Source organism: Conger conger, chromosome 14, assembly GCF_963514075.1.
Source record: "Conger conger chromosome 14, fConCon1.1, whole genome shotgun sequence".
Lineage (NCBI taxonomy): Eukaryota > Metazoa > Chordata > Actinopteri > Anguilliformes > Congridae > Conger > Conger conger.
Window position 1 is genome coordinate 15,634,586 of NC_083773.1, and position 143,464 is coordinate 15,778,049.

Genomic DNA, 143,464 nt, shown 5'->3' on the forward strand with positions numbered 1-143,464 from the left:
GGTTATACAAGCAGATTATGCCACAATCAAAGGAAATTCCAGAAGAGATGAGAAAAAAGGGTTACAAAGCCATTTCAAAGGCTCTAGGTCTAGGACCTGAAATCCAAATCCTGCCCTGGTTTTTTCTCAGGTGATTAGCTAAACAATTAGTGCTACTGATTGGCCAGACTGTCATCACACCTGACTTGCAGGCAAAGGGAGGCATTTCACAGTACATTGTACCAAAATTTATTATTGAAGGAAGCACTAATTGTACAGGAAAATCCTTAAGGAGAATGTCCAGGAGCTGAAGCTGTTATGAAGTTATGTAGCAAGACAATGATCCAAAACACAAAATCAAGTCCACATATGACTGAAGGTTTTGAAGTGTCTAGTCAGTCCTGAATCCAATAGGGATGCTATGGCAGGACCTGAAAAACATGAAAATCAGTTTCAGGGGAAATTACTTTTTCAAAGGGGTCTTTGATAACCTTTTAAATTAATAAATGATAATAATGTAAAAATTAAATGGTTGGCATTTAGATTTAAATATCTAATTCTGATAAAGTGTAACACATATGCAGTATTAGAGGAAATCTTTTTGAACTTACACATACAGATAAAGAGAGATGTGTACTATTAAGAATAATAATGTGGTTATATGGTTATATAATGTAAATGGAAGTGATTACCTGGGGCACCTTAAGTATGTGCACAATGAGATGATGACATATGATGATGATCGCTGTCCTGTTCTTTCTACTTCAACATTTATAGATCTCAATTATTGCTCCATGTAGTGCTTCATACAGACTTCTGTGATTTAAAATATAATACATAATCTCTAGACATTCTCCAGGCAGGCTGGCAGGGAGTACTTTTTTGCACAGCATCACACATGCATTACATGCATATAGAGTATTCAGTCTCTCTCAGCCATTATGCATTTTCTTCAAATGAAGGAAATCCTTTAATGAGTGAAATAATATTGCCTCTTTGGCTTAATTCAACATGAGTATGTTGCTGATGTAACACACCTAGCAAACTTGGTATGTTCATTTTATATTTGATGAAAATGAGTAGGCTCTGCTCTCCTTCTGCAGGACTGATAGATAATTTAGATTTTATTCAAATAAATGTAGGGGGAAATAATGGATTTTAAATCTTGTAAAACAAGCCATCAATAAATTGGAGTATAGCGGGGCAGTCAGGGTTTCACCCTTGAATAACTGAATTTAGTTGAAACAAATATAATTGTAAAATGTACTCTTTGCTCTGAAGGGGGTCTGGATTGTGTCAGACTGGTTGTATAATCCTTCACCTTGGAAATAGTTGTATTTGCAAGTCTTTTTCCTGTTTATACAATCGCCTGCCCATTGCTTTTACTATAAGTCTGCTGGCTGATGAGCTAATAATAGAGGAATGTCTAATATGTCTGTGGTGATACATTCATAAACTAGGCTAGTTCACATGCCACTTTTACATCAGCCATGTAGTTATTTTTAAAATAGGGAATCTGCACTGTGAACTGGCCTGTTTAATTGAAGCAAACTTCAAATGTAGTTCAGGTCTGGAGACTGAGATTGCAAAATAGCATTTTTTGGCAGTTATTGAACAAAATGTCTTGGCACTTGCCGGATTTCCTAATTTTGTTGACCTTCACGAGAGCCCTGTGACATCAAATTTCACTATAGGGCTTTTCAAGTGTAGCGCAGCAAAACTTGTGTGGCCAAAAAGCACAATTTTGGTCTCATCTGACCATAATATTCAGTTCCACTTGGATTTTCATTGCTGTGTTAAAAAACTACAGATGTTTATTGACTGCACTCAACAGGCTTTTTCCTGGCAATCCTTTGTAAAGCCTTTTGGTACGGAGGTGCTGTTTGATATCTGGTAGTAGATGTGGAGATTGAGCATCCAACAGCAACCGGGAAACTGAAAATGGAGGCAAAGTTGATGAGATCTCAAGGTTTATGGGAGCTAAATCTAATGTGTCTTCCAAGCCAATAGGGGTAGTTACAATTATTTGTCACCACCACTAAAATGTTATGTTTGTATGACCTCATCAAAATGGTAGAAATACTGGAGTGGATATATGTTCAGGTTCATCATCAGTTCTGGCTACATTAATAACAATGATTGTTATTGATATTAAGGTCCCATTAGGTTGAGAGGAGGGAAAAACAATAATCAGGACAGCTGTCACGGCAGAATGGCAGGAACAATGGAACAAATATATTTATATCATCTACAGAAATCTGTCAGTGCAAAGTAGATTCAGGGTAGAAATAGGACAGAGGAGGTATAGGATAGAGGCTAGGATAAGGCTGAGATACGCTGGACTGAATTCTACTTTGCGGCTGATGGGGACACATGTAGATTATACGGAACTGCGACTATTGAACATGTAATAATGGTGTTTGTGTGTGTGTGTGTGTGTGTGTGTGTGTGTGTGGTACATTTGTTGATGAAAGGATGTTACTTGATAGGAAAGTGGAGGGCGGTGGTGATATTAGGGATATCTTGGATGAGAGGGGGGACGGGTTTGGGGATTACGCCTGATTACTGCTCTAAACTCCAGCCCAGTAGGTGGCGGTAAAGCATCTTTCACGCAAGATATGTGCTTACAATAAATAACCGAAGAAAAATGGCGGAAATGGTTTAGCTGAATTTTACTCTTTGCATTTTTCTCACACGTCTTTAAAATGGATAAAAGGAAAAAGCAATATGATGTAACAGCTGCATCTGTGAGTTTTGTAGTTTTATTGCCACAGGTTTTTCAACAAATAAAGCGTTGTATGAGCCTGTCATGAATACTATTTGGGTTAGCTATGCTAGCTAGCGAATTAAACTTGTTTCTAATAATATATTGTTTTGGTTCAAAGCTGGTTGATCTCAAAGCTGAACTGTACAGAAAGCAAGAGCAGTTCAAGCAAGAAAAGCTAGCTTCTGACGCAGGGGTTCCTCCAAAACCAAAGTCGAAATTCAAGGTACGTAACGTCTCCCAATGAACAATACTCAACTAACGTAGTTAGCTAAGTAGCTAGTTAGTCGGCTACGAATACATGGATGTACTGATACTGGGCTTCGTGGTGATGTGCTTCTGTTGAGCCCTGCAGAAGCCGAATGTGTGGGATAAGCAGAACGAGGGCGTGTCGGGACGGTCGGAGAAGGATGTGGAGCAGGCAAAAGAAGAGGAGAATACCCTTGACAAGGCTAGGTGTGATTATATATTGACCATTAACGTGATTATCGGTATTGTTTAAATATCTGCCAGTTAACTTGGAATCACAAATTGAGTAGAAATCACAACCGTTGTATTGGTATAAAGTTGTTAAATTTTTTATTTGCGGACTGGAATTAACTGGGTGTTCAACGGTGTCATCAGTGTGACCACGGAACTACTTTTTCATGTTGACTTTTGTCATTCCAGACTTAAGCTTGAAGAGAAAGCCAAGCTGTATGAGCAGATGACGAAAGGAGATTTCCCAGGTATTGTGTGAAATTTGTTAAATTTTAATCTATTATAATTTAGTTGCTATTATGTTTAGCCCTTTCGGTCCTTCTGTAATTCAGTTTTGGGCACTTCATGAGTGACACCAGCCTCAGCCTCAGCCTCAACAATGGGTTTTGAAAGGTGGCTGAATCCCTGTTTTTGTCATTTGTCAGATGAGGAATCAGAGGGCCTTTTCCTGGTGGATTTCACACAGAAGATCATCGACCAGAAGAGGGAGCTGCAAGCTCAGAGTGAGAGACCAGGAGCAGCGAGGGAGGAAGGGGAGAGTTCTGAAGATCAGACACCTATCCCTCCTCCCCAGAACCCTGGTGAGGAATGGTATGTGAAGTCCGGTCCCCTTGAATGTCACCCAGGCCTTCCTGGCTTTAGGCTCTCTCATGACCCTTTCCCTGTGTCCCCTCAGGGTGGATTATGTTGATGCCCTGGGCCGCTCCCGCAAGTGCATGAAGAAGGATCTGCCACAGTTTCAGAAGATGGATCAGGACCTTCATGGCAAGAGGTGGGAGAGATGAGTGCGGGAAGTGTTGGCTCATTGCTCCATCTGCAACTCTCCAGTCATTATACTTCACACTATACTGTATTACCATGGTTCTGGTAAGCAGGAAGAGAAAGTAATGAAAGCCAACAGGTCTGTATTTTAAAACATGTTTTCATGCATGTATAAAGCTGGCTGGCTAAACTAGAATGGCCCAATTCATAGCTAGTTGGAAGATGCTGTGCTTTTTGTTAACCACTACGACTATACTGGTAGTAACACAAATCCACCAAAACCACAGCCCCAAATGAAATAAAACCCAGCTGAGCACACAGTGATTGCATGACACTATAAACGCAAGTGCAGTGCAGGCTGCAGGGTTTGACCGGGGAGCCAGTGTGCAGGTCCAGAACCCACACCAAAGTGGAAACTGTCAAGAGTCCTCAAGAGTTCAGCCCCAGGTCCCTCTCAGAGGACGGAAGCTAAATCACTGCCTCCATGTTACAACATGCGCGCTTTCTCCCAAACCATTTAGAGGAGCGATGCAGAAGCAGGCTTATTGGACCGCAGGTGTTGTGAGAATAGTCATCAGCAAAATTGTCAGAATAATCAGAATCTGAAATTTTTTTCTTTATACTCCAACATCTTTTAATTCCGCTGCTCTGTGACGGTCCTCAGCATCTCTCTGTTACATGCATCTTCCTCTACATTTTGCTCGGCGGTTGTCAATGTTATACTTGGCCCCACACGTCTCCTGAAGAGGGTTGCATCTCCCAATCCGGATCTCTGCAACAGGGACGTGACTTCCTCTTCTCCTCCTATAGGGGAAGCTGCTGAAACAAACACAGCAGCACCCAACGCAAAATTCAACCTAAACTGACATTATACAACATTTATGGGACATAACGTTCTTGGCCCTCCCTCATGTCTGACACAGTCCTAACACATTAGAACGCCATGCTGTGGTAAGGTCAGCAGTCTGCTTGTAGAGTTGAAAGGTATAGTCATCTGGGATGAATGCATTTGGACTGTCATAGTTGTTAATCTGGGATGAATGTGTTATGCCTGCTCCCTGGACAGGAGTGAGCCCAGTGGGAAAACCCTGCTGTCAGAGGACATGCGCAGAGACCTGCAGCGGCAGGAGTGGGAGAGGGAGGAAGAGGAGGCGATGAAGAGGCCAGTGGGGCCACTGCACTACGAGGACATCCGAGACAAAGGTGACACACAAAGTTTATTTCCTAGTCTGCTTAATCATAGCAATATATAAACCTGTTGCTTTTAAGTTCTATCAGCTGAACGAGTGACCATACCTGGGGGGGGAGATGACGGTACATTTCTTACTGATATGCAGTATGATAGTATTATGAGCAGTGACGAGCCAGCGTGTGCTGAATAGATGGCATAGCTTATAAAACATAACGACATATCTCAGGTTGTTGTCTCAGTGTGTTGACTGGGCCTCTGTGTCTGTGTTTCAGAGGCGAGGGAGCTGGGCGTGGGCTATTTCGCCTTCGCTCAGGACGAAGCCCTCCGAAAGAAACAGCGGGACACTCTGGACATGCTCCGAGACCAGGTGAGTGGCTTGCTCGGTCCAGAGCGGCCGTGCGTACGAGACGTGGGCATGCGTGCATCACACGGGTGTGCATGCGTGACGTGAGAGGGGGGTGAAGGGTCAGGTCCAGGTGCTCCACACACATTTGTGATGCTCCTTACAGACGACTGACCAGCGCAGTAAACGGGACAAGCTGAAGGAGAAGAGGAAGGCCCTCCTGCAGGCCAGGCTGAACAAAGTGCGGCAGAGGAAGATGAAGAACGCCGGGCTGGAGGGGACAGAGGAAGCGCTGGTGGCTGAAGGTGAGACTGCCTTTTATCAGAGCCTCCGTTTGCTATTCAAACCAGGGCTGCAGGTACAGCAATAATGGTGCTATCCATCCAGCTGCTGTGGGTCGGGCATGTTTGGCCTCTCTCCTCATTATCTCAGACTGCGTAAGAACTGAAGGAAGGGTTAAAATTCACATTGACGCTTATAAACAAATCCTTGGATGGCTGTCTGTGTGTGTTAAGATTGGAGACAGCCCTTGATTTCTGTTGTCCTTTCCCAGCAGAGGAAGAGGAGGAGGATATCAAGGAACCTCCTGCAGCCCCCGCACTGAAGAAGGTGGTGGTGGAGGTCCAGGAACGGAGGGACACAATGCCCGGCGTGCCGCATGTCCGAGACTGGGACAGGGGCAAAGGTAACGTCTGGTGGAGGATGGACGGGGCGATGCCCGGCGTCTCGCCTCACAGAACAGCTCTTCTCATTCTCTGCGCACAATGACTCATTTCACTCAGTCACAGAGCATTGCTGGTCAAGATTAACAACATAAGGGAGGATGTGTGACATGCAGTTCTATTTTTTATGAATTAACCTATTCTCTTTGTTCATTGTTTGCACCCAAAATAGACTGGGTGAAAGCAGTGGTTTCTATGGCTTGTTCCTGCTAGGGGTGCAGTAATATTATTTTACCCCTAGACGGAATCAGTGGGACAGTGGTTCTGCAGTCTAAATTGACAATCATAAATGCAGTGATGAGTTCTGACGACAGCCTTGCTTCCTGTTTCAGAGTTTCTCCTCGGCCATTGGACCAGCAAGCGGCGGGAAGAGCGGGAGGCGGAGTTCGCCCCTCCCTCAGCGTACTTCAGCGAGGAGAGGGCGGGTCACAGCCAGGGGGCGGAGGGGGGCAGACACAAACTGGCCTTCCGCTGGTCTGGAGCGCAGGCCAGGGAGGGTGGGGCCGCGTCCGGGCGGGGGGGCTCGGAGACGTCCCAGCATGCAGCGCAGAATCCGCCATCGCACCAGCCTCAGGCGCACAGCCTGGACGACCTGCTGTCCTTCTACAAACACACCACCTGACTGTTCGCTTCCCGGAGAATTGTGGAATATCTGCATTGTGGCAGTCAGTCTGCCTCCTCCACAGGATCAAAGCTGCACACGGACACTCACAGTCTTGATATTTTCAGTCACCTGAACTCCCAGAGCCCCAGGATATTAGTAATGGCGTGGGTCAGTATGGGACACTAGGTCAGGGGTGTGTGAAATAGCATTTCAATGCATGTCCCACTAAAGTGTCTTTTGAAACCTGTACTGATTCCTGCTCCGTTGATGTTTTCAAAGGTCTTGTTGTGTATTAAATTTCATTTTGAGAATAATGACTTGTTGAATTCATTATTAGTGTGAATTTGATTATTGAACAACCCGGCTCCTATTTCCTTCCTTCCATTGTGTTGACATTGCTTTACATTGCTTCACAAGAGCATAAAGACAAGATGGAATAACACCAAATGTTGCATGCGGTCTGTATTTTGTCTCCTGATGAGGACCTTAAAGAACACGGAGAGCATTGTGCATTCCATACAATGCACTCCAAGTTCTGTAGCATACTTTTCATTTAAGTGAACTTCATTTCACAGAATTGAGGAGATTCCTTGCAAAATTTCAGAAACTGTGCTTACACCAAGTTTCCTGTAGAGGGCAGACTGAACGCTCATAACATTGGGTAAGCTGTTTTCAAGAATGCCCTGCACCCCATCTGTAAGTATCTTGGGTGTAATTGCAGTTTACGAAAGAAAGCCAAGAAAGCTACTGTTTTTGAAAGCAACTACGAATTGTCAAGTTGATGTTTCATGTCCCTCCTTCATTTTAATTTTACTTAAGAAGGAGCCATTTTCTCATTTGCTTCATCATTCCCCCTGTAATTATGAGTGGTCGGGTGGCTACGTTTAGATGAGATTACAGCCCCTGTGTGCGATAGTGGTTTAATAATGAGGAGATAGTGAATGTGGCTCTACTGATAATGGCTCCGTACCTCACAGGAAACCACACTAAAAGATGTGCAATTAGATATAAAAGCAGTTAAGAGTTCCTCTGCAGAGATGGGAAAATGACCCAACAGACACGTCTTTCTATTCACCAGACGTTTCTGCCAAATTGGAATTGATCTTGATGTTTCTCCTTGGGTGGAATGACATTTGCCGTTCGACTCTTCAGACAGCTGAAGCGTGACATTACACTCTCGCATACTGCCTTTGTTCGTGTTGTTTTTGTAGGGGTAAAATAGTTGCATGGATGCATTGAGGGAAAAGGTGAGTGTGCCTCTGGCATTGGTTAAAACTTTAGCATTTCTGCATAATGAAGGCCAAACGTAGGCATGTACCGCCAAGTGTTACGCGGAGCCAGGCTGTGCTTGCCTTACTTTTTCACCGCGGTGAAACTCCATTGTTGCCCCTCTGTTTGCCTGCAGTATCATGCGCTGGTGATTGTATGAAGGCGTGTGTGCATATGCGTCCAAGTAGGTGTGAGTATACATATGTTTATGGGCATTTAAGTGTGTGAATGTGTTTATTTATGCCTGCAGGTCAAAATGGATGAAAGTGTGAATATGTGTAGATTCATGCTCATTTTGGTTTTTGTGTTGCACCTATGTTTTTCTGAATTGCAGGTAGACAGGATGATCCATAGAGCCATGATCCATTTTAAAACCCATTCCCTCATATCCTTACATGTTCTACCTGAAAATTCCTGCAATTGTCATTTATCTGTCTTGTGCTCAAAATGTCTGCGTTCTTCCCTGTGACTAATTTTGAAATCCTCACTAACATTAGCTTGAACATTTTTAAATTGAAATAATTATTAAAAATATACATTTCTTACAAGGTATATGACTGATCATTCTCATCCTTAAATGCCCTTTGACCCTCCCACTGTATTCTTAATAAGACAGAATGATACGCTTCATCATTTAAGGGGAAATGCGCTGTAGATCAGGTACCTTAGACACGAATGTGAGCGCAGTTGTGTCATTAATTCCACCCATATTAATTGCAATTTGCTGCTATCAGAGTCCTCAAAGGTCGAAGGTCACCAGCAGCTGAATAAATGGATGCAATTACAGAAACCCTAGGAACAATCTGCCATCTAATTATATGCTGATAGAATTAAGGAATTTTTAATTTTTGGTATATCAGCATATGTGGGTGTGTGTGTGTGTGCGCGCCTGTGTGTGGGTCTGTGTGCTGGGACAGGGAATATGAAACACATTTTCTGCTGCTTAATGAGAATTTGGTCTCCTGTGACAGCCGATGAGAACTGATGACTAATATTCATGCTATCCCACCAAGTTTAACCTTCACGCTCGGCTGACCATCTTCAGTATTCCTCCTCTCATCCTCGTGCTGTGTTCAAAACTATAAGTGCAGCTGTGGTCTTGTGTGCTGGTGGTCTAAGTCTAAAACACCAAATTGGCAACACCCACAGTACTGTAAACTAGTGTAGCCACCACTCAGAAGAAAGTATCCAGCTCTGCCATTTTGTACTCAATGTATGTACACAAACAAAAATGAATAAAATACATTATCCGAAGGGGTTGCCATGTAATTTACTTGCAACACACACCTGGTCTTGACATAGCAATGTGCCTCATAATATGGTAACCAATACTGACCATGCCAGTGCACCCTGTTGCTGTCAGGATGAGGTCAGTCATTTGCATTGTCCTTCTCCCTGTTTCATTGCGCAAGAGTGATGATTCCTGCAGAATGGAATTATCAGGTAACCTACCTGATTAAAGAAAAGTCCATATCTGTGGGTAGTTCATGAATGACAGAATGTGGCACATATATACGTGGGCACACACAATACTAGAGCTGGTCTGAACTGGTCAACCAGCTACCAGCTGTTTCAAAACCGCAAAATCTTGAGCTGTTTTTCTCAGCAGGGTGTGGATGTGTTTAAGTGTAGACTGCCTGCAGTGCTACTCACCGCGGCACAGGCGACAGTATAACTTCATATCTGTGTGAAAATGTCTTTTGTTTGGCAGCCCAGGTCTGGGGGTGACCACTGTCTCATTGGACTTATTTTATTATGTGGGGTTAAGTAAAGGTGAGCTTCTGTACAGGAAGGCCTGTGGCTTTGAAGACAAAGGTGCAGAGAGTATCAGGGCACCAGGGGGACAGTTGCTGATAATCTTATAAACACTGTAGCATTATGGCCAGCATTGTTCAAACTGGTACCAAAAGGGCAGGTATTTTGGGCATCAGATCGATTTTGAAGAAGACTTGAGCTCTTCCCTGTAATGAAAGCATCATTGCTGGAGGTGTAGCCATTCATAAGGAAAAGTTAATTGTTTAAGAAAGCTTAAATCCATTAGGCTATTTGCTCTTAAACTAGATTTGAGAGAGAATGCACCATGCAGATGTAGCAACTGCTGCTATAATAGCTTTCGGGCGGTATTGCATCAGCCTGGGGAGAAGGCTGGAGCTCTTGTTCATGTACGCTGTGTACAAAGTAGTTGTGTATGAAACTGGTATGGACTGGTAATTATGCACCCATCTGTGAACTGGGAATGCTGATTCAAAGTAGAGCATGTGTTTGCCTGTGCATATGCGCTGTGTTCGTCCTGCTGCAGCGAGGGTGGTTCATTGGTGCCACTGAAGGGCGGGGCCTTGGTGTACTTCCTGCTGAACGGGCAGAGGGCTGGTATGGTGACCCTGTCACATGTTTTTTCCCCCCTTTGTGTTCTGTGGCATTTGCAGGGCAGGGTTACGCAGGGCTACAGGGTGTGGGCTGTGCTTGAGGAATGACTCTCTTAGTGTGTGTGTGTGTGTGTGTGTGTGTGTGTGTGTGTGTGTGTGCGTGTGCATGCGTGCTTGTACTGTAAAAGTTTTGAGACAGTGACACAAAGTTCTTTATTTTAGCTCTGTACTCCTGTACATAGGATTTTAAATAAAACAATCAAAATGAGTTTAAAGTGCAAACTGTTTGTGTTCATTTCAGGAGATTTACACCTACATCGTTTGAAGAATCATTTTTTATACATATGGCCCCCCTCACCATTTTAGGGGAGCTAAAAGACTCCTCCCACTCTCTTCACTGTGTTAAAGAATGGAAGTTTCCTCTCTGATTAGTTGACCATTCATTCCTCAGATTACACTTCCTGTTTCCTGTCTTCCTAAGAGTGCTTCCATCTCAGGGACTGCGTTCCACACCACTGCTCCTCCACGGGGGTACAGGCCGTCCTGTCCATTTCGCTGCATTATGTCCTCATTGAGTTCTCTTCACCTTTCCTCACAATTCCCTGCATTCCCTGCTATACTTAATAAATGGGTACCTGAGTTTCCTGAGCCACAGTGTTTGCTGGCGTGGAATGAAGTCTAGTCATTTAGACTCATTGATGGACTAAACTGCTTCTCTAAAGTCAGCTTGATTATGTCATGCCTTAAAATGAGTGAAATGGAAGCCATCTAGTGAAGTAAAATAGGGAAAATTTTTCTTATTACATTTCTGAAGACTATTATGTTTTGTAGTATATTCTTGAATTCTGTTTTACTGCATGCTCTTCTCTCAGAGCATCTCTCATGTCAATTGCATGCACATTTGTTATGCACACTGAATTAAAATGGAATTGATTGATCCATAACTGGCTGAGGATAAACTTTTTATGTTCATGAGGTGGTGCAGGATATTCAATACTAAAAGTGTTAAGAAGTAATCATCTTGCCAGATTTCAGGTTATGTCAATGTAATGTTGATCTTCACAAGCCCGTCCATCTCACTGGGAGCGAGGCTTCATTTATTTATTAAGCTATTTATTCATTCATTCTTGTATGTATTTACTTCGCCTTGCTTCATTTTTTTCTTCCTTCTTTTGGTGCAGTCATGAAGGCGGGGAATTGTTGCACAGGCTTGTCCATTAGGCAACTCTGTGGATGAGAATGAAAGTTTCTGCTGAGTGAGTGACTGTAATGTACTGGTGTCACATTGACCCCATTCACCCATTTATTCTTCAGACTGTCTCATCCACTGTTCTTCCCTTTATCTACTCTATGAGTAATTCATCACATTCTACTGGTTGTGTACCCGCAGTCATCAAAGAGGCCCAAGTCACACCTTTGCTGAAAAAACAGACCCTACTACTGTCCAGAATTGATGTCCAGTCTCTCTGCTGCCTCTCTAAAACCCTGGAGCATGCTTTTTCGAACCAACTCTTCCACTTCCCTTCATAGATTAACCTTCTTGCTTCAGGGCTGGCCACTCCACAGGGACTACCCTCCTCTCCATTAAGGTGAAGCATTTCAGTCAGCTAGTGTCCTCCCTCTCTTCTATTCTAATCCTTCTAGACCTTTCTGCAGCTTATAACAAAGCTGACATGCTTATATGGGGATCTCAGGCGGAGCTCATAAGTGTGTTGAATTCTACCTCTCTGACTGCTCCTTTAGATGTGTTCTAGGGTGGTGGTGAGACCCCACAGTCCTCCTACAGGTATCCCCAAAGGTCCCATACTAGGCTCCCCTCCTCCTCTGTCTGTACATGCAGGCTGTATGCTCTGTCATCTCTATGGTTTCTCATAATACTTCTATACTGAAAATACTCAGCTTTTCCTCTCCTTTCCTCTGTGTCAAGCTCAATGGCAGACCATTCCCTATGTAACTGCATACTTTATATGTTAACTAAATGAATCAGATGTGCATTATGCCCCGAGCTTGGCAAAAATTAACTTAAATCTAGTGCTTTATTGATTTTGCACTTATACTTACTGGCCTGGTGCTGTTGCGCACATAACTCTGGTAGACGCACTTCTGTTCTCTTTTGAGCTGATTTTGAAAAGAGTGTCTGCTAAATCAATGAAATATAATGGGAAAGAGGCCTAGAGTGGCACATTTGAACTGACAACATCAGCACCCTGGTTGGCTGTAGTGTAGCCCTTTGTAGAAAAGAAAATAGCAACCTTTCCATGGCTATATAGGTAGCATTATGGCTTCTAGCATTGACTGTGGAATGCAACACTGCTGCTTCCCTACGGCTAGGGTCTGTGTCCCAGTAATAATGGAGCATATGGTTTCAAAAGCTCCTACAATGCACTGTTAAAATACAGCGTGCTAACACCTATGGTGCATATCTGTTAGGGAATTTCATTGCAGGACAAATAAGAAAGCATTGCAGCTGAATTTTTGTATGGCACCTGAGTGCATGCCAATATCCGTAACGCACAGTTTACCGACCAGACATTGTTCTAAAATGCACGTATGTGTTCTGCATGCTGTTCACTTCAGCATCCCCACAGGTGAGATTTGTTTAGCAATAAATATCTGTTTTATCTCAAATATTTCAACAAAAAATACAAATTAATTAAAAATAAAAACGATAAACCAGACCGAGTCCACCTGAGAATACAGTAATCTGATTGAAAATTGCATATTTTGCAATTAATCACTTTATAGCCAAATTGGTGCAATTATAATTTTCTCCTAATTATCAAAGAATATAATTTCATATTATTTGTTTATAATGAATCTCATATGCCTTATTAAACCTGGCTTGTTTTCACTAGCAATTATAGCAACTCTAGGTTTGACCTCTCTTCTTTATTTGTGGACACATTAAACTGTGCTCTGGATCCAATGTCTCATAGCCATAATGCACATTCACAGCAAGTTCCATTAGTCTGTGGGGTATGCACATAACTACACCTTCAGCAACCTCTTAGCTCAACAATCACAGTAGGAGTCAGGATTAAAGCCATAACAGCCCAGGTAGGACAGCATTACGTGCCAGCGATCTCTTTATTGAGGGAAGGCAGAGCACCAAGTGCTCCCATTATGTCTCAGACAGAGAGCTCAGAGCGGTGTGATGCCATCCTTATTGCTGATATCACTTCTCATGTCCCAGGCACATGTCTGCCTTCTGTTGATTCTGCCTAAGGAGAGTGAGCATGTAGTCTTTTAGTAGATGTGAGCCAAGCTCTTTAATGCAGATATTACACACAAGGTGCTTCTCCATATTTCATGGTGTAATCATTATAGCCCAGGTGAGAAGGGAGCCTGAATTAAGAAAACAATCCCTGTACAGGAGCTTCCTTATTTTAAAATCTAGTAAAAAAGCTGCATTTATGACTTTTTTGGGACCAATCAACATCCGGATGGATGGTCTCCGAGAAATTCAGTTTGAGCAGCAGCTCCCAGCTGGCTGGACCTAAATGAAGTGAAGCAGGTGGGAGACTCCTGGGTTTGTTACTGGTGAAGCAGTGTGTCACTGTCACTGCACATTGCTCTGAGTGATTGCCAGTGCTGACACGTGCCTACTGACAGCACCAATGCTAGAAAGAGCAGGAACACCAGAGGGCTAGGCAAGGTAATGAAGACTGTGAGACTCAATCAGCCTGATTATGCTGAATTATTAGTGTGTGTGTGTGTGTGTGTGTGTGTGTGTGTGTCTGTAACCGTCTAACAATGTAATTTGTGTACAATAAAAAATACACATATTCAGGAAAAACATGGGCGTATATGTCTATTTGTTGTTATCAGCATAAATTAATATATGTGATACAACAGGTTAAGAACTACTATCTTTATGGGAGATAATCATCTTGCATTTGTAGTTCAATGAGTTTCTACGCTTGGTTTTTGCCACTTCTCTGATATTGCAACGCTGATTTCCTTGGCCGTCAAAGGGGTGTAACCTAACACCACTGATACCTAGGCTCGTATTGGGTGTAGGAGGCTGCTTTTAGGTGTCTCTCTACAGACTGGTCTTAATGAGCTCCTTTACGACGAGCCTTGGTGTGAAGGGAACGCTTGTTACACCCCATTTACAGACTCGCTGCAAACCATTACATACGATGCTGGATAACAACACTTCTGCTAATGCGTTTCTAATCTCTGTTTCCTCAGTGTTGCGGTTCTCCATAAAATGGATAGAATGAGAGAACAGACATTGGCTGCTCTGCGGTTTTGGTTTGAAAAAAGGATCACACAAGAGTTCTGGATCACGTTGTCCATCTATGGCAGTGGCCGGCAGTGATAAAACACACGCTGAACATAAAGAGCAGTGGAGGTGAGGGAAGGCTGTCCTTTTCAGGTCAGTGAATTTCCTGTTTCATCTGTTTTATAATGTCACCTCTCAGGAAGACATTAAACTCACTATAAAGGCAGCAATCATATGCTGGTCATTTAACAGACAGTAGGTACCTCTTACCATTTAAACTTGGTATAAAAAGCTGGGATGCCAACTAATGTGCTTTTTCTCATTTACCTATACAGGATGATGAAGCAATGTCTGGTGTGTTTTTACATATATACCATAGGGTTGCCACCTGTCCTGGATTCTCCGGGACTGTCGGGGATTTTTGTTGTCTGTCCTGGAAAAAATATTTAAACGAAATGTCCCGGAATCTAAGTATTTTTGAGTGTTGCATACATTAGTATTGCTTAATGAACTGTAGACAGCGTATCCAGTGTTCATTCCTAAATGTAACAAATGCTGCAGAGACGTTATTAACCTTCACAAATTACACTCTTTATTTTTGTAATGAAAGAGGAATTGGCACCAAGCACAAGGTAGTTGCACACCACATTCCATCAGCCTCACACACCCTCGAGAGCGATTGACAGTCCGGCTTACTCAGTTTGCCAGCTTCGTATGTGTCCAGGATTTTTACAGGACTAAGGTGGCAACCCTTATATACCACTCTGGTATACGTTGTAAATAGGCTTCAGTGTATATGCAGGCTTCACTGTTGCTTAATGTCATTGCTCTGCTGCATGTGGGCCACTGCTTTAACATCACTGTGCAGTTAAAATGGCTGCTTTCAGCCTCTGAAAGGTAGGTGACATTTCTCTGGCATCCCTGTCAGCACTGATATTCTCACTTAAATGAGAAAATCTGTTGATTCGACAACCTGTCTGTCAAGAGCAACATTAGGAAGAGTAACGTCTAACCATTACCTCCTTCTCAAACCTTATTCCTACACAGGTTCAAAACTGGCCTGAAAATTCAAGATCAAATTGAGAGATCGAATTGTTTTACAGTTTACCTCAAGGAACTGAAACAACAACAACAATTGTCCCAGTAATATTTCAGCCCTACCGAGCAGAATATTCAGGCCTAGACGGTAGAAATGCCACTCAAAATTCTGCTTTGTATCTCTCTGTTTCATTTACAGCCACAGCACGTTGTTCCAGGTGCTGCAGTATAAGCGATTGTAGACTCCCGCTCACCTGTCATGGTCTCTGACTGCCACAAGGTAGTGTGCTCATTAAACCGGATACGTTCTTATGTCAATGGAATTTTTCATTTTCATTGAAAAAAAATCAACAGGAACCACAGCCTTTCAGGTGTTATATCTACTGTATATATACAGTGGGATTCAGAATTGTTGGCACCCTAATATGCAAAAAATACTGTAAACTAAAAGATAATACAGTTATTGACATGAGCTTTATGTTCCAACATGTGTAAAGTAGCACGCTTTATTAATGACTCAATGGAATCAACCAAAGTCTTACTTTTTTTTAACATATTTCCTCAAAACACAAATTTAACAGTTATTTGCAAACACCCCTGGCAAAGATGAAAGTCATGAGTCTTCTCCTATAATTAGATTTTGTGATTTGTGAGGTTAGAGAACACATTTGGGGGAATTTCTCACTATTCCTCCATGAATCATTGATATATTTGGGCTTTGTAATTGCATCAACACACCATCAACATGTTTCGGAGATGTTTTGCTGCCAATGGTCCAGGGTATATTTCAGATCAATTGCGCAATCAATTCAACCAGGAAAGTTGAACCAGGACATTTTGTGTCAAAGGTTCTGCATAAGTAATTGTCAGAAATCCATCAAAATGTGTTCACTAACCTTATATAACTCACAAATGATAGGAAGAGACCCATGGCTGTCATCTTTGCCAGGGGTGTTTGTACAAAACCAGGGGTGCCAATCATTGTGAAACCAGTTTTCTTGGGGGAAATCTTTATTTTATGAATGAATTAACCCCACTAATGTTGGGAGAATAAAGTGTATGTCAATAACAGTATTATATGTGCATATTTATCATTCATGGAGCCCACTGTATCCTATATATATTGAGCGTATAATTTGTGAAATTCTAAGTCAGCTTAATGTATGCTCTTGATCCAAGGGTGTTAACATGGGTACACGATTCTGAACATGGTCATGACAATTCTGTGAGTGTGAATCCTCCGCCCGCTGCCTGTTACTGGGGGGGGGGGGGGGGGGGGGTGATACTTTGGCCATAATGCCCTGTACTTCAACATGATTTTATGTGCATTCTCCTTCTGACACTAATGCAGCAGCCGTATAATGACACAGTCTGGTCATTATTGGCGGCGCCTGTGGAGGCTCTCAGCGAGTGGACACTGCCAGTAAATAACACGCTCTGCTGTGCAGGGCAAAAAAAAAAGATGACTGTCAATTGTCCTGGACCAAAGGGACAATAAAACTACTCACAAAGCAGATGCTCTGTTTGAGAACACTGCTGAGGGGTCTGTTGGGTCATGCAGGCAGTGGTGTTTGGCTCAGTATGCTGAATAGTCAGACATGCCTTAAGTCCTGCTGCCCTCAGTGAACTCAAATCACTAAATGACATTACATTTATTCACTGCATTTTACAAAGACTTTGTTACAAGTGTATCCCAGCTGAAACGCAGAGATGGAAAGTCCAGGGGTCATCGAGTTAAAGTCCTGCCATGTGTTTCTTCCAGCAATTAACTCAGCCAGCTGAGTTCACTAATTAACTCTACCTCCTGGCTAATGTGCTAATTAGCAAATCCAGGTGATTGGAACAAAATAGTGGGGAGGACTTTTAATTTCTGAGCCTCTGCTGAAACAACAGTAGACTCAGGAGGCTGCAGGACTCAGAGCCCCATCAGTGGGAGAGGGAGTTAAAGAGCTGTGGGTGGCAGATGAAGACACGCAGTGGAGACTGTGATATGATGGTGTCATTCTCTCCCTGCATGTTGTGCTGTGATACCAGGTGAAAACAGAGACTGCATAGGGCAGGGGTTGGCAACCCTGGTCCTGGAGAGCCGCAGGGTGTGCTGGCTTTCGTCTCCACCTTAAAATAAGCAACCGATTCAGACCCAAGAAACCCCTGGCATAGGGGCTTGCTGTCTAGATCTGTATTATGCTGTAGGCCTGTATTATTCCCTGTATTATAACAATAATAAATCAATACAAATCTAGTAGCAATGTCAGAAGAGTATAGTTCTGCTGCTGTCTCTAGCTTCTTACTTTATATGATGTGTCCATCATTATCCATCATCATATTCTAAAGCAGAGGTGTCCAGTCTTATCCTAAAAGGGCCGGCGTGGGTGCAGGTTTTTGTTTTAACCCAGCAGTAACACACCTGATTATACTAATGAATGAATTGTGGTCTTTAATCAACACCTTGTGCTAAAACAACAACCTGCACACACACCGGCCCTTTCTGGATAAGATTGGACACCCCTGCTCTAAAGCATTCTTCCTCACTCCTGGCCCATTCGTCCTCAATCCTGGTCCTGGAGAGCTGCAGGGTGAGCTGCTTTTTGTTTTCTGCTTAATATCAGCAGAACCAAGAAAGCGGGTGAGTTAACTGTGTAATTAACTGTTTTAATTGATCAATTAAGTGCAACAAAAGCCAACACTCCCCAGGCTCTCCAGGACCAGGAGTGAGGACCACAAGCCTCTTTCTCTGGGCCTCAGTTAAAGTCAGTGTTTTGTGATGCTAGGCCAACTGAACAGATCTGGCAGTGCTCTCTCTTGTGGCCAGGGTCATGTGACCCAACCCAAAATCCATCTGTCTGTTGGTTGGTCACATGTTGTCTTTGAACATGAGTGGAAATCGTTTGAGTCAAATCAAGACCGACGATTGAATATGACATATAAGCTTTTCTCTCATACCTGCCAGAGATCTATCAGCCTCCAGACAAACTGTGAATTTGTGTCAGCTCTGCAAGCCCATAACCGTCAAATTTATCAAAGGAGGGTAGGAGAATTATGGATCTCCAGAGAAACTCCAGAGAAGGTCATGCTAACCTTGGCATCATGTCTGTACGTTCCAGACTAATCGTTAAAGGGTAGGATAGGTTCTGATGCTATATTGATAAGAAGAGCCATTAACAAAACAGCCCATGACTTGTTTGGTCGCTCAACTGGATCATTGTCAATGTACTTTAATTACAATCTTAAATTGAAATCCTTTTCCATTTGTCTTTGTGAAATTCCAAAACGCCTTGTCCTTAGACCCCTAAAGAAGTGCAGTATGTCTAATGTTAGAAAAAAGGAAATAACTGTTATAATACATTGCTACAAATTATATCCTTCACGGACTCATCTCAGAATATATTGTATATATACCAATCTAATATGTACTCATCACATTGTGATTTTTCATGCCAGGAGTGATTCTGATGTATTTTCAGAATTGGAGATAGGATACTGAAGGCATCGCTGGCAAAGGTTAACCCTTTGAAACTGTCTATAGCGCAGGTGTCAAACTCCACTGCTGGAGGGCTGCAGTGTCTGCTGGTTTTCCAGGTGCTCTTGGTACCAGTGGTTCATATAAGTCATTTATTGGCTAAAGAATCAGCACACAACAAGGTTGGGGACCAAATCATCTTGCTCTCTCAACTGCATATTCCATACAGACATTTCATACAGGGGACAAATCCCTGAACTGATCTGATATTCCAGGGACAGCTGAAAAGAATACATTTGTATGAACTGTAAAGGTATTTACCCATATCGCTGTGAAAATTAGACCAACATCACAGAGCTGTATTGCTTGAGTTAATGTTTGGCTGAAGAGCACGAGCCCCAACACTAGCACTGAGTGAGGAGCAGTATGTTCAGCAGTTTGTTTATTTTTTATTCCCGTTTGCGATTTTTTTTTAGTGTGTCTGTAAAATGATGATCGATGTAGAGCGGGCATTGACGATTGTTGCTGTGGAATATAAAAAATAAAGAAACCCATAATGCATAACCCATAAAGCCGCACCTTTAAACCATGCAATATGAAGAAAATAATTCTCAAGAAAGTTTTGTATTTCTCAGTTCACTGTTGAAGCAGTCTATGGATGGTAGTACAGTACTGACTTGCATCATTGTCTAGAGAAAGAGGGATGGATTGCAGACATAATTAAATGTTCAAGCATGCATGGAAGCACTTGACACAGGTCATAACACATATTATATTTTCATCTTTGACTCTCCTTTCATGTTGAGCATTATATTAATGTTATTCACTCTGTGACCGCCCCTAGCCGACCTTCCTCTTTCCTCTTTCCCACCACACATCTCTTCCCCCCTCATGTCCCCTGCTCCCTGCGCACTCTCTGTGGAGTGTTGCTGGAGTGCTGAAACTCATTAATTCCATGGGAATGGGAGAACAGAGGCTTCTTTCAGTTCTCTCTTGTTTGACAGTCCTGAGACTCAGTGTTCTGCTGCCTGGACTTGCGGACACGTGACGTTCTCGCAGACTCAAAACTTTCCTGCGAGTCTTAGACAGGATGACCCTCGTTTTTTCTAGGACAACACACCCTGCCACAACCCCCCTCGTGATCACGCCTGTCCCCTGCAGCCCTTCCCTGGGTCCCTCTGTGTGTTAAATAGACAGGGGCATCCTGAACCAGCTGGTTGGGCACATACAGAAACCTCCAGAGGATGTAAAGGATGGTGGGGGGTGATAGCCATCGTTCTTTACTAGACGATGGTGTTGGAGGTCTTGTGTGGGGGGAGGGCACACAGTATTGCATTATCAGGTCATTTTACAGCACGGTCTGCTTTCACAGTCGGTGGATGTTAAATCAAATGTGGGTGAGGTCATCCTTTTTCTCTCACAGCGGGGACCATTTTCCTGCTAAAGCTGGATTTTCTTTTTATAGAAGGCTAGCTAGAACAGTGGTTTGTTTCTTGCTGGAGGAGGGAGTAGCATGGCACGATATTAGACACCTAATGCTATCTTCTCTGACCTGTAGGTCTCTTCCAGAGCGAGAGCACATACAGCCTCTGTGTACAGAACACAGTTATTGGTTTTGCTGAACCCTGTCCAAACCGATCCACGGGCCATGAGGAGTTCTTTCAGGGGGTAATGACATTTACCAGCAATTGATTAAGGCTGAGTGGCCACATGACAGGGATAAGCTCACGGCAGGAAGTTGCTTTAAATATCTGAGTCATAGAGAGATGGATAGCTATAGATAGAGAGGAGAGAGAGAAAGAGAGAGTCATGGGAGGCCTGATACTGTTGCACACACGCACAAATGCCTACCTTTATTGATCGTCTCTCTATCTGTGGGAAGCTGGGTGTGGCTTAACTCTCCAGCGAGGCATGGCATTTAAATACTTTCCCAGAATGTACTTGGTCTCATTCAGACCTCTTGTTTGCCTCTTCCTCATTGTGAATTCATAGCGTGTGAATGACATTTACTATCATTGTCAGTTGAAACATGGCATACAATTCTGCAGACACTATGCCAAGATGGTAACTGATATACTGTGTATTGTGCATCCAGTGGAAACATTTGAAACAACATCAATTTTGTTTCAACTCAAGTTGTAGTAGAGGGTTGAGGGACGGGTTTAGGGTGGCAGGGTAACATCCTCTGTTTTTAAACAGCCATAAACCACCATTTAAAGCTGCAGTTAAATCTTTTATATATTTATTTACTTCTGTTGCACAAAACAGTCATTTGGGACTTGTTACTTTGTTTTATAGTGAACCATTGGCATGAAAGTACTGGGGGAATGCACATCTTCTCGCCTTTTCGGTCATAATGTTGAAATGTATGTGGCACTTACAACACTGTTTTACTTGCTTTTAGTACTAGCCTGACTGAGCAGTACCACAGAGCCTACAGTACTGTTATATACAGCCACAATACACTTTGTTAAATTCACCCATTTCTGTGCAAAAATAAGGGCACAAAATGTAAAATTAGCGACCTGGTTTCACGGTTCATGCAACAGCAAGCTTCCTCTGTGTGTCTTTTTCTTGCTAATGTCTTCCATACCATTTAAGGAATGTCAGCAACATGAGAGTTCCATCAGACAAACTGCCTGTGTGGAACTACAACTGCAGCAAACGCTGTCCTAATGAGCTCTTTATCAAATTAACGTAAAAGCATGCATATATAATCTCACCAGATTGCCTCAGTCCCTGCTGAGTTTTGTAAATGCTGTTTTCATCCCCCTCCCTCCTTCCCTCCCTCCATCTTTACTGCCAGCACAGAGACGATGGCCATGTTTGATCCAGGATTGAAGGGGGTTTTGCAGTGAAGTAGAACCAGTACTCACGATCAATTAAATAATAGTGTGCTTTTTGAAGAATTAGTAACAGACATAAGTGCTATTTTACTGAAAATTATAACTGAAGTGAACAGATTTTTTGCATCTGACATTAAATAATGTAGTATATATGGTATATTTGCCAGCAGGATGATGTGTCAGTTTATGTCTCGCTTTTGTGAACTCTGTGTTAAAGTGGAGTCATCTGCATTGGGGGTTCAATGCCTCACCCATACAACAGTATGCACTCATCCAATGCACTCACCTCCAAGCCAGCAACTATTATATACCCTATAGAAGATTGCATCCCCTGTAGAGGTAGAAGAGACCTGGGCAAGAGGTATATCTCTCACTGATAACTTCAGCAACTTCCTAGGACCTGGGGTGACTTGTGAAGCAAGACATGCTTGTGTAACCTGATGAACCCAGCCTAGCTTTAAGACATATTGCACATATCAGGACAATGCCAGCTGTGTATCACTATAGTGGATGGATGCCCTTATCTTTTTATGTACTATCTATCACTGAGGGTAGTGGATGGAATATATTCATACACCTGTTTTGTCTCAGCTCTATCAATGGATCCCCCCTCCCCTGCGTGATATTCTCCACCTGTTGTTTGTGTTGTGCTGTTTAATAACGCCATGCCAGTTAATAAATCCAGGGCTGTAACGTTAATGAATCTGCTGGCAAGATAAACTACTGCCCTTTCTGCAGCTGTGCCTCCTACATGAAAACAGCCATGAATCCATTACTAGTCACTGTGGTTTGTGTGGAGTTGATGGCTTAATGAAGCTCAGTCCCATACCAGTATCTCACTGGCACATCTCCCTCTGGGCTGACCCTGAAGCTTTCATTTCCCCTCTCTGTTAGATTGTGTGAATTTTTATGAATGTAAAAGATTGTATTGTCACATATTCCCGCTCATGCAGTCAGTGCCACAAGGCAGAAGCTGGTATACCCATCCCAGTCCCCCTTTACCTCATAACCTGAAGATTAAAGAGTGATAAAAATGTGACCGCTTATAAAAGCTCCAATAATGACTGTTTCCTCAGTTTAAATAATTGTGCTTCATTGGGAGGGAGCTTTTCTAAACGATGAGACTTGTGCCTGGAAGAATGCTTTTATATCACCAAACACATTTTCTGTGAGACAGAAATTCAATATTTTGCCTTCAGGACAGTGCATCCGATTTTACGGGCTCATTCCTCTTGATGTTGGATGTGGGAAAGTTCAGGGAATGTGAGTGTCATCAGCCCCCTTGCAGGTGTAATGGACTCATAAAACTACAGTAGTACAAAGAGTCGGCTGGTGAAAACCTGTCAGCTTTTTTGGAGGCTCAACCCTCCCATTTCTTTTAATGGCCATGTCTCCTGTGAAGCAGCTCAAAGTGTGAGGAAACAAATTTCTGAGGTGCTCTGAAGATGCGTGACCTTGATGTGTCAAGGTCAGTGCTTTTTTAGCATGCTTAGCTTGTATATTTGGAGGAAACATTAGACCGAACATGGAAAGACTGCATCTATCACCCTATATTTATATGTATGGGGCTTTCTTGCATGTGCTATTTGTGTTGAAATTCAATGAAAAAACAATGTAAGCATGCTGAAGTCACCAAATCTTGAATGATCTCAAAATCCCCCCCCCCCCTCCATCCTCTCTCTCAAGGAGCACAAGAGTTTAACTTCTGGCAGCAATTTGTGTTATTCCTTTCAGAACAAAACACACATGGAAGCTATTGATTCATTAAGCTTTAGCACTGTGTGCATTTAATACCCATTATTCAAATTGTGATTCATGATGTCTGCATGAAACAACTGAATAAAGTGGCTAAAGATGCGTTCATCTGCGTCTCCTGTTCTTCCTCTTCTCTCTGTGTGCTCTCTCTTTGGGCCTCTCTCCTCTCTCTCTTCATTCTGTGTGCAGGACATTACAATCCTCTCATTTTTCTTTTCACATTATTTTATTTTATTTTCATAATAAAAGCAGAATCCGCTGATTTTTTTCAGTGCATTCATGTGGAGTGGTTTCTTCAGTACGTTAATGGAAACATCAGTTCCACTGAATTTGATTTAAATAACCATCCATGCATTTTCTGTATCATTCAGTCATTAATCATCATCAAGATATATTGAATGAACGGCTCCATTTCGAAGATGAGTCCCATGCTGCCTGTGGATATTATTCATAGAGAATTATTGCTCTCATGATCAATAGTTTTTCCTGCCTCAGGCAGTCAAGTGGTCTCATTTACTATCGTTAATTAGTTAAGTAAATAACTGCAGCAATGGAAGAATTTATTCAATCTGTGATTCCGCTACAGTGCACAATGCCTTTCTGAACTCTATGTCCAAAGGAAATATATATATCTGTTTGCCCAGAGTAATTAATATTGTCATCTTCACTAATGTTTTAGCTATTAATGAGGACTGCAATGATTGAATTTAAGACAATGGGGCGGGGAACCCTATATGAGCTGTCACAAGTTAAGCATAATGTTTCATCATCTGATTGGACAGAATGACCAATGCGGTGAACAGAATTCACACTTAGATTGCGTACTGTGCCAGCGGAGCAGAAAGATCAGCACCCTCCTATTCACGCACATCTGTAAAAGGTATTTGTATTCATTAGCCTGTCAGCACCTTAGAGCCGGGATCAATCCCATCAGTCTGTGATTTTGGCCTGTTTTCTGCTCCCGTAATGAAGGCGTGCAGTGGGCGGCGTATTGACTGTCGCCAATGGCGACGCTGAAGTGGACATCCATCATCTCACCGCCACCCCACACAGGTGCAGAGGCCACCACCCGCACAGCAACCTCACGTAAGTAATGAAAGGTCAATTCAGGTTAATACAGCGGGGCTTTATACAGACTAATGGCATGACATTTATAGATTCAAGGAGTATCTACAGAGCATTCTGAACAGGGAAACACAGCTGTGAAGACCATTAAACCTTGTGGCCCGGTGGGGCAGTTTATGCAGTGGGATTTGGCTGGTGTAAATCACTGTTATCTACCAACCATTGTTTCTTTGTGCTTATTATAAATTTGATTCATTAGACACGGTACAGGCATGCAAATGCATTTCAGTTGAATTACAGACATTTACGAATGTCCGGATGCTGTGGAAGGGATGCGGCTGATTGGATAAGGTGACACAAAATGGAGGAGAGTGTTGGCAGTGATGAGATTGCAGGAGCGTGGCTGTCCCCTCACAGAGCTTTCATCACCAGCCCAGCTGGGCGCTCAGCGCTCCTCTGTGTCCACGTGGCTCACTTAACCTCATTACAGGAAATAAAACACTGGTCAAAAAGAATACAATGGCACATAAAGTGTATTTTCATGAGATGAGCCTGTTTATGACCAACCGGGGAGGTGTGTGTGTTTGTTGGGTGGGGGGCGATATATATTTATTTTGTTTACATTTTCAGAAATAAATCTTTTGTTTATTACAAAAACACATCCATGGGGGGAAACAGAAGCGAGAGACAAATGAGGCAATATAGCTGGGTCCGGCTTTATGGCCAGCGTTGGGCTGGTAATGAGAGGGCTGGAGGTAAGGGTGGAGGGCTGGTATGGGACTGAGCTTTACAGGGCCTGCCACAGTAAAGAAGGTGGAAGGAGGGGTGGGTTTCAGAGCGCATGACACATGGGAGGAAAGGGGGAGAGTCGGCAGGGTTCACAGTGGTATTAAAGAGGGGTCTGTGACACCTTCGTGCCAGGGTGGTCAACATTATCCAGCAGCCGAGATGGGACTGCTGTAATGGAAATTGACCTCTGACCCTCAGTTGACACAGCAGCCAGGCGGAACCTCAGCAGATCTATCACAGTCCAGGCTGCGTGCGGAGTGTGCGCTGCTGTACATTCTCAAAGGGAGGTGACAGCTTGTGGGGCTGTGAGATGATAACTCTCCATTCACACAGCCTCTCTCAATCTTTACTTCTTGCCCCCCCACCGATACAATTTCATGGATATTAGTATTGCTCCAAACCAGTGAATTTTTTACATTTAAGTATGGATTTGTAGCCATTACTATATACTGCCTCCCATGCTTTTTAAAGAACCGTTAAGTGTGGCAGTGGTCTGAAGAACATGTTGCAGAACAGGTGTCCTGAATTTGTCCCCCCAGATTTGACTGTGCATTACAATGCCTTGAAGTTACTGTAATACCAGGTCCAGACAGTATGTATGCTGCATATGTAGAAACGCATTAAATAAGAAACAAATCATTATTATTAATCTCCATCAGTGTTGTCTCACAGCCTATTCTATCACAGCTCTACTGGTGCTGCATGGATGATCTCTCCACCTCTGAAATGTGCTGTAATAACTAGCCTGCCTCAGGTATAAGCCTGCTGTATACTGTATGATGCAAGCCAGAGGCATTTCCACTGCAAACCGTCATAGGTCAACAGTGTGTTTGGTAAGCTCTGTTGCAAGCATAGTTTAGCCCAGAGCCCAAGTAGGCCATGTTGGAGTAGACGTGTTCATCCTGTAATAGAGCATATTCATAGAGAGCAGCACGACCTTCATGGGCATCATTTCCTAGGGGGATGCATCGCATCGCCCCCCAGAATATTCCTCTCTTTCTGGTTGAAGGGACCAGTTGCTTGGCTGAAATTTGCCAGCATTAATATGTCACCTTCTGCCTTCTCGTCATTGTCACAATGTAAATTGAGCCCAGCGTTTGTGCTGATCCCACAAAACACTCATGGCCTATGAATGAGGTTGTGTGACTGGTGTGTCAAGTGTTTCTCTGGCACTCTGTCCCCATTGACGATGCTCAGTGTGACCAGACTGTAGATGTTATGCTCTCTAATTACTACTGTGATCCAGTTCACTATCACCACACCCACACAATAGGGTCATGACCAGTTTTAACAACACAAATGTGAAAAGCCTCAGTGGGAAGTCTTTTAGCATCTAGCAATTAGCATCAAGACAGTTTCAAAAAGCAGGTGAAGCCACTGCTCAATGTGTAGCTGCAAAGCCTGCACTTTTTGACCTCTGACTTTTCTAAACAGATCATGGACTTGATCCCTAAACAAATCTTATTCAATTACAATTATTAGGTTGCTGTCAAGGTTGGGAGCTGAACAGAGTGACTCACTCTTAATTTAGACTTGCTTTGAAGTAATTCGTATTTTCTTTTACTCTTTTTGTGTTATTATTTTCCTCTAATTCATAGTATTTTATGATCTCTTATAGTATTTTCTAGTTTTATTTTATATTGCATTTTTAGTATCTGAAGTCCAGGATGTATCATTGGTTCAGTGCACTGAGTTCAGTGGATATTAGTGAGATCGGCAGCCTGGAGTCCTGGGGAGGACAAGTGCCAGGCTTGAGAGATCCACCTCCTGATCAGGGAGATGGCATTCTCCCAGACTACCAGTGTGATAAATGTGTGCATGATCATGATCTTCACTGCCAGGTAGTCATCCAAGAAAAAAGGATAAAGCAGTGCAGTCCTGAGGCTGGTTCACTGGACGCTATGGGAACCAGAATCATCCTTCAACCCCCAAAACCGTGAGCATGAGGAGAGTGAAACACAGCAAACAGCCTCCTGTCATCCCAGGCTTGTCGCTGTTGAGTGGGCTTGAAGCCCTATCCACCTCTAATCTAGCACTGCATGCTCTTATACTCCAATACATTCTCCAAAGTTATGAAAGTGATAAATCTTTAGCAGTAACTTTGTTGAGTGCTTTACTAGTGAGGATACAACAGATATTCCGATATGGGCATCCTACATACACAATGTCATTGATCAAATTCATACAAAGGAGGAAGAAGTACTGAAAAAGAAGTAACTGCAAAAACTAAAAACAAGTAAGTCAGTAGGCCCTGATGGGATATATCTTCATACGAGTACTTCAGGAACTACTGAAAATTATTTAGAGACCTCGGACAGCTATTTTTAACCAGGCTCTTAATACTGGTGAAATACCAGATGATTGGACTCATGGCAATATAATACCAATATACGTATAAGGGTTGGTATAAGAGAGGTGACCATTCTGACCCTGGAGATGTCCAGGCCTCTCAGATGAATTTGCATTATTTGTAAAATACTTGAATCTATATATCATATCAAAATTCCTTGAAAACATAGTACAAAGGGAGGTCATGCTGAACAAACATGACACATAAGGTGCATTATATATGCTATATATGCTATATATGCTACTTGACATCAGCTTGAACACCACACTGCCATTGGTCTTAGTGAGTACAACCCAGCGTGTGGACGGTGATTCATTTCACTCAATTAATTGCAGCAATCACCGAAACAGTGGGAGCAGTTCAACATCTGATCTCCTCTCTGCTGGCTGTCACACTTTTTTAATGAAAGGTGTCAAGGAATCCCATTTTTCTTTCCTCTGTTAAATGATAAAATAGTTTAATTTAAGCCCTGCAGGCTCTGCTCTTCCCCATCTGTGGTAAGGCGTGGTTACACGAAGAAGGGTGGTGGGGTGTACTCTCTTCTGTATTGTCGCTGGGGGGAGGGGAGCACAGGGTATATTTATAAGCCTGGAATCCCCCTCCCCCCACCCTGTTTCTTGCTCCTTCAGACAGAGCGACTGGAAAACAGTCACAGGAAAAAGTAAATCATGAGGGAGTTCTTTTTTTAAGCCGTGGACCTATTGTTTCCTTCTGGGCTGGCTGGCTGGCAAGGGTGAGAGAGGCCGGCTTCTTGGCCCCACAAGGTCCTTGTGAACACAGACATAATCAGTGCATCCATGAGTTCACTTTCTAGCATTACTGTATGCACAGTCATGGGATTTTCAAAGATCGACACATTAACTGCTGTAAAAAAAAGTGGTGCGCAACATCTGATTGCCACAGAAAAAAAACAGAGAGAACCTTCAGAGGGACGTGGGCTTTTCCAAGACTCGTTAATCTGGAAATACAAAGGCTGTGAGCTTATCAATTGTGTTTTGACTGCAGTACCATTGTGAGGCACTGTATAAGAAAGGCCACATTGGTCTTTTTATGATGCTTCTTGAGAGTTATTTTTAAACTTGCAGATCAATGCTGGTACAGCATTTTCCCTGAACTCTGTGAATTCACCTGCAATGCATGTAGCACAAAAAGACACCAGCTCTTAATCAAAACCTGACCTTCTACTTATGTTACCAGGTGGAGGTATTAAAAAAAGAATAAAGAACACTTCTGAGACCTACAATAGATTTATAAGTCTAGTTTATATGTCTGGATGATAAACAAGGCATGCTGTTTTACATGCCATAATTGACGCACATAAACCTGATCATCCATTTGAGGGTCAGAAATGGCAGTAAATATCTATTCTGTATATTTTTAACAGACAGAAAATTGAGATAGATTTTTGAGTCTTTGAAGGCCCATATGAAGGACAGCCTAAGGGGCATTGTTTACTGTAGATGTTGTGGTGGCAAGGGCTCAGGGTAGGGAACAATGCAGCCAGCCAGGCCAGCATTTTAATAAAGGCCAGCTATATTGATTGGCTGTAGGGACTGTGCTCCAGGGGGAATCAAGCCTTTATTTGCCGTTTTTGTCAAAATGCTGACTCTCAGCACTACCTGTTTACTGTGGTGATTTATTCTGGCTCTAGAGCCTGGGAAAGGTGTGAAGTTGAGACATCTTAAGTCTCACACTCGTAAAAGCTGGAACAAAAACACTGACACCACATTTCTTTAATATTCTCTTTCCAATCTGACTCAACACCAAACTAAAGTCCTCGACTAAAGTCCTAAAGTCCTCGCCTCGCCTGTTACCAGCCCTTTGCACTGAGGTGAATGTAAATTCATGGTAACTGGGGCTGCTGGGTAGCTCACTCTGTTAAGGCTCTGCGTGCGGCACACGGTCACTATGGGCCATACGTTACCCTGGGGATGTAAATGGTTGGCATTTATATAGCGCCTTTATCCAAAGCGCTGTACAATTGATGCTTCTCATTCACCCAGTCATACACACACTCACACACCAATGGCGATTGGCTGCCATTCAAGGCACCGACCAGCTCGTCAGGAGCATTTAGGGGTCAGGTGTCTTGCTCAGGGACATTTCAACACAGCCCGGGCAGGGGATCAAACCGGCAACCCTCCGACTGCCAGACAACTGCTCTTACTGCCTGAGCCATGTCGCCCTGATGTGTGTGGGGGTTTCAGTGTGAGGGCATATCGGTGGGCTTTGCTCGAGTGACCCCTGTTGGCGGTCTGTGTGCCCAAGGCGTGTTCTCTGTGCACACGTATGATTGCGTTTCCTGCACCCCTGCTCCGCGCGTGCATGGCTTGTGGCCGCAGTGTGGAAAGAGGGGCTCGCTGGTTGGTACCATGTTTCAGAGGAGAACTGCAAGGTGTCTTCACTCTCCCGAGACAGCTGCGGGGCCCGTATATAGCATGCTTGTACATAGTTTGCAAACTCAACCTTCCAAATTCGGTCCGGATTGGAGATATTTTTAAAAAGGGATATGAAAAATAATTCTCATGAGTGGTTTATTCACAGTGCATGTCTGGCAATTCCATCTGTAAATGAGAAATACCAGCTTACATATTCACTAATTATTTATCATTTTACAAATGAGTCAAAGTAAAATCATCATAAAGGCTTAATAAATCTGGCCTTATGACAGTAACTTGACACAAATTCTTTATTTGTAGGATGGTGATGACTAATTCATTTTGCAGTTCAAATGATGAAAATGTGACGAGACAAAAATGTCCAATGTGCAGTCACAATAACATGAAGTGCTCCAATCTATTTTTTAACATCCTGATCAGTCTGCTTTTCAAATGTTTTTGGTAATTACTGCACTGAATCTTGGTTATTTGAAAGAGGTGACATTATAAATATCTCTGATTAAATATGTTGATTCCACATCGTAAGCATGCATACAAATGTGGAAAAGAAACGGGATAATGCATGCAAATTTGCTTAATTTCCCATGTGACTTCCGTTCTCCAAAGATAGAATGATCGTTCATTTCTGTTCACACGCTGTCACTGTTGATTAAAATCATGTCCTTGCTCGGTTCTGCGTGGATAAACTCACCTTTGGCAATATTTTAAGGTGACAATGATGTTACCTGAACTTTCTCAGGCATACTGTGTGGGAACCATGCACCTAAGGCTTCACAATTCTGACGTAAGTGGGGTACAATATTTTGGACAAAGATTGTGCTGTCATTTTGCAGAAACAGAGTGGCCAAGGGTGGTGGGCCCCCCAAAATAAGATACATAGCAGCAACTACACTGCAAAATGTATATATTTTTATCCATTTAGCCAGGTCATGATATGATTCTAAGTTGCATTTGCGATACGTTTATCTAGCATAGTGTGATTTGATTTGATCACATTTATCCAAGTTATCCAAGTTATCCAAGTAAGATCCTGCTCTAAAATGGAAACATACAGTATTACCCAACTATTTTGAAAATGAACAGAATTTTGTAAGTGGCTCGAGATCAGTGACTCCTTGACCCCTTGACCCCCTGCCAGATCAGCTTCCTGTTTGGAAAAGAAGTAAGGAACGCAGGGGTTAATTTTACTCAGACAACATGTTTTCCCTCCATTCCTGCACTCTCCCTGCTCTGTTTTGATGAGGTAAGGTACCAGGTGGACTGACAGCGCCATTCACACTCAAGGAAACACGTCCTCAGTCCAAAAACATGTTTTCATCATCCCCACCACATCTGGAGCGCTATTTACCCAGAAACCCATTATTTTTCTCTCACGACACAATGCGCCGGCCAGTCACCATATTCATATCTCTCCCAGAAGGGACTAAAAAAAACATTTGTAAGGCCTACACCAAAGGTCACAGTAACACTGAATGTTTTCCAGCAAGGAGCACAATTGGTTTCAGCAACACTGTTGTGAGCTATCTTTAGCTCAGACATGTGATTAAAAGAACAAAGTGTTCTAAATGAGTCAGTTACTGTCACATAACAAAATTTAAATTCAGATGCCAAAAAATAGATTTTTCTGTTGGCCCCAAGAGATGATTTTTTTTTGTCACTGTTTCTACAAAATTATGTCTGCTGCAGTCCTCTGGTTTATTTTACAACCTATGCACCCAAACAGATTGAAGCCAAAAAAACAAGTGCCAACTGTCAAAAAGAAGCTTCGATTACAGTTTCAGAATCATGTGACCTTGCTAACACCCTTAGAGAATTTACTGTTTTCTTGGTAATAGGATTTTTACTCTTACATTTTTTGGGAAAGGAGATGAACCAGTGGCTGGTCACCAAGTGTATTCTGCATTCTTGGTGGTCCTTAGTGTAGTTACTTACAATATGGTCTGGTATAAAATCCTGACTGCCAATGCAGAATATGGCAAACAACCCAGCAGTTTAGTGCATAATTGGCAGCATATTGCGCAGGTTGGTTTCAGTTGGTAGGATTATCACAATGCAATCTTTTCCAGTGAGTGACTAAGTAAAGGACTATATTTGTGGAGGACAGGGCAGTTAAATGCTGATAGATGCATAACAGATCATGAATTTTATATAGCATTCTGTACATCTGTTTGATTATGCATTGCCCTGATTGTGTGTATGTGTTCGTTTGATTGTTTTGTTGTGCACTGTGTACAAAAGTTCATATTTAAATCAAACATTACTTACTGTCGGTTGTGAGTTAACAACAGCTGATGTTTGAGCTAAGCTAGTTTGTCTATTCCGCTTCTATCTATCATGATCTTGCATGTCTTTATCAATGATTAGCCTAGAGCTTTGGCATCTGTAAATATTTTTGTTGTTTTACATGCATGCACTTCAGCACTATTTTGTTCTTGCCACACATAACATTTATTTCTCCCAAACATTTGTTATGTGGGATCTCTGCCATTCTCCCAGGTGACAATTTCTTCAGCCCATTTCACATAAAGTCACAAAATGTTAGCTCATAATTCTCATTTGTGTATATTATGAGACCCTAATGAGTTAATATTGCCAACTCTGTCCATCTGTTGCTAAGGAAGCAGTGCCTGTTGTGCAGGAAACAGAGAGCAGTTTCCTGTTACGATACATGGCCAGGAAACCAGGCAATGGCAAAGGCCATTGGTATCTTAGAAAAACTGTTTTTAGAGACTGTTTTTAGCAAATCCTAGTAGAACTACCAGGATTCAGGAAAGGCTAGGGTGGAAACAGAAACTCCTTAATGTATAACAAATTGAATTTATGATATATATAAAAAATCAAAGACATTATTGTGGAAGTTGAAAGGACATCAGGTGTGCATGGAACACATCAAGAAAATGACAATTCATAAGTGGTAACCAAGACATTTAACATAGACTGTACTCCCTATATTGTTGGAAATTGTTGTTCAATATTTAATCCATGAATTTACAAAGCTGTTATATATGGGCATGTATGTTCTAGTACTTAAACAATCACTCCAATGTTTGCAATGGTGTAGTAATAATGTCCAGCTCTCCCATTTGTTTGCAAAATATTGATATATAAAATAATACTTGGTTTGATATTCTTATTTTAAGTACAATAAATGAAAACTATATTTTATCATTCATTTCATTCATTTCTTGAAAGATGCTGATCCTGTGCTGTCATTTCCAAGTAATTTCTAAAAAATAATACTCATACTACTACTATTACTACTACTACTACTACTACTACTACTACTACTACTACTACTACTAATAATAATAATAATAATAATAATAATAATAATAATAATCGTAATAAATAAATTATATACATTTAAAAACGAATGTAAAAGTGCAATTAAAAGACAAACAATAAACAAACAATAGACCAAAGAAAACGGTCCCATATAATGACTTAGTATGGTGTGAGTACAGACTTTACAGAGTTTACCTTAATGGTACTTCACATTTCTTTCCTCACATAGTCTAGCCTTCATTGCATGCAGCATCCCAAAGTTGGCACCGGACTTGTTGACGTACTGTAGACCATTGTGGTGAAAGAGTCACGCTGCTGTAAAATACCCTACTACTGTGTCTGAACATTACATTTCTATTTACGTAAATAAAATCAGTAGGCTACACAAAAACACCACTCCGCGTTGCTGATGCTACTAACGTGGTAAACAAAATGACCAATTGTCATACTGAAAAAGTATGACAAAAGTATCTCAAATTTGGCATCAACAAAAATATTTTAATGAGTAAGTTGTGGCATTTACTGTGAAAGTTAGATCTGGTCAACGGTCCCTGACTGGGCAAAAGAGCTTCCTTCTCAGGAAGCCAAAGGAAATACCTTCCGCATCCAGCTAAAGATCCAAACGATTGCGCACTAGTCGCGCTTCGTCAAATGGGATGTGCACTCTGAAAGCTAAGGAGCTCCACAGTGAAGGAGAAAAATACATTCTTGCGTTACGGTTTCAAAAAGACAGCAAAACATGATATTTCGTTGACTTCTCGTCTGTTTTTTTTTTTTTTTTCGCTTTTTGCAGCAATAATTTTCTTTCGGAATAAGTCGCCACGTTTGGATGTATGTAGAGTGCGCGCTACCCTGACGGAGAATGAAGTGGAGGCGCTTTTGGTTCAGTCGTGGATGATGTCCCGAAATGAATACCGGTAAAATTTTACGCACTATACAAGTAAATGAACAGAATCTTGTAGGATATATATACATTAAATTTTTCAAGTGAACAGTTGTACTTTTACATTTTAAAATGTATTATTATTATTATTATTATTATTATTATTATTATTATTATTATTATTATTATTATTATTAGTAGTAGTAGTAGTAGCAGGAGTAGTATTCTTGTTGTTGCTGCTAGTATGGTCTTAGTGGTGGTGGTATGGTTCAACACTGACAGATCCAAAATTCATAGTGATAGTTTCACTAACTTATGAAACCAGTTTAACATCAGCATAGAGGGACAAATAATGAAATCAAATTGTATTCAATAGAAATATCTCAGTCATCACAACTGCGGGTGATTATTGGCAAATATCATGCTTTTACTGACATGGGTGTACATGCGTGCGTCATGTGTTACTGTGGCTCTGAAGGTTATCTTCTGCATGCCAGTGCATTTATATTATATTATGAAAGATGCCACATCTCCAATGTGATGAATAAATATGCATACTACAGAGAACCTCAATAGTGTGGTCAGATAATTTTTAAAACTCAGCATAGCAATATAATACCGTTCCCTCCAGACTCCAGCTGACACCCCTCAGCATGTAGTCTGTGTAGCAAAAACTGCTTTTTTTTACTGTAAAATGTTTTACTGCTTTTTTTAAAACTGTAAAATCTGTCCTTAAATAGCCAGTCACACTGCAGTGCAACTACTGTAAAACAGTGAAGAACTACAAAGATAGTAGACCAATAAATGAAACTGGAGGAAAAGGTGTTTCAGTAGCAGTTTGACTGCTGAGAGTGGTTCTCTCTATTGCCTCTGTCATTCATTTACTGTTATTATAATTTCAATTAGCCTCTACACTTTTTCTCTACTCTCTACTCTACTTTGTTGCACTGCACATGCATATCCTGTTGTTCACTGGGATTTTTTTCATACTGGGTTGCTGTTGTTTGTTTTTATTGTTCTTTGACACACTGAAGGGCCATTCTATCTCCAAAAACAAAAACAGAAAAGCATGCAGACGCCTCTGAAAGGGATCATTTGTGTGAATCACAGGAAGTGTGACAAGAAGGAAGTCCATTGGTGTCGCCTATATTGTGCTCCAAGTGGTTCACAGAGAAACCAGGGTGCACTGTTAATGTCCTTCCCCTTGTGTGCTTCCTGTGTGGAGTCTTTCATAGCAAGTCTGCTGGAATGGTTCATGGTGATGGCATGGAAAACAACATATTAGCAGAAAGAGGACTGTCCGCACAGTCTGTGAAGGGTGTGTGTCATAGCAGGTACAGAATACCAGGAAAATAGTTTTGGGTGTGTAGGCTAATTTGATCTGAGGGTTCCCCTCTGAAAAGATTAAAATTTAATTGTCTGTCCGTGGGAGATATATACCACTAATAATTAACATTTTAATCAGAGCAATTGATCATCTAAAATATTAGTCAGGCATTAAGACATTAATCAGGCTTAGGTAACACAGAAACCTTTGAATACGGCTATTTAAAATGATCCAATCATCAGCATTATTTTAAGATTTAAGATTATGGCTTGGTTCCCCCATGCTAGCCTGTTCCCCTTGCTGTTCATCTTGCAATGGAATGTGAGCTTTTTTGCATTCAAAAACACTCAATTTGAAATATGTAGCAATGCCCCCTGGCTCAAACTAAAAAAGTAATGTCTTACCAAAGAGGTCAAATTGTGTTTAGAAGGAATTATGAATGAATAAGCAAATTATTATAATAAGTATTAATTTACAAATCCTGATTTGTAAGTATACAGTTGACTGGCTAATATGCATTCTACTAATAAGAAATACTAATACTAATAAGATCCACCAACATCTCGGTGTACCTTATATGTATATAACTCATGAACTGAAATAGTAATTATACATAATTATAATAATTATACCATTGTCAAAATTCTCACTGCACCCGCAGCTGGGGGAAAGGGGTTTATTTAAATAGATGATCCGGACTTTAATTGAACTTCTGCTTACTGGATCACGTTCTAACTTCACCTATTCTGATTGTCTGCCTGTGTTTGAACCTTTACCTGTGATGACAACCATGTTTTTTTTTATTGTCCCTGCTGTGTCTGGTCGCCCTTTGTTCCCACTTTTGCTAGTGACTGACTACGATTCTGATTATTTTCTGTACCTGTTTGCCAACGATTGATTCCTGCCTGTCTGACCTCTCTATATATACACTCCATTACCATTTACTTCCGGGTTGCTATTGGTTCCTCGACCCTCAGTTCTGACAGGTCAGATGGAAAGGGACATATAGTGAATTTTGTTTTGGCATCAAGGAGCCTTGTACAGTACAATGTGATTGTTAAGAATCAGAGTCAGTTCATCTGGAGGAAATCACCTATTGGGCATTTGTCTTCCTCTTTGTTCAGAGGGACGGTTACCCAAGTGTCAATGCATTTAAAACATTTTTTAAACTTTCTATCTTTTGGGTTGTGTTGAACAAGAGATTTCTGCATTACATTATAGTTATTTATCTGATGCTTTTATCCAAATGTCTTACAGTTGATTAGACTTAGCTTGGCACAATCCCCACTGGAGCAATGTGGGGTTAAGGGCCTTGCTCAAATGCCCAATGGCTGTGCAAATCTTATTGAGGCTAAACCGGAGATTGAACCACCAACCTTGTGTATCCGAGTCATGTACCTTAAACACTGAGCTACAGGCTTAACACCATGCAGATCCTTTAATACCTGCAAATTCCTTCTCAGGAAATCTCTGTATACAGTATATTTTCAAGGCTTACTCCAATCTTTGCTAATAGTAGGAAATGACTAGGGCTGCAACGTTTCTTTTAGTCCACACTATAACAAAAAAATGTCTGTCACATAATGGCTTCTGTGAATCATTACTGGGTTATTTAATGTTATGTACCAAAACTTTTAAGCTATTAATGATATATACTGTGCAGCCTGGATTCCGAAGGTCATAGCATGGCTAAATGTCAATTTTAGTTATATTAATGGTTAATGATTAATAATGAATGGTTTGCATTAAACATTACTTTACAGAATGGTATGTCTCAAAAAAGGTTTTTCTTGTAAAAAGTGACACCATGCCATACACTATTCAATACACATATAAGATAAATTCTAAAACTATATGTGCATGCCAAGTTATTAATATCAAAATTAAGATTTTTAGTGTAGTGTATAAGGGGGTATTAAGGTGTGCACAGCATAGGCTACATAATGTCTATACATTTCAGACGTCCAATGACAACTGAGTCAAAGAATGGTTTTATTTCCTAAAAAATCACACTTAACTTTCAACAAATTAATAAAGTGCTGTGATTTGTGAACCAAAAATGATGACCAGTCAGCAGAATTATCAGCAATTTAAGGTGACATTGATTGTAATTAGAAAATGTGTATAATTCTGCAGCCTGAATATAGAATCAGAAATGTAATCATAAGAAGCATTCATCCTATGGCAGTCTAGAGGAAGGGCACACAGATAATTTGCTCTACTACTTTAGCTTATTAGCTGACTATACTGTACTGTATTTCAACCATACTCTTCTAAGCCACATCATCCCACCATAATACATAGATTTTGGTTATCTTATTAGAGGTAATAGAGATTGCGACTAGTGGTTGTGTTTCTTAGTTATCGTATGTTGTATTTCTATTCCATGTAAGGCCATGTAATTAAAAGGCATCATTTTTTGTTAAACAGGAAGCCATTGTTCCATTTCTAAATGCAATAATAACTGAAGAAAGAGAATATAAGTGGGGGGAATGAATAATTGTCGGCCGGGGCCTCTCTGTGCGGAGTTTGCATGTTCTCCCCATGTTTGCGTGGGTTTCCTCCCACAGTCCAAAAGACATGCAGGTTAGGCTGATTGGAGAATCTAAATTGCCCATAGGTTTGAGTGTGTGAGTGAATGGTGTGTGTGCCCTGCGATCGACTGATGATCTGTCAAGAGTGTATTCCTGCCTTTCGCCTAATGTATGCTGGGATAGGCTCCAGCCCCCCTGCGACCCTGTTCAGGATAAGCGGGTTAGGATATGAATGAATGAATGAATGAATGAATGAATGAATGAATGAATAATTGTGTGTCTTGCAGCAAGAAAATGAAAAAGATTTCCATTAAGGAAGAAATGCAAAATAACCCACATTTGGAGCATTATTGTGTGACTGTGTATATGTGAAATATTTGTGTTTCAATTAAATCAGAATGGTTTATAAGTTAATAAGGAGTGAGAGCCTGTGTTCATTGCAGTTATTTCTGTGGGAAACCCCAATCTATGTAAATCTGGCATTATACATGAGATAGTGACATTTGACATAATCTTGCCCGATAAATGATGAATAAAACAAGTTAAAAGTTATATAGGTTGTGACATATTATTGTGGCTGAAAAACAACTTCATTGTTCCTGTCTTTATGTTCTTTGGTTTCAGATTATCAGAAGCCACCTCTAGCTCCTAAACCAAAGATTCTCAATCGCCTGTCTATTAAGCTGCCTTCATCCCTGATGTCAAGACCCTGCTCCTCAGCTCGGGGTCCCAAACCTCCTGTGGCACCGAAACCCAGACCGCAGCATGACCTGGAAGAGACAAACTGCCCTAATGCTAACAGCAGCGTCAGCACATGCACCAATGGAGACCTGCCCTGCCCTGAGGAAGAGATAGACCAAGACAATGAATTTGAGGACGTTCTGGCAGCAGACAAGAGGTACTTCCTCTTCTCCACCAACTACCTCCCCGACTGTACAGAGTCCTGCGTGGAGGAAGAGGTGGAGCAAACCTTGGCGTTTCCGACTGATGTTCAGGCCCTCTGCTCCAATAATAATGAAGCAGAGCAGGAGGAGGTGGCTGAAGGGGAAGTGGAATTGATGGATTCAGCTGACACGGACAGCACAGATTCCGTGGATGCCATCAACATCAGTGATGCGGACTCTGTTGCGGACTCGGCAGACGGTGTTGAAATCAGTGATATTGAGTGTGGGGACGACACCACCCCAGAAGACTGCGATGCCGGTGAGGCGCTGGCAGACACCGACGGACTCTCAGAATGCGATGTAGCCTCTAACAACGAGGGTTCCCCAGACAGTCTGTGTGAGACAGGAGAGGAGTCATGCCTGACAGAAGAGGATGAAAACACTGCTGAAGAGCAGCCCAATGATAGAGGGGTTTCAGTGGAACAGCTCCACAGTGAGGAGTCATGCTTTAGGGTCCTATGTGTTAGCAACTTCAGAAGCACATCTGATGAGGAGGATGCCACCCCTGGTACTGAGTGTTCAACGTTCGAGGGGACCCCTACAGAAGCAGAGTATGTTAACAGCTGTGTCCCCCTTCAACTACATGAGGAGTATCCATATGATGTAATTGGCCCTCCGTGTGATTCCAACATTCCCAAGACCCCAGGAGAATTTTACCAGCCTTACTCGGTCATAGACACAGTGCCTGGCACATACACAGCCAGTGTCACAGACTTCCTGGCAAAGGGTGATGAGGAAAATGGTCATAGCAGAGTAAACATATCGGAGGATCAGGTAGCCACTAACTTAGAACCATATTATGTCTCCTCAAATGATGTGGCTGATATCAAGGATAACCAGGCACATGCAGAGGGGGACATAAGTCACAAATCTCCTGATTTACCACATTCCCAGCCCCAGATTAGCAAAGTGAACAAAGAGGATGTTGATGACTATGCAGATATTGATGATTCATTCTGCAAGGATCCAGAGGATCTACAACATCTTGAATGTGCTTCATCTGAGGACTATGTCGAAATAGGTGACGATGAGGATGAAGAGACCAACCAGCAACTAAGGGACGAGACAAAAAAAGCAAAGGACTGTGAAGGACCTGCAAGCAAGCAATGCCAAACCTTACTCAGCCAGCTCAATAGTCACCCCCACTTCAGACTGTGCTCCATTACTGTGCCAGCTAACCTGGACTTATGCAGATCCTCTGAGCTCACCAACAGGCTGGTGCTTGCTGACACCACAGATGCTTTTGAGGAAGAAATTGACTTTGATGGCCATATTGTGCCTTACTATGAGGGCAGTGATACAGAAAGGGACAATATCAGCGATGAGCATGTCTATGAAGAGGCTGGGCTGGACTCCGAGGGAGAAAATTTCCTTTCTCTTGAGAGAAAGTGCATAGTGACACGGTCACGATCTCTCTCATGCAAAATGCCTGGTTACGTCCCTGAAACAGTACCTGAGGAGACAGGCTCAGAGTACCAAACCCATGACTACTGCACAGTGGCTTTAGACAAAAGTGGAGATCCACCTGGTAACAGTGAAAAGCCAGAGGCAAACCAAATGTTTCCCTCTTCTAAGCCAAGGCATTTTCTTTTGTACCCTCGATCCTATTCAGTAGAGGGACGCGACGTTCCAATGTCAGTTTATGCTGAGGGATCCCTGACAGGGGAGGCCAGAATGAAGAGGAGGGAAGACAACCTCTCTCTGCCATGTGTCATCGCCTCCTCTGGGAGTTTTTCTCAGAGAGGTCTTCGCCCTTCCAGCGGCCTGTCCACACCAACATCTGCGGTGGAAATCCCACCACCTTTTGAGCTAGCCTACATCACCAAGAAGCCCATCACCAAGAGCTCCCCATCTCTCCTGATCGAGTGTGACTCGTCAGAGAAGCAGAAGAAGAAAAAGTCCTCATTCAAGCGCTTCCTAGCTCTCAAGTTCAAGAGGAAGACGGAGAACAAGGCCCATGTGGACGTTAGCATCCCCTCCTCTCGTTCTTCCTCAGAGTCGAGCCACCACGGGCCCCTGCGTGTCCTGGACATTGACCGAAGGAGCATGAGCAGCTCCCCACAGCTGCAGTCTCGATCAGGGATGCCACATCGGTCATCTGACGTGCCATCCCCCTTTCTATTGTATAAAGATGGGCCAAGGAGAAAAGTTGACCCCAAGGCCTTTGGTAACAGGAGTGTGTTAAGAGTGGAGTCTTTCGAGGACCGGTCCCGTCCACCCTTGATGCCACTTCCCCTGACCAAGCCACGGTCTATCTCCTTTCCAAGTGCAGACACATCAGACTATGAGAACATTCCTGCCATGAGCTCTGACTATGAAAACATCCAGATTCAACCTCCAAGGCCTGCTCGAGCTGGAACGTTTGGCGAATACTTTGAAGGCCCCAACCAGGCACTCTCCTCTGCTAATGATACTGATGGCTACGTGGATATGAGCAGCTTCACAGGGTTTGAAAGCAAACCTCAAACACCTGATCAGGAGTCTGAAAGGTACTGTAAACTGCTGTGTAAAATGTGTTAACCTTAATTCATCCCTGAAACGGACAGAGTGTAGGGGAAAATACAACTGCCTGAATTGTTGGCTAAAATCCTAAAACCATTCCATTTTATTCTGTCTGTCAGAGGAAGTGCTTTCAACATAATCCAAGAAAAAATCTTTTTTGTACTGAAGAAAAGCATCACATTGTGAATGCCGTAGTTTGTAATAATCATCACTATTTTATAAGAATAAGCTAAAATCCATCTATAAATATATTCAAAAATATATATATTTGAGAAGTATAATATTTAAAATATTGAGCTGTTACAAACACAGGATATTTACATTGTATAGAATTCTTAGATATTGATGTTTTTTGTTTATACATGCTTCAAATTATATTTTGAAAGGGTTTTTTGAAAAACAAGCTTTATTCTTTTTTAAATTTATATGATTTATACGTGATTTGTTGATTGTTACCTCTATGTATATAAGCACCAGAGGATTTTGTGAGTCAAAGATAATTTGTTATGATCACAAAAATGGCATCGTTCATACAGAAGATGTACAAATCTTCTGTGAGTATATACATGTATATATATGTTAGTACAAATAGATTTAGCCACTTTTTTGCATATACAATATACTGAGTATATAGTTACAAAATTCCTTCCTATTTATATATGTCCTTCAAGTTCAATCTTGTCTGTTTCATGTATTCGTTTGAAAACAGAATGCACATAATATTGTTACATAAGACTGTAATCCCTAAATAAAACAAGTTCTTGCTCTCAAAATGGCTGCTTGCATCTTCCTCAACTTCATTTTCTTTGTCAGGTTTGATGTAAATTGCTTAATATTGTGTAGCCATAAAATAGCATAGACAGTACTGTTTTGGTCAAATTAACTTTCTATGCAGGCTGACATTGAAAGCACTTCCTCTGAAAACAGTGAAATACGCTGCAAACAAAACTCAATTAAAAATTAAAAATAATTAAAAAATCAAGACAGCCAAACCTTCAGTCAGAGGAAGTATTACTTTTCCCATTTAATGTACAGTATGTACATTAACTAAATACACAATTTCCATTATTCCATTCTAACTGAATATGTTACTGAATATATTTTTTTAGATAATTAACATTGCCATAATTAACATACCACAATGGCAAAAAATAGTTCATTGTTTATGCTGTATTGTCAGAACCCAGGACAGCATAGCTTTCATACTTTCATTACTTCCTGGGGCCTTTGTAAAAGGCCATACTGGCTTAATTATACCATAGCTTTTTCCAGAAGTGAAATAGCCTGGTGCTAATGGGCAGAATGGACACAAACCACGTATATTGATTAATAGTATTTTCCAGTATAGGGAGCAGAGATTGTCCTATGAAATATGATAGGATCAGATAGCCAACCCAGGTCAGAGTGCCACCACCTAAAATGGATTGTAGCTTGGCTGGGCATCATCGTTTATGTTTAGGGAGATGGTTATATTATTACAACACTGGTATATTACATTACATTACATTTTACATTGTATATTACATTATATTACTATATTCGGTGAGAGACAAGGTGTCTCTAAAAGTAAATATGATGTGTTCACATTTAAAAGCTGAATGTGGAAGGAGTATATTGCATGAAAGAAGCACTGAGAATAAGGACCAAAATCTGGCACTGAATTTTTAATTACGCTTTGTATTCTAGTCATTTTAGCAATGTGTGATTAACTACAGCTGCTCTTGTAAATCGGTAATCTTCTGCATTAGTGAATTAGTAATTGAAAACCTTTTAGATAAATGTGAATACTTAATAACTCTTATCTGTTTGTCATTTGTGTCTTGTTATTGGGAAAAATGAGCAAACCATGCATTACTGAGGCAGGTGATAAGGCAGAACCTGTCATTCTGACTGAATTAATGTAGAGTATTTAATTTTAGTCTTTTTATTGCACCAAATTAATTCAAAGATAGATATGTTAATCAAATGCTCTCTCCCCTTTTATCCCTTTGTGTGTGTTTGTGTGTGTGTGGGTGTGTGTGTGTGTGTGTGTACGTTCATATTGCTGCAACCTCCACTATCGATTTGTGAGAGCACAGACATGCATGTGTTCTCCTCTGAAGCATGAACTTCTCACACTTATCAGAATGCCGTGCCGTGCCAAAGCAAAACACCAGATTATAACAACAAACAACATTCTGAATGCATAATTAATTTTTTCAAAAGCATCATGGGGAATACTCCTGAATGCTGAGATTTGTATTTTAAGGCATTTAGCAGACACTTCTATCTAGCGTGACCTACATAGCTGATTTTATTTTTTACATACAATACATTTACAACAGCTGGATATTTACAGGAGCTGAAAGCTGCAGCAGCAGTGCACCACCTGGGAATTGAATGAAGGAGTCTGCAGTCCAGTCCAGTTCTGTAGCCATTATGATGTTCCGCTGCCCCAGATGAAAATGCTTTGAGATTCTTTGCATTATCAAGGATGATGTTCATACCTGTATGTGTGAATAGATTATAAAGGCTAAGAAGTAGCACTGACAAAAGCTTAATCATATTTCTAAATTATTTCTAATGTGCGTCAACGGTCTGACTCGATAAAATAATTGTGGACAATTATGATTTTCTTATTTTGTCATAAATTGCTAGCAAGCCAACTGTTATAATATCATGCTTGCAAATGGGATGTGTGCAGCCACTGCCAACTCAAGCAGAGTCAGCTTGTTGTCCGCAGATCCCTGTAGAGAGTAGCGCGTCTAGCTCGATTTGGGTTGCCAACTGTCCCATAAAATACAGAATTGCCCTGTAATTGTTCTTTATTGAACTCTCATACAGGACACATTTTGTTTGAGAATGGTTACTTTTATAGTTCAGCCTCTGTTTTGAATATAATTCAGTGGTTGGCTAGCTAGTTATCTGTGATAACAGGCATGCTGTAAGACCATTTGACTGAATTTTAATGTTAGCTAAGCAATGCAAGGGATGGTGTACCTACTACCTAAAGTAGCATACAGCTGCTTTATCTAACCCATTTAAGAAGGACTAGACACAGTTTTTGAAAGTTATTATGTATTGAGAATACAGTGTAACTTTTTGTTCAGTAGTGGTACCATTATTCAAGTTTAGTTGAACATTAATGTATGTTAATAACTGAGTCATTCAGGAGACCAAGCTTGGCTGATTTCAAAATTTAGATGTCAGATTAGTACTCAACCTTTCAGACACCTTTCATTCTCTGTGGAATGACTATCGTGTTTCAACAGACGAAAGGTCATAACAAAAGGCCTTGTAGCACATTATAAAATGAATTCACAAAGTAAAAATGCATGACACTTGAAACTCATTTTCTTAAAAGTTCTTCTGAAGTAGTTTTCTGTATGCCTGTGCCATTGTGCCTTGAGCTGAAATTGTGTTCTTATGGAAGTTGCTGAGTTAGCAAAGTTAAAATGAAATTGACTTGTTTTGAGTCCCACAGATGCTGATTATGTAAATTCTGCTAACAGAATCCTTAGTACCTTCTTTAACATTGAGTCTTAAAGAACATCTTTGTTGACTCCAATAATTGTGTGGAGGTTGCTTCTCTTTGCTTAATTGACTTGTGTGACCAGGTTGAAATCGATGCCAAAAATCTTGTATAATCAGATTTCCAATTGGAACAGTGTTTTTAACAGATAATTGATGCCTCTTTCATTTTAGTGCACAAAGGGCATATTTCCATTAATAACGGCTTGTTACCTGTGTAACTTATTTCAGTGTCAAATTTGTGCATTCTCAGTGCCTATTTTTGTAGGAATCAGGATGAATGTAGCTTTCTCTGTGCATGCACATTTAGGAATGTGTGTGTGTGTGTGTGTGTAAGGGAGAGAGACAGCACCTTTGTGTATATTATCATGCTTTTGTGTGTATGTGTATTTTTTGTTGGGAGTTTTGTGCAAGAGCCATTGTGTGCGTGTGTGTGAGAGAGTACCTGTACATATACTGTATACCCATTTCTGTGTGAGTCTGTATGTGACAGGCACACACTGCTGTCCCTGTAGAGGGAGCAGCTGTTCTCTGCAGAAAAATAATAATAAACCCAAATTGAATGTGTCTCTGAGAATATTCAAACATTCTAAAATGTAACGGATTATTGTTTGTGACAGCTCAATCTTGTAGAATGCTGGGAGGAAGTGTAGTATTTAAGCAGGTGAGGAAATAGATGTCCTTTCTGAAAGCCTTTGAAATATGTTTTCATTCAAAAAGGATTGCCTTTCATGTTATTGTGGCAATAATGTCCTTCAGAATAATTGATTTCTGTAGATTCATGGTGATTGTCTTTTGAGAATATTCTGGCAATACAACACTAACCGAGGTCCTGTCTCGAGGGAGAATGACATACATTTTATAGTTATACTGTTGCACGCTTGTTCTCATTGTTCAGCAAAGTTGTCCATTAGCTTTGTGGCAATAAGCTGAAGGTGGCCGTCAGCTCATACCCACGGTCCTCACTGATCCAAAGCCGCAGCCTTTATCCGTGAGTTAATATGTGTTTTCTGCTGCTGCAAATGCTGCTGCTGTAGATGGGGTTGGTTCTTTTTCAGCACAGGGCTGACATTGGCAACCGTAGGAGTGATTTATTGTCAGCACATTTCGGAGTGGTTGCTCTTCCCTCCAGTCAGTGAGAGCAGAGCATGCATGTTGGGAGGTATGGTTTTGAGATTGGAGGCATTTGCAATAAGGCTGAGGAATGGCTGAGCCTTTGTGTCTGCTGGAGGGGAGATTCAGTTTGCAGGCATTGTTTGCTCAAGTAGGATTTTACCCGCAGAGCATAGAGTCCGGTGAGGAGGCTCCTCTTACGACACAATTATAGATCCCAGAGGTGCAGTAGCGCTAATTTCAGAGAAAAAGATTAATCCCAGCAGTGATAATCTAATCAACCAATAACCTATAATCCCTTGCCCATGCTCCTTATCCGATGTTTTATGTATGTGGATTATGCAAATGTATTTATGCATTTTTAATGTCTTTGTCTGAACAATGCAAAAAAAACAAAATGGTGCTCCTATCTGGAGGTCTGGGTGTTTAGCTCAGATAGCTCAATTTGGTGTACCACAGTTTACGCTATATCATTTTTTTTATTCAAATATTGGTTGGAACAGAGCCCTCATTTTCAGCCCTAGAATTACCAGTTTACAGGCAGCTCACCAGCTTTGACATATGCCAGAACATGTTTTTATTTAATGTTTATTTAATTTATTATTATTTTTTATTTTTTTGGCTTATTATATCTACATCTAAATATCTATATATTATAGTCCAGACTTTATTCCACATTCAGATTCCATATAGGCAGGAAAGATTGGGTATTACCAGACATGCATTTGTTTTGCTGTAAAGGGCAAGCTTATTATCTCCCTCTGGATGTTGTGTTTTAAATAGAAATTAAGATAGACGTTTTCAACACTGGTTTGGCTTTGTCAACTGTTCCAGAATTGGACAGACACAGTAAACGTTTCATTGTTCATTTGTGCCTAACAGAGTATATTTGGCACCATATGCACTCTATAGGAGTTGCTTTAACACTGAGCATGTGCAGTTCACTGTCCTAGTCAGCTCTTTGTGAAAGTGATGGGAGTGTAAAACCCTATAATCATCCAAACATCTACAGGAGACTAAATGGCTACGTTCAGACTGAAGCTGATGTGGCCCTATTCTTTCATAGGTGACACAGTTTGGAACAGTGTGAATGAACCACATGGGGTTGTGTCTTTTTAGTTCCAATTTTTGGCTCATCTGTATGTGGAGATGAATCCGATATGCCACCATACCACTTTTAAAATTATTCAGGCCATGCATGCATTTATTATGTTGATGTACACAAATTGGGTGGAGTATGCCCTTAATCAGAGACAGGAGGGGTGCAGAAGGGTATTCCCAACTGTCAACTGCTGAAGTGATTTTTACATCACTCCCCATGTTACAATGTCATCGTAATTCTGCTTTGGCAGTGCTGTGGGGTCACTTGCAAAAAAGAATGTGAACAGTCAGCATAAAAAATAGGGTCTGAGTAAGAATTTGAATGCTTGGGAATTTTGCATTAATAACTGCAGTCAGAACATAGTCGATGTAATGTAAATCTGTAATACCCAATCTGTAGTTCTTGGAGAGTTGGAAAATGTGATCTGGATCAGGTGATATGTACCAGCTACAGCAATTGTGATGCTTTGTTCTGAATACCTATGGTCTTATGAAATCTCTGACCCATCATTATAGTACTGGACCTGCTCTTTAATGCTTTTAAGATGTGCTTCTCTTCCTTTGAGGACCATCAGTTTTGCTTCGCTCAGTATTTTTCATGCAGGCCCTTAATTGCTGTCCTTGTACTGGAGTGGCAGCGGTGCACTTAATTAGCTATTTAATTCAATGTGGCTTGTTAATTGGTATCTGAGAACAAGGAGGTGGCACAATATATTATTCCCCTTGATTTTAGCATGCTGTCAGACAGGAGTGCTGAGTTCACTGCTTTGTATATAAGAACCAATTAGGGCTGGATCTTGGATTTTCAGTAATACAGCAAGGAGACAGCTGTGGCTACAGTAGCACACAGACATTCTGCAATACCTGAGTCCTACTGCAAGTCTTCTGTATGATCCTGATCTGATATGTTATCTCATATCTGATAAAAGTGACAAAAGTATACGCTGATGGTCCTCTAATGTTCTAGTATTGCCATTATGTTGCTGATGTTATGTCTATTCATTGGACTGCAGTTATTCCAGCTTGGCTTCGATATGCACTGTTTATAAAAATGTGGAATAGAGGCCATTATGACTAAATAATATCTGTTCACCCTAGCATTCACCTGCTAACACTGACAAGTGATTAAAAATGGGTCTGTGCCTATTACATTCTTTTTGACTTATCTATGTTGCAGTATTACTCTCACAAGAAAGAGATTGTTGTGTACACTGGAGCCATAGTTCTCATTACTGTATATGAGTCCCGTTGTTGTTACCCCTCTGGTTTGAGATCAACACTCAGAGAATTGCCGTGTTATTATCATTTGTACAGCAGTGAGGGTTTAACATATGCATGGGTTCCAGTGTATCACTGCATATTTCCTGTACAATGATGATAAGGATATTTTGTTCCACTATCCCACTGCATTTTCTGTTTCTTGGTGTAATTGTACAATATATCGCTAAGAAAATATCTTGGTATCTTCTGAATGGATGAATCTTTCCAGATATGTTTTCATTGCGCTGGCTCTAGATGAAAGAATAAAATGTCTTTTGCTTCTGTTTAATGCACTAAATTCTGAATATGCTTTGTATGCACTTTAAGTTCATAGTGTCTGTAGATTGTTGTTTAGTTTTCCCTCTTACTGCCTCTCCCATTTCTATAGCCTTCAGCCTTCATGGGAATTGCATGTGTGGGATCAGTAATGACAATGGCAGCAGAGAGGCATGTGAGGTGTGTTTGCGCTCTGTCAGACAGGAAGTCAGGCAGGGGAGGGGGCTCCACAAACTTCACATCCTGTTTGTTGATGGGACAGGGGTGGAGAGAGACCTCGCCTTAGTGTTCTGGAACCCACAGAACCCCCACCCCTCGCCTACCTTAGCAAAGAAATACAGTACATTATAGGATATTAATTTTGACTATAAAGGCATTACCCTGTAAACAGAGCATGCTGTACTGTGGTATGGTAAGCAGTAGCTGGACTGCAGTAATGAGCCCTGAACTGTGTTTGGCAGTAAACAGTATCGGGCTGAAGTTTTGAGGGTTGTAGGTGTTGAGCTGTAGTAGTGATCAGTAAGCAGTACTAGGCTGTAGTTTTGAGGGTTGTAGGTGTTGAGCTGTAGTAGTGATCAGTAAGCAGTACTAGGCTGTAGTTTTGAGGGTTGTAGGTGTTGAGCTGTAGTAGTGAGCAGTAAGCAGTACTAGGCTGTAGTTTTGAGGGTTGTAGGTGTTGAGCTGTAGTAGTGATCAGTAAGCAGTACTAGGCTGTAGTTTTGAGGGTTGTAGGTGTTGAGCTGTAGTAGTGAGCAGTAAACAGTACCGGGCTGTAGTTTTGAGGGTTGTATGTGTTCAGCTGTAGTAGTGATCAGTAAGCAGTACTTGGCTGTAGTTTTGAGGGTTGTAGGTGTTGCGCTGTAGTAGTGAGCAGTAAACAGTACCAGGCTGTAGTTTTGAGGGTTGTAGGTGTTAAGCTGTAGTAGTGATCAGTAAGCAGTACTGGGCTGTAGTTTTGAGGGTTGTAGGTGTTAGCGGCCAGTGGGACTGGGTGTGGGGTAGGCAGTGCAGCAGCCACACTGAGGTCATTGCCAGGTTATCCCCAGGGAGGAAGTGTCCTGCCTATGAGCTTCCACTTGACTGTTTACAGGAAATGCTAGACAAGAGGGCAACTCCAAATGGGGGGTGTTTGGGCAGAGGATTGAGGGTGTGCAGAGTGTGAATTCCCCCCCCCCCTCGCATTATGAACAACAAGGTGAGGTGTGGCAGACCCCCCCAAATTCCCTTGACCCAGAAAGCATTGTCCTGTCCAACTTCAAAACCGCAGACCTTGTTGTTATTATTATTCTCAGCCCATGGTGTTCTGAGTGACCCAGTCTCCAGAAAGCACGTCTCCTCAGCTTCCATCCCATGCATTTCTGATCTCCACCATAACCTTTTAAAAACAAACTAATTGTTTTTCCTTAATTAAAAGACACATTAATGTGAATAATTTGACTTCCAATTTTGTATACAACCATTGTGGTTTTTTGTAAAACGCTTTATCATTGATCATTACCAATCTCATTATCGTTGAGAATATTAGTCTATCAACCATATACATGGGTAGCGTATTCATGTTGCGTATAATCAATACAATTTCCATGTCGGCATTTAGCACTCATATGCAGAGAAGCATACACAGATTACATTTATAAACAAAAAATTTATACAGATGAATTTAATCTTAGAAATGTCTTTGAAATAAATTGCTCAAGGGTACAACAGTAGTGCCCTAGCACCATATACATGGGTAGCGTATTCATGTTGCCTATAATCAATACAATTTCCATGTCAGCATTTAGCAGACACTCATATGCAGAGAAGCGTACACAGATTACATTTATAAACAGAAAATTTATACAGATGGATTTAATCTTAGAAATGTCTTTTAAATAAATTGCTCAAGGGTACAACAGTAGTGCCCTAGCTGAACATTAAACCCACATCCTTTGAGTTACAAGCCCAGTTCCCAAACCATTATGCTACACTGCTATACAAATGCAGTGTAAGATGACAGATTGCACAACTAAACTTTATCAGATACATGCAGACACCCCCATGCTCCACACCAACGCAAAATGCCGACAGCCAGTATGAATCTCTCTCTCTCTCTCCCAGGAGGTCCTTGTCCTCTCCAGTCTCTCTCTCACACACACAAACACACACACACACATATACTAGACTCTGGAGACATACCCAGAAGCAAGCGGGACAAGGCGGAGGTGCAGTGGGACATCCTGCTACAGGATGAGGGGTGAGGGTGTGTAAGCAGTAGGGGTGAGGGTGTGTGAGCAGTAGGGGTGAGGGTGTGAGCAGTAGGGGTGAGGGTGTGAGCAGTAGGGGTGAGGGTGGCAGTAGGGGTGAGGGTGTGAGCAGTAGGGGTGAGGGTGTGTGAGCAGTAGGGGTGAGGGTGTAAGCAGTAGGGGTGAGGGTGTGAGCAGTAGGGGTGAGGGTGGCAGTAGGGGTGAGGGTGTGAGCAGTAGGGGTGAGGGTGTGTAAGCAGTAGGGGTGAGGGTGTGTGAGCAGTAGGGGTGAGGGTGTGTGAGCAGTAGGGGTGTGGGTGGCAGTAGGGGTGAGGGTGTGTAAGCAGTAGGGGTGAGGGTGTGAGCAGTAGGGGTGAGGGTGGCAGTAGGGGTGAGGGTGTGTAAGCAGTAGGGGTGAGGGTGTGAGCAGTAGGGGTGTGGGTGGCAGTAGGGGTGAGGGTGTGTAAGCAGTAGGGGTGAGGGTGTGAGCAGTAGGGGTGAGAGTGGCAGTAGGGGTGAGGGTGTGAGCAGTAGGGGTGAGGGTGTGTAAGCAGTAGGGGTGTGGGTGGCAGTAGGGGTGAGGGTGTGAGCAGTAGGGGTGAGGGTGTGTAAGCAGTAGGGGTGAGGGTGTGAGCAGTAGGGGTGAGAGTGGCAGTAGGGGTGAGGGTGTGAGCAGTAGGGGTGAGGGTGTGAGCAGTAGGGGTGAGGGTGTGTAAGCAGTAGGGGTGAGGGTGTGAGCAGTAGGGGTGAGGGTGTAAGAAGTAGGGGTGAGGGTGTGAGCAGTAGGGGTGAGGGTGTAAGAAGTAGGGGTGAGGGTGTGAGCAGTAGGGATTTTACATACAGTTTCAGATAGCCAACTGCAGTGGCCACAATCTCAGATGGTGTATGGGGGATCTGCACCCAGGGCCAGGACTGGGATATGGTCAGTTTCACCCTCTTGTGGTCACCTGCTGTTATAAAGCCTATGAGGAGCTAAAGCAGTTTCAGGTAAATAAAAAGTTTCAGGAACTATTCATTTCCAGTATACTTTCTCCCTAAATAGAGCGCCAAAAACTTAATTTAAGTGAACTACTTATCTTTGAAGCCTGGGTTCAAGGTATGTGTTTCATGGTTTAAATACATAGGCTGATTACGATGGGGTGTTTTATGTTGTTCGCTTTTGGTACTCAAATCTGTAATGAAAAGCTGCATTTCGATCATTTACTGATGAAACAAAGCCTTGTAATTTTGTGGTTGCAGAACGATTAAATGTTTCATTTGGTTATATTGCTGTTGCTGTCTATGATGAAATGCGCTACCATAGTATTATGCAGTATACCGGAAATGCAATTCTGCAGGACATCATCTTTACCTCCCTATTACACCACTCATTACATAATGCAGACGCACGGATAGATACGCAGACAGACAGACATGGATAGATTTTGTTTTGGTAATTTTAATGAAGTGGACACTAAGGCCTGCAGCCACTAGGTGCCATGTTGATTTATAATTTGAATCTGCCTTTGCTGAGTAAAATGTAAATGTAAAATTTTATTTGTAGTTTTGTTAAAGAGTCATTTCTGCTGTTTCTATCGGTGGGTGCTTGAGTGCTGTTATTAGGGAAATTTGTTCACTAAGATTGTGTTTAATAGATATTTAATGCTCACCGTTTGTCTTAATGGAAGTCTATAGAAATAGAAACAAATAAGTTTGCAAGAAATCCTTTAATTTTCTTTGTAATTTGCAACAGCAAATTTAGCTCAGGGGTGTAATAAAACGCTAATTGCATTGTGTTAATGGCAAATGTTTCAACTTTGTTCTGTGGATTACTATCACTGATGGAGAAATTATGTATACTGTGGAAATTCAATGCAAAAGTAGCCAATGAAACAAATGTAATGTGAGATATAATGTGTGATTGGAGGTTAATTATTCTGGACTTGCTTATGTATCATAAGTGTACTTTGGTAAGGTTTATATTTCATACAACCACATCCAAACAAAACATGTACTATACATATAATGTAGAATGATGTGCATAATTAGAGAATACTGTATGCCATGAACATGAGATGAAAGTGAACATTCTTTTTTATTGCACATGTAATAACAATATTTGACCTGACAGTGTTTGATTTCAAAATCAATTTAAAACTCATTCTTCTTCCAAATGATTGTTTTTAAAGAGATAATCAGTTGTTGTAGACATCATCTGCTGTAGATTTGCAAATGAAACATTACTCTGAGTTGGACTCCTTTGAAAGGTCACCTTCTGTTTTACGCAGTTTAACCGAGGACCCAATAATTGACTAAGCCCGTGTAAAACTGCAAGAGAGGGGTCTAGGTATGGAGAGAAAGAGAAGAAGATAGAAAGATTAGATTTACAGTGGATCTGAGTGAAACAAGGTCACACCTTTTATTAGATTTCTGTGTTTGAAGTCATTCAAATGTCCCAAGCCGCACAGTTAAAACCTCATTGGAAGTATTTTTATAGACTTGGGTGGTTGCCCATTGGATGCAGTGCTGTATAATAATTCCCCTTGAAAATGTCATACTTTATTTATGTATTAGCGTATGATTACGCTTTGTGGTTTGTGCCTGCTAAGCGATTGTAACTTGATTATCCAATTCTACAATGTGATAGGATCTTTATAGTAGACATCTCATAGGCATCACAATACCTGACCATGCCTCTTATAAGAAACGGTTCACAGATGAGCCATTCAAATCATATATTGACTGCAACACTCCCCAACCCTCACTCTGCTCAGGGATGAAGTGACAGGTTGGGTTATATCACTGACAAAAACCGTTTGAGGTACGTTTTGAAATATCCCACACATCAGCCACCAGGGCAAGAGGGTTCAAATGGCCATCCAGCCATGGGGCACTACTAGGGACACAAGACAATAACCCTAGAGGAGAACAGCAGTGTGTCACCATGTTGAAATACTTCATAGTGGAGTAATGAGGTAGAGGTCCCCCTCGAGCCCTTCGTAATGGAATCCGGTTTGGAGATGCTGCAGCGGGTGCACTTTTGAGAAGATTGGGTTTGTGTTTTTGATGACATGACAATCAGCCAGGAACATCCTTTTGAGGATGCGGGGTAGCCTCCCTGCCCCCCTCCCAAGCACGCACACACGCGCACAAACACCCAATCCTGCCACCGATTCCTGGGGTGGAGGAACCTGCTAAAGTCATCAAGACGATAGCCTCTGTTCATGCTGTTTATGTCTCCACAATCTGGGCCCAGCCATCCGTTTTGAAACATCATGAGGAAAGGAGAGAAAAGAACAGAATCTAGAGGTCTAGAGAAGTTGTTGGTGAAGGGAAAGGGATGAGAAGAACACAGTTGGGGACAGGGCATAGTAGAAGTCTTGAGTCTCAATCGTTGTCATGTCATAAGCTTGCATACATGTGTGTACGGAAGAGTATGGATTTGCATGTGTGTGTGTGTGCTTACATGCTTGTCTACATTTAGGCTTGTGGGTAAAATCTGCATTGACCATTACACCATGGTAGAAGGCAGTTCCCGGGTGTTTTGATCAAAGGGTTGAATGGCCATGGTTTGAATATCCCTCCTGTATCTCTAGCTACAGTAAATTAATGAATCATATGTCTTATTTATATGTTGTGGGGCATGTTCAAACAAGTAAAAGATGGGACTGTTAGCTCCCCATGATTTCTCCTGTACTGATTTTAGTCCTATCCTCTGTTCTGGTCTCTGCAGTGCCTATACAGAGCCCTACAGGGTGTGTCCCCTGGCCCCCAGGCCCCCAGGCGAGGCAGGGGGTGAGTTGGTGGGCGAGGAAGACCAAGGACGAACCTCAGAAGAAGAAGATGGCTGTGCAGAATACAGTTACGACAAACAGGTGTGTAACGCCCAGTGACCAAGAAGCATGAGTGGAGTGTACTGTATACCCACCTGACCAATACACAGTCAGACCCTCAGAAACACTGAGGAGAGCAATATTATGGAGCAATACTACTGAACAAGTGCCAGGGGGTACGTAGATAGGCAGAACTGCTCCATTTTTTTTTTCAAGTTTGTATTGACTTTCTTTCAAAAATGACAGCCATCTAATTTTTGCTTCTGGCTAAGCTTGTTCACTGAGAATGCTACATGTACATGGACGTACTGAGAGCATTTGATGAATGTACCTTACATTCTCTATTCAAGCTATAGCAAAACATTTGCTATATCACTGCTCTGTTGCGGTCACAAATTCCAGCACATTAACAACACATATTATATTTATGCAACTGCATAAATTCAGCGCCGGTAAGAGACACCCTTAAAAAAAGCTCAGAAACAACTTGGGATGCTTACACATCTAGATTATACAGTGCTAAGAAATGAATACGGAGCAAGGCAACCACATGATTTTTATTTTTTTATTTTTTTTATTTCCACATCAGGATATACTGTTGGTAATCATCAACACGGTGCAACTTCACAACACCATATTATAGTATAGGAATGCAACACCAACGGAGAGGATACAAATTCGGAGAGACATCACATACAAAATGAATCCATTAGTTATATCGATTAGTTGTAATAAAAAAAGTTAATCTGCTAAGTGTGGTGCCCGCTTAATTCATCTCACCAAACGTTGCTCGGGTTTGTTCAAATAAACCTGCCCAGTGGCAGGTTAGTTTCAGAACATAACGTTGTTTTTTTCCCACTTAGATTGATGGGCGATCCAGAGCATTCTATATTGCCAAAGGACTGATGGATACAGAGAAACTGTAAGTACATATTACAGTACTGTGTCATATTTCAGCTCCTCTTTCCATTCATTTTCCAAGGCAGTTATTGCTCCTGGAGCAATTTATGTACATTTATCAACAAAAACAAATATGTATGCCACATACTGTACAGTACATATATATCTTCAAATGCTATATACCTACATTTTATGTGTTAATTGTATATTTTCATACCATATTTTTACGCATAATTATTTGTAAAAACAAAAAAAAATCTGTTTGCAGTTTGGCATTGCAATGTATCATTTGTATAGTCTCACGCAAGTCTTGACTTGGATCTTTTTTTGCAGGCATGTCAAGGGTCTCAAAATGCTACATGAGGTAGGGAACACTAGCTCATTAATACAGAAAATATTGTTTTCCTTTGTATATCAAGCTCTTCTCACCTAATACTATTCACTAGTATATGGAAAGGCAAAAATGCTTGTTTTTTAGTTTTTTGCTTAATAATCCTCGTTTGTGACCATTTGTCTGGTGGAGTATTTTACTGCTCTTAGCTGTTATTCTCCCATAATGCTTTCTGATGCCCAATGGCACCTGTAAATAGTACAATCAGATGAGCATTGTGGAACTGAGCAGTAACTTATGTAGAGAGTCTCTTTCTACGCAGGCCTCAGGTGTATTAGGAGTAGCCATGCTTCAGAAACCAGCCCTATCTACTCAGACAAGCCAACCCCTCATCTATCAGTAAAATAAAGTCAGTTCATGCTGTACAATCCCTTTGTACTATTTGCTGTGTTTGTATTAGTGAGGGCTGGGAATATGTGGAGAAGGGTGGCTGGGGGCTATGCCAGGGGCTTGGTGGTCTTAGCTTTCAGCACAACCCTGGGAGGTGGGAACATTGCATTTACCTGATGATAAAAATGCCCCTATTTTTAATAACTCCTTTTGTATATCAATATATTTGTTTTGAGATCTTGTAAATATGATGATTGCATCTAGCTGTGGAAAAATTTTACTGAATATTTAATCACACATCAAATACATACACACATATACACACGCACACACACACACACACACACACACACACACACACACACACTCCATCTATTGAATGGAGCTAAAATTGTTTAAGAGCATTGTCAGTACTCCAATAATAGATTTGTGAGTACATTAATATCACTCATGACTTCGCTTCCTGTGTGCCAGTAATAAGCCCTGTCTCCTTGGCAGCCCATGGGCTTTATGTTTTTTCTCTCTCTCTCTCTCTCTCTTTGTGGGCAAGAGGCCCTGCCCCGCTCAGGCACAGCTCAGGTTTATCAGTGTTGTTCCAGTGGTGGCCTTCCCCGCCATGATGAAGCTGATTTAAAAGCGTTTGTGAGACGGTGGCGGCACATGTACTCTACAGCCCTTTGTTTTGGCAACCTTTACTTAGGTATGAGTCTGTTTCAGTGGCACTTGTACTGCCAATCTGATGCTTATGATCAGGAGGGTGCCTCGGGACAAAGTCAATGAAAGGTCTGGCAAAGGTCAGCGTAACATAATATGACACATCCAGTATGTTCATAGCTGTCGCTATGACATCGTGTATGGTTTAAAATCAAATCCATCCATCCATCCATTATCTGAACCCGCTTATCCTGATCAGGGTCGCAGGGGGCTGGAGCCTATCCCAGCATACATTGGGCGAAAGGCAGGAATACACCCTGGACAGGTCGCCAGTCTATCGCAGGGCACACACACCATTCACTCACACACTCATACCTACGGGCAATTTAGACTCTCCAATCCGCCTAACGTGCATGTCTTTGGACTGTGGGAGGAAACCGGAGTACCCGGAGGAAACCCACGCAGACACGGGGAGAACATGCAAACTCCGCACAGAGAGGCCCCGGCCGACGGGGATTCGAACCCAGGACCTCGTTGCTGTGAGGCGGCAGTGCTACCCACTGCACCATCCGTGCCGCCACTCAAAATCAAATGATTTATGAATTTTGATTGTACAGTGAACATTTGAACGGGTTCTTACCTATGCTCTCAAGTTTAGTTTGTTCCAACCTGAGCAAATTTGAGATTAAGTACCCAAGGTGGGGTGTCTCTGCTCTCATGTACTGTAACATTTTAAGCACAGATAATTTTTAAACCATGTTCCTTTATTTTATTGTACATACCTGATCCTTTATTGAATGTTTACTCCTTGGTGTAGCCTTGTACATTTACGGTGTTACATCAAATATATTTTTTATTGTTCACTTAAAAGTTTATTACTATTATTAAAACCTTTCCCTGGGATTAATTTTCTTATTTTCAGAGAGCATTACCAGGTGTCTCTGAAATAAACCATCTTGCCCCTGGTCTTCCTCTAGCCATATCGCAATGGCATGTGTCTTTGAGGGAGTGTTGTGTGGAAATACCCTTTGCTTATGCAAACATGGCGGAGCACAAGGCTGTGCATTGTTTGTCTGTGGTGGGCAGCTGGCCAGTTATAGCAGGAGATAGCGGAGGGGTGTGGGAGGGAAGGAAGAGGCCAGGCCCTTTGGGTTTAGGAGGCTTCTTGGCCATGAGGAGTAAACCACATTGTGAACCCCTGACAGCCCAGAACCATGACTTGATGCTGAGCCTCAGGCATGTAGGGCAGTCTGTAGTCTCAATGACTGTAATGTAATGTATAATCATACCAAAAACACATATAATGCCTCAGGCTTTTCCAGTCTCTCACAGGCACTGCTAATATCTGATCCTTTTAAGTCTCAATTCCAAATTTGTGTGTTTGGACCTTTCCAGAACAGTGTAAGCGAACATCATAAATGAGAGAGTTCAGGCTGTATTTGAACTGTGTGTGTAGTGTTGAAGCGAGATTGTGGGGAGATTTGTGAGGAGAGGCCCAGGTGTTATGGATTCCCCTGCATTGCAAAGAAGCTCATTCTTTTTCATTAGCTGACTGTCAAAAGCAGGTTCTCGGCCTGAGAGTACACTGTGAAGTATGGGGTTTACCCACAGGGACAACGGCTAGGATGCTTTTCTTTCATTGACCAAATGGGTGTTACATAAACTGAAAAGAAACAAAACACTGCAGTAATGTGGGATAGTGTTGAGGGAAGCAGTGTGTAGTTGTGTTCAGGGCAGCAGTGTGTAGTTGTGTTCAGGGCATCAGTGTGTAGTTGTGTTGAGGGCAGTGTGTGGTTGAGGGCAGCAGTGTGTAGTTGAGGGCAGCAGTGTGTGGTTGTGTTGAGGGCAGTGTGTGGTTGAGGGCAGCAGTGTGTAGTTGAGGGCAGCAGTGTGTGGTTGTGTTGAGGGAAGCAGTGTGTAGTTGTGTTGAGGGCAGCAGTGTGTAGTTGTGTTCAGGGCATCAGTGTGTAGTTGTGTTGAGGGCAGTGTGTGGTTGAGGGCAGCAGTGTGTAGTTGAGGGCAGCAGTGTGTGGTTGTGTTGAGGGCAGCAGTGTGTGGTTGTGTTGAGGGCAGTGTGTGGTTGAGGGCAGCAGTGTGTGGTTGTGTTGAGGGAAGCAGTGTGTAGTTGTGTTGAGGGCTGCAGTGTGTAGTTGTGCTCAGGGCAGCAGTGTGTAGTTGTGTTGAGGGCAGCAGTGTGTGGTTGTGCTCAGGGCAGCAGTGTGTGGTTGTGTTGAGGGAAGCAGTGTGTGGTTAAGGGCAGCAGTGTGTAGTTGAGGGCAGCAGTGCGTGGTTGTGTTCAGGGCAGCGGTGTGTAGTTGTGTGTTGAGGGCAGCAGTGTGTAGTTGTGTTGAGGGCAGCAGTGTGTGGTTGTGTTGAGGGCAGCAGTGTGTAGTTGTGTTGAGGGCAGCAGTGTGTAGTTGTGTTCAGGGCAGCAGTGTGTAGTTGTGTTCAGGGCATCAGTGTGTAGTTGTGTTGAGGGCAGTGTGTGGTTGAGGGCAGCAGTGTGTAGTTGAGGGCAGCAGTGTGTGGTTGTGTTGAGGGCAGCAGTGTGTGGTTGTGTTGAGGGCAGTGTGTGGTTGAGGGCAGCAGTGTGTAGTTGAGGGCAGCAGTGTGTGGTTGTGTTGAGGGAAGCAGTGTGTAGTTGTGTTGAGGGCTGCAGTGTGTAGTTGTGCTCAGGGCAGCAGTGTGTAGTTGTGTTGAGGGCAGCAGTGTGTAGTTGTGTTGAGGGAAGCAGTGTGTGGTTAAGGGCAGCAGTGTGTAGTTGAGGGCAGCAGTGTGTGGTTGTGCTCAGGGCAGCAGTGTGTGGTTGTGTTGAGGGAAGCAGTGTGTGGTTAAGGGCAGCAGTGTGTAGTTGAGGGCAGCAGTGCGTGGTTGTGTTCAGGGCAACGGTGTGTAGTTGTGTGTTGAGGGCAGCAGTGTGTAGTTGTGTTGAGGGCAGCAGTGTGTGGTTGTGTTGAGGGCAGCAGTGTGTAGTTGTGTTGAGGGCAGCAGTGTGTAGTTGTGTTCAGGGCAGCAGTGTGTAGTTGTGTTGAGGGCAGCAGTGTGTAGTTGTGCTCAGGGCAGCAGTGTGTAGTTGTGTTGAGGGCAGCAGTGTGTGGTTGTGTTGAGGGCAGCAGTGTGTAGTTGTGTTGAGGGAAGCAGTGTGTAGTTGTGTTCAGGGCAGCAGTGTGTAGTTGTGTTGAGGGCAGCAGTGTGTAGTTGTGCTCAGGGCAGCAGTGTGTAGTTGTGTTGAGGGCAGTGTGTGGTTGAGGGCAGCAGTGTGTGGTTGTGTTGAGGGCAGCAGTGTGTGGTTGTGTTGAGAGCAGCAGTGTGTAGTTGTGCTCAGGGCAGCAGTGTGAAGTTGTGTGTTGAGGGCAGCAGTGTGTAGTTTTGTGTTGAGGGCAGCAGTGTGTTGTTGTGTGTTGAGGGCAGTGTGTGGTTGAGGGCAGCAGTGTGTGGTTGTGTTGAGGTTAGCAGTGTGTGGTTGTGTTGAGGGCAGCAGTGTGTAGTTGTGCTCAGGGCAGCAGTGTGTAGTTGTGTATTGAGGGCAGCAGTGTGTAGTTGTGTGTTGAGGGCAGCAGTGTGTAGTTGTGTTGAGGGAAGCAGTGTGTAGTTGTGTTCAGGGCAGCAGTGTGTAGTTGTGTTGAGGGCAGCAGTGTGTAGTTGTGCTCAGGGCAGCAGTGTGTAGTTGTGTTGAGGGCAGTGTGTGGTTGAGGGCAGCAGTGTGTGGTTGTGTTGAGGGCAGCAGTGTGTGGTTGTGTTGAGAGCAGCAGTGTGTAGTTGTGCTCAGGGCAGCAGTGTGAAGTTGTGTGTTGAGGGCAGCAGTGTGTAGTTTTGTGTTGAGGGCAGCAGTGTGTAGTTGTGTGTTGAGGGCAGTGTGTGGTTGAGGGCAGCAGTGTGTGGTTGTGTTGAGGTTAGCAGTGTGTGGTTGTGTTGAGGGCAGCAGTGTGTAGTTGTGCTCAGGGCAGCAGTGTGTAGTTGTGTATTGAGGGCAGCAGTGTGTTGTTGTGTGTTGAGGGCAGTGTGTGGTGTTCAGGGCAGCAGAATGTCATTGTATTGAGAGCCGAAGCATGTAGTTGTGAGCAGAAGTGGTGAGCAGTCGTCAGGACAGTAAATCTTTACTGTGTCTCCCCTTATCCAGTACTTACAGTTTTAGACAGCTTACTTATTGATTTTTACTCCATTCATTCAGTAACATTTTTCATGAAAATCAGTGGTGGTAAAGGCACAGTTGCTTCAATGGGGTCAGCAGCAGTGATCCACCTTGAAAAGATAATGCAGTCAATGGCAGAGAACTTGAACAAGGTAAGTATACTTAGGTTGAGGTTGAGCTGTCTGTGATGTGCAGATTCCAGGTTGAACACTTGCTCTCTGGTGTCTGCAGCTGTGAGAGTTGCTGGGAGAGATTGAGGGAAAAACACACCAGCCATTGTTCTATTGTTTAATGAGGAATAACAAAATGCTGAGACTTTCCAGACTCAATCCCGAGTGGAAAATGAAGCTGCACTTTTCAGCCAGTTTTTCTCAAAAATAGGTTAGACATGCAGCTCCAGGGTTGCCTCAGATCTGATTGGCCATTACTGAGAAAATTGCTTGACAACTGGTCAGTGAAAAGCAACTGCTTTCAGGAGTCTTTGTTGAAGGTGGCATGGTTTCAACTTCAGACAAAAAATTAGGAGGCCCTGTTCAAGGGTACAGTCTTTTTGTTGGCCATTTTCTCGTGTAATAATCTCTATGTACATCCTTTCAACACAGAGGGAGAAACTTAGTCAGCATGTTTTGACACCAGGTGTTGCAAGTTGCAATTGTTTTAATTAAGTCAAAATAAATTGTGTTTAAAAAGTGATAACTTTAACTAGTGAAGTTAAAGTGGTTGTCCATAGCAGCAGTCATTGTTCAGAAATATAAGACTGTAGAATGCCTTAAATTACCAATCACCCAGGTAACCTATAGACACCCTGTAGAATACATAGAAATCCTATCACATCAATGTCAGCGTTTTTGTTCAGAGTTACTGTCTATGTTTGACATTTTATGAATAGCTGTGGCATTCCCATGCATGTGGACTGTCTTATGTTGAGCGAATTTCAATTTCACCACTTGATGACTCACCACTTGAGATCTGTTACTGGAACACTGAAGCTATGCCACCTTGCTGAAGCTTATTCTTGCAAATAGCCAGCAAACCTTGTCAACAAGCTTGCATCAGAAGGTGTTACAGACATGTAAATTAAATTACTTGAGGTAAAAACTGCATGCATGTGGGTACCCCACGCCAAGGCTGCTTGCTGTGTGAAACTCCTGGACACAGAGCATGGGCAGCCCTGACCCCCTCTCTCCCCTGCAGGACTTCAGGGCTGCAGTGGGGGCAGCTGTGGGGGAGGAGGGGGGTCCTGTTCTGGAGCCAGGCAGGCTGGAGGAGATCCTCAACCAGCTGCCCAAGGTGTATGAGCTGCACTGCCACATCCTGACGGACCTGGAGACTCGCCTGAGACAGTGGTGAGTCACACACAGGGAATACATGCACACACACACACACTCACAAACATGTATATACTGTATATATTAGGTATATGTCCAGTACATATTCATTGCATTTACCTTGCAGATGCATCTTTTGCAGTCTCTCATATTGATATTCATTTTCAAAAAGAGAGCTTGTGAGTTTATGATTTTTAATCGTCAACTGCAAATTTAATAATCCATAGGTTTCTCCTACCCTTATAAAATGCATCTGCTAAATTCATCTGGATGTCAAATGCCTGCAGCACAATATGAATGTTTGTAATGGAAATGGTCAATCCCTGTGAGTGATTATTGACTTGTAGATTGTGCATTTGGCGTGTCTGAGCCTGAGGGTGGGAGATTGTCATCTATTGACAGACCACACTGTCTCAATCTTTCTGGGATTGATCATTGCATAGGCAGATTGTACTGTTCTGTGTCTTGTACATCAGGTGCCTATTACAGAGATAATATATTTGTTTGTCTGATCCATTAGAGAGCTATTTCAAACTGTAGATAAGCTGAACTCTTCCAAATGTCCTGTCATCTGACAGGGAAGAGACCCAGAAGATAGCAGATGTGATCTTGTCACGAAGAACGGAGTTCACCATTTTCACCACCTACATCTCAGAGTATGACCGGAGTATGGCCTTGCTGAATGAATCTTGCCAAAACTCACCCACCTTTGCCACTATTGTCAAGCAGTTTGAGGTGAGTATTGGATACTGTATGTATATGCACATCCCATCTCCCACTTTAATCATTTGGCACATTTGATTAACATTGTCATTGAGGTCGGAGGTCCACTTTTGAGTAAAATAGACTGATAAAGGCATTGGATTAAATATACTTACAGCTGTAGAATCCTGCAGTAACATCCTCAGACAAACAGTAAGATTTGGCATTTGATTGTGAAAAGATCACAGGATCCATATCTGGGCAATGAATGTGACTGCAATGCATTGTGGATCTGATATGGTCAGCCGTGTATAATGTCTGTGCCAGTTGTGAGGGAAGGAGGCTGGCGGGTGGAAGGGGCTGGGAAAGGTCATTGTGATGGCTGCATACTGGTGAAGAAGAATCCCCAGAGAAGTGAGTCCCCAGGTAGTGCATTCTGGGATATCAGAGAATGAGAAAACAGAACTGAGAAGAACTCTATGAAAAGGGTTCATAATAATTCATAAATTATTAAAAAGGATTAAAAATCATACCAAACTGTTCAGACAAAAGGCTCAGGTACAGCTGCCTGAAATGGGTAGCTGCTGCTCTCTGTATCTGAGATGATGATGCTTATTTGATTTGTAATTTTAACTTTTTTAAATTAAATGTATTTTATTTTTTAGTAGTAATAGTAGTATTGGTAGTAGTAGTACTGTTGTGTAATAAATGCATATCAGAGAGCAGATCCCAAGGGGATCATCATACTGTCTGCTATTGATTCAAGCGTTTCAGTGATGATTCTCTTCTCTGAACCTTACAGACAGCCACAGTGAGAAATGTATGCATTGCACTTGAGCAATGTTAATTAAAAGGCCTTTGTGTACAGAGGCTTCCATGCCATCACATCACACAACGCAGCTCTTTATGAAGCAAAAAGCACATCATGTGAAATGCTATTATAAGATGTAACACCCAGCTGAATATATTTCAGCAAGATGTATTATATTATAGAAATATTACAAATATCCGGACTGCAGTGTTGTACCTTTGCAGCGGATGCTGCATATGTCCATTTTAAGTTGACCTTTCCTGGCATGGCCTGAGGAAATCACTTATTCTTCTGCTCTCTCTCAGGAATGTAACTCCATTGTAGAGACGGTGATGACAGTGATGAACAGTCCACAGGGGTTGATACTGTATCACTGCAGAAGCCTGATATGATTCAAGCCTCGACAGCCCTGTTGTGTTTACCTCACACATTATACATGTGCGGTCCCACCACCACCGTGTGTGTGTGCGTGTGTGTGCTTGCGTGTGGGTGCGTGTCTGTGCATGTGTATGTGTGTGTGCGTGTCTGTGTGTGACAGAGAGAGAGATACATTGAGAGGAAGAAAATTGCAGCTACAATTAAGATGACACCCGCTAATTAGAGATGCGTCACCTGTCCAACTACCTAGTAGATCATCTATTGTTGCAGAGAGTTTTAGCATGGTGTGCCATTGATTTCTGTAATAATGCTACCTTTAAATATTTACAATATAAACATCAATTCACCTTTTGTTTTCATTAAAATGTAGATACTAATTGTTTTTAAAAAGAAGACAAACAATTTTAAGAAAACAATTGGTTAACTCATGTGAGTCTCCAATTGCCTTGCAAAGCTCACCTCCTATAGCCTGCTAGACAAGGTCCATGAGATGTGATAAGGGCAAGACCTGGCTTTTTTCTGGGCTCTGGATGTTTGTCTGATGAACTGAAGCAGATGATTGATGATGATCCCAGCCCTTAGGAGGGTATCCCAACCTTGGGACGTGTCTTATAGTGTCTCACATTTTCCTTCTACCTCTTATTATAATTCATGGCCTTATATTCTTTGTTCTCTCCAGCATCACAGTTTACAAAACACAGAGTGAGTGGTCAGTGATTTTTTAATTTCAGGAACCTCAAGGCCATTGGTGACTGATGGGACATTGGGTCCCTCTTTCATATACCAGATCATAATTATCTTCAAAGCCCACGGGATGCTCCAGAGGGGCCTGATGCAAACGACTGAGTGGATCTGCCCTGCAGGGAGCGATTCTGTGCTACATAACTGTCTATGAAGATGAATATGAAGAGCCATTCTATCAGATTAGAGAGATTATGGTCAGATAGGACCTTAGTGCTGATGCAATTATCTCAGCACTCGGGACTGCAGTTCAGCACGCTTCACCATAAATGAAAACATGTCTGAATCTGTTAGGGCTTGATTGATTGATTTTTTCAGCTTTATTTCTATGCTCCTTGGTTTTCCTATGTTTTTGTTATTGTCTAGGATCTGGGACCCACGATTGGGCCTGGTTGTGAGTGGGCTTTGGGTGGCTGGGTCTGTTTACAATACATTGCAGCTCCTGCTGTTGACCTCTCTGACCTTGAAAAGGCAGCGGCGTTCATCAGAGAAGGTTACTGCCTGAGGTAGTTTCTCAGAGTGGATGAAGGAATGAAGGAGAAAGCCTTATTAAATGGAGGGAGGGATGAGAATAATGTATTACAATATGAGAGTAATTCAGACGTATTGATTTATTGTCTTTGCTCTATTTGACCTGTGCCGCAGGAGAAGCCGGCAGGCGGAAGCGTGTCCCTGAAACACCAGCTGCTGCAGGTGGTCGTACGTGTGCTCCAGTACCGCATGCTGCTCACAGGTACACTGGCCTGGGGAAGGATCAGCTCTCGTACAGCAATGCGTGCCACAAACATGAATCTCCTGAAGGCTCATATCCCTTTGTTTGTTATTGGCGTTGGTCATCCTGAAGTGTTTAGCTTCAGTGTTTGTGCTTCTTTTTCCCTCTCAGATTACCTCAACAACCTTTCCCCAGATTCAGCAGAGTATGAGGATACACAAGGTATTGTGCTTACCTCGTGGGACACAGGGGTAGTGTGGGGTAGTGTGGAGACCCTATATTTCTCTTGAATCAATGCGTTATGTACAGTGTCTATCCCACCAACATTGTGCTAGCAGTCAGGTGTGCAATTTTAGAGAGATAGACCTCTCTCAGGAAAACCCTTTTCAGATGTACTGTATGGGTCCTTTGCTGCAGCAAAGAGGCATGCAGGCATGATCGGTTATCAGCCTGTGATGTACCACATGGAGTACGGCTGTCTGTCTGTTTGTGCCTGTCAGTCCCAGGTTTTCTGTGTTTGAGTTAACTCATCACACCTCGTCTTTCCTCTCTGCGATCTTCAGGATAGATTTCAGGGTAGTACTGTAGACACGTGCAGGTGTGTGTTTCCCATGCTTTTTCTTCTGATTATTGTCTTGTTTCCAGCTGCCTTGGTGATCGTATCAGACGTTTCAGACCAGGCTAATGACAACCTGAAACAAGGGGTGAGTATCTTCTCTGTGGGCGTTTGTGGGCATCTGTGAGCAAGCTTCCTGACTGGGCTGCTTGTCCTTCTGACAGTCAGCAGTGGTGACAGAGTGAGTGATGACATCACCGCCTTGCCGGTGTAATCTGTAGATAAGTGCAGCAACACGGAGGAGCAGTTTCATTAAAAAATCTCCAGGTGCTTTAATAACAAAGAGTGCAGTGAGCGGGCCCCCCTCCCCCTAGTGAATCCCCACACTAGCCTATCGCCCTCTCCCCCTTCCCCCTAGTGAATCCCCATGCTATCGCCCTCTCCCCCTTCCCCCTAGTGAATCCCCATGCTATCGCCCTTTCCCCCTCCTCCCTAGTGAACCCCCATGCTATCGCCCTCTCCCCCTCCAAAACAGGCACACTCTATCTGTGTCTCTTATGCACACCAACAACATATCTATCAACTAATGTCACGCCCTGAGCCTTATTATTATCATTATTATTATTATTATTATTATTATTATTATTATTGTTGTTGTTGTTGTCATTTTATGGTTATTATTATTATTATTATTATTATTATTAGTAGTAGTAGTAGTAGTAGTAGTAGTAGTAGTAGTCGTAGTAGTATTTATTTTTTATTATTGTTATAATCATCATAAAATAATATAAAATGAAGTGATCAACTTGAGAAGCCAAGGTGATATTGGAATGAGTGGAATGTGTTCTTTGTATGTCACTGGTCACTACAATTGTTACCTTATGGATATACTGTATTTGTTATTCTCTCTCTCTCTCTCTCTTGCTCTCTCTCTCTCTCAGGAGAATTTGCTGCGGCTGGTCCATATTGAGTACAGCATACGGGGTCAAAGAGACGTGCTCCGACCAGGAAGGGTGAGCTATGTTCCCACTGATAAGGGCATTGTTTTTGCTGAAATTTGGACCGTAAACACAGTGCGGCCCTTTTCCGTGCAATTTCCGGCTCTCCTGTGGCCCTCCGTCCCCTCACAGGATCCTTTTCAAAGGGCTCTCGTGTGCAGAATTAAAGTGTGCCATTGACCAGGGCCCTCTCCCGCTCTGTTCACATTGGCCTCCTCTGTCATGTGCAGTAATGGCAAATTGCTGACAGGCACTTCTCATTTCCACTTCATTACTCAAAGCCAGCTGTGGAATTGCTGCGGTTGATGGTTGGTGAAATGGTCACAGTGGATGCTGTAATGAACATGAAAAAAATTTTTTTTTTTGCTAGAATAACAGCTTCATAACCTAAACGTGGATATGAGTGAGCACCCCTGACTGGAAGCTGTGATTATATGTACAGTATATCCATACACTTATTGTGTTTGACCTCTCATTTTATTTATAGTAACACTCATCAAGAAGAACTACTTTGGTACTTTTTTCTTTTTTTTCTTTTGCAATTGAACTGAAAGATATAGAGGGCTGAAATCAGGCAGAAGTACAGAAACAATACCAGCAACTGCCTTCCCCACTACCCTTACTGCAATTGCTGTCATTTTCACATCTTCATAATAACGGTCTGTTATGTCATGTCCCATGTTCCACTGTTTCTACATCATTCTTACATTAATGGAGTTGTTTAGAAAGAACAGTCTGTATATTATTAGAACTGTATTAGAAATATAATCCTGCATTGTATTGAATTATAGTGAATATATTACTAAATATGACTATATAGATCTATACAGTCAATCTTTCATATCTCTTTCTTACTCTCTATTTCTCCCTTTTCCTGTGTGTCTTGCAGGTATTTGTGAAAGAGGGCACTTTAATGAAAGTTTCCAGGAAAAGTAGACAGCCACGCCACTTATTTTTGGTAACTATTTATTCTGCCTGCACTTTTTGTTTTTGCTCAATATTCATTCAAAGGTTTTGTTTGTGATGCCATTGTAAAGACCATAAAGCCCTAAGATGTTTTCCCCTTTAAACCATTCCCTCTGTGTATGAGTTTTTGAATTGTTCTTCCGTAGTAAATTATGTTGTTATATTACATTTAATATAATCTCAGAACATTGGCTTTCTCTCCTCTGGGGTCCATAAATGCTGTACGTGAGCTCATCTGGTGTGGAGCAGAGCAGGCATAAAGATGCATAATAGCAGCTCCTCCACTACTTAATAGCTCTGCTGTTGCTGTCATTTGATCCTAGCATTCTTTTTTTGCACTTAATGGTGTATGTGTACCCCTTTTATGTGTACATCCCTTTTTATTAACCTTTTAACTTTGCTGAGGGAAGCTTCAGCGGAGAAAAACGCAGAAAGGAATCACCGTATCGGTGCCTCCAGGACAGGGCGTCAGGCCCATGCTGGTGTTACTGTACACGTCAGTCTCTCTCGGGAATGCAAGGTGACAGGTAGAGAGCACAGATTCTCCAGCTCCTCTTCACTGTAGGCAGAAGTGAATGCCTTTTGTACATGGGCAGGAATGGAACAACAGGGAGGGGGATCTGTGTCTTTATCGTGTTTGCAGGGAAGCAAGGACACTAGGCTGTCCAACCCAAGCCCACCCTTCTCTGGCTATTGAAAGCCAGAGTCCCCGCAGGATGTTTGGGGTCAGGTGTTGGCCAGGGCAGTTTCCCGTACAGGGCCTCTGTTTACAGGCACTGCAGTAGGCCTCTGTCTAGAATGGCAGGAAGAGCAGGAAGGCCTTGCCTGCAAGCCGGTTGCTATGTGGCCAGTGGCCTTGTCTCATGGACTAAGATCTGTCCGCAGTCATCGACTTATACAATCAGTATTAGTGACTAATTAAATAACCAGCTTCAATCCGCTTCGGTTTCCCCCATGCATCTTATCCATTCAGTGTGTCGAATGTATTCATTAGAACCATTTTGCATGGCCAACTGGTGTAAACAATACAATTTAGGTTGAGCAATCCATATGTATTCCCAAAACTGGAGTTTGAAATCTGGCCTGAATATTGACAGATGTTACATTTGTGGTACAGCGATTTTATGGTGACTCGGAGCCAAACACCCCCTACCTGGTCTCTCAGATTCACCATCATCCTTATTCCACACTGTTTGTTTTTAATGACTGTGGAGTCAACATGTTGGGATCCAGGAGAGCCTGCTGGAGGAAAGGGCCGTTTCTCTGAGTGGTCTGTGTGATGGATGCACCCATCCAGGGAAACGTGACTGATGCATGGGGGACAGAGGTCCTATTGCAGGCTGTGGGCTCAACTCTGCTCAGCCTGACACTGGCTCAGCCTGGAGTAATTGATCCAGTGGGAGGCTCACATTTATGGAGCGATCAGTGAATAAATGAAAAAGCTCACCAGAGGACCATCATGCCTTATGAAGTGGTGTTGGTGGGTCCTTCCTACAGGCCACTTTAACAAAACTGAAGGAGTTACCTGTGGGTAAATGGGTCCCACACAAGAGTTCGGGAGGAAGAGAGAGTGCAGTGTTGAGGGAGCGATAGGGTGAGAAGGGGAGATGGGGTTTCCATGAGAAGTCGAGCAAGGGAGAAGAAGGGGAAGAGAAGATTAGAGGTAGAGAGTCTATTGTGATGAAAATGGGAAGATGAGAAGAAAAGAAAAATGGGTGATAACAGTGATAAATGTAATTCTCTTTACTGATAGAAAACCTGGCTTTTGTAATGTAAGAAAGCTTATCCCTATTTGAATTTGAACTTTAGGCAGGGACAGAGAGAAATGGGGAGAGAGGTATTGTGAATTAGATGGCAGGAGAGTGTTGTTTGTGTGTGAGTGTCCTGTGTTGCATGTTCACTACCTCCACCAAGGAATTCCTGAGAACAGCTGAATTGTGCAGGAGAATTCCTGGATGCCGTGGTCTGAGCGGCGGATGTTTGGTGTATGCATTTGTGTTGGATGATGTCACTCCCTTTTGTTTGACTCTGAATCCAGTCACTGGGACACAGTAGTTTGAAGCATGTACTTCACTTAGCATACATTCGCCCTGTAAGCAAAAAATAGCTCAGCACAAGAAAATTCACATGGAAATCAATTTCAGTCTGTCGAAAAGTGCTGATAGAAAAATAGAATATTTCGCCAGGAAAATAAATATTTTTGTTTTCATTTCAAGTAGTCGTCAATGTGTATGAAGTTTAATCTTGGAAAGACTCTTTATTTTCCAAATGGGATATAGTGATATTTGAAGAGTAATTTAACTAGGAAAAAGCTAAAGAATTCTAAAACCGAGTACAGCAATGTCTCTGCTGCAATTGTGCACGCTTAGATATGTGAGCTTCACTGCTGACATGGTACAGTTAAGGTATTTTTATTTTGCTCAGCTAAAGATTAAAGCTGACTTGTCAGGAAAGATAATCACATTAATATTCTAGCTGTCGGCTGTTTCCCACCTGCCGTTCCAGTGCTCTCTCCTGCTACTGAGCTCTGCCACATAGCCACAAATGTTACATGCAGTACCTGGTTGTTCTTTTTCTGTGGAAAATGCTCATTTTGTTTGCTCTGCATAAAAGCAACATTAATTTGGTAAGTTACTTCAGTAGTTGCAGGTATTTAGTGATGAGAAAGTGAGGCTTCATGTACTCCATAGTGCGTGGAGCTGCCATGTGTTGCCAATCAAACTACTTTTCTAAAAAGCAAAGAACTGCTTAGTTCCAATCAATCACTGGTGGAACAAGGTGGGTCCACGAATTTTGGGATTCATGCACTTTTGCACAATGCAATAGTTTTTGTTTATTTTTATTTTTGGAAAGTCCTGTTTTGAATGAACCATACTGTCTTCAAAGTACTGTAATACCAAAAGGCGCTGGCAAGGAATTCATCGTGTATGGAAAGTCCTCTGAGGCAGAGTTATTTTCATGCTCACATCGCCCTCTTGTGGTCAAACCACAGGCTGGATGTTTACTTTCATTCATTTCAAGTCCGTAGGAGTAGAAATGTTTTTTCTTCTCTTCCTTTATTTTATCAGATGTAGATATATCTCAAAACCAGATTACTCATAACGTCAAGCACAGACAGGAAAAATTAAGAAAGTCAAATAAAACATGCATCACTAAGAAATCACTAAGTCAGAAATTGTAGATTTAAAACCATTTGAATGAAATTAGTACGTCCAATTTCAGAGTTTGTTGCAGGTTATTCCATTTAGAAGGGGCATAAATCCTTACCTTACTTACCAAACTCTGTCTTTATGCAATTTATATTTAAGATCAAGTTATTTTTGAGACCTGGTGTTAACAATACTATGTTTAAAGAGATTAGGGATAAAATATAATAAGGTAATCTGCCTAGTAAGGCCTTATAATGGAATAAAATGCTGTGCAAATTTTTCCTAGTTGTTAAGGCCAAACAAATTTATCGTATAAAACACAGTGGCGAGTTCGATATTCATAATTTGTGATAAAATGTAAAGCACTGTGGTAGACTGCATCTAATGCCTAAAGGGTCTGAGACAGCACTAAACAGTATCTCCATAGTCCAGCACAGAGGGAATCGTTGTTTGGACAATGTGTTTTTAACCGCCAATGAAAAACAAGCCTTTTTTCGATACAGAAAACCAATTTAGATGTTGAGTTTGTGGATGAGGTGTTCCACATGGGTTTTCAAAGAAAATCTACTGTCTAGCCAGATTCCCAAATGCTTATATGTTTCAACTATTTCAATTTGTCTACCATGTAATGTCTGATTGTGTAAGGTAGGACAATTCAAGTGTGACCTTGAAAAAAGCATGAATTTTGTCTTGTATGTTTTAAGACAAAATATGTTTTGTATGAGTCCTGAAAGAAATCAAAAGCAGACTGTAAAGTCATAGTAGCCTGATCTAGTGTGGTACCAGCATAATAAATATTTGTGTCATCTTCATAAAAGTGGACATTTCAGTGGTCTGTAGAGCTGATGTTATTTATATAAAGTGTGAATAAGAGTGGACCCAAGACAGATCCTTGTGGGACACCATTACAGATATCATGGAAGCCTGATTAAAGAAAATCAGTGGCAATTGCTTGAGTTCTGCCTGTAAGATAGGCACGGAACGAGTATGGGGAGGCCTCTTCCATACACAATGCAGACAATGTATTTATTAAAATTCTATGGTCAACAGTATCAAATGCTTTTTATACTGTGATACTGTTCATACTCTAAATGAGCCTGAGAGGCGTTGGGAGATGGATACCTGTGTTCTCAGCTGCCTTTATTAGGCTCATAATGGAGGGCAGCAGCATGGGAAATATGTGTCCACGGCTGGTTGCCTGTGTGAAGGGGCCGATCAGTGATGAGCTGTTCTGTTTGGTTTCCTCTCACAGATGAATGATGTGATGCTGTACACCTTTCCGCAGCAGGATGGCAAATACAGGCTGAAGAACACTCTCTCTCTGACTGGAATGAAGGTGGGACTCCCTCCCTCCTTCCTTTCCTCTCTCCCTCTACCTCTTTCATTCTCGTTCTCTCTTTTACCTTCTCCCATATCATCAATAATGCTATTGCAGGTTCAGCTTGTATGGGTGAATAAAAATCATATGTAAGCTAGTTTTCATTTTGCAAATAACTAATAAAGCAATCCAGTCCATTGGATAAAACTGGTTACAGTGATGCAAATAATATGTATATTCATTAAAATGTAACAGAATGACAAATTAATTGGAACAATCAATAAGCAATTACATTTTCTACAAACACAGAACTCATCTCAACACTAAAATAGCTTAATTAACTTTGCAGATTGGTAATACTGTGTTGTGTATACTGTTCTTCTGACGTTCCGCCATCCCTTCTCTCAGGTCAGCAAGCCCACTATAGAGAATGTGCAGAATGCACTGAAGATTGAGGTGAATGATATCTCCATCACACTCTCTGCCAGGTATGTGTCTATCCTGACAGCTCTATTACCATTGCCTAATACCACCAACCACTTACTCTGCCAATCTTACTGCTAGTCAATCAAAAAGTCTAACAACCTAGGTAAGGCAACATGCCATGTGCTGACTTGGTGGTTTTGATGGAATATTGGTGTGGAGTTACCCCCCTGACCTCCCCCTCCCTTTGGCCCTGCAGCTCATATGGGGAGAGAGAGGACTGGTTCCACACGCTCATCCGGACCGTGGCAGACCACACCAGACCACCTGGGTCTTTCAGCAGCTACAGCAGTGAGGTGAGCGCTGTTTTTATTTTGCTTTGCTTGCCTCCTCCACGGGTGCTGAACACATTTTCAGAAATACATCTTTTCTTTAGTTCAGGTTCTGTAATCTCTATCATAAGTAACAGTCTTTAGCTGGGTTTATTACCTAAGGTAGGAAACATTTCCACCGTCTTATGTCACACATACATGATGCCATACAGTGTTGATGTTGTGTTGCAGGGCACTGTGGAAGACCATGTACACTTACGGGATAACTTTTAAGCAATCACATGCATGCTTGTGTCTGATTAAGTTGTTTTGCCCATGCTGTATGATAAATATATTTTGTTTAAGGGGTCATTCAGCAGGAACAAGAAGAATATGTACATGGCTGGAACAACATAGACTGTGCCAAATGTAGAACTGACATAAAACGCAGGGTACATACAGTATATCCGAGAGCTTGTTGCTTTGTTTCAGAGAATGCACCATGCTGATGCATTGTGAATTCTCTCCATGCTGCATGTAATAAAAGAGTGCCTTATCACAGTCGTGCTGTCCTCAACCATTTGAATGAAAGATCTTTCTTCTCCTGTAGCATGCAGCAGTGTTCCGTGGGTAATGTGTGTCTCTCCCTGCCAGGCCCGAGAGAAGCTGTGGCTGTGTCTGGGGGAGAAGGCCCCCACCCTGGTGCCCGTGTCTCACGTGATGATGTGCATGAACTGCACCTCCGACTTCTCGCTCACGCTCCGTCGCCACCACTGCCACGCCTGCGGGAAGGTGGGGGCAGCCGCACAACACCTTTTATTAAGCAAACACCACAAAAAAGAGAACGAACCACAGAACAGGTCGGATAAGCTACAATTCACAAAGAAACAGTTGTACAGCCATGAACCTTAATACCAGTATGCATGGCCTAGCCAGGAAGGAATTAGAAATAACTACAGTACAGAGATAAATACAAATACAAATACAATACAAATACAACTGCAACTCGATTAGACTAAAAAGCACAGCAAGGGGATAACAAATTCAGGCAGGTGAAGCAATGGATCAGGGGACTCCTGCAGAGGAGTCAAGGTACAGTGTGAAGAGATGAGTGTATAGACTGTGGCAGAAAATGGGCAGTGACTTGTAAGAATGGGGTGGTCGTTCCACCACTGGGGAGCTAGGGCTGGGACTTGCCCCCCCTCCCCTGCAGGGGACCCCCTCTCACTGTGTTCTTTTCCTCTCCCATAACGCTGTCCCCTCTACAGATTGTCTGCCGAAGCTGCTCCAGGAACAAGTACCCTCTCAAGTACCTCAAAGACAGGGTGGCCAAGGTGTGTGACCACTGCTACGCTGAGCTGAGGAAGAGAGGTATAGTCCCAGTGCCATCCCGAAACAGCCCTCCTCTTCCCTGTGGAGCCCTGCCCCATAGTTACATGGGCATGGAGGACTGTTAATAACACAACAGAGCTAAACACCAGAACACAGCCAGAATACACATCTGGGCCATTCCGTGAAAAATCAACCAGAGGCGTGGGAGTTGACCTCCAATTTTCACTCAAACTTTGTGTAAATTTTCTTTATATATTCGATAAAGATCCAAAATTAGCCTAATTGGATTTCTTGTTCTAGAGATATTGGTAATTAAATAAGGGCTGGGTCGCTCCCTTGTGGGACAAAGCACTCACGAGTGGAAACTGGGGTTTGGAGCGCCATATCTTTTGCATTAAAGCAGGGAAAACCCTGAAAACCTGTAGACTGACACAATGTTCTGTGTACTTTCAGATTATGAACTCTGATTTGTATAATACTGCTAAAAAAAAACAGAAATTTTTTTTCATTAATTTTGCTTGTGGCTGTTCTTAACCAAAATATCTACCAGTCTTAGAAGTTTGGAAGTCATACACCAAGTGGTGCTGTTGTAGTAAGCCATCAGATATTGAAAAACAAATTGCCAAGTGGCACAATTTAGCATTTATGAATGACCATAACTTTTTGTCTGAGTGGTATCATGAAAATCGGAGCTGATAATCTGAAAACAAACAGAAAATTCAGTCAGAGTACGTTTTCAGGTCTTTCCCAGCTTTAATGCCAAAGATATGCTCCAAATTCAACACAATTTCCACTTGAGAGTGACTTCTTGAGTACTTTATATTATACTATATATTATACTTCTCTAGAATGATAAATCCAATGAGGCTAATATTGTGGATCTTTGTTCTTTAGTGAGTATATAAAGAACATTTCCCCAAAGTTTGAAATTGGAGTGGTCAACTCTCACACCATGTGAATGACCCATGTTTGCTCTTCTGTTCAGAACCCAGCAATAATGCACATCTATGCTCTTCTGTTCAGAACCCAGCAATAATGCACATCTATGCTCTTCTGTTCAGATCCCAGCAATAATGCACATCTATGCTCTTCTGTTCCTGTTTCTACAGGGGGGACTGTCACTGGGGTGGACAATAATGGCAGTCCTCGACCCAACCGGTCCAGTCGACCGCTTTCTGCGGTCTTCCAGAGCATCCACCCGCCCAGCCTATGGAAGCACCGGAAGAGCACCTCTGCTCTGAACCAGGTACAGCCCACGCCCAAATCCCCTCTCCCCTGTGTACAGCTCACACCGAATCCCCTCTCCCCTGTGTACTGCCCACACCCCAATCCCCTCTCCCCTGTGTACAGCCCACATGCCAATCCCCTCTCCCCTGTGTACAGCCCACACCCAATCCCCTCTCCCCTGTGTACAGCCCACATGCCAATCCCCTCTCCCCTGTGTACAGCCCAAACCCCAATCCCCTCTCCCCTGTGTACAGCCCACATGCCAATCCCCTCTCCCCTGTGTACAGCCCACACCACAATCCCCTCTCCCCTGTGTACAGCCCAAACCCCAATCCCCTCTCCCCTGTGTACAGCCCAAACCCCAACTCCTCTCCCCTGTGTCCTTCCTCAGTAAGGTGTTCCTTATTCAGGTGACAGCTCCGCTGTGCTTCCTTATTCAGGGGACACTCCTCAGTGTGTCCCTCGGTCAGGTGACCCACCACTGTGTGCTTCCTTATTCAGGTGACACACTCCTATGTACTTCCTTATTCAGGTGACACACTCCTATGTACTTCCTTATTCAGGTGACACACCCCTGTGTGCTTCCTTATTCAGGTGATACACTCCTGTGTGCTTCCTTATTCAGGTGATACACTCCTGTGTGCTTCCTTATTCAGGTGACACACCCCTGCGTGCTTCCTTATTCAGGTGACACACCCCTGTGTGCTTCCTTATTCAGGTGACACACCCCTGTGTGCTTATTCAGGTGATACACTCCTGTGTCCTTCTTTATTCAGGTGATACACTCCTGTGTGCTTCCTTATTCAGGTGACAGCTCTGTTGTGTATTCCTCGGTCTGGTGACAGCTCTGTTGGGTGTTCCCCGGTCTGGTAACACTCTGTCATCTGTTTCCATTGTTTCTGCGTTGCACAGGTGACAGGATCGGCCGAGGGCTCCACCATGAGCGGCAGCCTGCATCGCTGCAAGAGGAGCAAGAGAAATTGGAAAAAACTCTGGTTCCTCATCAAAGACAAGGTGCTTTACACCTTCACAACATACGAGGTGAGGGGGCACAGACTCTCCCCTTGTCCAAGACACTATATCTATCCTAAACTCTGTACCCCTGTCCCAGACACTGTACCTATCCTAAACTCTGTACCTCTGTCTCAGACACTGTACCTATCCTAAACTCTGTACCTCTGTCTCAGACACTGTATCTATCCTAAACTCTGTACCCCTGTCCCAGACACTGTATCTATCCTAAACTCTGTACCCCTGTCCCAGACACTGTACCTATCCTAAACACTGTACCCCTGTCCCAGACACTGTACCTATCCTAAACACTGTACCTCTGTCCCAGACACTGTATCTATCCTAAACACTGTACCTGCCTGTTCTTGACATTGGACCAAGCCAAAACTCTTTATTCAGACAGCTCTCCCACACACTCATACTCCTAATACCATGAATACCCTGTACAATACACCCATGTCCATAATGACATACCCAGCTCTGATTCGTAATACTGTGCCCACCCCCATCCCTACCATTGTACTCACACATGCCTTGCATACTGTGGACCCCCATCACACTTTCAGTGTAAAAACTCTTATCCTACATCATACGTCCCTGCAGTCTTAGAATGTAATGCCAATCTGACAAAGAAAACCGTTGCCTTTTCACCACCTCCTATCCCACTCCTGTTTACAGTATATGAGGAATGCCCCTATCTCACACCTTTTCTCCCTAAATTTACACACTTCTGTGTTTTCCTCACCTTTATTAAATGAATAGAAACTGAAGCAGGAGAATTATTGTGCTCTCTCTCTCTCTCTCTCTCCCTCTCCCTCTCTCCCTCTCTCTCGCTCTCTCACTCACGAAATAGTTGTTTTTACTCTGTGTGAGATGTATGTTTGGATCTTTATTTTGGTTCAGTGTTACTTGCATGGTACTGTATTTGTGTGGTGTGTTTTTTTTTAGCATTGTGTTTGTTGCTGATACTGTAGGTGTGGCCTTTGTAGGGTGGTGGATTTATTTATGATGATAAAGGATAATGATTTGTAAATGAATTATAGTTTCTTTGTGGTGACATGTTTTATTCAGTCTAAGCTCTTTTGTGCATTTGGGATGAGTTATTCTCTCTCTCTCTCTCTCTCTCTCTCTCTCTCTCTCTCTCTCTCTCTCTCTCTCTCTCTCTCTCTCTCTCTCTCTCTCTCTCTCTCTCTCTCTCTCTCTCTCTCTCTCTCTCTCTCTCTCTCTCTCTCTCTCAGGATAAGGTAGCATCTGAGAGCTTGCCTCTGCTTGGCTTCACTGTGAGATTGCCAGAGAAGGTGGAAGGAGAGGAAACTGCCAATGTCTTCCAGCTTTATCATAAGAAGACTCTTTTTTATACCTTTCGAGCACAAGACACAGGCACTGCCCTCAGGTCAGTCATTTATGTCTGTAGGAAATTCTCACTGTGTTCCCTTTCTTTTTAAATGTTAACTGAATATCTGTTTTTGTCTTACAGTTTAAAAATCACAGCTATCGGAAGAGGAATTTTCTTTACACAATGTGTTCTTGTTTTGCAGGTGGGTCAACGCCATAGAAGAGGCCACTGTTTTATAGCATCTGCACTGTATGGTGAATCCACACAAGGCTGCCCTTCCTCAGTGAGCATGTCCTTTTCCATCAGAATGGCTGAATGTAAAACAAACAAGACTCCTGGACTCTGTGCCAATAGCTGGATCTCACTGAACAGTCAAAGGTGTCAGAGTAAAAGAGGCCTCATTCGCAGACAGAGGAAACACACACTTTTTCTTGTTATGATGTGATCTCTTTAGGCTGGATCACACATTTCTGTAGGGGGATATCCTCTGTGTTTACAGCAATCATTGCCAATGCTGATGTCAACCAAACCCCTTCTATCATCAGACAAATTCACACGGTGATTCTCAGCTCTTCCAAAAGGAATTGAATTTCTAATAAGCATGCTAGTCAGCCATTTATCTCTCCATAATGCTCTATACTTACTCTGTTCCAGTGCAGAGTATTCACAGTGTTGTAAGAGGCTTGAACAGAAATAATTATATATCTGAAAACACATTGGGCACAAGGATTTGCTGTTTCTAAAAGGGAACAACTGTGTCAATGCAGCCTAGAATCTGAACTTTGTTGGCTTTGAACATGTTATTTTATATTTAACTTTGTGGACAAGATGCTGTTACATAAATTCACCTCCGTATTACTTGTGGGACGTACAGACTGACAGTGAAGGCTATTCTTTAAAGTAATTATGTAAACTAGGCTAGGGATTACAACTACTGAACTCCAGAAATGAGAAAATCATAGATATTTATTACTATAATATGTATCAATGGAAATGAATGTGGTTGAGTGGCATATTGTTTTTGTTGTGTGTCATTATCAGACATGTCCAATAGAGGCCAGTGTTACACATATGAGTTTGGATACTGTTCTTGCCTGTTTATGAGTCAGAGAGCCTCCTGCTGTAAGGACCAGGCTCTGGTCTTCACACTCTCAGCACTTACAGGGGTTACACAGCAATGTTTTTTTAATGTTGTTTTCGTTTGTTTGCTGACAGTTTTTTCCCTCAAATTTTTAATTGCCAACTGTGCCTCTTGAATATTCTCTCAACTGCACACATGGCCATCCATCCACTGCAATCATCTGCAGGACTATTTTTCATAGAACTACACTAGAGCTAGTGCTAACTGTAGGAGAAGCACAAGTCTTACTAATGACAAATGGTGTATTTGGACAAATGTGGCAGTAACCTGCGGAAGCCTGGCTAACCCACCCTACCGCTAGCAATTTGAGGCAAAGCAAATTCTCATCGTAGTCAGCTAATTGCATAGCTCATGCTTGGTTGTGATGTCATGGCTATTGGGCTTAGACTATATTCTGAGTGACTTGACAGCCTGCAGGTTTTTAATTTCTTCGAAATAGCAGCTGATCTGCAACAATAGTCCCGTTTCAGAGTGGCCTCACACATCTCTATTCATTTGCTTCCCCAGAGAACATCAGAGATACTCCCTTTTGCCTCTTTACCCTGCTGAAAATGCCCAGTGCAGTCAGCATTGTCAGGAGTACCCTGAGCCTGCTCTTCACCAACTGATGCTGTGTGTATTGCATGTCATTCTGTGGACAAGTGGGAAAACAATAAAAAATTATGCTGACTGTGTGCTCGATACTCTGCCAGTTAAGGATGAATGTACATGTTTCGCTCTCAGTATAAATTTATTTGATTCAAGGCCACGTGTTGCATTCTGTCATTTTATTTTATTGCCTGTTGTCATTCATCTATATCACATATGATGGAGTTCAGTGAATCTCATAACAGATAGAGCAAATGATCACTCTACCTATTTTAGCATCCATGCAGACACTAGGCGTTCATTCCAATCACTTATTTCGCTCCTCTTGTTTCTTTTCCTTGTTCCTGACCCGGAAATCTAGGTGTGCAATACAGTTCTCACTGCAATATGGAAGAAATATGAGTAGGGAGCATTTAGACATTTAGAGCATTTAGACTGGGAATTCATGACAATATGCATTTTCGTTTAGAGAGGAACTGTGGACAAGTTCATGACTATTTCAAGGTTTTAAAGTTTTTTTACTCACACACATAAGTCTTTATTCAAGCTGGTGTTTCCAGACAGCAGTTTTACTCAACCCAACATGAAGACTTCCCTGAGATATACTTTGAGATATTCACTTGACCAGTGTGGATTATTTAAGAATGACCTAATAGATAAAAAAGCACAGGTTTCAGACATGAAGAGTACATTTTTTTTCTGTAGCTGCTCATTGTCAACTATTGTACACCTGGTGTACCTGTATGTGTGTTTATGTACAGTATATATATATATATATATGTACCCCTTTATTAGGTACAGTTGTGTAGTATGGGGTAGGACCACCTTTTGCCTCCTAAACAGCCTGAATCCTTTGTGGCATGGATTCAACAAGCTGCTGGAAACATTCCAGAGGGATATTGGCCCCTGAGTCCGTGCAGCGCCGGCAGATTCTTCAGTCACATATTCATGCTGTGAACCACGCATTTCACCTCATCCCAAAGGTGCTCTGCTGGATTGAGATCTGGGGACTGTGTGAGCCATTGGAGTAAACTGAAGTCTTGAGACGATGCCTGCTTTGTGACATGGCACATTACCTGGTGGAAGTATCAAGTATCGAGTATTAGCAAAAGGGATGCACATGGCCAAATGATGCTGAATTGCTATTAATGGAACTAATGCATGCAACCATCTGCATTTGGCAGGAGAGATCCGTCATATTCATATTTTGGACTGCATGTCCAGAATATGCTGCTGTAAAATGTAATCATTGTTTTGTCTGAAAGTCCAAATATGACTTTCTCATGTACAGCACTATACAATCAATCGTGTATATAACAATCAATCGTGTATATGAATAATTCATTATTGGAACCAAAAACAGCCTCTTTTTTTTAATCCTCTTGCAATATTAATGACCACAGGATAAACAAGACACAAGAGGCAAGGCCTAATAAGCAACGTCTGAAAATATTTCCAATAACTGTGGTCCCCTGAAACTAAGAGAAATTGATGGGGGTGACAAGAAGCCCCATATGAGTTATTTCAGATCAAAGAGAAGGAGAGATGGACAAGGGGCTGAGAGAGAGCATCATATTGAAAGTGAAAGCAAGAGGAAGAGGGAGAGAGAGAGAGAGAGAGGGAGATATCAAAGAGTGATGGCTGTCCTATTTCTTATTGTCCCTGGAGTTTCACTGACCTAGTAATGAAGGGAGAGTGAGGGAGGGATAGTGACTGAAAGAAGGTACTGGTTTTCTGAAGTACCTGAAAGTTGAAGACCTTATTCCAGTTTACTGTATACTTTATCATCTGGTGTCTCTCTCCTCTTACAGAAATCTACATCAGGGAAAGAATGTAAACATTTTCCCACACCCACAGAAATAGAGGGACAGAGCACAGTGTCAGTGCTATCATTCTCAGTCGCTGCTCCACTAGGAAAATAGGGAAGGCGTGATGGTCTGGAATTCTGAAGCACTAAGCAGAATTCTCAGTGGAAGACATTCTGGCTTCAGTGAACAGGCAGTTTGTTAATGCTTTGAATTTGTTTAGAGAAATTTGTTAAGGGTTATTGCAACAGGAAGATAAATTTAAAAAGTATTGTTCAGTAATCCGCATGGCGATATGGATTTGCGAGAGGTTGAGAGACAAGGGAATAGTCAATGTTAATTGAGCCAGACTTTAAACAGCATCTCTTAAGTGTCTCTTTCAATGTGAAGAGTTTTGACACACAGATGGATTACGGTCATATGGAGCAGAGTCCTGGGGCCCTGGGGCCCTGCAGTTTGGACAGGAAATACTTCACCCGAGAGTCAGAGGTTGAATGTCTTCACTAATCTTACTATTAAATTTTGTAAGAGAGTTGACAGCAACAGATTCCAAATGCAAATAGCACACTTGAAATTAACTCGAGACCTTTTATCTGCTCCTTGTAAATGAGATAATGAGGGAATAACACACACCTGGCCATGGAACAGTTGAGCAGCCAATTGTCCCATTACTTTTTGTCCCTTAAAAAGTGTGAGGCACATATACAAACTGTTGTAATTCCTACACCGTTCACTTGATTTGGATGTAAATACCCTCAAATTAAAGCTGAAAGTCTGCAGTTAAAGCATATCTTGTTTGTTTCATTTCAAATCCATTGTGGTGGTGTATAGAGCCAAAAAGAGGAGAATTGTGTCGATGTCCCAATATTTATGGACCTGACTGTATATATATTAAAATCTATACATCCCTCTGGGAAAGGCAATCTGCCAGGTTTGGAATTTGAACCGATTGCAATTGAGTGGCTTTTGCAGGTTATGTTATGCTCCTTGGTCAATGCTCCATACTTATGCTCTAGAAGGTGCCTCAGATATGGGCACCTGCTAAATAAGAAAAATGATAATAATCATATTAATGACAAATACCAATGGATTCTGTGAAGGACTGTCCTTCAGTGACCTCCATACGTGCAACCCTCCAACACCCCACGGTGGAAAAATCATTCCCCTTTAGAATCGCTTGGTTTCAAGAACACTGAACTGTGTGACATAAATCATTTGAAATGTCTGCCTGAGCCTTTCTTGTTTTCTGAGGCTGAGGAAATCCAGTAAAAATAGCCTTTTTCACACGAAAATTGATGTTTATGTATTGGTTATAGTACTGTAAACAAATATTAGTACTAAATCATAAACCTACTTTATTAGGTTTAATAAAGTAAAAATGTTCTCGGTGAGTGTCTATATATTACACCTACTTATTCATTATCTAATCAGCCAATTGTGTGGCAGCAGTGCAATGCATACAGTCATGTAGATAGGAGTCAGAAGCTCCAGTTAATGTTCACATCAACCATCAGAATGGGGAACAAATGTGATCCAAGTGACTTTGACCGTGGAATGATTGTTGGTGGCAGACTGTGTGGTTTGAGTATCTCAGAAACTGCTGATCTCCTGGGATTTTCACGCACACTAGTCTCTAGAGTTTGCAAAGAATGGTGCAAAAAACAAAACAAAACATCCAGTGAGCAGCAGTTCTGCAGACAGAAACATGTTGTTAATGAGAGAGATCAGAGGAGAAGGGCCAGACTGGTCAAAGGTGACAGGAAGGTGACAGTAACGCAAATAACCACACATTACAACAGGGGAATGCAGAAAAGGATCTCTGAACACACAATGCGTCAAACCTCTAAGTGGATAGGCTACAGCAGCAGAAGTCTAATAAAAGAAAAAGAGAAAATAAGTGTAATAAATATGAAGTGCTCACTGCATGTATAAATCAAGTGTAGTGTAAAAAACTATGAAACAAACGGGAAAGCACAACAATTTGATTTAATGGCATTTTTTAGTTATATTTTCATTGTTTCATTCCTCTTATTGGGTTTTTTTTTTAGATAGTCTTGTATTTAGAATATGTACTTTGGTTCTTGGTTAGCACAGTTAATTTTAACGAATGCTTTAGTGATGCCCCATCTTTAGTCACTGGTCAGGTAATTTTATTATCCAGCTCAGGCATGATGGCCTTTATTAATCAAGTGAATGCTCTTACTGTATATTTCTCATATACTGTAAGTCACTGGACCTAAAAATATATGTAATGCAATTTAAAGTTCAAGTGGCATTCAGACATTCCTTCCAGGTTGCTTGGTTACTTCATATATCATCTTAAGTGTACAGACAGGTTAGACAGAGGAAATAAATAATCACAGGAAGACTTTGAAAGTCTTTACAATGGCTATGCACCATGGTCCTGGAGATCTACTGTCCGGTTCATTCCAACCCTAACAAAGCCACCTCCTTCAACAGATAGACCTCTGGTTGATCTGCTAATCAGTTGACTCAAGTGTGCCAAATTAGGGTTGAAATGAAAACCTACAGAACAGTGGATCTCCCGGAATGGGTTGGGCACTGCAACAAATCCCTCTCAGTTTACTGATATGGCCATAAAGTATCTTGAAATAGTATAAAGGACAGAAGGGCAAGGAAGGAGTGACAGAGATATGGTAGAATAGAAGTAGGTGGAGGACAAGAGGAGGGTGGAAGGAGAGGAACAGAATTTAGACCCACACTACAGTGGTCTGTGTCCCAGCTTACACAATTTACCACGACGCCACAGTGAAGGCCAAACTAAACGTCATCATCTGAGTGGCTCTTTTCAGATCACAGAGAGAGAATTTCCCCTGGCAGGCAGTGTGGGTAATATTATTGTCCTGCTCAGGCATGATGACCTTTATTAATCAAGTGAATGCTCTTACTGTATACTTCTCATATACTGTAAGTCACTGGACCTAAAAATATATGTAATGCAATTTAAAGTTCAAGTGGCATTCAGACATTCCTTCCAGGTTGCTTGGTTACTTCATATATCATCTTAAGTGTACAGACAGGTTAGACAGAAGAAATAAATAATCACAGGAAGACTTTCAAAGTTCTGATTTCTTCATTTCACACCTTTGTTTTCAGATATAAAACATTCATAATACAACATTGTGAGGGAAATAGAGAAATGGCAATATAGAACGACAATGAGATAGTAGAATATGGTAAATGGTTGGCATTTATATAGCACCTTTATCCAAAGCGCTGTACAATTGATGCTTCTCATTCACCCATTTATACACACACACTCACACACTCACACACCAACCGTGATTGGCTGCCATGCAAGGCGCCGACCAGCTCGTCAAGAGCATTTGGGGGTTAGGTATCTTGCTCAGGGACACTTCGACACAGCCCAGGCGGGGGATCGAACCAGCAACCCTCCGATTGCCAGACAACAGCTCTTACTGCCTGAGCCATGTTGCCCCACTATACACCTGTGTAGGGACATATCCCCTATATTGTAGATGTATGGCAGCCCGTGAAGTTTTAGGAGGGAGGAATCAAGCAACCTGGTTTTCATGAGAGAGCTCAAACATGTAAGCAAAATTAATAAACATTTTTACCTTATTAATTGCAAGCAACACATCAAGCATCTTTTCAATCACCTCATAATCAGTCAAACAGTCAAAACTCCTTTTATTATTTGCCTCTGCCTGAAGACCTCTTGGTTCTGTTTGCTCATATTTGTATTGTGTTGTAATTGTCATTCTGAAATATGGGACATACAGTACTGCCACTTTGAAAGCAGACTGGCTGCCTGAGCAGACAAGCCTCATATATCTGATATCTGATTATGTTCATCTCAGGTAAAGACAGGGTGATGAAAGCTTCTCTGACATGCTACCATGACTCATGCACCAGCCAGGCTGGTTTCACTACATGCTTTCAGTGAATTAGTTGTTCTCTAGGACATGCATCTGCTGAGAAGCGCCTGGCCTGAACACAGCGGGATATAGATGTAGCTGGTGTAAGTCACCAGGGAGATTCTGGAGGAAGTGGGTTTGGGTGTCAATACATTTTTTAATGTACACATATAGTTAAACTCGTTATTTTTAGCGCGCAATATTTCTCAGCCTAACCAATGATCATTTGGATCGAATAAAAATGACACACAACCAATTACAGCCGGGTTTTCCTTTGCACAAGAATGCGGATATGATAGTCACGTTTCCAACAAAGAGAATGCTAAACCAGAACACTAGTGACAATCCAGTTTATCAGGCTGATTACGTTTTCACAAAAACATGAGATAATTTTGCTAAAGATACAGCTAAACATCGAGATTATTGCTGTAAATCATGGACCAAGAGAACCTGGAGACCACTATCCCCCACATAAAAACAGCAAGATAAAAATATGTTGCAGATCTAGGACACGAGTGTGGAAACCATTTGTCTCGTGTGTGTGTGTGTGTGTGTGTGTGTGTGGAGGTACTGTACACCTGATAGATGCGTACGTCACTCTACAGACAAGACGCAAAGGGAGCAGTCCGCTCTTGCTTAGCGGAGGACATCGAAGGGGTTGAAGACTAAAATAAGACCCAGTAAGAAGAGGGGGGGATCCGATACGACGAGGTAAGGTTTCGTGAAAAATATATATTTGCCACGGAAATACAAAATAAGCTCAAGGGTCCTACAAAATGAATTATCATAATGTAAACATCATCTGTAAAAAAAATATGAAATAGCCTGTTATCCTGCTCTCCCCGGGGTGCGCTTGTTAAGAGTGCAATTCGAAGATGGGTTAAAAACTAAACTAATTTGACTTGTTTGTAAAGCTTCGGCGACTAGTCATTTTGAACAGTTATAAAGAAACATAGAAAACAATCAACTTAACTAGTTTGTTGTGACCATTTCCAGATTTTTAAGAGGCTATTTAACAGAACATGCAGTCATTGATAGCGTCACCTAGGCTATGTTTTCCATGTGGTTGTTCATAAACCATGAGTTTTACGGGTTGAGAAAAATTGTAGGTTACTACATGGATGTTTCAGTAACAATAGGTTGTAGGAGACGTAGCCTTCTTTATTATTTCAGGAAATGTTTTAGCAATAGCGTGTTTGCTGCCGAAATTGAAATAAGTGCTGTGGCACGTTAGGTGAAGTTTAAGTGTACTGTAAGTTTTGCAAATGCAATGTAAGCAATATGAAGAATCTTTTTCGCTTCCGCGTGTTTTACATGGATGAATGACTTCTTCTCATATTCAGCCATGGTTATTCGTGTGAATATCATTTAGGTTGTTGTTCCTTAATCTTTAGCTAAATAGTTGTACTTACACGTTAAATGTTTTGCATGCAGGTTAGCTTCCTTCGACTAGAACGTCGCCACGCATTATCCATTTGCGCTACGTTCTGTGCAATGTTTCCGTTTCAACTTAAAATGTTAACTGTTTAAAAGCATAATTAACAGTTTCCGCTCCTGGGACAAACATAGCTGTAAGCCTTTACAGTAGGCAAACACTTTTGCATTATCTTAATGTCATTTCTGAGCAACCATGTAAACAGAAGCAGAGAATGCAGAAGAGGGGAACTTCAGAGTAATTTATCTTTCCATCACAGTGCACATATATGGGAATGGTTTGAGGCAAAGCCATTGCTCCAGCGGTGTTCCTCCCATGATATTTCTCTTTCCTAAATACTGCTGAAGTATTTTTACCGCTTGGCTCTCTACCATCATCCCTACAGTAAACGCATCAGTGCTGAGTAATGCTTGACCCACAAGGCATTCATTTTGGCCAAGGAAAATATATAGTTTTTACATGTGGAAGAAAATGTAGTAAAGGCTGGTAAATGTGTCATAAGAGAACTTTATTTTTTTTAACTGGCTAGTGCTGTTCTAACTTATTTCTAACGTGTCCTGACACTATTGCCTGGGGTATAATTATGAAACTCCAAGTGACAATCATCTAATGTAGTAGTGGATGTTCAGGTTTGGAGGTGATTATATTGTCTTCATTTATTTACAGGGATTTAATCCTTTAAAACATGTTTAGCCCTGAAGCAAGTTTCTGGAATGTGTTCGTAAAGCTTTAGTGTTAACGTGCCTTCTTTTTGAACATGTATGTAGTCATGCAAGTACGTTTATGACTCTAACTTCAATAGTTCAGATTCAATGCTATGCAGCCTTCTTCCTTGGAATAGCACACATTTCCCTGGCAGTGTGATTGTGTGTTTGAATAATGTGTGGTGCAGTGTCAAGTGACCAGGCTGCTTCCATTTTCTTTTTTCCGCCCAGCCTATTTCCGCTCACTCTGCAAGACGTCCCTCTTTGAAAGATAAGAGTCAGGATCCTCTCTGCTCAGCTTCATACTTGTGTGATTTTGTATTCTTATTTTGCTTGTGAAACTGCTGACAAATTTCCCAGTGATTACAATTGTAAGAACATTTTACAACAGTCTGAATAATAGATAATTGATGACAAATAAACAAAGAAAAGATTTACAATTATCATATTGATCGAGCTCCTTGGTCCTGAACCAGAATCTTGCCACTGTTACATATTTGTAGTAGATTTGAAATGTTGTATACGTAGACGCACACTCAAATGGAATAATTCATTTCACAAGGTCGAAGTGGGCATGTGGGAAAGGCTGGCCATTGTTCCTCTCTCTCTACCATGTGCCCTGATCATCTTTCGCTTTCATGCTGCTTCCACGGCGTCTGCAGTGGCAGCTCAGGTTCATAGACCCGAGCGTCCTGTTGACAAGGCAGAAACACATACCATTCTGAACACTTTGCAGACTAAGCGTCTGCCTTGTTTCATCTGCCGGAATGCATACCAAGGTCTCGGTACTGTGCATGCGACAAGCACACCCCACACCTAGTTCAACCTGATTTTTGGTCCTGCCAAAGTGCATTCTAGCAAATGTTACATTACATTAATAGCATTTGTCTGACGCTCTTATCCAGAGCAATGTACAGTTGATTAGACTAAGCTGGAGACAATCCTCCCCTGGAGCAATGCAGGGTTAAAGGCCTTGCTCAAGGGCCCAACAGCTGTGTTGATCTTATTGTGGCTACACCAGGGATCGAACCACCAACCTTGCGGGTCCCAGTCATGTACAGTACTGTGCAAAAGTCTTAGGCACCTGCATAACATTCTGTACAGATAAGATACTGACTATAATTCAATGAAAGGTCCTAAATAAATGTACTATACATGTTACATTACAGGCGGCACGGATGGCGCAGTGGGTAGCACTGCCGCCTCACAGCAAGGAGGTCCTGGGTTCGAATCCCCGTCGGCCGGGGCCTCTCTGTGCGGAGTTTGCATGTTCTCCCCGTGTCTGCGTGGGTTTCCTCCGGGTACTCTGGTTTCCTCCCATAGTCCAAAGAAATGCAGGTTAGGCTGATTGGAGAGTCTAAATTGCCCGTAGGTATGAGTGTGTGAGTGAATGGTGTGTGTGCCCTGCGATGGACTGGCGACCTGTCCAGGGTGTATTCCTGCCTTTCGCCCAATGTATGCTGGGATAGGCTCCAGCCCCCCTGCGACCCTGTTCAGGATAAGCGGGTTCAGATAATGGATGGATGGATGGGATGTTACATTACATTTTAGTAATTTGGCAGAATTGTTAAAAACTGAATCAAATCAATATTTTTGGTGGCCACCCTTCAGCGTTAGAACTGCATCACTTCTCTGAGATAGCCAACACTGTCCAGCAGTTCTATAAGACAATCAGCAGGGAGGTTGTTCCAAGCATGTTGGGGAACTTGCCACAGTTCTTCTGCAGACTTTGGTTGGCTCCTTGCTTCTGATCTCAGACAGCTTTGATCAAGTTTTTATGTAAAAAGTAGTCAATTGCTTACAGTAATATGTTACTTTTTTTTAATGAAATACAAAAATGTCTCTGTAAAATCAAATCTTTTGGAAAATGAATATTTGGAAATCTCAAATGTGTCCTTTTATACTAACACACACAAAAATAATAAAACAAAAAAATAAACATATATATAATAAAGTCTAGGGTGCCTAAGACTTCGCCACCCTGTGCTGTTACAGTAGGATTTTAGGTGGAAACAGAAACCGCAGAGTCATATTTTATCAGATCATCAACAGTTTTCTTCCTGTGTTTGGGAGGGGTGTACACAAGTTCCTTTTAGCATCTGTGCCAGTAAGGAATGTTATGCTTAGTCCGGTCCCACTGGTGGTTTGTCAGAGGGGTTGAGATGGATGTGAAATTTTTAGACATCAGAATAAAAACACTATATGGGTTAGCATACATTCTGGTATTTTGAAAAGTGTTTAATTTCAATATTTGAAAATAGAGCAGAGGATTGGACCCTGCAGCCCCACTCTCAGTAAGGCACAGCCTAGTTACGGCCGTACTGCTGTGAGAATAAAGCTAAAAAGCTTGCAGAAGAAGTGGAAATATAAAGATTGTTGAAAAAGTAGATTACCTCATTGGTCTGAAAAAAGTTAATAAATCACTGTTCAGAATCTGGCCCCGGTTCATAGGAATGTGGCATGAATCATGTTGCCACCCTGGTCACAGGGAAGTCATAGCGATTTGTTCATCAGTTGTGTGCATGTGCGTGTGCTTGTGTGCGCACACCCATGCGAGTGTGTGTGTCTGTGCCTGTGTGTGTGGACAGCTCTTAACCAGGAAATTGATCCAGTAGGACGTCGGAGCCCCAAAGCACGCAAATCAATGTCGCACACACCGGGCATTTTCTTAATGTGACCTTCAGACCAATAATATCTCAGGTCATTGTACTGCAATAATATTATAGTGATCTCTCTCTCACTCTTTCTTTCTTTCTTTCTCTCTCCTTTCCTGTTCTCAGTATTGTTGTCTGGAGAGAGAGGGAACACTTTTCTGAAAATGTGCATATGTGTGTGCACACTGGAGTTTTCCATTCATTCCTGAGTTGTGTTTCAGGGGCAGGAAGAATACACATCCCTCTGGAGCCCGTAAAAGAGAGCTTGTATCTTGTCTATTGTGGTAGCACTGCACAGAGAGCTTGTATCTTGTATATGGTGGTAGCACTGCACAGAGAGCTTGTGTCTTGCCTATAGCAGTAGCACTGCAAAGAGAGCTTGTATCTTGTCTATGGTGGTAGCACTGCACAGAGAGCTTGTGTCTTGCCTATAGCAGTAGCACTGCACAGAGAGCTTGTATCTTGTCTATGGTGGTAGCACTGCAAAGAGAGCTTAATTCAGCCTGCATCTGATATTTCCCATGTGAGTTGTGGAAGCTGTTTTGCATGAGTCTAAGCCACTGTGTATTAATCTGTCAAAGTTATCTGGTAAATGTTCCAGATAAACAAGAACTGTTTAACACATGGTTTCCAGATTAGCCCCACCATTTTAGATAAAATAAATAAATTAAATTAAATATACACACGCACACACACACACACACACACACACACACATAACCTACCCTGTATAAATAAAAGTTACACACACATTTATGATACATGCATCTGATACAATACAACACAATGCTAAGAAGTCAATGCTAATTTATTTTGTGTTATACTGTAAGAAGCTCTGTTCCAGACAATTACATGACATTAATTTATTCTCATGGGTATATTCATACACGCAAGAGATTTGACCAACAAAACCAGATGACCCATATCCCCCACTTCCCAAAAGTCCATCATTGTACACTGCCCATTCTCAGAAATATGGCACTGCCCCAATTTATTGCACAAGATGCCACGATTGCACTTTTGTCTGTTGAGTCCAAACTTGAGTCCGGACAAAAAATATATTCTACCACTGTAGAAAAAATATGGACCAAGTGCCTGTGACGACTACCCATAGGCTTGTGAAAAACGTTTTCAGGAGCCGCTATGCTGTACAATTTGGAGCCAGAGACAGAGTGCAGTAGAGAAAAGGGAAGTCTACCGAGTGTGGCTCATCCATAAGCAGTGGCACAAACCGTCCCTGATTCATCCACAAAGTATTGCTATATCACCCTAATAACACAGTAACTTAACAAATCGGCACACAGGGAGACATTAGATGAAGAAAAAGCACTACACTGATTGCGACTACATTATTGACTTCATATTTTTACTGTATGTTTACCATTGTCTTACTTATTTATTTTCTCTCTCCCAATAATGAAGTAGCAGATGGCTACATATGCTGAGGGTTTTGGGATATATCCTGGGACAGTAAGTGTGTGTGTGTGTGTGTGTGTGTGTGTGTGCCAGTTTCCATATCATTGATATGTACTGTCTCTATTGTTTATGTGCTTTGATGTTACTTTGGTATGCGGATATGAATACAGGTATTAAAATGTATGTGTGTGTGAGTGAGATTGTGTTTAGATTACTGCCACAATAGCACCTGGATTTACTGCATTTTTCTCTAAGGGATTTTCCAGTAATCATTATTTCCACTTCTTTAATCTCAGTGTTCAGATTCCTCTGCATCTTTTGCCTGTCATGGTATCAGTATTTTTTAAAGATTAATGCAGTAGTAGTCCAGTAGTAGTATCAAGTAATTCAAGTATTACTAGTATTAGTATTTGAATTATGTAAAATATTGATTGTCTCTTACAGACTATGGTTTAGGTGAAATGTTTCATTTGCTGAAAGCCTCAAAAGACAGGAAATTAAAAGAATTGATGAGCCCTAACACTAACATCAGCCTGTTCGCCATCAAGGCAAAGCACAGAACTCTGACAACTGCTACTGCAAGCATCCTATATTGTGAGGACTACTGGGTGTAAAATAGTTTCTTGTCAAGGCTCAGAACAACAGTTTTTATTGTAAACTTGGTGGCAGAGTATACAGACAAGGGTCGATAGCCGGCAAACAGAATCAGCAGGGAATACGCAGTTCATAAATAATGTCCAGGCAGAGGGTCAGTCCACCAGCAAACAGAGATAACAAGGATAATCCAAAATTAAGTCGAAGTCACAGGCAAAGGGTCGGAAATAAATGGGCGCCAAACAAAAACGGAATCCGAAACAGGGTCGATAAACTACAGTTCAAAACAAGACAGACAGGTAAAGCAAAAGGTGGAAGTCTAGGTCAAAACAGGTCATAACAGGAATCGATCAGGAGTATAATCAGGACCTGAACTAATAAAGGGGTTTAAATACACAGACATAACAGCATGATAACAAGGAACAGGTGAGTGGAATGACAGGAGACAGGAAGGAAGTACATGTAAGGACTGGGAGGTCGGAGACACGAAACGAGACACAGATGAATCGAATGAATGAATGGAACAAACCAGGAAACAGACTACAGTTAGCACAGAGGGTAAAAATAAACGGAAACACTGAGTACTTAGACAAAACTAAACAACTAAAAACACCTGACTGTTTCCGTTTCTGCGCAACCTGCACAAAGAACTGCATATCTTACTAGAAGGAAGCTGTCCTATTATCCACTGTCACACATTAATGTCCTTACTAAATTAGACATTTTGAGATTCAATTGCAGAGATTCAAGTTTTTAAGGCAAGATAAGCAGAACAGTTTTCAAAAATGTACTAAATATAGGTACCTTTAAGATATTCATACCAAATGTAATCTTTCTACATCAAACAGAATGAGGTCATTGTTAGTCATTCTCCACAATACTGTTTTAGTCTTAAGATATGTTAATGATAGAGTATTCTCGTCTTTCCTATACCAAGTTTTCTTGAGATAATAATTAATCAGTGTCATGTTTTCATCTTCTGCTTTGTATGTCTGTCATTTATATTACACAAGTAGCACATTTTGTACTTAAGTGTGCTCTATTTCTCAGTACTTGTCTGTAAGTATTGTTTTCATACATGACTGTATGGCTAAATATCCAGTAATAAGATTTGATGTCTATAGTATCACTGGCATTTTGATACAGTTGTTGGGTAAATGTCCAGTCGTTGACGACATCTACACAGATTCTCCCTAAGAGCCTTTTCGATGTGTGGTCACCCGCTGGGATGCCTCAGTTTAGTGACAGTGTGCAAGTGATTGCATGAGACTCCCTGGCTGCTATCTCAGTGGTCCTGCGTATGCTGGCCTTTTTCTTCTTTTAAATAGCACAGAAAAACAAATCCATCCGGTAGAGGAGATGTTTTTAGGCACGCCTGGAATACCCGGCTTTGCCTACTGCCCCCGCGACCCGACTCCGGATAAGCGGGTGATGATGGATGGATGGATGGGCTGTATGTGTTATGTACAGTCTGTGTCGATTTGTGTGAGAGTCATCAGGGAATTGTGGCTGTGAGTTCAGTTGAACTCATTATTGATCAGCTACAGTATTGTGCATGTTTGTTCACACATACTTTCTCCCCGTGCATTGTAAAAGGGTATGTATAAGATTGGATAATACATTGTTTCTGTTTGTGCAGGTGGGAGGGTAACAGATCGCCATGGCTCCATTCTTGAGGATTGCTTTCAATGCCTTCGACCTGGGTGCCCTGCCCCCACTGCCTAAAGAGCCCTTCTGTGCCATAAATCTGAAAGAGTCCCTGATCACAGGTCAGTCAAACAGTCTCTTACACACACACATGCATACATACATAGTCTGACACTTTCTCTCACATGATACAGTCTGATCTACAAACAAACACGTATGCACATGACCATTTTTACATGCACATACGCACAGCCATACATATTACATAGAGAATATCACAGTCTCTCTACAAAACTCATGGTCGAGCAGGTCTACATAGGTCATTCTCTCTCTCGTGTTTCAATAAAGAAACATCAAAAGTCAAAGTATTTATATGCTCCACATAATATTCTCTCCACCTCATTCAATTCAGCTCACTTCAGTTGTGTTTAATATGTTCTATTTGCATTGAAGTTATTGTGAAAAAGCATCTCTCTCTCTCTCTCTCTCTCTCCAGAGCGAGGGAAGACCCTAGTGCAGAAGAAACCCACCATGTTCCCACCTTGGAAGTCCACAATCGATGCCCACATCTATGAGGGGCGTGTCCTTCAGGTGCTGCTGATGAAGACCAATGAGGAGTCACTGTCGGAGGTCTCTGTGGGCGTGTCTGTGCTCGCCGAGCGCTGCAAGAAGGGCAATGGCCGTGCTGAGTTCTGGGTGAGTGTATGTGTATGTCTGTGTGTAGTTCTGTTTGTGGGTGCATGCATGTGTGTTTTTGTATACTGTATGTGTGCATGTGTGTCCTGTAGCTCGTGGGCTTTAAGTTGGTGTGTATGTCTTAGTTAGTTTGCAGGTTGTACGTTTTGTATAAAATGTTGTGTTTCTTCCTGTGTGCAGATGGACATGCAGCCCACAGGGAAGGTCAGGATGGAAGTTCAGGTCTTCTCGGATGAAAATGATGCTGGTTAGTTTGAGAAACAATCTCACACATACTCTACACAGTTCTGTGCACTCACACACACTATCCCTCCTCCCTCAGTGTGTGTGTGTGTGTGTGTGTGTGTGCGTGTGTGTATTTGTGCTTATTCAAAGTTGTTTCAGAACAGTTTCTGACTCCTGTGGTTGGACATTTTGTTCTATTTGACCACTGCATTATTTACAGGGCTTGACCATGTTTGGTGTTTCTAAAACACAAATTATTAGAAAGTTACTAGTATGACAAAAATTCATTGTCCCAAACAGTTTGAATTTACTTGTCTCATTTTCTCTCTCTCGCTCTGTCTTCCTCTCCCGTTATCATTTTCAACGTTATCGTTATCATATCTATTGCATTATAGTTCATTCATTAGCTCCCTAGCTCTTTCTTTTGATCTTTGAACATCCAGTTGCACAGTAAAGAATTTACCATCTCATAAGGAACAAGAAACACAAAAATCCACATACACACAAAAGGCATCTTAAAAATCGCAGCTCTCAAATATATTCTACTTCATTTGAATTTGTTTTTTTAAATTTACAATACAAATAAATACAAATTATTATATCAGGACTTAGGTCCATGTGTAGGCTGTGGGATCTGTATTCCCTGTTTGTATACTTTGTTTCTGCTACCTGTCTGTGCTTGTGTGTGGGTGTGCCCCTGGGTGATGCCTATCTCTTAGAGAGAAACACTGAAGTATTCTTAGGAAAGCATGTTTGAACAAACCATCTATGCGTCAGTCTCTGATAGCTCTGATCCTTTTTTTGCCAGTGTTTCCCATGTCGTGTTTAATTATCATCCATTAGCATAAGAACACTGAATTAAAAAATATCTAGAGCTCCTCTCTATCAGTCCCAGTGATTTGTGTTAAGTGTCTTTCCTGCAGTCCTGTGCCCCTCAAACCCCACCCTGCTTCTGTCGATGCCTATGATGTGGCCTTTATCCAAGCCACCCTGAACCTTCCTCCAGTCCTGTGGAAGGCCATTCTCACTGTGTGAAAATGTGGGCCACAGTCTCAGGCTTTTTACCCACCGCCATACCCACCTTTTTTTAATTTACTGCAATGAGCTGATATTTTAACGTCCTTGCATGGTTTTATTCTTAAATGCTGGTATCTAATTAACATGGCCACTGGGGGCATAAGCAGCTATGGGACATAACCACCTTGGTGACACTCCCGCTGTCTCGAACGGTTAGCAGTGTTATGTTATGTGCAATGTTATTTTGCGAGCCACCGTGAGACCGCTCGCTAGTGCGAGGGGCAGGAATGGTGAACATAACAATGCCATGGGATGTGTCCTCAGAGTCTGTGAAGCACTCACTGAAGGAGGCAGCTGGGGAAGTGGCGACACTGAACCGACGACGAGGCGCCATCAAGCAGGCCAAGATCCATTACATCAAGCAGCACGAGTTCATCACAACCTTCTTCAAGCAGTTTACCTTCTGCTCTGTGTGCCGGGAGTTTGTCTGGTGAGCCACCCTCAGTCATATGTAGAGCTCTATATGTTATTATGGTAAATGGTAAATGGTCTGCATTTATATAGCACCTTTATCCAAAGTGCTGTGCAATTGATGTTTCTCAATCACTCACTCACACACCCACTCACACACACTCACACACCAAAGGCGATTGGCTGCCATGCAAGGCACAAACCAGCTCGTCAGGGGCAATTGGGGGTTAGGTGTCTTCCTCAGGGACACTTTTGCACACGCAGCGTGGGATCAAACCAGCAACCTGCCACCTGCCAGACGACTGCTCTTACCTCCTGAGCCAGTGTCACCCCCGAGTAATAATAACCAGAGATTATTTTAATAAATTTGGTTGATATTTTTCAATTCATTTTTTTTGTTTTATGCATTAGTGATTGTAGAGCAAATTTGAGATTTCCAAACAATAATTTTCACTGTGAAATGTGAATCAGTGAAACATATGAAATAATAGACCACTTTTCATATTAAAAACTTTCTGATAAAAAAGGCTGTCTGTGATTACCTGGATAACCAGACGCAAGCAAGACAGCCAAGTCTGCAGAATAACTGTTGCAAGTTTTTTCAATAAAAAAAAGCATCCTTGAAAGCATCCTTGCCTTTACAGTATTCTTTTACATGTGCTTAAGACTTTTGCACAGTACTGTACTTGTAGAAAAGCAGGTTGTCTCCTGTCTAAAATGAGCTCTCAGCCTACTCTCTACCTGTGCCAAGTGTAGAGATGCTGTAACTACAGCACATGCTCCAGGTACCTGCTTTACTAAAGACTACAATAGACTAAAATCGACTGCTTTACTAAAGACTACAATAACCAGGTAGGCTTCCACATGTTTCAACAAATGGGCTGTCAGCCTGCATCAGAAAGGTGCTGTTTTTTTTCCGGAGTAGCTAAACTTGAAGTTGGGGCGAGAAGCTATCCGTCTAAGCTGTCCCTAAATTCAAATTACCCGCCCACTGTAGTTCTTGAAAAATGAGGAAGGGCAAAGGTGTATATCATTATGACGTATACACCTAGACCAAAATTATACCTCTGTACTGAGAGTGCTTTGGCCAGCCTCACATAGAGAATTAATCAATTACACCTTTATGTTAAATGAGCTAAATGTAGTTCATTGCAGTGGAATTACCCTTTAATTAATCAGGTAGGCTTTGTAGGAGTGGTGGGTTACACAATTAACTCAGTTAACTTGGATCTGAATTGGGTGCTGATTTTAAGGTGAAAATAAAAAACAGCAGAGCTTGTGACTTTTCAGTATCGGGGCGACAGGTTTAGTTTTAGAAGGCGTGTGAACATTGACTTCAAAAGGTGATGTCACCTCCTAGTGGCAGGATATGAGCATTGAACAGTTTGTTAAGGCTTTGCAAGCGAATCAAATCTCATGTTTTGCTGAGCAGTGTGAAATCTCATATAGGCACAACATATCCCATAGCTTACTATTACTTATGATACACAATCATTTTATCCAAGTAATACAAAAATGTACATGTACATACTGTACATCAGATAACCAGCACACAAAAGGAGAACTCTGACATCTGGCTGTTCTTTTTCCACTGCAGGGGACTCAATAAACAAGGCTACAAGTGTAGACGTAAGTGGAATTTTCTACATAAATCCCTCTCATTGATGTATTAAACTAATTTAATGTGGCGTGTTAAAGAAAAATAGTTTATTTTCAAGTGTTTACACCCTATTTTTAAAACAAATCACATTCTAATTAACATTTAGTTTTACAGGCAGTATAAATTACAGTAAGACTCAAATTTTAAAAAAGTTCACTATTCCAAAGTCAGTTTGCACTGACTCAGATTGTCTTTACCCCAGAATGCAATGCGGCCATACACAAGAAGTGCATCGACAAAATAATAGGGCGATGCACAGGAACGGCGACCGACAGCCGGGACACCATGGTAAGAGCAGGTTTCCTATTGGTCCCTGTTTTGTCTATGAGCTGAGATGTGGCAGGAGCTAATGGGGAACATTAACCTCCAATGGGCATGTAGAGCTGTGAGTGATTCACTATATGATTCATGTCAGGGGTAACATGCCTTTTGTGTGTCCACAGTTCCAGAAGGAGCGCTTCAAGATCGATATGCCCCACCGCTTCAAGGTTAACAACTACATGAGCCCCACCTTCTGTGACCACTGCGGCAGCCTGCTGTGGGGTATCGTCAAGCAAGGCCTCAAGTGTGAAGGTGGGCAGGCCTGACCTGTGTCATTTCTCCCTTCTACTCCCAGTGTCTGCTGAGTGGCTGCCTTCTGTGTCTATGAAGCCTCGCAATCGAAATAAATTCTCAGAATGTTGTATTTCGATTAACATGGTGGATAGCACTTAAAGGTGCAGTAAAATTGAGCGGGCGGTGCTTACGTCACACAGACTCTTTGCTCTATCTGATGCCCTGCCCTTCATTCATAGACTCTGCTCTCACTCTCCTTCACAGAGTGTGCAATGAACATCCATCAGAAGTGCCAGACCAAAGTGGCCAACATGTGTGGGGTTAACCAGAAGCTCCTCGCCGAGGCACTCAATCAAATCAGCAAGGTGAACAAAAGGCAACCCATTCACACAGAGCAGGCACAGGGTGCTGGCATGTTCACATCCCAAACATATCACTAATGTCAACGCTGACATTTGAAGTTAGTTGATGGACAGCCATTCCCTCCCTGTATGGAAATGTTGGCACGGAAACCTATGAAAGAAACACGTGTTGCAAGTGCGGAGATTCATAGTTTGCATGACACATACTTCCGGCAGTGATGCAGGAGAGTTTGAGGGGCTTAAACACAAGAGGAGGAGGTCAAGCACAGTTGTCTTTCTTTGCAGTACAATGGATGAAAGTACAAGTAAATTAACACATTCTGATGATAACCCATCAGGTAAAGTGACCAAAAAAAGCAAAGCAACCCAACGATCTGAAGGAAAATGTGTGAGAGGGCTATATGAGCATGTCTTCTTGTCATGGGTAGCTATGGGAATTGAAGTATAGAATAGACCTGCTGTGACCACCAGTCACTATGTGTGGCCACTAAATCCACCAAAACCAAGGAAATTGTAGATTACCATTTTAAATTAATAGATGCAGTTAAAAATATAATCAATGCAAAATTCTCACATCTTGTCATATTTCCAGTTGCTAGCTTGTTGCCATTTTCTATCCTCTATTCTGTCTTTAAAGGCATACCATGCAGGATTTTTTGCTCTGATCCTGTGTTTACAATCAAAGAAGCCTCCATCCTCAGCATCACCCACTCACCTCCATTTTTATAGTTCTAATCCATGTTACCATTTTATACCTCAGTTTTTAGATAGATATTGCCAGCAAGGAAAAACTATTCCAAAGTTAACCAAAAAGTTAACTTCCAAAGTGGTTTTTGAATGAGCCCTGTTGGCCCTGTGGTTAAATTCACTCTGCTGCACTTTTGCTTCTTCCTCTCCACTTGTTGCAGTAGCTAGCTACAAATGCTCTGCAACCCACAGGCTCAGCAGCCATGCCCAGAAACACCCCAAACACATTTTAGAATAACTGATACTGGCAAAGAACTGTAGATATGTAAAAATAGAGTAGATATGCCTTAGCATGGTTACTTTGTATTATTTTCAAGGCAAAGGCAAATATACTGCATAGTATAATTTCATTTAAAGGGGGCAAAGTATGTAGTATGCTTTTGGGCATAAACACAATCATTAAAAATCATACATTTATCCTTAAAGGTACAATAGGTACCTTTAGGTACCTTTAAGACCATTGTAAATCCCTTCCTCTCATTGAAAAAGGCTCACTGACATGTTGACCCTCTGCCTGTGTTTATAGTCCTTAAATTCAGGTTTCAAAATATGCAGTGACGGGCCGGCACTCTGTACCAAAACATTGTATAGCTCTACAACAATTTAAGCTCATTGGTTGAAAATTGGTTCTAATTGCCACCGCCAATGGTGTTTCAACGTCAGCACGTTCACAGAGAAGGGATGGGATAAAAAGTGTTGTGGTTTGAGCGTGTTTGTTGCTGCAATTCCTCTCTTGACTGTTAGAAGTCCGAAATTACCTATTGTACCTTTAACCCATTATTGAACACTCATGAGAAATCAATCTGATTTGATGGAATTTAGTGTGCTTCTTACGTAGCTTCTTACTTCACTCATTGAATCTTTTTTCAATGTTTTATGTTCTCTAAACCACTTCTTTAGAAACCCAACATGTTTGACAGTGGGATCTATCAGGAAGCCTGTGGTGAGTTACCATTACAGATAGACAGGCTATAGCACAAAGCTCTGCGCCCTGTGCAATACTGTCTCTTTCCTTCCATCACTTGTAAATCTTGAAAATAATTAAGTCATCAATACATAATATGAGTTTGCTGTGATAATCAGGTTATCATTATTAACTGTTTTTACTAAATTTAAGCAAAGAATAATCAGAAAATCTGTGATATGTTTAGTACATGCTGTACAATATGCGGCATAATTATTTTATAATGATAAATGTGGTTTGTTTGTAGTATACGTATATCGCAATCAAGAAAACATGAGTGTGTGTGTGTGGTTACAGCTGATATACCCAGCATCAGTCCTGAGCCCACCCCCGTAACCACCCCAAGCCACAGCAAGCGCTTTGGGATAGACAACTTTGTGTTCCACAAGGTGCTTGGAAAGGGGAGCTTCGGCAAGGTAGGGTCTGCTTCACTCGTTACCCGGTCTTTATAAATCCAATGCTATGAGAACACTCTCACATGAGAGAACTGACATACCTCCTCTCCCTTTCCACTCTCTTTTTGTCCCTCGCTGTAATCTCCTGCTCTCCTCTCAGGTCATGCTGGCGGAGTTGAAAGGGCACGGTGAGTTCTTCGCAGTGAAGGCTCTGAAGAAGGACGTGGTGCTGATGGATGATGACGTGGAGTGCACCATGGTGGAGAAGAGAGTGTTGTCCCTGGCCTGGGAGTACCCCTTCCTCACACACGTGTTCTCTACCTTCCAGACAAAGGTAACTCCCCTCCGCAGTCATGACACAGCTGAACTGTACAACACCTTTCTCACACCCCTGGATAAGAAATTCCCTCTCCTTTCTTTACCCACCTGTGCTGTACCTTTCAGGCTAGGGTAGCAGCCATCTCTCCCTCTCCATCTTTCCTGCAACTTCCAGCTCAAGGTCACCCCCACAGGTGTATAACCAAGTGAGGAGTTTCAGTAACGCATGTCTTTCCGCAGGAACACCTGTTCTTTGTCATGGAGTACCTGAACGGAGGAGACCTGATGTTCCACATACAGAGCAAGGAGCGCTTTGACCTGCAGAGAGCCACGTGAGTATCAGCTTCTCTACTGTTTGGAAGAACAACGGATGGGGGAAGGGCTCACTTAAAGCTACTGTGATCAGAACATCTCTCAAACAACCCCACTTTCTCATCCAGACCTCCCTCTTATGAACTTCAGAGGGCCCAGTGCAGTTCTCGGATGTGCTGGGGCAGGGAGAGTTTCATCACTTCCAGATAGAGACACATGAGCACCTAACTTTGTGCTAGCAGAGCTGCTATAGCTGCTGCAATCCATTTCTGCCCACTAAAACACGGCAATACTGTACTGAATACCCTGACCTGCTTCCTGAAATGTGCCTGCCTGAGGCGTCTCCTGTGTGCATTAATGGGACTTTAACCTCCATGCCTGCCTGTTCTGAAAGATTTAGCCCACTCCAAGCAGAATAAATGTACAGTAAATCATTTTTTCCCTTGATTTCTGCCCCTTCTGCTCTCACAGGTTCTATGCTGCAGAAATAACCTGTGGGCTCCAGTTTCTGCACTCCAAAGGAATAGTCTACAGGTAAAAGACTACAGGGTGCTGTGTTTGCATCATCTGATCTTGATTAATAAAGCTGTGATGTTACAATAGATTAAAAAGATTATCTTGAAATAGCTAAATGTATAAATAAAGGCACTGACAGGAAAAAATGCCAGACTGGGAAAAAAAACATTTTCCTGGAATGTATTTGCTGATAGGACACAATTTATCTTTGCCTAACATTTGCACAGTCATTTTCTTTAACTTTTTTATTATTAAGGAATAAAATTGTAATCCAATTGGTACGGTGAAAATGTGCACTTTGTGGACTGTAGTACTACAGCTTACCCAGAGATCAAATGGTAAATGGCAAGCATTTATATTGCGCCTTTATCCAAAGTGCTGTACAAGTGATGCTTCTCCATTCACCCATTCATACACACACTCACAGCGATTGGCTGCCATGCAAGGCCCCAACCAGCTCGTCAGGAGCATTTGGGGGTTTGGTGTCTTGCTCAGGGACACTTCGACACCGCCCGGGCGGGGGATCGAACCAGCAACCCTCCAACTGCCAGATGACTGCTCTTACTGCCTGAGCCATGTCGCCAACAAAGCAAACATGTCTTCTGTTCCAAAGGGACCTGAAACTGGACAATGTGATGCTGGACCGTGATGGACACATTAAGATTGCTGATTTCGGGATGTGCAAGGAGAATATGTTTGGGGAGAATTATGCCACAACGTTCTGTGGAACGCCTGACTACATTGCACCGGAGGTATGAGCTTGTACCGGAAGAGTAACAGCACCGATGCGCAGTCTCAGAATCAGCAGTTCGAGCATGTCCTGCGATAGTGTCAGTCACCACGTCAGTGCTTAGACATTGTAATGTCATATAATGTCATTGGCATGTAATTAGCCTAGACGTTGTGCCTCTCTGTGCTGATGTAAGTGGTTATACGTCATGTCTCTTTTGTGTCATGTCTCGTGTCAGATCCTCCAGGGTAAAGCATACACCTTTTCAGTGGACTGGTGGTCATTCGGGGTGCTGGTTTTTGAGATGCTGATTGGTCAGTCGCCCTTCCATGGAGACGATGAGGATGAGCTCTTTGAGGCGATTCGCAAGGACACCCCACGCTACCCAACCTGGATCACCAAGGAGTCCAAGGACCTGATGGAGAAGGTCTGCATGCCCTGACATTACATGAGATTACATTCATTTAGCAGTTAATCAAATAAATTAAGCATTTGTGTAGTTGAATAAATATTCAAATGAGTTAAATAGATACTAAAATATAATAGAATATAATAGAAAATATAATTGGAAAATATAAATAAGAGTCCATTATATTGTTGACAGAATTGTTCATCACAAGGTCTACTAACCTTATGAACATGACAACATTTTCAACTAATGTCCTTGTGCCATGACCATGTATTTGCCCCCTTCCCATTTTTCCTATATTATCGCATATGTGTCATCGCTCTGGATAAGAGCGTCTGCCAAATGCCATTAATGTAATGTAATGTAATGTGTCACACTGAATGGTTTCAGATCTTTAGACAAAATGTTACATAATGTTATATGAAATAATAATTTTAAAAATGTGTTTTGTGTTTACTCTAATACTACAGTTTCTCTCTAATACTACATTTTGTCTAAAGATCTGAAACTATTCAGTGTGACAAGTATGCAATAATAGAGGACATAAGGAAGGGGAAAATAATTTTTCACGGCACTATGTGGGAGACATCCACCTATGCGTGCTATCAAAATTAAATGCTATTATAATTTTTGCTAGTATCTCCTGATTGTTTGTATTAGTAGTAGTATTTCACCTGCAGAAAGAGTTGACTTTGTTTTACTGCCATGGAAACACTGTCATAAACTCTCTTCCAGACATCTGTTACTCACTGTCTCCTCTCTCCTTTTAAACCCAGCTGTTTGTGAGAGAGCCGAGCCAAAGGCTGGGTGTTGTCGGAAACATCCGCATGCACCCCTTCTTCAGGACCATCAACTGGACAGCCCTTGAAAAAAGGCAGATAGAACCCCCCTTCAAGCCAAAAGTGGTATGCTCCGCTAGTCCAAGTTTGGACTGATCCAAAGCAGTGAAACAGTCCAACATGCACAGGAAGACTGTCGATAGTGGCTATTGATAATACAATGTCTGTCATTTGACATCTGTAGCTATGTATTGCTGTATCCATTCTTAGATCTTCCCCTGAAAACTATTTTAAATAGATCTACTTGCTACAGAGTGTTAGTTCCAGGGCCTTTCTAACTAAACCATTTCCTCCCATCATCTTTGCCCCTGGCTCTGTCTTCTGTCTGTCTACTAATTGGCCTTTCTGTCATGAACTGTGTCTTTGCAGAAATCTCACAATGACTGCAGCAACTTTGACCGGGAGTTCCTGTGTGAGAAGGCCCGCCTCACCCACGGCGACAAGAGCTTCATCGACTCCATGGATCCAAAGGCGTTTGCTGGCTTCTCCTTCGTCAATCCCAAGATGGAGCAGATCCTGCAGAAGAGGAAATAATTGGCAGACTGCACTAAAGGCAGTTGGACACTCCTCTATTCACTCAGCAGGATAAGTGGGCAAGATATGGTGGATGGGATGGTAATTCTGGAGATGCGTACTGTACTCTATATTCAGTGTGTGCGAGGGCCCATTTGTCATGGTATTTGTTTTCCTCACACTCAAACTTGAACGAATGAAAAGGAGTGAAATGATTGACATACTCTATTTTATTTTTGCGATTGTCATGTGATTCTTTTTTTTAAAACATTCATTCCCGCCCCCCGTCCCCTCCCACATACACACACAAAAACAGAAACAAAACATGATTTTGGCAGGGGTAAAGTACTATATTAGCATATCTAACCTTTTACATGCTGGGATGGGTGTGAATAGTCATAGATAATGATGTGGTGGGTGGGTTAAGAGGAGTAGCTGGGGTGACCATGATTGGATCCAAGGAGTGTGGAAGGCTTTGTCTGCATGTGTTTATTTCTCTGTGCCTGTTTGCGTGTATGCAAGTGTGATTGAATATCTTTAAACATATATGATGATATGTTAACAAGAACAAGTAGGAAACCACAGTGGGAAAGAAATGTGCCAGTGGCACAGATATTGTTACACCATCGTCACCTTGTCCTGATCACAAGAAGCACAGCTTACTCTAACCAGAAATCTATAGCCATTTTCCTGTCCAGAACCAAGCCTCTGCTCCAAACACTTGGTATAATATTGCATTTATATACAAAGAAGGCCATGTGCACCAGGTACCTGCCCAACCTATAGTACACACCTTGCACAGGCAGACTGCAGACTTCTGTGGAATGCAGTAGAGACAGCCCTGTGACTGAAACGCTGCGCCCAGTCAGCACTGGTACGGTCATTGCTCGACTCCAGCCGATAAGGCCAGTTTACATTCCAGCGTCAGAGCATTGCTTTGACCGATGACAAGAAATGGATGTTGTTGTTCACGACAACCACAGCTGGATATGCCACCATTGAGCTCTCCAGAAATGTATATTCCAGAAGTGTTGGGCTCCTCATAGAGGACATTTGTCCAAAATATAGCCTTACCCAAGCCTTTCTATCTAGTCCAGTTGTTCCCAATCAAAGTGAGATGGCATAACGAATGCCATGAGCTGTATGGTGGTTGCTTTTCCACGGAGGATGACACTGACAGTATAAACTTAAACACTGCACTGCTCAGTTAAATACCATTATTTTGAAAAATGTTAATAATAGCTCAGTTATATTACAATGTATGCAAGACTACATTTTAATAAGGAGTGGATCACAGTAGATGGATTCACTTATTAGCTGAGCATTACAATTAGATGGTTTGGCTTAATTTTGAATTCTTCAGAGCAGCTAGGGTATTCTCTTATTGGCTACATCTAACCGTAGTGTTTTGTTTATGGGACAACTGTTGAGACTACACCAGCTAATGGGCATTTTCACTTGCAGTCACATTGTACACTTTATCAGTTATGTTATTAAAGAAAATAATTTTGGTCAAGTAGGTTTTAGGGATAGGCTAGAAATGTATGTGTGGACAATAGTACTGAATGAGGGTAATGAAACTAGAAGTTGATTTTAAAATGAAAAAAAGAATGCCCAATGTATATAATGATACATTGTATATTATGCTGACAAACATTGGTGAGCTATGGTTAGGCTTTTTTTTACTGTATTTATCTTTTTGCGTTTCTTAATATGAATAAATGCACAATTTACTTCAAAGCCCTTGTCATTCTTATATCTTTGATCTGTATTTTAATATTATAATGTAATATTATGACATGCTTTCAAAATTACCCAGCTGGCATTGGAGGGATGTCAGAGAGGTCAATTTGCTTCTTCACAGCTGGTAATGAGAAATGATGATAAAGAAATAGGATTCTACAATTTGAGTAAAGAACTTCATCTTCCTTCAGCCCTGCTGCATGGTGAAATGCAATTCAGGGCTCACCCATCAACATCACCCAGGTTTATTCAGATGTTGTTATTGATTACATGCTATGAAGTATCTGAGTCTTTTAAGATGCATATAGACTAAGAAAACTGGCGTTTAAATAAACGAATTAAGTAAGTAATTCTGACATTTCTTTCTGCCTATCAAGTTGTACAACCAATGGGTATGGTGCATGCGCACATCAGAATTACATAATTTCCCTCATGTTTGGCGACACTCCCATATATTTATGCTACTTATGACTTTTTATTGCATGTTATTCATCATTATTTGTTTTTTCTCAAGCTTTCACTCCTTTTTGATGTTAATTAATGTTCTTTGAATAATGTCAGCACAACTGGGCCCTGTACCTGCCCCTGGCTCCCCTGTCCTACCTGTCAGCTGTGCTGAGACCACCTGCAGCAGCCCGGTGGCACAGTTTGGGTGGGAGCAACGGACACCAGTGGACCCGCTGTTCAGCCAGCCTTCTGATGACGATGTACCCAGCAGTCCTGGTCCAGAGTCATGCCCTAGTTGGAGGGCTACTTGGACCTCACCCACCAGCTGGTGAGAGAGCACCTGAGCAGTGCTGAGGAGGAACTACGACCTGCACTGCTCCAGCCGGGTGTTGCGGGGGAAGCCATCTGGGTATTTAACCCCCACTGACGGAAGGGCTGGTCACCAAAGATAGATAGCAACAGGGAGGACCAGTACAGCCCTACAGCCCTGGCTCATCTGATGTGCTGCACCAGATAAGGCCAGCTCCACCTCCAGCCCTCATCTGTCATCGTAGAGGGGCGGCCTGTAGTGTAATGGTTAAGCTACGTCACTGGGACACGCAAGGTCGGTGGTTTGATCCCCAGTGTAGCCACAATAAGATCTGCACAGCCGTTGGGCCCTTGAGCAAGGCCCTTAACCCTGCATTGCTCCAGGGGAGGATTGTCTCCTGCTTAGTCTGATCAACTGTATGTCGCTCTGAATAAGACCATTTACCAAATGGCAATAATCTAATGTAATGTAATGTATACCAGCTTCGCCTCCAGGTGGTGGAAGCAGAGCACAGCGCTTGCTGCTGTAGAGGGGCAAAATCAGGAAAGGAACAAATATACAACACTGTAAATATCTCTTGAGTTCAGTCTTAAAAGTTGGTTGCATTTTCTTCTTCTCTTAGTCCAAGTAATCCCAAACACATTCAATGATGTTGAGGGCTGGACTCTGAGGTCTGAACACCAGACTTTATCTTCTTAGCAGTGTCCTTGGGGTGATTATCTTGCTATAAAATGAATTTTCTCCAAACCAAACACTGTCCAAAGGTAGCCTATTGTATGATATGTTATTTGTTTGTATTCATCAGCATGTATGATGCCATCAATCAAAACCAAATCACCAACTGCAGATGTTGCTATATAACCCCAAACTTGAACTGATCCTCCACCATGCTTAACTGATAGTTGTAGACATGGTTCAAGAGTATTTCATTGCTTTGACAAGGTAAATACTGCCTTCTCTTACTTCCAAAAATCTCTAAAAGACCAGTTGATGTGTCCAGTTTTGGTGTAATAGTTCTTCTAGGTGCAAATGCTTTTGTTTCCTTTTCTCAGTAGTGGCTTTTTGACAGCTACACATGCCCTCTGACCCTTAGTATTGAGTTGTCTTCTACAAGTGGAAAGATTGACAGAAACACCTGTGGATTTCTTCAGATCTCTCAAAGATAAAATCATTACGAACATTCTGTTTTTGTACATCCCTTTAATGCAGTATGTCAAATTAATGTAATGTAAAGTTGCTAGCTACTGCCTTTGTGATGGTGATAGTTTCAGTAGTTCTTGCCGTTAGAAGCCCCATTTTCTTTGTATCTTGCAATAATCTTTGGAACTCGTTTCTTCATGTATATTCCTTTGACTTTCACCTATGCAATTGAATTATGAATTACCGTGCAGTGAAATGGTATTTGATTAATTATTTCCTCTGTTATTGCATATTTGTCGCACATTTGTACAATTACTTAATTTCATTTTAATTAACGCAGTGTATTTGTGTGTGGAAAAATATAAAGGTGTCAATATGGTGCACAATATGCAGCATTCATATCCATTCCCAGTTACATAATTTTACATAATCTTTGAATGCGTCAAAATAGCAAAGTCCATATTGCATTGCAAACAAAGATACGTTTTGTTAGTATCGATCACATAAATGTTTAACTACTCTAATAAAAATGTGAGAGTCGTGTTCATTTTTACTTAATTTGATAAAACACCATAGCCTTACTAATTCAATATCGCGTGTAAATGACTGTTAGGAAGTTATCTACCGCGCGAAAACGAGGGCTTTTTTTGCAACCCGGTAAAGAAAAGTATAGCCCATTTGTATTTCGGCGGCTGAGCATGCGCAATGACAGAACGTGCCATATTGGAATGAGGCTGAACGAAAAAGCAGACGGAGGCTGCATCTGAAATCGACGTGGAAAAACTCAGTACAGGTGAGACACGCTGTTAAGGACAAATTACTTAAGTAGTTCATAACCTGTGCTAACGGATGAACGTGTTTTTCTGTTTATTTGTGTTGTCTGGATCATTTTTCCTGCTTCTAAAAAGCTAGATTGGGCGCCCTCGAACATAAGCGTCCCTATTGCATAGCACAGGCTCTGACGTTTCAGTAACTTGGTCACAAGCGAAGCGGTGGACACGGTGTACTGAAGCAGCATAGTCGCGCTGGACAGGGATTCTTTCACTTGGTGCTATGCTCAAACTGAGCTGCATATTTTAATACGGAAATGTGTTTAGGAAGAACCCGTTTTATGGCTTCATTTTTTCTTTTCTTTTCAGCATTCGGTGCTCCAGTAGCTAGTAATCCCTGCCCTCTTTTGAAAGTTAACCAATTCGTGCGTTCTTACAACCTGACAGTAGGCTACTGATATTATTTAGTAGCTAGCCAAATGTAGGCTATTGCTTGATATTGCTGTGTAGTTGACCGGCGACTGGACTCTTTAGACAATGACACAAGTTTGAAACCCTATTAAGCACAGCCTACATTGTATCTTTGTGTTTTGTCATTTAGAAATTTTTACTGAAACAAATTGACATACGTATTATAACTGTATGTGTGCTTAGGCCTATATTAATGTTCTAGTCAAAAGGCTGCCCAAACACATGCGCGTGCTTGCACATCTTCAAGTCGCAACATAGATATAGCTCAGTTATTTTTCCCTGTTACAGTAGCAAGCTGGACTATGTTTACACCCAAGTTACGTAACGCGAGAGAACCTTATTGGCGGTAGATCAATCTAGGAATCCGCTCTGAAATTGTGACAATGTTTATTCCCGTATCTCGCAATTTCTTTAACTGGCATGAATGTGGATGAGTGGTGGCATCCCGTGTGCATACTAGTTTCAAGATACAGCGTGCTCAGCACGAGGATGAGCACATAAACTCGGGTTGCGCGATGATCCTTGCAAATAGCAGTCGATACAACACAACACACACACACACACACACACACACTCACACTCACACTCCCACAATCCTTGGTAATATGTAGTAGTAATGTCTCATGTTTACGCTGGATGTGCTTTATACAATGTCTTGCGGTAATCGTATTGTGATCATATTGCAGGCGTTTTCGAATTTTACAAAAAGGTACATGACGGCATGATCTGTTTTATATCAAATTCAGCATTAAAAAAAAGCATAAAAATGTGGTGTTTATGTAGCCTACTCCCTTACCGCAGCATTGTTGAAAGGTGACCTCGACTGTGAATGAGAAGGGCAGGCAATATAACATATTTAGCTTCATGAGGGTTTTGGAGGCTGCCCGGCCATAAATTGACGTTCGCATCGAGTGTGGTGATGTGGTATGGAGATTTACACATATTTTGACACTGTAGGCAGTTGGCTGATATCGACATCAGTTTGGTTTCCAGAAGCTTCACCCTAAAATATCCAACGCACACAGGCCTCAGGACTTTACTTTATCATTGAGGGGAAAGTAATAATCTATGAGAAACTTCACACTAAACTAAATTATATTGTCTTAGGATATTGACCTAACGTCAGGTCATTTGACACAAGCATTTCTCTCTGGCTAATTAATTACACTTAACATTTCACAACATTGTTCCTGTCACAAATAGAATATAATGCAATTTAGCATTTAAAATGTATGTAAATCTTTCTTTCAAATATATTTCTCAAAATATTATAGTGAAACTCCCATCTACATTTTCTTTCACGACTGTGTGTCTGTGTGTTACTTGACTAATACGGTACGTGTATGTGGGGTTGTGTATTACACAGTGAATTGATTTTGTGTACAATACTTAGGCGGTAGTATCTCTGTGTTGGTCCTAAAGTAATTCCTTGTGACCTCAATTGTAAATAATGTGTGATCATAAAGTGACTGTGCAGTGTGTTGTGTGTGTGAGGTGTTTGTGTGCTGTGTGTGGGTATGTGTGTGTTTGTGTATGATAGAGGTGTGTGTTGTGTGTGTGTTGTGCTGTGTGTGTGTGTCTGTGTCTGTGTGTGTGGTGTTATGTTGTTCCCCTGAGATAGCTGTTTTGGTCCATAGAAAGTGGACTATGTGGAGGTCATTCTCTGTGGAACTTGGCTTACAAGGGAAAATTGTTCAGTTTCAACACTTCAGTGTTATTGCATTTCTTCATATGCAATATGTGTGAGTGGCCTCTCTGTCAGCTGGGGTAATTTGTTAATTTTCCTGTCTTTGTGTGGTCTGGGTGGTGGAAGGGCCAGTTGCTGATGTTCAATGTCCTGGAAGCTCTTCGCACTGAGCTTGCAGTTTGTGAATACCTGATTTAGAGAGAACTGTGAACTCTTTGATCTTTGTCCCTCAGTGTGGCAATTCACTTTCCTAAAACATTCACACAGGTACCTTGTACTGGTGCCAGTCAAAGTACTTGTATCATCAGGTTTATACGCTTTATTCCCAGGTGTACACTGCCATTGCATCCATGAGCAAGTTATGAAACCAGTAAAATATCTAGTGATACATGTGAATTATATGTTAAGTGCTTAAGTGTTCTTGGATAAATTCCAGCATATAGACTTATAATGCATTACACATAATTGGCTTTTATGGGAATGTATCGACCAGGTCTTTTCAGAGTTTGGCTTTTTCAGTCATTAAACACATTGTTGAATCAGATGTGACCGAGTCATTCTTGGCTGGCCTGGCCTTTGTGTGCGCCTTGCTGCTCTTTTTCCCCACTGTTTTTCTTCAGTTGAGACCTGGCCCTCCAGCGTGTCACATTGAGCACAATGTGTGCTGCTGCTCTAATCCCGGGCGAGTGAATGGGCAGCTGGCAGCAGAGCTGTCTACCGCTCGTCTGGCCATTAATAAAGACATCAGCGCTCACAAAGACAGCTTGACAGCCCATCTGAATGAAGGGTCGATGTGTTTAGACCATGGTGTGTGTGTGTGTGTGTGTGTGTGTGTGCGCAAGTGTGTGTTTGTGTGTTTGTGTGTGTGTGTGTGTGTGCGCGCGCAAGTGTGTGTGTGTGTGTGCGCGCGCAAGTGTGTGTGTGTGTGTGCACATGCTTGTGTTGGCATGTGTGTGTGCATGCGTGCGTGCGTGCGTGTGTGTGTGTGTGTGTGTGTGTGTGCACATGCTTGCGTTGATGTGTGTGGTTAGATTGATGTTGTATTTACTAATTTAATGGAGTTAATTTAATGGTAATGTTGCACTTTATTATTTCAAAGGGAATGATGACTGAGGTTACAGTATGAGGCAGATTTATTCTCTGGTAAATGTGTATTTTTCCTGAATCTGGTGATACAGGTATCTGTGTTAACTAGAAATAATTATTAAGATTTCCCAATTTTACTAAACCTAATTTTTATAAGTGTGGCTTAGGAAAGAGACACAGTGCACATATAATTTATCTATATTTATCAATAATTTGGAAAAAGGGTGTGTGTGTGAATGCGCGTGTGCACGCGTGTGTGTGTGTGTGTGTGTGTGTGTGTGTGTGTGTGTGTGTGTGTTTGTTGTGTTCAGTGAGGGTGAATAATACTGATTGGTGTGATGGTCTCCCTCAGTGGAGATCTTGGGGTCGTGGCCCTCTGTTTTTGGTTGAAGAAATGCACAGAACCCCCTCAAAGAGCTGCAATGAGGTGGGAATGGGGTGGGTGAGTAGGGGGGGTGGGGAGATTTGGGGGTCAGGGATAGAAGCTCCCTGCCTAACCTGCTATCCCACCGCCATTTTCCTTGCTGTTGTGTGGGGTAACTGCTGCCCCCTAAGGTATGCACTATTTATGTTTGTTTACATGAAGATATGTCATTTTGATATCCGGAGAAGCTCTAATATTCTGTATCCTTATCTTCCACCTGAACAGGATAGAAACATTTTTATTTCTGTGTCAGACTTTAAAAGCTGTGGTAATATGCATGCAACCTGAACTATTTTCACTATTCATACACACTGCTTAAAAAGCTGCGTTGCTGTATGTTATCTTTCTGAATTTCAAGAGCGATATTCCACTTTTGTCAAATTATGGCGGAAATACTCCTGCCTGTAATCCTGTCAGAATCACTCCTTTCCCCACGCCCATGCATGCATCCCATTCTCTTCTCAGAGTCGAATCTTCTTTCCCTGTCCCCCTGTCAACACAAGTCAAAAGCCTTGGCATCGTCCTGGACAATACTTTATCCTTTGGTCCCCACATGAAAAACATCTCATGGACTGCTTTTTTTCACTTACGCAATATCTCCCAACTCCCCTCACTCTCCCACACCAGTGCTAAAACTCTAATCCATGCCTTTGTCACCTCCCAGCTGGATTACTGATACAGCATCCTCTCAGGAGTCCCCACTAGACTCACCAACAAACTTCAAATTATACAACATTCTGCTGCCCGAATCCTCACCCGCACAAAATCTCATGACCACATAACACCCATCCTCACTCAGCTACACTGGTTACCAGTTCAACAGCGCACTGATTTCAAGATCCTCCTACTCACATACAAGGCTTTGAACACCCTTGCACCCCCCTATCTCTCTGACCTTCTTCACGACTACACCCCAACTCGCACTCTTCGCTCCTCCTCAGCTGGCCTCCTGTCGATCCCCACCACCCAACTCTCTACTATGGGTGCTCGAGCATTCAGCTCTACAGCACCCAGGCTCTGGAACTCTCTACCCATACACATCTGCCATACAGAGTCACTGTCATTTTTCAAAAAACTTCTCAAAACTCATCTGTTTATTCTTGCATACCCCTGACTGTTTCCTTCCCTTTACATGTTGTTGTGTTTATCTCTGTCTGCTGTCTGTTTGTTTGATATGAATTGTATGTTCATTGTAAATTATTTTTATTTGGATATATTGTATCATGTTTTCTTTTTTTTTGTTGATGATTTTTAATTGGATATTTTGTATCATGTTTTTACCATGTTTATTTTGTATTTTGCCCAATGTAAGGTGACCTTGAGTGTTTAGAACTTCAAAATGTATTATTATTATTATTATTTCTTTTCTTTTCCTTTATCTGCCGCTGTTTCTCTCACTCATTCCCTGTCTTCCTCCATCAACTCTGCATTTACTATGTTCTTTTTTTAATAGCATCAAAAGAAATGGCTATATTTTCAATGTAATACAATGAAAAAGGACAATATCAACACCCGGTAAACACAGGTTTTTTGTTTTTTTTAAATAGCTAGCTGACAGACCTACTGGGCAATTATACTGAAATAATATGTATGAAAGTCCGGCAGATTTGACGTTAATTGTTTAATGGTAATTCATCTCACTTGATATACTTAATATACGGGTGTGATACAGGAATAATTTGGATGTTTGCACAGCACCTTTTTGCCTTCGTTTTATTTTTATTTTTTCTGATGTTAGCACAGTGCCTCAGCTATTAATGTCTGTGGGGAAATTACACAGTTTGTCTGAGAGGATGGCTTTTGCATATTTCAATTTGTGTCCTGTGGTCTTTCAGAGTAGTGGGCACGTTTTGGCCTGGTGCAGTACCGAGTGACCATCAGCGGACGCCACCATGAACCATGAGCTGCTGGATTCTGGTTAGTTTCAGTGTTTGGATTTCCTCGTGTGTTATAGGGTAGGGTGTGTGCATTGATAATATAAGTTTCTGTAGATTTAGTATTGGTTGACGAACAGCACAGTGAGATGTGCCGTGTTGCTTTCAGACGCAGGCTCTGGGCAGGACGAATCCGAGTTCAACTGGGACGAGTATCTGGAGGAGGAAGGGGCGACGGCTGTACCCCACCACGCCTTCAAACACGTGAGGCCCATGTTCCTGCACATGCGTTCTCACTCATCAGCCACGATTTATCACATTCATCGGTTCATTAGGAATGTTTCAGCGCGCAGGTTTTTTTTTCCAATTGATTTTGAAAATGAATTGAATGAATGTTAATTAATGAAGTTAGTCTACTTTCTGATAGTGAGAACAGGAGCGGCTGTGCTGCTGAGATTTGTTCTGAAGCGGTGCAGGTCGTGCTCGTCCCTGCGCTCCACCCTCCTGCCAGGCCTGTGACAATGCGTCCCCCTGCCCCTCCAGGTTGACCTGAGCTTGCACACGGGCCTCACTCCAGGCATGAAGCTGGAGGTGTGTGTAAAGGGTGAGCCCGAGGGCTTCTGGGTAGCCACTATCATCACCACCTGCGGGCAGCTGCTGCTGCTGCGTTATGAGGGTTACCACGACGACCGCCGGGCAGACTTCTGGTGTGACATCATGACCGCCGACCTGCATCCCATTGGCTGGAGCAGACAGCACGGACGAGAAATGAGACCTCCCGAGGGTGAGCTCAGGGCCAGTGTGTGCAGAGCCTGGATGGGGGGGGGGCTTGGCTTCATTACTCATTGTCTAGTGCAGGTATTGTCTAATATTTTATGTGAAGTTACCTGAACATGATGCCCTGTGGGAGCTGAGGACCTCACCACAGTTAACGGTGGACTCTCCAACGGTGCAATGCAGTGGTTCATTCCACACCACTACCACACCAGTATTCTTTTTAGTTTTAGTTTTTTGATTTTTAGGTTTTCCAGATACCAGTTTGAAACCCCATCTCAGATGGTTGGGTGACCTGGCCAATGTAGACTGTATAATATTTGAAACATTTTAGTCTGTTAGACATTGCGCTTCTGCTTTATGCAGCCCCATGACACGTGCTTTGTATCGCCCTCTTCAGGTGTACGTGAGAAGCATGAGAACGTGGATGCCCTTCTGGAGAAGTCTCTGTCAGAGGGCTGTAGTGCGCCTGCCAATCTGCTGGAGGGGGTAAATGAGAGGGGCCATTTTGTATAGGGGTGTTTCTGTCAAGCAGGAATGTGGGAGAGAGACAGTGTTTTGGGTGGCCATTGGCTCAGGCTATTCACACAAAGCCATTAACTTTGACCCCACATAAACAGAAAGACATTTAAAATGACAGTTTTACTTGACCATCATTTAGAATGGTATAGACAACCATATTCATTCCATCAACCATACAATTTTTTCCATACAGCTGAGTAATCACTGAATCAATATGGACAGTACTGTACATTGGACAAGGATACAGCAGCACTGCCAGACTTTGAATCCAACCTTCAGGTTACAAAGCCAACTCTTTAGCCCCTATGCCACAAAACCAAAAACCTCTCTAAATGTGATGGTAGACCACAGTAATTTCAACCAGCGGTAATTAGAGAATGAACAGGGTCTCTGGACACAGCAGCGCCCTGTCTCTGAGTACTGTGATCGCCGTCTGACCTCCACCCTCTTCCTCTCAGCCACACAGGGGCAGGAACCCCCTGGACCTGCTAGCCCCAGGTTTGAGTGTGGAGCTGCAGGACCGGGAGGATGCTGGAACGGCATGGGCGGCCCAGATCCAGGAGAATGTCGGGGGACGACTGCGTCTCCGCTATGCTGGCACAGAGGGGTTGCCACAGAAGCAGGCCAGTCTTTGGCTATTCTACCTGCACCCCTACCTGCACCCCCCTGGCTGGGCCAAGGAGCATGGATGCACACTATCTCCCCCTGTTGGTCAGTGTGAAGGCTACACCTACACTATACATGTGTACTTTCTACCTATGGTATAGGGCAGTGCTACTCACCAGCACGTCCTGTGGGCCGCTGTGTCTGCAGGCACTTGCTTCAATCGTGCACTACAGCAGTGCTTCACTATTTATCTTATCTGAACCAAGCAGGGAAAATACTGAGGAAAATCACGTGTTGTAGGAGCGAATGCCTGCAGATGCTGCGGCCCGCAGGATTTGGAGTTGAGTAGCGCTGGTATAGGGAATAAAAACACATGGTGGTTAAATTATCAATCTGAGAAGATGAATTATTAATAATGAATTATTACGGTGGTGTCGATCTATAACGCATTTCTATTTTTGGGGGGTTTTTCAGATGTTTCGGAATCTGACTTGTGTCTTGTGTTCCAGGCATTTTCAGTGTATCATGTGTTAAATATGTGCATGTTCTCTGTGCTAAACGCACGCTGCACTGTCCTCCAGGACTCCGTGGTCTGCGCAGCGAGGCCCAGTGGGATGAGGTTCGACAGAGGACCATCAGTCAAACCGAGGACAGCGACATCACTGGGGAGCTCTTCAAGGTACAGCAGAGCCTTCTGCTACCTCTGTCCCTCTCTTTCTCCGACCAACTCTCCCCTCTCCAGCTCACTTCTCTCTTTCTCCTGCTGTTCTTCCTCTCCCGCTCTCCCGGAGCGGTGTTGGGTGTGTTTGTGCTCTGAGCTCTGACTCTGTGGTGTGCAGGACCAGCAGACCGTCTGTGCTCACTCCTTCACTGAGGGCATGAAGCTGGAGGCTGTGGATCCCATCTCCCCTTTCTGCATCAGACCTGCCACTGTCACCAAGGTAACCACCACCCGCCCTCTGCCACGTCCCTGTCTTACGTCCCTCAGCTCTTCCTCAGGCCCCCGCCATTTACCCAGAAACCTCCACAGCGCTCTCGCCTCATCCCCCTCATTGGATGAGCCTGTCCATACAGATTTCTCTAACGAGACTGTGGTTTTGAATGAGTGAATAATTGCTATGGCTTTTGTGTGGCTAGTGTTTTGTCGCTACGCAATAAGTTTCACACACAGGCATAGGCAAACTTTTTCTTGCAACTGTACAATGCAGTCAAGAGTAGAAGCCAATTACGTTTTGTTCCCTAAAATGGGGAGACAATGTATAAAAAGGGATGCAATTCCTACACGGATCGCCCGATATGGATGTACATACGCTCAAATTACAGGTGACAGTCTGCACTTTAACCTTCTATTCATGGTTTAATTTCACATCCAATGTGCTGGAGTACAGAGTCAAATAATTATGGACTGCTCTGTATGTTGTGATTGTCTTTGTCTGTGCAGGTGTTCAGTGACCAGTACTTCCTGGTAACGATGGACGATCTCCGGACAGAAGCTGGGGCCACAGGGGCCCGGGGCCCCTCGTTCCTGTGTCACAGGGACAGCATCGGGATCTTCCCTGTGCAGTGGAGCCTGAAGAGTGGCCTGCAGCTCGGCCCCCCGCCAGGTCAGATTCCCCGTGCTCTGATGGGTGCATTTACACTGCCATCGCAAACGACCGCAGACTAGACTAGCACTGCTTATTGCAAAACTGACTGGACTAGCAAAGATCGAATAAGGTGTTGAGCGCGATGTTCTAGTAATCAGTACAGCAAAAATAACTGGAGAAGTACAGATCAACTAGATAAGTGTACTTTTAAACTTGAATTCCAAGACTACTGTGAATTTTTTTTTATTATTATTATTTATTATTTTTTTATTATTTTTATTTGAAGAAATTGGGACCTGGTTTCTTGAGCTACCGTCCACATCTGGCTCTGTCCTCTGTCTGCTGTTGTTTTACGAGTGTCTGTTTGTTTGCTTGTGTGTGTGTGCGTTTGGGTGGTTGGTTCTCTCCATTTGCAGGATACCAGGGGCAGGACTTTGACTGGGCAGATTACCTGAAACAGTGTGGGGCAGAGGCTGCACCTGAACACTGCTTCCCCACTGTAAGTCAGACGGCAGATCGGGGCTCAAATAATTGCAGACAATACACTGTCATACAGAACAGCATGCTACACTTTCTGTATACAATAACTTTCAAGTGATACTTTGAAAATAACCTTTCCTAATGTGCACTGATCAGGGAGTGGGATGGTTGAATGATATACTGAACATAATATTCTCTACACCTCAATTCAGCTCACTTCAGGTGCCTTTAATATGTTCTATTTGCATTGAAGTTATTGTGAAACTCTCTCTCTCTCTCTCGCTCTCTCAGGAGCAGTGTGATCATGATTTTAGGGTGTCAATGAAGCTGGAGGCAGTAAACCCACTCTCCCCCGAACATATCCACGTGGCAACTGTCACCGGGGTCAGAGGTCAACACCTCTGGCTTCGGCTGGAAGGTGAGTGAAGGAAGCAGTGAAATAGACATTGTTGCTGTATCACAGGCACGCTATTGTGTGTGTGTGTGAATGTGAATGTGAATGTGAATGTGATTGTGATTGTGAATGTGATTGTGAATGTGATTGTGATTGTGAATGTGAATGTGAATGTAGGAGAGACCTGCATCTTTCTATTGTTGTCTCCCTGCCTTTGTCCAGAGTTGAAGCAGTCAGTTCCAGAGCTAATTACCCATGTGGACTCCATGGATATATTTCCTGTCAGCTGGTGTGAGACCAATGGCTACTCCCTCCGACACCCCCGTAAGCCTCCAGGTCGGTGCCATATAACCACGTATTTCCTGCTTTACAAGCCCCTCTGCTGAAACCAGTTCACTCCCTCATGCTAATGAGCTGCCTGAAGTCATAACTAAACTGTTACATGGATAAATGGAATACTGATGGTATAAATACTGGTCTCCATTAAAGCATGTTTGTTGCCTAGGAGAACAAGGTGTTTGAACCAGGTGTGTGCTGAATGCTACAGAAAGATGTGTGCTCATAGGTACTGTATGTACTGTAATTCAGCCTGCGTGTGGTATGATATGTATGAAGTTGCTGTCATGAACCGTCAGTTTAACTTGCCTTCGCAGTTCAGAAGGAGAGGAAGGTAGCAGTGGTCCAGCCAGCTAAGCAGTAAGTATTCCAGACACTGAAGGGAATAAATACTCTGTATACTTTTCAGTGTGATCGCAGACCGGGAATACGTTTACTGCCAATAGGAAAAAAGATTTGCCTGTGTGACAACAATCACACTGATTTTAATCCCCCAGTATTTCTCCATTGTAGCCTGGGTGGAAAAGAGTATAAAGCTCTGCACACTTCTCTGGGCCCATGGGACTTGGAATCCCTGTTCTCCCTCTTACTTCTGCCCCTGCCTGCTATGACACTTAGAACTGATCAATATTACATTAAAAACAGGAGGAGCCTTAGGTAATGAAACTGAGAAAGTCTCTGGTGCAATGAATGAAGTGTTTTGACTTTGACATCAGTCTTGCAGCCTCACTGGTCTGAGGTCTCACTTTATCACTCTTCAGCAGGACTCTGCCTAGAGCTTCACTTCCTGATGCCCTGAAACAGCAGGTGAACAGCCAGTCAGAGAACGGTGAGTGGTCCTGCACATGCCCACACAGACCTTGTGTATTCCCTGTCAGTAGGAATGGTTTAACGCATTGCAGCGTGCTCTAGCCGGTTCTGTGCTTTGGGCTTGTGGCACGACAGGAACAGGGAATGGAAAGTACACCTGCCCCAAGATCTACTTCAACCACCGCTGCTTCTCCGGGCCGTACCTGAACAAGGGCCGCATCGCCGAGCTGCCGCAGTGCGTGGGGCCCGGGAACTGCGTCTTAGTGCTGAAGGAGGTGAGAGAGGTCGGCCCGCACTGAAACACGCTGCACTTCACAAACCGAGTGGAGTTACGCACTTACTCTTTTAGTGAGTCTGCCTTCCTCATCCTCTTCATTTCTCTCTCTCCCCCTGCTTCACGCTTCGCTCTCTTCCCGCATTTTCCATTCATCATCAACTTCCCCCCCCTTCTGCCTCCTCTTTCCTACCTTATCCCAAACTCCCTCCAACACCCTCTCTTGCCCTGCTCTCTGCGGCTCTCTGCCAGGTGCTGACGCTCCTGATTAATTCCGCCTACAAGCCCAGTCGTGTGCTGAGGGAGCTGCAGCTGGACGAGGAGGCGCGCTGGCACGGCCAGGGGGAGGCGCTCAAGGCCAAGTAAGAGACCTTTTCAAACTGAGCACTGCTGCCTGACAGCAAGGAGGTCTTGGGTTCGAATCCCCGTCGGCCGGGGCCTCTCTGTGTGGAATTTGCATGTTCTCCCCGTGTTTGTGTGGGTTTCCTCCAGGTACTCCGGTTTCCTCCCACAGTCAAAAGACATGCAGGTTAGGCTGATTGGAGAGTCTAAATTGCCCGTAGGTATGAGTGTGTGAGTGAATGGTGTGTGTGCCCTGTGATGGACTGGCGACCTGTCCAGGGTGTATCCCTGCCTTTCGCCCAATGTATGCTGGGATAGGCTCCAGCCCCCCTGCGACCCTGTTCAGGATAAGTGGGTTAGGATAATGAATGAATAAATGAATGAATGAAGACTGTATTGCTAGTGCCATAATGCAATACTGGGTTATGCTTTCATTAAGCTGTATAAGCTTTCACCTGCAGCAAACTTGGACACTTACTTGTGCTGGCCTGAGCTGTGGTTCTGCCCTGCAGATACAAGGGGAAGAGCTACCGGGCCACAGTGGACATCGTACGCACTGCGGACCAGGTTGCTCAGTTCTGCAAGAGGACCTGTATCAAGCTGGAGTGCTGCCCAAACCTGTTTGGACCGAGGATGGTCCTGGAGCAATGTTCCGAGAACTGCTCTGTTCTAACCAAGACCAAATACAGTCAGTACCATTGCTTTCTTTCAGTCTGTTGCACATATCCTGTTGGTCACTAGATTGTCCCATTGACTACCAGGTTATGAACTCACCCTCATGTATTCATGCAGTGACGTGTGTGAGGGGAATGTACTGTAAAACTAAACATAAAAACACGATGCAGCTGCCCATTCCAATAAGGTGGGACAAACGGGGAAGCCACTCAGGTTCAGGCCACTGTGGGCTATCCCCTTTATTTTATAGAAGCAGTCTGTAAGTTTATGGTGTTGAGTTTTTTGTATGTTTGTGTGTGTACTGTAGCACATTACTATGGTAAAAAGAAGAGCAAACCTGTTGGACGCCCACCGGGCGGTCACACCAATCTGGAGGGAGGGATGAAGAGGCCAGGAAGGAGGAGGAAGCGAAGGAAACACTTCTTCGTCCACAAAAAGAAACGCTCCTCAGCCTCGCTCGACAGCACCCCTGCTGGCTCGCCACAGGTAGTGCACACGGCAGAGTCCGACCCAGATTAACTAAAACATGCACACACATACACACTTACAGAGACTGAGTTTACCCCCCCCCCCCCCCACTACAGGGCAGCGGTGAGGATGAGGAAGATCTGGATGAGGAAGACTCCTTGAGTGAAGACTCTGGCTCCGAGCTGCAGGATGAACAGCAGGACGACTCCGAAGTCTCAGAGAGAAAATCTCAGCCCCCCTCCCCCACAGAGAAGCCCCGCCCCTCCCGCCGTCGCAAAGCCCGCTCCTCCTCCTACTCTGACGACGAGAACCAGCCTCCCTCGCCCAAGGTGATGTGCTCTGCACTCCTCTACTCCACATTCTCCACACTCTGTTCATAGACTGGCCACACCAGTAGCCTCGCGTCACCCTTTCTTTTTCATTACTTTTTGTTTGTGGTGTGTGACTGCACACACCACAAAGGGGGAAGTTGATGATGAATGGAAAATGCGGGAAGAGAGCGAAGCGTGAAGCAGGGGGAGAGAGAGAAATGAAGAGGATGAGGAAGGCAGAAATTTGAATGTATTGCTGCTTTGTGACTGTTTAGTCTATGTACTGTGCAACTGTGATGCCTGATGTTTAACTGTGTCATGTGACTGTGAGGCCACTTGGATGTAACTGATGTGTCCCTGTGCTGTGACTTTGTGCTGACCCTTCTGGTTGGCTGCTGTTTCTTAACAGCGTGGTGACTGTGTTGTGTTCCCTGTTGCCCAGCTGTACTGTGTTTCGGGTGTGTAACTGTGCTCTGTGCTGTCTGTGTCCTAGAGCCTACGGGGGGAGGTGCCGCAGAAGCTGCACTTTGACAGCAGCCCACTGGAGTGGAGCGTGACCGATGTGGTGCGCTTCATCAGGACCACAGACTGCGCTCCCCTGGCTCGCATTTTCTTTGACCAGGTACACTCGTATGGGCACCCCTCTGATTCACTCTCACACAAATCAAAATAAAATACAAAATGGATGGACACACATTCTTGTGTCTGAGCATTTTGCACTTTCTTGGCTGAAAGTGTCAATAGCTCTGAATATGTATGTTCTTATATGCAGGATATTGCCAGACTATCAAGTTCTGTCTCAGTCGCTATGTCTGCCTGACGAGCTGTGCAATACAATGGTCTCCATACGCCTGTTGTATATCCTTGCTTTCAGGAGATTGATGGACAGGCCCTACTCCTCCTGACCCTACCCACAGTGCAAGAGTGCATGGACCTGAAGCTGGGCCCCGCCATCAAACTGTGTCACCACATTGAGAAGGTCAAGCTAGCCTTCTATCAGCAGTTTGCCAGCTGAGGGCACTAGAGGCAGGAAATGGATACGCTGCATGAAACATCTCTGCATATACTGGAACCCACAATTGGTGGCACAGAACAAAGAAACCTCTCCTTCAACAGTAGCAGTGCAATGTTACCTCTTTCTTTCTGTCATTTTTAATTGATTTGTTGATCTTTCTGGAGATGGAAACATTGTAGTTTGACACTGGCGGCTGCCTCTCTGATTCAGTGAGCAGGCTCTACAGGAAGTGATGAGGTGTTTGACTTTGAATATACTGTCTCTGGAGCTGGTATACCTTTTGCTTCCAACAATTTAACCACATTGGAGGTATTATTGGAGAACGAGGCATTTCCGATGTTGGGGATAACTGTGATAAGATGCTCCGTAAAGTTTGGGACAAATATGTGTTTATTTTTTATTGATTTGTCTGTGTACTTCGCAATTGTAGATTTGTAATCAAATTATTAACGTGTGGTTAAATTGCACATGCTCAGTTTTTATTTGAGGGCATCACTTTATGTACACCTTGGTTTCACCACGTAATAATTTCTGTGCTTTTTATATGGAGTCCCCTCATTTCAGGCTGGCCATCTTCAGCTCCTGCTTATTTTGGGGGCTTTTTCTTCAAGTTTTCTCTTCAGTGTATGAAATGCATGTTCAGTCAGGTGAATTACTTGGCCAGTCAATCATTTTTCCAGTTTTTAGCTTTGAAAAATTAATTTCAGTTTGTTCTAGCAGCATGTTTGGATCTTTATCTTGATGCAGGATGAAGCACTGTCCAATGAGTTTAGATGTATTCAGTTGAACTTAAGATAAGATAAGTACACTTCTGAATTCATTCTGCTGCTGCTATCAGCAGTTAAATAATCAGTGTTAACAAGTGGCAGCCATACATGCCCAAGCCGTAACACACCCGGCATCATGTTTCACAGATGAGGGGGGGATGCTTAGGATCCTTTTGGCCTCCACACTTTGCTCTTGCCATCAAGTGAATCTTGATCTCATCTGTCTGTAAGACAGATGTAGCCTCTGTTGTTCTGTTCATGAAGTGTTCTGCGGATCGTAGTCACTGACACATCCCTACCTGCCTCCTGAAATGTGTTGTGATCTGTCAGAGAGGTGTTGAGGAATTTTTCTTCATTATATTGTGAATTTCGCTGTCGTCAATCATTGAGGTCTTCCTTGGCCTTCCAGGCCCTTTCCTGTTAGTGAGCTCACCAGTGCTGTCTTTCTTCTCAATGATGCTCTGCACAGTTTTTTTTTCTTATTTGATTGCATCATCATGGCTTTCTTGACCTTCATTAGCCCATTTCTGGTCCTCAATAACTCCAGTGGCAATCCAAAATTTAGAATCAAGACTGGATTCTGAAATCTCTCGTACCTGCATTAAGGAAGCAATTGAACTTGCCTGACTAATCAGGAACACATGTGAAGCCATTTCTCCCAAATGGTATGGGGAATATATGTCAAAATTTCTACATGATGAAACCAAAATGTATACCCTTTAATGAAAGATGAGAATCTGCACTTTAACCACGGGTGAATTGTTTGATTACAAATGTAAAACTGCAGTACAGATCCACATGAAAAGAAAGTCTTTGTCCCAAACATTATAGAGTTCACTGTACATACTTTTGTGTAGGTTTTTTTAAATCATGTTTATAGTTGTATATTTTAGGCATCATTTCATCAGTAGAGCCAGGTTTTGCAGCATGAATGTATTAAAACAATTTATTCCCTAAGCAATCTGTGCATAGACCATACTACTGTGTCTGGCTGGAAATTCACAGTTTGCTCATCAGTAAAATACTACAGCATATGGATCGAATATACTCTGTGGCTGTTTAACGCCCTTTCAGTTATTATTAGCATGAGCAGTAATTACAAACTATGACTGTGGAGAAACCAATTTAAGAATCCCTTCTTGAGTCAGGTATTTCCTGCTAACCCACATCTTGCCAATGTCCTTGTCAATGTTCGGACACTTTTCAAATAACTACAGGGCTATGCAAAAGTCATGTGACTGCTATGCATTGTCTGCTACAAACATGCAAATGATGTGAAAATATTTTCTCATTGTAGATTTGTTATTAAATTATAATGCAATAATACAGATTTTTGAGAAGTTGGAGGTGCACAATAAGTAGGATCAAGTAATGCAGATTATCTTGGCTGCAGTGAAAAAAAGAAAAACTATGTGTCCAGTCTGTTCACAGAGCATCATCATTTCTGTTCAGTTCTGTGTTGCTGCCTGTGTGGAAAGTGCACTTCATCGATATTATTGTGTTTTGTTTTCTGAGAATTTGCTGCATCCTCCCCATGGTAAGGATGTCCTATACTGTCTTCTGTTTATTGAGTGATGTCCTTGGCAAGGGAATAGAAGCACTCATTTTTACTGCAGGGAAGGTACTACAGATCATTTCTATCATACATTTCTATCTTGTGAAAAACATGGATTTGAATTTTAAAAAGAAAATAGCTGGTTTTGTAGGATTTAGGCTTTTACATTCTCGTTTTGGCATTTGAAAAAAATCTGACTGACATCTCCTGTCTCACAAATGTCCTTTGGCGTTAAGACCATTATCACCACCCAGGAAATTATCGAGTGTACATGCATCAGCAGACTAGAGATGAGTCCTAGATTGTGATGTGATAATTTGGGATGAGTCCATCAGAAAGGCACTGGGGAATGGTGATGAGTTGGTGTGAAATGGTCAGGCAGAGTCCCAGCTTGGTGTAGTTATCATCCAGATGCAAGAAGTGCATACAATCTTAGTATGCTTATTTATCCATGGTCAAGCTCTTTCACCCTCGTTGGTTTCTGGGTTCTAGTATTGCTTGGGCTGATTAAACCATGTGGTGTGTTTTATGCTTTTTTATTTTGTTAGATTTTCTTTGTTAATAGAAAACTCATCTTCCTATTGATTTTCTTCTCTGGTTAAAATAACAGGGATTGTGATATCAGATGAACAAATTCATTGTTTGACGTGTATGTAAATAATATTGTAAGTACATTAATGGAATATGATTGCTATTTAAAACGTAAATAGAAATTAATTTTAACAAAATAAAGTTTTTACAGTGAATTATTTTTTGTCTTGGTCAGTGTGAGACCTGAGAAGCTTGCCATATAGAATTTATCCAAAGCGCTGTACAATTGATGCTTCTCATTCACCCATTCACACACACAGCGATTGGCTGCCGTGCAAGGCACCAACCAGCTCGTCGGGAGCATTTGGGGGTTAGGTGTCTTGCTCAGGGACACTTCCAAAACACCCAGAGCTGGATTGAACCAGCAACTCTCCAATTGCTCTTACCTCCTGAGCCAATGTTGCCAATAAGGAGGTAACCGCATGTATTGAGATTATCCTATGCAATTGTGAACTCGGTTATATGAAGTAGGCTATAGTATATTGGCTGGCTATGAATGAAGGGGGGTGGGGTCCGGGGGACATATTTAGCGTAGGCCTAAGTGACAATGGGCTAAAAACAGGACTATCAAGAGATGACACAATATGGATGTAAGTGTCCTCAAATTAATGCTGACAGTCATATTAATTGTTTCATTCTGCCTTAAACCATAAACCTTAAAGTGCACCCCCTACTGCTGGCACTGCTACATGACATACACTACCAGTGTGAAAATCACTCCAAAATTCAGAAATGCATTGCTGGAAAGTTCATCCTGTATCATAGTTTTCAGCATAAAAGCAAAAATACAGATTTTATTTGTTGTGGGTGAGTCGGGCGACATACAGGAGGCTGCTACCATAATTGTCTTGAATGAATCTGATTTCCCTCCAGCCTCCCTAACCGGGATTTCCCAGGGTGCAGTATGAGACCTCATCAAGTGAGGACGGACTGCCACCAACCAAACATCATTCCAGTTGCTTAATGTCCTTGAGCTCTTTCCAATTACTCATATTTGCCAAAGTCCAAGTTTCATTGTTCCTACCTCTACTCATTGCAGAAGGCAAGGCAAGGAAAGGAAGCAGGGATCTAACAGTTGAGAACATGAATTAGGCAAATGGAATGTTAGTTGGAAGCCTACTACTATAGCCGTGGGAGATAGGGAAGGTAGAACCGTAGGTTGATCATTCATGTTATGCGTTCCAAAAAAATACTTCCACAAAAGTTTACTTCCTCGTGTTTCCTTGCTCAATAATTCTTGGGGAGCCTCCAAGCCCCTGGTTCCTAGCTCCTTCAAAGAAAATTTAACAGGTTGGAATGTCTCTAAAAAAGCAGTCCATGATCAATTTCTGAGTAGGTCAAGAAAGTAAGATACCAGGGGGCTAGAACTGGATATAATGTCGTTCAAAACGCCATTGGGATCCATTGATTTTTTACAGCCTAATAAAAATACTTCTGCTCATATATTGATGTTAATTATGTGCATTATATTAAAAAGAAAAATCATCTATTTTTTCTGGGGTCTAGTATTTTTCTTGCCATACAAAGAAATATTTTTTGGATTTATAATCCTAATGTGAATGTGTTTTTTCCACATACATTAGTGTGCCGTCATTCTCAGAAGTATTTATATACACTTATTTGGAGTGTGACATGGCTCAGGCAGTAAGAGCAGTCGTCTGGCAGTCGGAGGGTTGTCTGGAGTTGGAGGGTTGCCTGGAGTTGGAGGGTTGCCGGTTCGATCCCTGCCTGGGTGATGTCGAAGTGTCCCTGAGCAAGACACCTAACCCCTAAATGCTCCTGACGAGCTGGTTGGTGCCTTGCATGGCAGCCAGTGAGTGTGTGTATGAATGGGTGAATGAGAAGCATCAATTGTACAGTGCTTTGGATAAAGGCGCTATATAAATCCCAACCATTTACCATTTACCCGTGGAAAAAGGGGATGGGTTTTGACGTAGCCTTCCACATGCTTTACGTCACTGTTCTGCGCTGACTTCCCTCGTACACGTGATTAGCCATGTGACCCAGGACACAACTGAGCATGTCTGTGGCTGTTCCGCAAAAAACAATTATACTTTCTGGTTCTGATGTGCTCCACATTTGATTCTATTGGCGTCGCTGTCTCATGCTCGATGGAGGAGACGAGAATAAAATAAATTATTGGAATGAGTCTGTTTTTACCTGCTGGACAGCCATTGTTGTGAACTGGGGATGGCTAGGAGTGATAGCCAGGGTAGTTAAATCAAGTTAGATTTTAGCCAGGGATTAGCATAAAATACTGCACTGGCGAACCAAGCGGACAAATCTCACGATCAAGCTTACATTTGGAATGTGCATCGCACAGATGTGACGCCAGGAATGATGCAGCTGCTCTGGAAATCGATCTAAAGGATGGATGACACTTATTCGCTCGCTTTATTGCAAAGAGAATTCGAGGCAGTGGGTATAGTTTAGCTACGAACCCCATGCTAGCATCACTTTTGGCTAGCTAAATTACGAATGGTTTTGTATGTTGATATTATCGCATTTTTCAAATGCAAAACGTAGAGTTAGACACGTGTATGGACATACAGGAGAAGGTGCCGAACACACGGTGTGGTGGACTATATTGGATGTTAGGTAGCTATTGGTCTAAAGTTAACCCGTTTACAAGCTGAATTTAAATGTATTTGAAGCGCAGGTGTGCCATTCCGTTGTTGTGCTCTGTGGGACTATCATTGTAACGACGGCGAGGATGGGTCGGCTGTACAAGCGAAGACGAATCTGTTGTCTTCTTTCGACAACAACATTCCTCCTAGCTTTGCGCATATATCAACAACAGAACTGATGGTGTAGGGGATTTTGTGGAAGTGCCATACGCAGCGTTAGTGACTAGGTTTAGTGAATTGAAACTAATTAACTTGTGTGCTAGCCATCGCGTTTTGGTGCCCAGTTTTGTCATGACTTATTTGTTAGCCATGGGTCAGAGCGCAGTAGGGATGGTGTCCAGACCCGGGGAAGTAGTGGCTCCGGGTGCGGTGCTGTCTCCCGCAGCGTCGCAGAACTCTTCCGCCGGCCACACCTTGGACCCCAATGACAAGGGCTGCGAGAAAGGCGCATTCATGGATTCGTTCGGCATCTTTTTGCAAGGGCTGATTGGCGTCGTGGCCTTCAGCCTCCTATTGTGTGAGTACCATCTCTTATTCTATTACCCATTCTTTCAATTTGTACTTGGTGCGTCTCACGTGAATTATATTGTCATTATTATTGACGAAGCAATGACTACCTCTATCTTTTCAAAGTAACATTTTCGGAAGTAACATTTGCCGACTACAGACTGCTGCCCCTTTCTAGCGATAATGCATGCACATCTCACCCCAATGTGATTCAAGAGTTCCAGTCAGACCACAATGTTTAATCAACCCGCCTGACAATATCCTTAAGCCAAACTTTATGCGCAGACATGAGTGACTTACAAAAGTGGAGAACGTCAGTATTAGTCTCAGGAATACAGAAGTGTTATTACACCAAAGGCCTATTTATAATCAGTCAGTTATCCAAACAAACTAACGATTAGTATTGCAAACAAAAGTAAATACTAATACACAGATAACCTCTTTACACAACTATACCTACAACATTATTTTCCTTAAAGGAAATGTGTATATAGCTCCTGCTATAATGTTATAATAAAGTTTTACACAAGAGCCAAACGGCAGGTCTGATTTAAATGCAGTCACATCACAAAATCAAAAGGCATAGTTTTTGCAGGAGCCATATGAAGAAGGAGCTGGAGAACTAAGAGAAGGAGAATGAAGACTAGTTGTGGTGAGATAAAGATATGGCTATACCTAGTTCTGATTGAAGGCGATGTACAAGGCAAGGTCTCTGATGGTTTTCAGTGGTGCTGTGGAGGTTGGCTCCAGAAGTGTTGAGGGGCCTGTAAAGGTTCCCTCCTGTATTTGGTGTTACTTCATGTCCCTTCACTGTGTTATAAAAGCTGATGTCATGCAGAAGTATTTGTCTTCAGTGGGGTGCCTCCTGCTTTCACCCATGGACCCAGGCTATTTTTATATGCTCTCGAAATGTTTACATTAGTTCCTCTGTAGCACTGGGACTCACCCCCAGTATGCCCTCCTCGTAATACAAACAAAGGTATCCATCAAAATTCAACCAGGATTTAGACATGTTACCGCCTTATTTGTTTCCAATTTTCTTCATTCTTCCATCAGGCAGTATTTGTGTATTAAAATTAATATAACAGAATTTTAAACGTGGTATCATGTTGAATTGAACAAATACAGGGTTCAGATTTTTTTCCAAAATGGCTGTCAGTTTTGGCAGGTTAAAACTTTTATCGGATTTTATGTAAAGTCAAAATTAAGTCAAAGTTAATTACTTATCATTTATAGTGCAAAGCCATTTTTGTCAAAAAGAGTGAATTTCAGTCATTGCATGAGAGCTGCTCCTACAGTGCAGGGCTGTGGAATACCTTGCTTTACTGTGCAGATGTCTAACTCTTTACTTCTCACCTGGCCAGTGAAGCGCTTCAGGGAGCCCAAGCATGAGAGGAGGCCCTGGAAGATCTGGTAAATCTCCTGTCCTGCCTTCTCATTCGCTGCATGCTCTATGATGTGATCACCACAGTTACGTACATTCACGGAGCACAGGCTACGTGCATGCAAATTACCACCTACACCATAGATTGTTTTTTTGCAGTGCTGCCGAATTAATTGCCCTACTCCAGTTTTGTGAACTTAGTGTGAACACCTTCCAGCCGTCTCGCTCCACTACATTAGATGAGGACATGTAAATAAACCCTCACTGCCCTCCTCAAATCAGATGCAAACACCTGCGGTATAAGTCACCCAATGTCACACTTGTCATCCTCAGTCTCTGGGTGTTTACATTCTGCCCCTCTTCTTCTGTCCTGCCCCAGGTTCCTGGACACCTCCAAGCAGGCCATCGGGATGCTTTTTATTCACTTTGCAAACGTCTACCTCTCAGACCTCACTGGAGAGGACCCCTGCTCACTGTAAGTGCGTGTGTGGGTGAGGTGGAGAGAGGGAATCTAACCAAGGTGGTCGTTGTACCCAAAATGTGTACAGTGTGTATGTGGTGGCTGGTGTGGTCATGTATGTTGACGTTGACCTTTGAGACATATTAGGTAATGTCAGATAATGTCCAAACCACACTTGTATATAGAAATAAAACGTGTCCTTGGGTCTCTGATTGGATGTGAATCCACAGGTACCTGATTAATTTCCTGCTGGACGCGTCTCTGGGAATGCTGTTGATCTACGCAGGGGTGCGGGTTGTGAGCGCAGTGGTGGAATGGCGACAGTGGGACTCGCTGCGTTTTGGGGAGTACGGTAAGGCCGACACCGCCAGCTCCACAGTATGTGGGTACCTGCACCTGCTTATAAAGCTTTCCTTTAAAGAGGACTTTTGTGTATTAGTGAATTTATAGCATTATACTTTTACTTTTCTGCAAATGGTGCTTTTGCATCAAATTTTTGCATTCTTATTCCATCAGATCAGTTTTTCTAATTATATAAAACACCACTGCCAGATTAAACGATTGACTAAGACTACTTCTAGGTGTGCCAAAGTGGTATGAATCTATAAGACAATGTAAACGTTTCCTTTTGAGCTTAAAGGGAATATAGGTAAGATTTTTGTGTTAAAACATTGTTACAAGGCCATTATAAATCCCTTCCTATCATTGAAAAAGGCTTGCTGACATGTTGACCCTCTTCCTGAGTTTATAGTCCTTAAATTCTGGTTTCAAAATATACAGTTGACGGGCCGTCACTCTGTGCCAAAACATTGCACATCTCAAATAGTCAAATAAGTTTGCTTGCTCATAGTATAGTTGGTTAGCTAAAGTGAAAACTTCAAAACAGACAAAATGTATAAATAGTGTTGTGCAGCACACTTAAGTCAACATTTCATAAAGTCACCTGTTCTATGAACATTTTCTTTCTACGAAAAGACAGCAGGCTCTGTCGCATTTGTCACTGTCAACTTTCCAAAACAGTGCACGTTGTGGTTTGAGGATGTTTGTTGAGTCCGAAATGACATATTAAACACTTTTGTAGCAGTATTTGTGGATTGCACTGAAGGAGACAAAACCTCTGATTTGCATGTTGGTTTATGCTTCTGGTGTTCAGTCCACGTGTGTAATTTGTGTGTAGTGGTGTTTCCTTGTTGTGCTGTCGGATATTCTGCAGGGCACATGTACTCAAGGGGGGAAAATAAATTGATTTACCAGAATACATATTGACCAGTCACAGGTGAGTGGCCGGCTGTTGCAAAGGACAATATGTATTTTAGATTTGTGCAAATTGACCCTGATACCATAGGGACGTAACCTATCTCCCCCTACCCCCATTTCCCCATCTCTCAGGAGAGTCGGTGTTGTGCAGGGCTTGGGCAGGCCAGTGTGCCCTCTACATCTTCATCATGATGTTTGAGAAGGTCATCATTGTTCTAGTCCTGCTCATCCCACAGTGGAAGCAGGTGAGGGAGTGGGCTTCTGCCCACATATTAATACATATTAATCCTCAAACTAGCCAAGTTGCACAGCGGAACCAATTTCATCTGTGAATTGTCCTAGAGGTGAACATCTGAATGATGGATGTGAACTCAACTGAGAAAATTGAGAAAATATGATCTGTGTTCTAATGCAGGACCCACCACTGCAGTCTTGAAATGAATCTAGCTCCCACTTCCCACATCTTAACACTTAGTAATGTTTCTTTTGTACCTAATTACTACAGGATTATTATTGCATGCTTCAAAAAATACCAGAAAAATATGAAAAAACTTAATGTTTATTTAAAGTTTCAAGTGCATTTGATGATGCCTTTGAATTAGTGAATTGAGTGTGTGTGTGTGTGTGTGTGTGTGTGTGTGTGTCTGGGATGGGTGTCACAGGTTCTGCACTCGCTTGGTTTTCCTCCTACCTCTCTGGTCGCTCCTACCAGGTGACTTGGAGGGGCGCACTCTCCGACCCTCAACCCCTACGAACTGGAGTCCCGCAGGGCTCGGTTCTTGGGCCTCTCCTCTTCTCGCTATACACCATGTTTCTTGGTTCTGTTATCTCTTCCCACGGCTTCTCTTATCACTCCTACGCTGATGACACCCAACTCTTCATTTCCTTCCCCCCTGACACCCAAATCACCACACAGATCTCTGCCTGCTTGGCTGATATCTCTGCATGGATGACTTCCCATCACCTGAAGCTCAACCTTGCCAAAACTGAGCTTCTCTACATCCCTGCTAAGTCCTCTCCGTCAATCGACCTCTCACTGACTGTGGAGGACTTTGTAGTTTCCTCCTCCCGTACGGCAAAGAATCTTGGGGTGACTCTTGATAACTGCCTCTCCCTGGCTCCACAAGTATCCTCCACTGCCAGAACCTGCAGGTTCTTTCTGTTTAATATACGCCGCATCCGTCATCTCCTGACGGAGAAAGCCACCCAGCTCCTAGTCCAGGCGCTCGTCATTTCCCGCCTGGATTACTGCAACTCCCTCCTAGCCGGTCTCCCAGCGTGCGCCATCAAGCCCCTCCAGCTGGTCCAGAATGCTGCAGCCCGCTTGATCACCAGTCAGCCCAGGTCGGCTCATGTCACCCCGCTTCTCATTGGCCTCCACTGGCTTCCTATTGCCGCACGCATCCGATTCAAGGCCCTAGTGTTGGCATTTCAGGCTGCTAAGGGGACTGCCCCACATTACATACAATCCCTGATCACTCCCTACTCCCCAGCTAGACCACTCCGGTCTGCCAGCTCTGGTCGCCTTACGATTCCCTCTCTACGGGCACCTGGCGGTCGAGCTGCACGTTCACGCCTGTTTTCCGTTCTGGTTCCTCAGTGGTGGAATGACTTGCCTACCACTGTCAGAACAGCAGAATCCCTCCCCCTATTTCGACGCAGACTCAAAACACACCTCTTCAAACTCTACCTTAGTCCCCCCTCCTGATTTACCCCGCCCCCCCCTTCTGATACCCCTATCCCTGTCTAACCCCTGTCTAACCCCCCCCAAAAAAAAAAATTGCACTTATGATGACGACTATATGTTTAGAACAGCAGTCCAGGTGTATTTTTCTAGTTCTGGATGTGATGCTTTGACTTGTGGTAGAACCTATGCACTTGTAAGTCGCTTTGGATTAAAAGCGTCTGCCAAATGACTAAAATGTAAAAATGTAAAAAAAATGTGTGTGTGTGTGTGTCCTAGCTGGCACTTCTGAACCCAATAAAGAACCCACAGTTGGAGTTGGCCATCGTCATGTTCATCGTCCCCTTCTTCGTCAATGTAAGTGACAGTCAATTCCTTGGGTCCTCTGAGGACAAGTTACTGTCCTGCCTACATTATATTATGCATGGCTTTCTCAGCAATGTGTTCCTTTTTTGCCTTTGTGGTGTTGCAGTGTATTAAAAAAGCAACAATAATCATCTTTGTGCAGTGCTGTGAAAAAGTATTAGCTCCTTTCCTGGTTTCCTCTCGTATTGCATTTTTATCATCCTGAATGGTTTCAGACCATTAAACAAAATGAAATATTCAACAAAGGGAAACTGGGTACATACAAAACACATAATTAAAATTATTATTTCATTTATTTAATAACAAATGTTTTCAAAAACCCATATTACCCATGTGAAAGAGCAATTGCCTCCTTACTCAATCAACCAGTTGCAGCCTTACCATCAGAGTGAAGTAGTCACAAGAAGGTTTCTACAAGCACACTATGCCACCATCTAAGGAAATCAGAAAAAAAGTGTCAGCCTCTAAAGGGTTTCAAAGCCATGTATAAGACTCCCCAACCAATGTGAACACTTAGAACAGTGGTGAATCTTCTCAGGAGTGGCCGGCATGCCCAAATTTCTCCAAGGACTCTACAGAAACTCATCCAGGAAGTCACAAAAGAAAATCCAAAGAACTCCGTTAAGGCTTGACTTCACAATAAGAAAGAGACAAAATGGGATTCATGCACTTTTGGGACAAGACTGGTCCCATTATGTTTTCTCCACGCCCTTTATCTGAAGTGTAATTTGGTTATGCAGCAAGACAATGGCCCAAAACACAAAAGCATGTCCATATTTGAATAGCTGAAAAGAAACAAAATTTTAAGTCCTGATGTGAACCCAATATAGTTGCTTAGGCAGGATCTGAAGCATGTAGTTCATGCTCAAAAACCTACCAATTTGTCTGAATTAAGTTCTGCAAATAAGAGTGGGTTCTAATTCCTCCACTGTGATTTGAAGGACTGATGCCAAATTGTAGGAAGTGTTGCCATTATTGCTGCTAAACGTGGTGCAACCAGTTTTTAACTTTTAGGGGGCAGTTCCCTTTGTCTAATAATATTTATTAGACAAAGGTAAATATCTGAATCCATATTGTTTAATGATAAGAGGAAATCAGGAAGGGGCCAAATATTTTTTCACAGCACTGTATGTGTGCTATGTCAGTGTTTGTGAGTGTTTGGTATAACTGTTTTTTGTTATTTGTAAGTGTCTATGTAGCGTTTATTATTGAAATATAACCTCAATGAATGACATTTTTTCATTGTCTTTTGTGTGAGAGTGTATTTTTGTGTATGTATTTGTGTATGTGTTATAAATAGTGCATATGTGTCTCCAGGCCTTGATGTTCTGGGTGGTGGATAACTTCCTGATGAAGAAGAGCAGGACTAAAGCCAAGCTGGAGGAGAAGGAGGGTGGAGGCGAGTCTCGCGGTGGAGGAAAGGTGCGCTATCGACGCGCACTGTCTCATGACGAGTCTGAGTCTGAGGTGAGCTGTGTGCACTGCAGGTGTAACAACAATAGCAACAATGTTGGACTCTAATTTGCTGCATCATTGCCTAATGCTACAGTTCTACAATTTTAACGTGAACCTTATACGGCTTTTGTGAAATTTTACTCTGTTACAGACGGTAGAGTAACGGATGACTATAGGTTGCTTTTCAAATACGTAGTCTAGGAACATGACGTTCGATGGTGACATTGTGCATTTCTACACTGTGTGAATGCAGTCGCCAGGCGTGGAGAAAATTTGACTTTGGTCATTTGACTACGACCAAGTCAGTGTTGAATCAATTGGCTAAACAGCTACCATATGCAAGTTTTTATGTTGGCAGTTAAAGTTGTTCCCAATAAGAAATAGTTCATTGGTAGCATTGTCAATTTATTGATCGCAACAGAGGCCGCAATGCCATGATGTTTCATGATTGAGCTCGATCCTGTTCAGTCAGTGCTGGCAATCATCTTTTCTGCTGATGTGAGCCATCACCCTCCCCCCACAGATCCTGATCTCAGCTGATGATGAGATGGAGGAATCGGATGGAGAGGAGGATTGGTGGCGGGTGAACGACCTCAAACCTGTCAATAAGAAGCGCCTGCTGGAACTCCCTGTCTGAGCCCCTGCTCCTGGACCTGGTCCCTCGCACTTTGGGAACACTTCTCTTTAAAAAGTACTAGAAGAAGAACTGCCACACCTGCTGATTAAAACTGAAGCATGCTTTGGAGTGATGGTGAAATGAACTGATTGGAGAGATTTTTGTCAACAACCAATAAGAGTAGGGCTATTAAGGACAAAAGGATTAACAAAGCCAAATACTGGATTGATTGAATGGTAGCAGGAACTAAATGTTCCCATCTCTTTTGGAATGACATTGGAATGTCAAGGATAAGCTCTCTTGACATGGCAGTTTACATTGTTTAAAATGCTGCTTTCTGATTACTGTTATTTAATTTTCTTATCATGTCCAACATTTTTTTCCAAAAATAGAAACCACTCAGCAGTTTTGTGGATCATAATTCTACATTACAATACAGTGCCTGAATGTTGTTATGGTTACTTTTCTATCTACAGTAGGCAGCCTGAGTCTGAGTGGAGTCTTTTATGCCTGCATGTGGAGAGATCGTATTTTGATCTTTTTCAGGAATTTTCTGTCTGAGATTTCTACAGTTGATGATGTGTAAGAACCCCCCAAATACACCAAAAGGCGAAAGTATCTGAGAGGTGAAGGAAGCGTGTGTAGTCTGACCAATGCTAATGGAACCGGGTTAATTTCATTTTATTCTTGTTTATCTGACTCCAAGATAAGTTCAACTGCTTCTCTGTTCTAACAGTTCAACAAAAGGAACTACAAAAGTCCACCAATAGTGTGGCTCTATATGATCATTATCTATTTGTATAGATGTGGATGTGCCTGTGGCCTGTATAGCCTACAGTGATACACTTAGTATGGATCTTGTGACAGCACTGGTGTATAGGCAAGTGACTGCAGGGTGCAGGTATCCTAGGTTGTCTATGTCTGTTAGGACTCTAAACTGCTAAGTATGCAGTGGTGTAAGTCAAGAGGATGCAGGTTCAAATTAATACAATTTATTCAACAATGTGCATTGCAGAAATAGAATGACAATGTGTTACAAGAATTACAAGGTGTAATATGAGTGACTATACGCAAATGGTGCGTATTAGCGAACCAACAATGGTCCTGCTGATGTTATCTCTGTATGTCTAACAAACCTGGTTAACCTTTGTATCACAGCTGGATGCTGACTCACAGGTAACTTGCATTACCTGTGGTTTATTCCTACAAGATCTTTATTCAGCAACCAGTGTACTACACCACTAATGACATCAAACTATTTCCCACAACATTACCTATCTAAAGACACTGTAAGTGGAAAACCCATGATCTATACATTGCTATTTCAACTCAGTTCTGGGGGCATTCCACTGAGGTTGCAGAACAATGATGGGAGCAATAGACCTGAATTGACAAGCGCGGTCTTCCTCAAATCTTGCTGACCCTACCATCAACATGGTCAACACAGTTTCCTTTTGGAGGTCTGCAGAGAGGCACACTCATGTAAAATGCCCTACTGATGCAATGGGAACCACAATGGGAGGTAGTGCTTAGATCTTTCTGTAATAAGTTTGCATTTTATAGCTTTTGCATTCCTCCCCTGTAAAGTTGGTGCACCGTCTTTGAGCACCAGCTTCTTAACTAGCTCTGATGGATTTGATTGAGAGAGCAATGGGAGTGGTTGATTCAGTCCAGCAGATGGTTTGATTGACAGGTGTTGAGGGTAGGTGAAGTTGTCCTTCTCAGCAGTTGGAACTTTGCTGGTTGCTGTGAACCAGCTCAGCTCATTATTAACACATGAATTTATGTAGTACTACCTATTCTTAAGTGCTGTGAATATAAGAGTGTAGCCTGCTCGTGAGCACAGTAAACGGATAGATCATAATGTTTTGGCTCATCTGTGAGTGTTCATAAAGTTTTGGTTTATCTGTGAGTGGTCATAATGTTCATCAGTTGAACCAAAGCATTATGACCACTCTCAGATGAGCCAAAACATTAGGGAATAGCGTTGATTATCTCATAACAATAGCGCATGTCAAGCACTGGGGATGTATTAGACGGTTAGCGAACAGCTGGTTCTCGTTGTCAGTGTTGGATGTGAGAGAAATCGGCTGGTGTAAAGACCTGACTGACTTAGAAGGGCTAAATCTTTATGGCCAGACGATTGCGTGTTGGGCAACCAAGGCTGATCGATGCATGAGGGCAACAAATGCTATCCTGTCTGGTCCGCACCGACAGAAGGGCTACTGTGGCAGAGCTGTTTTGGTGGCACATAGAGAACCAACACCTTATTAGGCAGGTGGCTCATCAGTGTACACACACACACACGTACACAAGCCTATCCATATGCACACACACACACACACACACACACCCTGCCTTAATGTATCAGAGTTAAAAAGGAGTCCTACTGGAGACTTAGGTCTTTATGTGTTTTGTGTTTTTTCTATGTTCTGTTGGATTGGCCAAAATACATGAGATTCCTGAGAGCTCTGCTCCAGGGATATGTAAACACCAGCAGGTGCAGTCATCCCTGGACAGGACCTGTTGTGCGTAATCTTCCGTTCTCCCTGTGTCCTGTGTTCTTGTGTCGTCTTTGATGGGTGGGGTGGTATTTCATTTTACTTCATTTAAGTATTGGAACTGTCCTCATTTCTGTCCCTGTTCCCTCTGAAATGGGATACCTTGCCTATGATTGTTGTGTGTTGTCATGATTGTGTAGTGTTGCAACAGTCATTTATATTTATTTTCTTTCAATTAAATTTCTTCTGAAAAGGAATTCCAATCAAGTGAATGGTTTTGGAGATCTTCTCTCCCCTTGTGACCGCTGTCAGTTTGAGAGCTACTCTACTCTTGAGAGCTCAGTGTCCTGTTATGTTCCTAACATGTAATGCAGCAAGCAGGGAAATGCAGGTGCCTACAAATTGATGATGACCTTGCTGATTTCATGTAGCTGTGTTAGCCTTGCAGACGAAGACTGTGCCAGAGTTTAATCTTGTCAGTCGACAGTAATAGAATTCAGTGAAAATGCAATAGCTCTGTTCTGGAATGTGCTCCCAAAGTGAGTGGCTGTGAACTGCACAAAATCACAAATATCATAAAATCAGAAATTTCTCCATAATCCATGACTGACCATAGTCTTCGGAATACTCAAAAAGTCAATAAAATGGCTTACTGATATGACGTATTGACATTATATATTTGTTTACAATAAAATGTGTATATAATGTTGCCGTAGTGGGTGTATTTGTCCACGTGGATAAATTATGTAAGGATTTGCAGGGGAACAAAATGGAATGAAGTTTTTAAAGTGATGGTGAATACACACACTGGATACAAGCAAAAACATTTTTCCCTACCAAAGATGCACTTTTGCTACCTCCGATTTAATTGTGTATTGTACTTGATGCCTGACGTCGGTAGTATGAAAACCATTAATCTAAGCATGTAATAAATTAATGTTATCAAATCACTAAAAAAAGAACATCTGCCTACTTAGTGGTAAGTTAACCTAACTAAGCTGACGGTCCTATCCAGAGCAACTTGTAGTGTGTAAAATGAATGGCCAGTTGCCCCTTGGGAACAGCTCAGTGATGTAAGAGTCCATTCAGTTTGCATGATGAAAACCGACAAACAAGAGCACTGACTCACAAGTTATCTGCACACTTCACCACCACATTGCAATCACAGAATGGCTCATCAAGCCTAAATTCTTCCTTGGTTATGATCATGTGCCTGCTGTTAGGACAGCACAGACAGCACAGAAGTTAAATTTGTCCTCTCATGAAACACCAGGACTTTGTGTGCCAATGGTCATAAAAAATGAGTTGAATGGCTAAAAGATTTTAGTAACAACGATGATAGGACCATTTTTTATCAATGCTGTTCTTCAGCCTGAGACGGTATCATACATTGCATGAATTAAACGCTGGTGTGAGTAGAACTAGAAATTTGATGTGCTGTAGTTAGCAGTATGCAGACAAGGTGTTATGGAATTATGGGTAATTCATAATTATTGGTACTTTGCTGAATAATTTGTGTGGAAAGAGAGGAGAAGAAAGAAAAGGTTAAAGGAGACATACCACGGAATTGTGTTCAAATGGACGTATTATTATTATTATTTTTAAATATTGATATATATATAATTTACAGAATGGTTTTTAGTTAATGAGTCAGTTTGTTTCTAGTTTCATTCTCTCTGTTTACGTAGTACCCCTATTCTTGGAAATGCAAAGTGACAAGTGGTTGGGCTGTTTTATGGTTCAGGACATCCTACTGAACAAGTGGGGCAGTGTAACAGTCATCGCACATATGAGACGGAGAAGGAGGTGGGTGTTGCTGTTTTTGTCTCCTTCAGCTGTTCATCTGGAGCTTGACGAAACAGTTCCAGCTATATCCACTGTTAACAGACAGTCAGATACAGAGTTCTGCCTCGCCAGAATGCCAACTCTCACACAGCCAGATATATAATAGGCGGGACAGAGAGGAATTGAGGAGACATCCAGTCTACCAGGAGCCTCAACAAGCCTGCTTACACCATGTCCCAGGTAGGACAATTTTCAGGAAGTTGGGTGGTATCCAGTTTGGAAAGAGCAATTGGAAGGTGCTAATGTGAAGATAAGTTTGAAAGGAATGCTCAGAGCCTCCATTAGTTTGGCTGTAATTCGACATGGAGACAAGCTCTTTGCCAGGGACACAGCACAATTCCGTAGTGATGGTTACAAGCAGCCAGACTGAAAATTCTGTCATAAGAAAGAGAACGTCCACTGTGGCAAAATGTCTGAACTTGACATGGGATTCAGTAGGAAATTAACATGGTTCAGAAAAGAAGTTGCCTCAGGTGACACCTTTTCCCTCTGCTCTCCTTCCTTCAGCCCGGTGAGGTGAAGAAGAAGAAGAAGAGGCCAGTGATGAAAGAGGAGGACCTGAAAGGGGCCAGGAGCAAACTGGGCCTGAAGGGCGAGGTGAAGAGCAAGACCTATGAAGTTATGGCTGAGTGCGGTGAGTTTACATTGCAGTAGATCAGAGGCTTTTCAAGCAAAGGGGTCAAGAGACAAGAAGCAAGGAGGAAGGGTTTTTCCAATAACATTGCGGCGGTGACCCGGTCTTGCAGGTTCTTCCTATACAACATACGGAGAATCCGCCCCTTTCTCACCCCCTACTCGACCCAGCTCCTGGTCCAAGCGATGGTTCTGTCCCGCCTGGACTACTGCAATTCCCTCTTGGCTGGCCTCCCAGCGTCTGCCAGCAGACCCCTCCAACTCATCCAGAATGCAGCAGCTCGTCTGGTCTTCAACCTTCCCAAATACTCACACGTCACCCCCCTGCTTACTTCCCTCCACTGGCTGCCTGTCATGGCTTGCATCAAATTCAAAACATTGTTGCTAGCCTTCCAAGCAGTTAAAGGGTCTTCCCCAGCTTATCTACAAAAAATCATCAGACCCTACACCCCTGCCAGACCTCTTCGTTCAGCCTCCACAGGCCGCTTGGTACCTCCCCCTCTCCGAACCTCCACCTCACGCTCACGACTACTGTCTGTTCTGGCCCCACGGTGGTGGAACGAACTCCCCGTTGAGGTCAGAACTGTAGAATCTCTCCCCACCTTCAAGCGCAAACTGAAGACACACCTCTTCAAGCAGCACCTCTCCCCATCCCTCCCTACCTCCCTGTGAACCTTAATTGTTGTCTCTGTGACTTGCTTTGTGTATTGGTATTTTTAGTTAGCTAGGTAAGCAGTGTTTGGATAGTGAATTTTGGTCACTTTTGTCTGTTGTTTGTTTCTTTGTTCAAAAAATATATATAAAAAATTGGCCCTCGTCCTTATCTTTGTTGTACAGGTAGCAGTTGAAATTGTACTTCCCTCTCGGGTCTTTCAGCGAACTTATCCCCGGTTATGGGTATGCACTTTGTTGTACGTCGCTCTGGATAAGAGCGTCTGCCAAATGCCAATAATTTAATGTAATGTAATGAAATGAGAGAGAATAAACTGTCAGAGATAAACAGTATTCAGAGACTCACAACTGAATTTACTCAATACAAAGAGGAAACCTGGACAAAAATGGGACAACTAGAAGAGAGCACAACTGATCTCCGTAAGGAAAATGAGGCCCTAAGAGCAGAACTGAGGGATCTGAGGACCTGGAGCAGAGAGACACGCAGATCCTCAGTCT

At 42.5% G+C, this 143,464-nt stretch overlaps 5 protein-coding genes and 2 long non-coding RNA genes across 13 annotated transcripts; all 7 read left to right on the plus strand.

Annotated features, from left to right (window-relative positions):
- Nucleotides 1-2,557: 2,557 nt before the first annotated feature.
- Nucleotides 2,558-7,067, plus strand: ccdc174 (coiled-coil domain containing 174). Of its 2 annotated transcripts, none has more exons than XM_061220297.1 (11): nucleotides 2,558-2,726; nucleotides 2,865-2,969; nucleotides 3,099-3,199; nucleotides 3,413-3,471; nucleotides 3,649-3,814; nucleotides 3,900-3,995; nucleotides 5,052-5,188; nucleotides 5,450-5,544; nucleotides 5,687-5,825; nucleotides 6,077-6,205; nucleotides 6,575-7,067. In XM_061220297.1, the coding sequence occupies exons 1-11, from the start codon at nucleotides 2,685-2,687 to the stop codon at nucleotides 6,862-6,864; spliced, it is 1,359 nt and encodes a 452-aa protein (XP_061076281.1). In that variant the 5' UTR covers nucleotides 2,558-2,684; the 3' UTR covers nucleotides 6,865-7,067. The 2 variants fall into 2 exon arrangements, with proteins under 2 accessions (XP_061076281.1, XP_061076280.1); XM_061220296.1 differs by having other exon boundaries at nucleotides 2,559-2,726; nucleotides 6,074-6,205.
- A 700-nt stretch (nucleotides 7,068-7,767) lies between these two features.
- Nucleotides 7,768-8,613, plus strand: LOC133110714 (uncharacterized). 2 transcript variants are annotated; one of them, XR_009704899.1, is made up of 3 exons: nucleotides 7,768-8,093; nucleotides 8,252-8,305; nucleotides 8,450-8,613. It is a non-coding gene; the product is annotated as an uncharacterized LOC133110714 (long non-coding RNA). The 2 variants fall into 2 exon arrangements; XR_009704898.1 differs by having other exon boundaries at nucleotides 8,252-8,299.
- A 9,631-nt stretch (nucleotides 8,614-18,244) lies between these two features.
- Nucleotides 18,245-25,358, plus strand: LOC133110715 (uncharacterized). 2 transcript variants are annotated; one of them, XR_009704901.1, is made up of 3 exons: nucleotides 18,245-18,373; nucleotides 24,781-24,894; nucleotides 25,163-25,358. It is a non-coding gene; the product is annotated as an uncharacterized LOC133110715 (long non-coding RNA). The 2 variants fall into 2 exon arrangements; XR_009704900.1 differs by having other exon boundaries at nucleotides 25,174-25,358.
- A 9,004-nt stretch (nucleotides 25,359-34,362) lies between these two features.
- LOC133110042 (FYVE, RhoGEF and PH domain-containing protein 5-like) lies at nucleotides 34,363-79,566 on the plus strand. The gene is made up of 21 exons (XM_061219900.1): nucleotides 34,363-34,613; nucleotides 39,065-41,873; nucleotides 55,084-55,225; nucleotides 56,047-56,105; nucleotides 56,417-56,447; nucleotides 62,785-62,936; nucleotides 63,497-63,653; nucleotides 66,196-66,283; nucleotides 66,434-66,484; nucleotides 66,908-66,966; nucleotides 67,760-67,831; nucleotides 68,706-68,774; nucleotides 73,184-73,267; nucleotides 73,658-73,737; nucleotides 73,932-74,028; nucleotides 74,638-74,775; nucleotides 75,252-75,354; nucleotides 76,425-76,561; nucleotides 77,455-77,583; nucleotides 78,792-78,946; nucleotides 79,092-79,566. Exons 1-21 carry the CDS (start codon nucleotides 34,604-34,606, stop codon nucleotides 79,126-79,128), a joined length of 4,659 nt encoding a protein of 1,552 aa, XP_061075884.1. The 5' UTR covers nucleotides 34,363-34,603; the 3' UTR covers nucleotides 79,129-79,566.
- A 7,126-nt stretch (nucleotides 79,567-86,692) lies between these two features.
- Nucleotides 86,693-107,241, plus strand: LOC133109828 (protein kinase C delta type-like). The gene is made up of 18 exons (XM_061219483.1): nucleotides 86,693-87,033; nucleotides 94,765-94,894; nucleotides 95,269-95,468; nucleotides 95,649-95,715; nucleotides 97,035-97,200; nucleotides 98,779-98,810; nucleotides 99,044-99,129; nucleotides 99,285-99,414; nucleotides 99,661-99,761; nucleotides 101,406-101,448; nucleotides 101,767-101,885; nucleotides 102,025-102,198; nucleotides 102,423-102,514; nucleotides 102,966-103,028; nucleotides 103,624-103,762; nucleotides 103,979-104,167; nucleotides 104,926-105,054; nucleotides 105,358-107,241. The coding sequence occupies exons 2-18, from the start codon at nucleotides 94,786-94,788 to the stop codon at nucleotides 105,520-105,522; spliced, it is 2,004 nt and encodes a 667-aa protein (XP_061075467.1). The 5' UTR covers nucleotides 86,693-87,033; nucleotides 94,765-94,785; the 3' UTR covers nucleotides 105,523-107,241.
- Nucleotides 107,242-109,858: 2,617 nt separating this feature from the next.
- Nucleotides 109,859-127,114, plus strand: LOC133109681 (scm-like with four MBT domains protein 1). 4 transcript variants are annotated; one of them, XM_061219156.1, is made up of 21 exons: nucleotides 109,859-109,934; nucleotides 115,415-115,496; nucleotides 115,623-115,717; nucleotides 115,997-116,237; nucleotides 116,628-116,716; nucleotides 117,208-117,460; nucleotides 117,937-118,034; nucleotides 118,195-118,296; nucleotides 118,797-118,959; nucleotides 119,358-119,440; nucleotides 119,713-119,839; nucleotides 120,038-120,151; nucleotides 120,469-120,511; nucleotides 120,913-120,980; nucleotides 121,064-121,236; nucleotides 121,488-121,597; nucleotides 122,090-122,265; nucleotides 122,560-122,738; nucleotides 122,837-123,049; nucleotides 123,525-123,653; nucleotides 123,906-127,114. In XM_061219156.1, exons 2-21 carry the CDS (start codon nucleotides 115,472-115,474, stop codon nucleotides 124,044-124,046), a joined length of 2,622 nt encoding a protein of 873 aa, XP_061075140.1. In that variant the 5' UTR covers nucleotides 109,859-109,934; nucleotides 115,415-115,471; the 3' UTR covers nucleotides 124,047-127,114. The 4 variants fall into 4 exon arrangements, with proteins under 4 accessions (XP_061075140.1, XP_061075141.1, XP_061075142.1 ...); XM_061219157.1 differs by having other exon boundaries at nucleotides 121,097-121,236; XM_061219158.1 differs by having other exon boundaries at nucleotides 120,916-120,980; nucleotides 121,097-121,236.
- Nucleotides 127,115-128,991: 1,877 nt separating this feature from the next.
- On the plus strand, nucleotides 128,992-140,073 carry LOC133109682 (store-operated calcium entry regulator STIMATE-like). Its single transcript, XM_061219160.1, has 8 exons — nucleotides 128,992-130,103; nucleotides 131,458-131,506; nucleotides 131,857-131,952; nucleotides 132,168-132,289; nucleotides 133,327-133,439; nucleotides 135,158-135,235; nucleotides 136,562-136,711; nucleotides 137,223-140,073. Exons 1-8 carry the CDS (start codon nucleotides 129,878-129,880, stop codon nucleotides 137,334-137,336), a joined length of 948 nt encoding a protein of 315 aa, XP_061075144.1. The 5' UTR covers nucleotides 128,992-129,877; the 3' UTR covers nucleotides 137,337-140,073.
- Nucleotides 140,074-143,464: the final 3,391 nt, after the last annotated feature.

Bases quoted from the DNA above. Each gene is read 5' to 3' on its own strand.
- LOC133109682 (XM_061219160.1), top strand. From the start codon at position 129,878: ATGACTTATTTGTTAGCCATGGGTCAGAGCGCAGTAGGGATGGTGTCC. The intron at 130,104-131,457 runs GTGAGTACCATC...TCACCTGGCCAG, and splicing joins GGCCTTCAGCCTCCTATTGT to TGAAGCGCTTCAGGGAGCCC. The intron at 135,236-136,561 runs GTAAGTGACAGT...ATGTGTCTCCAG, and splicing joins TCGTCCCCTTCTTCGTCAAT to GCCTTGATGTTCTGGGTGGT.
- LOC133109681 (XM_061219156.1), top strand. From the start codon at position 115,472: ATGAACCATGAGCTGCTGGATTCTG. The intron at 118,297-118,796 runs GTAACCACCACC...TTGTCTGTGCAG, and splicing joins GACCTGCCACTGTCACCAAG to GTGTTCAGTGACCAGTACTT. The intron at 118,960-119,357 runs GTCAGATTCCCC...CTCCATTTGCAG, and splicing joins GCAGCTCGGCCCCCCGCCAG to GATACCAGGGGCAGGACTTT.
- LOC133110042 (XM_061219900.1), top strand. The intron at 62,937-63,496 runs GTGAGTCACACA...GTCATCTGACAG, and splicing joins GAGACTCGCCTGAGACAGTG to GGAAGAGACCCAGAAGATAG. The intron at 76,562-77,454 runs GTACAGCCCACG...TGCGTTGCACAG, and splicing joins GCACCTCTGCTCTGAACCAG to GTGACAGGATCGGCCGAGGG.
- LOC133109828 (XM_061219483.1), top strand. From the start codon at position 94,786: ATGGCTCCATTCTTGAGGATTGCTTTCAATGCCTTCGACCTGGGTGCC. The intron at 95,469-95,648 runs GTGAGTGTATGT...TCCTGTGTGCAG, and splicing joins ATGGCCGTGCTGAGTTCTGG to ATGGACATGCAGCCCACAGG. The intron at 99,762-101,405 runs GTGAACAAAAGG...CCACTTCTTTAG, and splicing joins CACTCAATCAAATCAGCAAG to AAACCCAACATGTTTGACAG.
- ccdc174 (XM_061220296.1), top strand. From the start codon at position 2,685: ATGGATAAAAGGAAAAAGCAATATGATGTAACAGCTGCATCT. The intron at 2,970-3,098 runs GTACGTAACGTC...TGAGCCCTGCAG, and splicing joins AACCAAAGTCGAAATTCAAG to AAGCCGAATGTGTGGGATAA. The intron at 3,996-5,051 runs GTGGGAGAGATG...CTCCCTGGACAG, and splicing joins CAGGACCTTCATGGCAAGAG to GAGTGAGCCCAGTGGGAAAA.